Genomic DNA, 121,896 nt, shown 5'->3' with positions numbered 1-121,896 from the left:
CTTCGGTTTAGCCTGTGGTTTGACTACATGAATGACTTGGGGCACTAAAGCATTTGCACAGTGCTTCTAAAATGGATGTTCAAATCATTTAAGAGCAGCTTACATGGCTGTCACATTACTGTTAAGACTATGGCCTAATAATTTTATTAATTCAGATCTCTGCTGTGAACTATCCATCTTTGTGATACAGTCTTTCTACTCATATTTATGCACAAACCATAGTATAAATGTGTTTCCAATGTTGTGAGAGATCTTGCATTTTTTAAAAGGTAGAAGCCCCTTTGAAACCCATAGGAAACCACAAATTTCCTTACTTTGCTTTGCCATCATATACCTTGGTGCGAATGAGAATATTGTATGTGCACATTTTAATGTTCATGTAAGGTGGCATAGATCAAAGACTTGAGAATTGCTTCTAGAGTCTTATGGATACAATTACCAGAAAGGCACCTTTGCACATGTCAAACTTCTAATACTGCATAAAAATGAGCACCATGCTGGTTTGAAAAAGATTCAGCCTCCACAGAGGACTTAGCTATGAAAGCTAGGAACTGAAAGAGTATTTTTGATTGCAATAAGAAAATATTTCCTTTCTTACCTTCAGTTATCAAGAGATGCATTCACTGAAACAATCTGCATTGGAGATGGAAAGAGATTGCAGTCCAGTGGATCCCAAAATAGTGGGAGAAAGAACACCTCTGGGAGAAAGGGGGCCATATTGCTCAGTGCTTCAAGAAGGTGAACACTAAGTTAAAGGATTTGGTCGTACTGGGCAAACAACAACACTTTATAGCATGGCATGAGAAACAGCGCAGCATTGAGGCACTGGAACACACACAAAGTTTGCTGATTTGCTAACTGATTTTGAAATTTTTGACCTAAATACTTATGTTCATTATGCATACTTAAACTACAGCAATCTCCCTTTGTAATCTTGCCCCTTCTACAGAAAACAATCTTGGAAGTTATTTACTTTTTCTTTTTAGCTGTTTGCCATGATTTCACTTGAAAGCAAGGTTAGCATTTGTAGCTTGCTCCTGCGAGTGAGCAGCTGCAGGATGATTGTTCCCAGGCTCCTGCTGAGGGCAGCACACAGACCTGGCTGCCAAGTCTTTGAAAAGGCACCTTGAATTCAGGAATGGGTGCTAACTCATGTACTGTAGGAACTGTTTTCTTGGGTCTTTTTTTCCTTCTGTTGCAGTGAAAAATTTTATTTACAATGACTTAAAATTTTTTCCTTAGGATCCCTGCCAGAAGAGTACGGGAAGCCACTGCATGATGATCAAACCTTGAATCTGTTGTCACCTCCAGTGGATCTGCCCCCCAGGGAGACCTGTGCAGGGGACGACACTGAGGAGAGCAGCGAACAGGCCAGCTCCAACAGCCAAGTAACACCAGCTCTTGTAGCAGTGTGTGGGGTGTTTTGTTTTGGGTTTTTCTTTTTTTCTGGCTTTTAGTCCCTACGTCAAACTCGTCACCTGTGCAGTGCTTCTTGAATAAGCAGGATGCTCTGTTCTGTCCCCAGTGGAGCAAAGTCAGCCGGCACTACGGAGGCTCCAGCACCTTCTGCCATTTCAGCTTGGCCATGATGGAACAGTGCCTCAGGGGAGAAGAGCTGCGAGCTCGACACCAGGCTGCCCTCCTCACGCTCCGCAAAAAAAGCTCTCCGGGAGAAAGCCAGGGCCGAGCTGGCCTGGCTGGGCCACCAGAGACGGTGAGGAGAGACGTTGCAGGCCTGCCCTGACAGGGACAGGTCCCTCTGCAGAAGGTGGAGGTGCAGCTGCCTGCTTAGTCAGGACACTTTTTTTCTTCCTTTCAAGGGGAAAAGAGTTTATATAAAATCCTTCTGCTTTACCTGCACTTTTCCTGTAAGAGGAGGGGAGTCTGCACAGTTTCATTCTCTCCAGAGCACAGTTGAGCATCCTTGAGGTGTGGTGTGAGCCCCTGCTCAGCACTGGCTGGGCTAGGACACTTGGGGATGGTGAGAGGTGTCCCTCAGCGCTGGCTGGGCTGGGACACCACGAGGTACAGTTTGAGCCCCCCCCAGTGCATGGTGTCCCTCACCACTCAGTGCTGTGCACAGAGTGCTAAGGGAAGTCTGGCTGCCTCAGGAGATGTCTGAGCAATACAGCCCCAGGGTGGTGAGATGTCCTCCAAGTCCAGCAAAACTTCCTGCAGGGAGCCTTCCATAGCTACTGCTGCACTTAGAGCTGCTTGGAGAGGGGCTTTGCTCCTATCCCTGGCATTGTTTTCTGAAGAGCATTAAATTCATGGCATGTAATTGTCTGATTGTGATCCCCATCCTTCTCTGGTCTCCAGCTGCCTGGAAAAACGGCAAGATAGTAAGGGAGCCTCTGCCGTGGCCACAAAGCAGGACAAAATCCTAACTGAGCTGAAACAGGAGCAGGTAATACTGCAGCAAGAGGAGCTGGATTTCATCTTATCAACAGTGGGAGAATGCAACGTGGGGAGGTGCCTGGAGCTGTCGGAGCAAGTGGGGTTTGTTTTTCAAAAAGTCAGTGGTGTCATTTCACATGCATTACTCTGCTTTGCTTCCTATATTCGGTAAGGTGGGGTTTTTGTGCCAAAGTCAGCAGTCTGTAAATCTTAGAGAAAAGAAAACACCTTTTTCTTTTTTTTTTTTTTCCCCTGCTACTCCACTGTTATTGTGGATTTTTCTATTTGTGCCATAATAAACAGGTCATATAATGTAGGTTTCCACTGATTTATGCAAATTTATGCTTCTGATGTTGAAATATATTAAATTAATCTGACAGCTAATTTTATAGTCTCAGTTCTCCCACTACTGAGAGGAATGCTGGGCTCATAATTACACTTGGTAGTCAGAAAATTTGTCCTACTCTGATGTAGTACAAGCCTTTCCTTTACTTCAAGGAATTACTATGCAGAGTGCAAACCACAAGCAACCTGTAGTTTTGTATGACCTGAAAATAATTAATTTCCAAAGGTCTCACCTCTCATACACGGCATCACTCAGGCAATGAAATATCCCCTTACCTGCCATTAGTTTTTACAGGTAACCCCCAGTCAGCATTAGTGAAAAATAAAACTGCAAAAAAAAAATCACAAAAAAGGAATAAAACCTGCATATTGAATTTTCAGGGTATTTTGTGAGTAGTATTGCCTTATGTTAAGAAATACTATACATATCTTTAAGTAGGTCTCTTTTCTCTGTTATCTTAGTTCTCTTGCACTCCTTTCTTTTTCTGCTTTGTGTAGGCAGAAATCCAGCACCTGCAAAACATCTACAGGGCAGCCCATCAAGAAAGAAAGCTTTTATTAAAGCAGCAAAGAGAAATCTTAATGATGCGGCATTCAACGGCACAACTCCAGGAAAAGCTGCATAATTTGGCTAAGAAGCAAGAGGTTATTAAGCCACATTCGCTAGATGTCTTGGTTGGTTTTTTGAGCAGATAGTAGCTGAAGTCAGAGCTGACACTGCAGCTAAGGACCCCAGGTGAAACCTTATGTATTACCTTTTCCTTTTAGCTTACAAGGAGCCCAGCAACTGAAGAAGCAATAAAGCTGAAGACCGTGAAATTTATTTCCAGCCCAAAGTTATACTCCTCTTCAGCAGAGTCCACAGCCAACCTAGAATGGCCTGATCTGTCAGGGAGTAAAGAGGCTTGTGTCCAGCTAGAGAATAAACGAAGCAAGAAACATGAGGGGTAAGTAAAACCCTTTCCACAGTGATAGCTGAAGATAAGAGCCAATCCAGTAGATAAAATGGAAGCAGTTATGTCCTAGATAATTGTGTGAGCTTTAAATGCTGCCAAGAGGGAGTTTTATAATGACAAGTTTTGAAAACTTCTGCATTCAAGCAGTTGATGCATCAAGGTCACTGCTTATCATTTTGACCATTTTGCTTCATTGTTTGCCTCCTCCATGTGTCCAAAATGGTAAGCTGCTCAGGACAGGGACCAGCTTATTGCAAGGTATGTAAACGGCATCAAGTAAATGAAGGTGTCTGGACCTGTAGCTGGAGATCCTTTCCATACCACTTATTAAATTATTCAGGTAGAATACAATCATCACTTCAATACAGCAATAAGAAACAGTGTATTTATTTCAGATTTTTCCATTCTTTAAAAAGTACCCTCCTGTGCAGGGGGAAAAATGTTTTTAGTGAAGTCTTGAATGTTAGGAGACAGTTGTTTGAGTCAGTATACTGATTGTACTGTTTTTCAGGGACACTACTGATAAATAAAAATACTCCTGGTGGTAGCCAGGGAGTTACATTGTGATCTTAGTACTTCTGTGTCACAAATATTAACTCCTTCAGTACGGCAAGCTTTAATCTGAGCATTAATCCTAAAATTTAGAGTTTTCTGTATATGTATATATCTGTGTCTATATATATAGTACATATATATATGTACTACATGTATATATAGTACATATAGTACTGTTATTTGGATTTATTATTAGAAGTTGGACAAGTTGGTTTCATGCTGGGAAAAAAGCCATGTTTGGCTGCCATCACAAAGTTATTGCACACGGAAGGGGTGCACTGCATAATAAACTATTTATTCCACCTTTTGCACACAGGATTAACATTTGTTCCCCAGGCAGTTGTGCTTTCATTAGAATGGTTCCATGCTCTTGCATTCAGTGTCACAGTCCTCTGTGCTTTAAGAAAGCCAGTCCTTGAATGCTTTACGTATCAATTTAAAACTCTGCATTTTTTGTACAAGCAGATAAACATATTTCACTATGATCATCTGCACTGTAAAATACTAAGTAGTATTACCTAAGTCTGTGGGACTGGGGCCTGTCACTGCAATGTTAGGAACAAATGTAGCTTTGACATCGGGCCTAAGCAAGTTAATTTACATAGCATTAATAACCAGGGGTTTTTTTTAATGATGCCACACAACTGCTAATGATAGTTCACATTTTCATGGTGGCTTTTAACTACAAATTCAAACCACTTTGCAACTATATATTAATTAGATTTCAAAATACCCATACAGAATGAGTAGAAAATTATTGATTTAATTGGTGAAATTCACTCCTTTGTCATCCTCTGGCTTTAAGCCTATGTATCACTTAACCCCTCAGAGCAGGTTTGTGTTTCACTTAGGATTTAACCACAGAAGACTTGTACTATGGGCTTAATTTTATGCTTAAACTGAAGCATCAAAGGCATCAGGTAAAATGCCCACGGGTGGAGGTAATTCAGGAGTTGGGTCAGACTGTTGTGAGAAAGCACCAGCCTCCTGTTCCCCAGGTGCTGTATCCCCAGCATCCCCGTTTGCTTCCCACTGAGCTCAAGGCACTGAGCAGTGCAGATGAGGACCCAGCAGTAACTACACTGCTCAGAACACTAGCCTTCCAAAGTAGGCTCAGATGAACAAAAACCTAGTTTGCTTCAGGAAAAAAAAAGGCAGTTAAAGACAAATATATATCTATATGAATTAAAAAAAACCACAACACCCTTTCATTCAGTGTTACCCAGACCTTTAGCAGACTGGTGAGTCAGGTTTGTGCATTTTACTTAAGTCCCCGTGGGGAAAGGCTTTCAAATAAATCCCTGCATGAAACTGATCTATAATTCATGGTGTTATTGATTACAAGTCACAGAAATCTTTAAAAGGTTTCTTGGCTGTGCTTTCACTTATTACTGACAAGCCTGCTCATAGGAGAACAGTGAATATTAGCATCAGTCTAGAGCAGACAGTCTGGTGGAACTCACAGTGCACCCAAACTCTGGCTGCTAGGTGATTGTCTATAGATCTCTTTCCTAGGTAAGAGTGCTGAGTGGTAATTATGCTATCTATCCACCAGTGCAGGTATGTTCACATTTTATACTGATCAGGAAGACAGTTAATAAGCAGGACTGTATGGAGATGGAAAGGGTTGGGAAATAATTTTAAAAATGAAAGCAAACTGAAATAATAAATGACCAAAAGCTGCTGGCTTGGGGCTTTGTTAATGGACGTTAAATACTAGAAACAAGGAATAGAGAAACTTCTATTTCTTGTGTTATAAGTGGATGTTATATTAACTTCTATTATAAATGGACAAGCTTTTAAATAAGAATTGGGAATCAGGATAGTTATTTTGAAATCCTTAAACATTAGTGATGTTTAATATATATAGGCCTGCTTTCTTCACATTAAAAAAAATAATAGGGATTTAGGTCCTAGACACTGTCATATTGTTAATTTTATTCTATTCAAGAACATATTTAAATTTTAAAATTGTTATTGTAATAAAAAAATAAATTAAAAAAACCCAACAAAACAAAACCAAAAAATCCACATGCAGAACATTTTTTTTCTGGACAGAGTAACTTCCTCAGCTGGGCATTCTAGAACTTGTACCACTAATGGAAAAAGCAATGAATTGTGCTGCCTTGTGCTTTTGCAGTAAAGAGACTGTTTAGAAAGTTCAAAGTCACCATCACAATCAGTATCTGATGTCCCAAATGCTCATAAAGTTGTGATGCAATACTTAAAGTGGAAAATGTAGCGAGATCTGTTGGAATGTGATACAGTATCATTGACTGGAAATGGAGGAGGCATACAGGTTCAGAGTTTGACCCTGGTTTTGTCTTTCTGCGGCTGATGATTTCTTCAGTCTCCTCCTGTTCTTGTCTATGAAGATTAGAAACCTGACTATATAAAATTTTGTATAAAGTGAGAGTGAGGGTAATGGAGAAATATATGCACCATTCAGAGTGTTTCTGGCTTTACTGATTTGCTGGTTTAAAAACATATGGGCATGTGAGCACTCTACAGGTACTATCAAGCATGACCAGAAGCATTTAATTCATACCTATATTGACTTCATATAGATTTGTCATGATTAACTCGGAAACACAAAAACCCTCCCAACCATTAATTCCATGTCTAACTGTTTACAGCTTTTCTACTGAGAACAAGAAAACACTGCTACTATACCAGAAATGGGCAGAGGAGTCCCCAGGTTTGGAGCAGTCCCTTGGTGTGCAAGGTCCCAGTGCATCTGAAATGGTGGCCAAGAAAGTGTGTGGTGCTACTAGTCAAGCCACAGGCTCAGTCTTTATGATTAAAGATTGCAAAAACACAGGTACCCAATAAAGAAGACTTCTGTAGCAAACCATGTTTGACCACTTACTCAAAGTGAATGACTTAGGTCAAAAGTTGAAGTCTTATCTGTTCTTTGGGCAGTTTCAAATGATCTTTCAGAAGAGAACCATTGAGCTAATTAGCCCATGAGAGAGAGCTTGTGATGTTGATCTGTTCATTGGTTACCTCCAGCATGGGGTTTGGTTCTGTTCAGGATTAGCAAGAAGAAGGTGTAACAAAGGTGTAAGTTGTTTTGTTGAGGTAGCAGCTATGCATAGAGGAAGAAAGAGACAGAATCTAGAAATTTCTGGAAGTGGGCTTTACAATTGCTGCCGTGTCACTGAATGATTCCTAAGGTAGATTGGGTAGATAAGATCATTGGTCATTTCAGCTTCTGTTGGTGTGACAAGGAATATGTAGGGCAAAACTATGTTACTCAACTATAAATATCTTTAAATAAGCCTTTTTTGACTGAGCTAAAGAAAAAGCTGTAATCAAGTGATTATCATTAAAAAAAAATGCAGCACTGGAAACATTGTAACTTAGTGTTTTACCTTTCAGAGCTCAATGCTCAGGATCATGTTTTATTACCGCTGGAACATGCAAATTCAGCTAGAATGGATGAACCTATATCCACACCTGTTACAAAAGAAAGCAAGAAGCATGTGTTTCTGGTAAGGATCACCTCTGGAATTCCATTTCTGCCTAAAGAAATGGTGCCCCAGGTTATATTTGCTTTAAGTTAGGACCATCACAAGACTTACTTGGCAGTTTTGAACATCAAGTAAAAGTCAGCCTTGTGTTCATTATTTACACTTCAGCTAAAGGCTGAATTTTGACACAGGCTGGTTTACCACGATTTTCTTTCCCTTCCATTTTCTCTGTTAACTGGTGACAATGTGTTTAAGCCATCTCCCGTGGATAAGTGCTGTGCTGCTCACGGAGAAACTAAACCTGTCCCTGGAGCAGTAAACTATTATTTGCCCATAGCAGCTGCAGAGACTTGTCCCCTTCCTATTTCCTACATCAGTGACACAGCCACAACATCAGTATATCGGCACAGGAGTCCACATGAGTTTGTATATCTTAGTTTGAACATGTAGATTTAATCTCTGATCTCTTAACTATTCTTTCTGTCAGCAAAGTCCTCTTCCCTGAAGACATGAACCTTGTCTCTTAAATATTTACATTCTAGGAATCTGTGCTGGAGGAAAAGGCACTTATTTCAAACTCAAAGATAGATCCTAAAGACAATGAAGATATTAATCCCTGTGACAGCAAGTTCACAGTGAAAGGCTTGGGGATGCTTTCTGCTTTGTGTAACTTATGCCTGGTTCAGGCAGAAAATACTCTTCAAGGAACTGGTAAATCATATTTAATGCTATTATGTCCAATCTGTTTCAACCACTTCAATCAAACTTCAATCCAGACAGAAAGAGAGACAATCTTCCTATTTATTACCTAAGTGTCTTGCTCACTATACCAAATATATAAATCACTGCTAGGCAAGATGGTGAAGATGTCTCAAAGGTTTATTATGAGATATGATTATACTGCTTCCTCAAAACAAAATCATAACTTATTCTGATTGTGTCATTAACAATTTACTCTCTTTTGAGGCATTTTTTCAGTAATTTAAGGGTGTTCTTTTTAACAGAACATAGATCAGTTGAAGATAGACTTCGACAGGACATGCTGGAGTTATTTTTGTTTCCAGGTTTTATCCTCAGTTCATATTTCTTGCTCTCAGCAGGACATGTAAAAAATAAAATTGACTGTTTATATATGAGCCAGTTATATCATTTGCATAGTTCCGGGTATGCATAATCTCTGTATTATAAAAATTTACATATTGTAGCAATATTTTGTATTTGTGTTATTTTTCTAATGAACTGTCTTTCTGCATTTGCTCCTAGATACCATGTGAGGGAGACTATAGATCTGAGTAATTAAGACTCAAAAACAGTGGTCTTGGTCACAGAAGTTTGGCACAGGCTGCACCTTGACTGGTTTCTCAAGCCTAGCTTTGAGCAGATGGATGTCAAATTGTCTGAAATAAATCCTGTCCCTTAAGAAAAAAGAAAAATTTACATGAAATTCAGTGGACCACAATTTCACCATTAGTGTTTTGACTTCATTTTTATATTTGGCAAGGAGTCTTGTGCCGTTTCATAACCTAGAGTGTCAGTGCGTAGCCACTGCCATAAACGCTAGCAGCAAGACTTAGATCCTTGTAGTCATGGCTACTTTGTGTGACTGAGATAAAATTGCCTCCTGATCTGAATAATTTGTGTATTTCAGGTGATGCTATATCATCCTTAGAAGATCTAGACAAAGAATCTCTGATAGTGGAGAAAGTACACAAGGAGCAGAGAAGTAATAAAACTCTAAGAGAAGAGCAGGATCCCTGCAGTCCATTGCAGGCATGTGGCAAGCTTATAATTCATCTTAACTGGGTTTTTCTCACACAAGTTTTCAACAGAAGAAATCCTCAGTATTGACTGTCACGAAGATACTGTGTTTGGAACTCAGCTTGCAGGCCGAGAAGCTGATGTATTGAGGCTTTGTTGTACCATGTTAAAATACTGCCCTTAAGTCTGAGGGAAGTCCAGTAGCAATTCACTGGTCTTCTTCAGGTTTCCTATCTATTCAGTGATTCTTGTTCACACTCTGCAGGCTGGGAAAAGGAAGGAGGATCTTTCTTCCGATTATGAAAATAAGGAAAGAAGATCAACGCTGGTTTCAAATGAAGCTACATTAGTGAAAAACCAGTTAAGAAAAAGGTCATCAGAAGAAGAGAGGTATTGTATCTGCCAAAGCTGAAATCTTCGATCTTACTTTCCAATGCTTACATGTCAAACTTGCCTTACTTGTTTTATGCCCATGGTTGTGGTCCTCTTGTGGAAAGAGAAGGCAGACCTGAGTGATATTAGCCTAGGATTTTTTTTCCTCTTGTATACCTTAAAAAAAACCCAAACCACCACTGAAGAACAAAAAAACTACCCCCAAACGCCACCCCTCCAAAAACTCCTTTTATAAAAGTTTGACATAATACTTGTCACATTCATCAAACATTGTCTGCCAAGTTTTCTTAAAAGTGATCTAATTCTTTGCAGTTCAGTTGAAGGGGTGCCAAAATCAGGAGGGAGGTAAATTGTCTTCAGAAGGCCTTGGGCTAGACAGAAAGCATCTGAAATAACAATTAAAACAGTTTGCATTATGCTGTCTGTAGGTAGCTAATATACCCAAATAAATCTAATGTTCTACTCGATGTTATTGAATGACAATGCACACCATACAGTTCATAATTTCAGTTTAATCCAACTATACTGTTGTATTTTCAGATTTAGCACAGACTCCGACAGAAAACTGGAAATCACACATGTAGATGAAAAAGCAGCTTCTGAAATCCCTTTGTTAGAAGGTAAGAAACACCTTTTCCCAATAGGGTTTCTGTAGTTATTTAACGTACAGTCTGAGTAACACTTCTTAGTGGAGTTTGTCCATTGAGGATAATAACCTACTACTTGTACCAGGTAGCAAAGCTACATATTGGGCCAAAATAATAGGGATCTTAAAGAAAATCTTGCATTCAAACTCTTCTGATCAGCTACATTGGACACTATTGTATTGGCTTCTTTGCTACGTTACTGAGTTCCTCATCTTTATTTGCTAAGTCTAGTATTTTTATTAAAAATAGCCCCAATCTTGGCTGTATATTTAATGCTACTGTCTTCTGAATGCAATTTACAGCTGAAGATTACTGGATTTGAATCCTGTTACCTGTCAGCAACCTCTTCTATAAAATAATATTTTCTGAAATGCTGATTATTTTTTTTTTTAATTTCTTTTAAACGTTCCAGTTAAAGAAGTGGAAGTGCCTGTCCCTTACGAGATCCATCAGATGGATGGTAGTCAGTGTTTGAAGCATTTAGACCATGTCTCTCATGAAGCTTCTGATGAAGAACTAAATTTAAAAGCATTTTCTGAAGGATTAGCTTCCACTGAATCATCATCCAAGTCAAACTACTTCTCTCTGAGACCTGAAAGTGCCAAGTCAGACTCTTCACTCCACGAATTTCAGAAAGTGTCTGCAGTTTGGATTGACATCTCAGAAAGCTCCATTTCAGACTCTGAATTAGAGCTGGAAAATGGAAAGGACACAGATGTCTGTATCCCAGAAGAGTTTGTCTATGACAATGGTGATGTGTTTCCTAATGTTTCAAAAGAGATGCTAATAGCAATAAGTAATGGAAAGGAAACATTACCTAGTGATAAACATGATGAAGTGCCTGAAGATAACAGCACTGAGACTTCATCACAAACCCAGAAATACTCTGAAGATATTTCAGGTCATGGCTGCACTGATAATTTGCTTTCTTTCATTCCATCAGGCAAAGCCAATGACTCCAAAACAAACTCAGCAGATTCCTCCCGATCTGATAATGCTGCTGAGGGAATGGACCAACCACATCTGGATGCCTCAGAAAACTACGGTAGAAACAAAACTTGTTTTCAGGAGATCACAGAACAGGGTAAAGATGCAGTTGCCAGCTCTTCATGCAGGGATGGCATTTACCCACCTAAGTTCTATGAACAGCAGAAACAGAGTTCTACAACTAGTAGTGTGAAAAAGGATGGTGGAACCAACAGTTTATTTGTGGATCAAAATAGAGACCTAACGGGGTTTCTGCTGACAGGTTCTTCAAAACACCTAGATTTAGTTACTGACCAACTTAGGAACGCTGTCTTTTTTTCACCTGACAAAGATATTGCAAATAACAAATTAATGGCACATCTATCTTCAAGAAACTTGTCAGTTTCAGGAGGTGAAAATAATCATGCACAGCCTTTGAGCAAGAGACTTGCATCCAGCAAACTCAATAAGATTATATCTCTGCCCATGTCCATGCCAGGAATTTCTCAGGAAGTCCATACAGAAAACAACTCATTTGAGTCTTTGCAAAGGGTGGCCACAGGAAATCAGAAGAACTCAACAAATGAAACACAAGCTATAAAGGAAGCAAGGAGGGGACTGTTTTCTTCTGTCCCCTCAAAAAAGCAATTGTTTCAAGCCGAGAGCTGCTCTTCCAAAGGTGAAGATGATACAACTTTTATTAGTGATGAGTGTCTCCCTCCAGCTGATGAGGATACCTTGTCAGAAATACTGTCTCCTGTTGATGAAGTATTGTCCTATGGAAGTGCTGACTTGCCATCCTCTAATAAAAAGGATTTGTCACTTCCAAGTGAAGATCTTCCTCCTCCCCCTTTAGGTGCAGATGCAATGAAAAATGATGATCCTAGCTTCAGTGTGGATGATTTCCCATCTCCACCAGAACAAATGACAGTCTCAGAGACTAGACAGTGTATGGATGAAGATATATCACTGAAAATGGATGTGTTACCCCCATTACCTGATAACATCGTGCCTGAAGAATTTCCTCTGTTCAATCAAGAGACAACTGATGCTTTTTCAACTCAGGATGGTAGCCTCTCAGAACAATCTTTAGCTAAAGCTATTTACAGTGCAAATAAGGGCTTATTAGAATACCAACATGGAGACCATGAGACATCTTTGCAACATTTGGAATTTCTGCCTGTGTCAAACACTGTTTCTTCTGGTCAGGATGGTAAAAGTCCTGACTTCATGATGAAACAATGCAAAACATACTTAACACCGCCCAAAGCTGAGGAGGACAGCGATGACCCATTACTATCATTTGAAATTGGGGACAGAGTCTTAGTAAAGCAGACCCAACCTGGAACTCTAATGTTCAAAGGACGGACTTATTTTGATAGTGGCCATTGGGCTGGTGTTGCACTTGACAAAGCTGAAGGTGATAATGCTGGAACTTACAAAGGAGTGAAGTATTTTGAGTGTGCTCAGGACTGTGGTATCTTTGTCAGACCTGACGAGATTTCACACCTCTTGAGGGCTAATGAAAATGGTTCCAGTTACACTGGGGATGAAGACTCTGACTCCTTCTGTGATGATGAATCCTTCAAAGGAGACTGCAAATATTCTGAAGATGATAAGCAGAGAACAGGATTTACAGAGGAGAAAGCAGAGGAATCAAAAAGTGCAGGAGGATCACAAGTGAAAGAAAACCAGTGTAGGTTACACATTGCCTTGCTGTCTGGAAAAGGGCAAAATTTTCCACATTCTGACCAGTGCAAGTGTGATGAATTTCTCTGTCAAAATAACTTGACGTGCTTGGGACCAGATAAAGAAAAATCAGAACTGACACAAATAAAACAAAGGGTTCTTGCAGATGTGCTTCCAATGAAAAGCAGGACCAGTAATGCAGAAGAGGTAAACACAAGCAAAAATATTTGTTGCTTGGTAGAGGATCAGAAAAGAAATAAACTTGCTGATGATATTGCAGGTGAACTCAGTAAAAAACTTCTGTTTGATGCTTTAATTGCCTTTTCTGAAACAGCTCATCACAAATATAAAAGTGCCTTTGAAAACTGCCCGACGAATTATGGCAAAGGCCTAAAACAAGACAACAATCAGAAACTGTTTCTCCTCAAAGAAAATCCAGTTGCTACTTTATCTGAACAATCAGCAAAGGTTTCTGAGGTTTTACTGTGTGATTTTGATATGCTTAGTGCTCATGGTTGTCACACAGTAGCGGAAAGAATTGTAACTAAATTTATAGATGATGCAGTTAAAGAATATAAGAAAATTAAAAGAAAACACGGATCAAAAGCAGACAAGATGTTTCATTTATCTTCAGAGACATCTCCATCCACTTTGCCAGTAAGTACAGTGAGAAAGTTTTTGTTTAAAGTGTTGGACCTAAAACTGGATCTACATAGGCAAGCATTTATGTTGCCCAGTCTTTCATCATGCTTTCATTATCCATAAAAATTGCATCATTCCAACATTTGGAACCAGATTGCTCACTTAATCTGACCATTTCCTTATTTAAGGAATTATCCTGCAGCCAGTGGATAGATAGCGTGTGTATGGAGGACAAGGATAAGATGAGCATGAGGATAGTGGCTATAGCTAGTCGAAACAAAGCAAATGGAGCTCTTTTGTTGGAATTTGTCTGTTAGTCAAAACTGATAACTCTGCACAAACTTTAATGTTTATTAATTTCAGAGCAAGCCTAGATACCTCTCAGCTCATCTGCCTCACTCCTTTGCAGCTTCTGGCTCTGAGACCTTCAGCTTTCTAATTCTGTATTAGCTCCACAGCAGCTTCTAGCAAAGTCAAGAGTCAGAGCTGCCAGGCTCTTACTTTTTTTTCAGCCCCCTGGCAGACTAAAACGCCAAATGAAGTGGAAGCTTTTGATGCCTGCTGCTTCCAATCCCACAGTGTTTAATTTTTACTTCTTAAATAGTCCATCAGGAAGTACTACCAGATAAGTTTGTTTGTTTGTTTGTTTTAAAAAAAATTTTGCTTTGAGGTGGTGGGGAGAGTAGTCCCGATTTAGAACAAAAATCTTTCAAAGTGTCAAAAATTTTCATAGAACTCCAGATTTGGATTTCTTTCTAATTCTGAAACCTGCCAAATACAGTTAAAATGGGTATTTATTTTTTTTTTATGACTCATCAGTAAGCATTTCCTTGAGTCCATGAGTAAGAAGCTGGTTTTAAGCGTAACCTTAATCAGTTGCTAATCTTCTCGATACCTCTAAAAATTGTGGGGAAATATGGAATATGTCACCTGGATTTTCTTTTTCTCTCTGCTGAAGTTCCTTATAAAAATCCTCGATGCTGGTGTTTTTGGAAGCTCTGAAGATTTTGATCAGCCTAATTCTGACCAACACATGCTGGTGAGACAAACACAAAAGCAATACTTGTACAAATTAGATCAGTGGCACTCAGCTCCTTGGAAGAAAACTGTGGAAGCTCCTCTTGTGATACCACATTACAGTTCATACGTTAAGAAATTGTCTGCATATGCTATTGAAGAATTATGGACCCCAGAAAACATATATTCAAATTTCAGGAGAATCAGTGTGCCAAAGTATTTTGAATGTAACGATCTCCCAGGAAATGATTTGGAAACGGAAAGCAAGAGGATGTATAATCAGGTATTTTTAAAGCACTAACTGTTATTAAACTTTTCTAGTGTTCTGTAGGCTGACTCATATTAGCTAGTACTTAATATTATTCTAGCTGCTAACACTAAACATAGCTAAAGGAACACTGAAAGAGGTATTACAGAATACTGCTTCTGGTAATCTACTGCAAAATAACTCTGCTAGAATAGATGTCCTTGCTGTGATACAAGCCTTTTGCTAGAGCTCTTCAATCATGAGATCCTGAACACCTAGCCTAGTGACTGGTTTGAGCCCGTTCAGAAAAAACCAAGCTCCCTGCAAAGCTGCAGACTAAAGAGTCCAAGTCTCCTGCCTTGGATGTCCTGCTGAGTTTGGACAGATCATCATGTTCCTCAGCATCCTAAAACTACTGAGTTTTGTGGACCTCTGTCTGCCTGAGGAGATTAAAGGGTCCCCTCAGGGCCTCTTGTATAAGCCATCCATACTTAGTGAATGTTCACACATTACTGCCCAGTTATCTTCTGTTGTACCAGGTTTACATGCTCTTCAGACAACGGTCATCATGACATCAGCTGTAGGACCACCAGCAATGCAGATGACGTTAGGAAATTTTGCACTGAGATGCAAATCTGTGCTGTCACTAGCCTAACATTCTTCAGAAGTGCTGAGCAAACTTACGGAAGGGCATCAGTGAGAGATTCACTTGGTTGAATTAACAGTATGTTGATCCTGTGTTTTTGTTGTTACAGGTTATATTTGATTTGACCCATGAGTTGCTATGTGCAAAATATCAAGTGACTGCAAATGCAAATACATACCCATGGATGAAAGACAATTTGGGATCTCACTGTTCCAGGCATCTTTGCAGAAGAACAGATGTCAACGATGTCAAGGTATGTTCTGTGAATGTAAAGTGTACAATAACAAGAGTTAGTGAAGAGAGCAGATATTGCAATGGCAAAAAGACAAAACCATGAAATTTGGGAGAGTTATGGCAGTGTAACTGAGGTTATTAGAGAAGAGAACAGCATTGCTCTGAAATGCTTGAATAAATACAGACTGAGCTGATTAGTCTAAATATTCCCAGTGGATGGAGTTCTGTGGAGGAATGGGAATTGGGCTTTAAAATCTCCCTGGTGATGACTATCTTGGGCATAATCTCTGAAGTAATCTTATGTTTAAAATGTGTTGGTTGGCCAGTATTGATCAGCTACTTCTAGATCAGTTCCCTGAACTTTGGGACGTTTCTAGATTTAGAGCTGGACCTTCACACTGGTACCTGTTACTCATCTGCAAACTTCACAGTGACAGAATTACTATAAGAAGAATTCTTTTCAGCTTTTTTTATTTTGTAGACATTTGTTCAGGGTGAAATTATTAACATAATGAACCTGGAAAAGAATGACTTAAAAATGAAAAGAAAATTCCTTAATATGACCAAGTACAGAAACTGTAAGAGAGACAGAGTGGACCTTATTCTGGTAAGCAGACTTCCAAATGGAGATTTGTTTACTTTCTCTAGGTCTAAACTAGAAATTCTCATGCTTTTGTGAGAATCGTGTTTACTTAAAATAACTTCAGAACTTCAAGCTATTGCCTGCCTTTTCAGTACATTTGCAATAATAATCCAGCATTTTGAGTTCTTATGAGTGGTTTAAATTAAATAAATGAACAATGCATATATAAAGTTGTTGGATAAGGTACAGTGTCTTGGTACCTTTCAGAATGGATCATGCTCTTACTCTCAAAGTAAACATTCATATTCATGTTATATTTTAGATTCAGGAGCTCCGCAAAGAAGAATCTCAGTGGACTTACTATGATGATGATGAATTAACTGTGAAGATGAGAATGACTGAAGAAATATTTGATAGCTTGATTCTTGATACAATCAGAGTTCTTAATGAGATTTACCTGAGAAAAGCCTGTCATTAGAAGTCTTCCCTAAAAGGCCCTAATGGAGGAATTTTAGTCTCTGATATTTTAATTTTTTTTAGGCAAGAAAGGCATGATTTGAGAATTTTAATTCAGATGTTGTACCAAATACCAGTGTGGCCTTGGCCTAATTTGCCTGTTCATGTTTACAAAGAAGAGATGCAAGCAGAGATTAGGCAGACAGAAAAATATTACACAAAATATTATCCTTGTGTTTTGTGCTTTGGGAATTCTCATTGAGATCAGTGGTCATCTTAGATAAGTGCCACACAGTATCTGAAGGCTGGAAATTTTATTCTTGTCTGGTTGGGATTTTTTGTCAAGATAGCATTTTATTTGCTTATGGATTTTAAGAGCACAACGTGTTTTCAAATTGTATAGAAGTCTCTATAAACAGGGTTCAAATCCAATTTATGTGTAAATTATCTTACTCTTTGTTATCATGTTCAGGTGGTGAATGATGATAGGTAAGTGTATAATCTTTTGCAAATAATGTTCAGAAAATTGTAGGTGACTGTCTTAAGAACATAAATGTGCAGATAGAATTAAATCTCCTAATAACTGAATTGCTGCAGACCTCTGTAGTCTGAATAAACTCTTCTAACTGCAACAAGTATAAAACTGCTCCTGATGGGTACAGCAGAGTTAAAGGTGACTGTGCACCGTATTTTTCATACACTGCAGAACTGCTTATAAGTAGCCAGAGTTGGCTTCAGAGATGTGGCACATGGAATGGTCTTGCCCTGGCAGGATCTAGAGCCAGACGTTCAGTTTTGAGGTCTACAACTTTATGTAAATGAGACAAATACCAATGTAATGCACTTTAAATGGGATACTTTTCTATCAGTAACTCAAATTTCTGAAAATGAAGTATGTGCATGTGATTAGGTTATTTATCATGCAATTCACATGAGCCCTTTGAATTCTTACAACATCTAAATACAGGGTGCTGAGGAGGATGTACTTTGTCCTCTGTTTTGCTAGTTAATAATCCTATTCTTTTGTATTGCCAAAATTGGAAAGGTCAAGATTTTAATAAAACCAAAAAAAAAAGCATTCCCTCATCATTGTAATTGTTCACTATGTATGTTGCTGTGGTCCCACCTATTTTGCATTGAGAACACCAATACTAAATTTTTGTTACTTTTTTAAAAAAATAAATACTGTGCAAATATTTCTTACAGTGAATTTTTGAAAAATTGAATATAAGTAGATCTGATTTATTCATTAATTCAGGGTGTCTTTCAAACAAAATTAAAAGCAGGACAATTAAACATAAGCTATATATAAACTTCCATTTAAAATCACAATATTTACAGTTAGTTTTAGTGGGGAAAATAGAAATACATTTTCTCTTTCTATTTTAAAATACTGATGGCTTAACTGTTTTCATATTGAATTGTTTGCTTTCTGAATAAACAAAATAAAGCCTATCTCATTTTTATGTATTTTTACTGAAAACATTTAGAATTGCAGATTAAATTGTATACACTGCTATTCTCATTCGTTAACGGGAGTAGTTTTGTTGTTTTGCAGACAGCTCCTGGGGCCGTTAAAAAGCCCTCTCCTGCTAGTTGCCATATGAACAGAAATAAAAAGGCAGCTTCTGCCCCAAGCGCATTAACTGTTGATCTTATCCAATAAACTATTTTCATGTCCCTAGTGGTACATTTTCTTAAGTCCTCTGACTTTTATCCTCATTGATTAATTAATCCAGATAAGTTATTTGTTCTAAGATTAATGTTTTCTTGTTGTCAGTTTATAGCAGAATTTAACTCTATTTTTTTTTCTCCTGGACTTATGGACAAATTGTTGGATACAATGACAAATCTATATATTGAAGCACTACAGTTTTTCAGTTTGTCACTATGGTTTTGCAGCAGCAGCAGGATCCTTGTTGTGTTTGGAATGAAAGCTATTTAAAATATCACTTATATATGTGAATAGTTGAAGGACTCATTTTATTTCAGACTGGTGCCTTATGTTATGCTATATGTTACACTTGAGGAAGATAACCATTATATTTGCAATTAGGTTTGTGAGTGAAGCCTGAACCTTTGCAAGATGCTATATAGAGAAGGACACAGCTATAAAGTAACTACTGCTGATGAGAATAAAAAAGTGTATACACAGAACATGTCAGACATATTTAATATCACCCACCATTCTGTGTTCAAAACCTTAGATTCTGGCATTCAGATATATTGACCTGTTCAGTCAGTGGCAAGACTTCAATATCAAGATTACTCTCCTTCAAGGTCTAATATTTTGCTTGCCTTGGTTTTGATCAATAATAACCTCCTGGGTCAATAAATCTTGATACTAGCCTCAAGAGGAGTCATTATCTTTCATAGAAAATGATTATTTCTCAGTTAAACCCTACATTTAATTTTCCTGTAATCCATCTCTTTCATCTTCATACATTTAACAATTCTTCTGAATAAAATGCACCCTAAAGTATCTTTGGCACTGCAGATTTTCAAAATCCTAATTAGCAGCTTCCACAAGATTTTTCAATCTTTGAAGCAGCTGGACTCCACTATTGTAACCATCTCATTTTGTGGCTTACAGTACCCAGGAAAAACAGAGACGGAAAACTCCTCAGCTGGGACATGATGCAAGCAAGCATGTAACTTAGAGCTGTGGATATGGATGCAAAAGATACGTGACTGAACCACTCCAGATGCTAATAGTTGAGAAAAAAGAAAGGATCAGGAAAAGGCAAAGGTGGCAGAATCTGTTACTCAGTTCTCAGAGCAGAAGATTTTTACTGTCTATAAGATTACCACCTTTGTACTGTCTGTGGATTACTGGCCAGAAACAATGATAACTAGATTCTAACCTCTGAATTCACACTGGTGGGCCTCGAGTAAGAATCTGGACCCATTTGTTTCCTACTTGTTCTTGAAGGATTAAAGGAAGTGTTTGTGAGTAACAGAATTATCTTTTCAGGGAGCACAGTCTGTCATTATCTGAGCTCTGAAGTTGCCCTCTAGGGATATGTTCTCTGTTAATTTTCTGCCTCTGTTAATGTAATGAAAATTCTTTGTATTTACAAAGAAAAGGAGACTTTCATACTGTGGCTATAGCTATAAAAGATGCTAAAATCCATGACTAGTGCACAACCAACCTGAATTTACTACAAGGGCAGGGTTTCTAACATCCTCTTTATTGCTCACAGCATCCTACGTGCAGTCTTTTATTGCACCTCCAGTTTTGAGGAGAAATGGCTCTTTCCCGTGGAGTGACGTGCTTTGGGATGGCTGTGCTGTTCTAATCTCTTCCCAGTGAGAAGCTTCATGACGTTGACATTTCGGTTTCTATAATAGACTGCACCATGAAACTGTCCACCAAGCCATCTCCGTTGTTTCAACCTTTTTTCCTCAGATCCCCCGAGGGAAACGCGGCTCTAAATGCTGTGGCGAGGGGGTTATTCGGTGTGTCCCTGTCACCGGGTTTGGCAACACACTTGGGCACCAAGAAGGAGCAAGGGATTCTTCCCGGGCGAGGCCGTGGCACCGGGTCAGCGGTTTAATTTTATCCAACCCAATTTGCTGGCTTTATCCAACCTAAACGATTCCATGACCGCGCGCCGCTGCGGGGCGGCTGCCGACAGGCGCGTCCCCCCCCCCGAGGGATGGCCGCGCCGGCCTCCGTGCCCGCTGCGGCCCTGGGGGTACCGGGCGGCACCGCCCCGCTCTCTTCGGACACGGACCCCCGCTCGCCTCAGCGGGAAGCGGGCCCGGGCCTGCGGCCCCTTCAGGCCGCCGAGCGGGGACGGCTCAGCGCGGCGGCCGCCCGGGCACTAGGCCGCGTCGCCAGGGCCGACGCGTTGCTATGGCGCGGCCCGCCCCGCCCCTCGCCGCGCGCCGCTGGCGTCCCAACATGGCGGCGGCGGGCGGCAGCGGGCGGCTGGCGCTGCTGGCCCTGCTGCTGGCGGCGGCGGCGGCGGCGCGGCTCTACCGGGCGGGGGAGGACCCGCTGACCGTGCTGGCGGCCGGCTCGGTGCGGCAGGCGCTGCTCAACTCCTCGGCCGCCTGGGTGGTGCAGTTCTACAGCTCGTCCTGCGGCCACTGCATCGCCTTCGCCCCCACCTGGCGGGCCCTGGCGGGGGACGTCAAAGGTGAGGCGCCGCCGCCGCCCCCCCCGCGGCGGGCTCAGGCCGGTCCCTGGTCCCCGGGGAGCGCTCACCGCCGCCGCCCGGCTCTCCACAGCAGCCCTCCGGCGTGGGGCCGGGCTGCCGCGGGCCTGGCCCGCCGCCCTCCGCCCCCGCGGCCTCCCCTGGTCCACCGGGCCGCGGCCGTCGGGCTCCGCGTCAGTGCCGGAACCGGAGCCTCGTCGTGCCTCGGCACACGTGCTTGGTCACCCGCGGGGCGCTCGGCAGCATCAGAACCCCGGCACCCGTGGGTGGAGGTGGCGGCAGGGCCTCGGCTGGCCCCGGCGCCCATGGGTGGCACTGGGGCCTTGGCTGGCCCCGGCGCCCATGGGTGGCACTGGGGCCTTGGCTGGCCCCGGCGCCCATGGGTGGCACTGGGGCCTCGGCTGGCCCCGGCGCCCATGGGTGATGGTGGGGCCTCGGCTGGCCCCGGTGCCCGTGGGCGGTGATGGTGGGGCCTCGGCTGGCCCCGGTGCCTGTGGGCGGTGGTGGCGGGGCCTCGGCTCGCCCCGGCGCCCGTGGGTGGCACTGGGGCCTCGGCTCGCCCCGGCGCCTGTGGGTGGCACTGGGGCCTCGGCTCGCCCCGGCGCCCGTGGGTGACGGCGGGCCCTTGGCTCGCCCTGGCACCCATGAGCACCGTGGTACTGTGCCACTTGTGGCCATGCTGTGCCTGGGCTGCAGTGGATGAGCATCATCCCTCTTCTCACTTCTCTGGTGCCAGTGTGGCCCACAGGGCGCCACGAAGCGTGGGTGATAGTAGCCGGTCCCCAAATTAAAGGTTTCATAGGAATGCAGGGATAAACCATCACTGCCTCGCACGTGCAGCGATCCAGCTGCGGGTTTACGCACGGGAGTCTCTGCAGCGGGAGTGGATGTGCTGAGAGAGGTATGTTTAGACTAAACTCTTTGAGGTGAGATCTTTATCTCCAGAATGTTTTGTAAAGAAACTAGCCTGTTCTAGAAGCTAAATGAAAAATAAATATTGCAGTACTGGAGAGGCCGGTGCATGTTTTTGATTTATATCTTGCAAATTCAGTGTAGTGTGAATGGACTAGAAGAGCAAAAAGGATCACCAGGAGAGAATACAAAAATCAAGTGAAGTGAGAGTCAGATTTTCAGGTTTATCAAATAGTGACAAAAAGAAATGATGACCTCCGCTGTTTATGCTGAGGGAGACCTGCCTTGCTGTGACAGCCTGCACCGTTTTCTTCGCGGGTGCTGAAGTGTTTTACTCTTGTTTGTAGATCTAAGGTAAGGAAGTAAACAGGCCCCGCGGGTGTCAGGCAAATTCAATACCTGTGGTGGGGAGAAGAGCTGAGGTCAAATTTGTAGGAAATGTTTTGCTTAATATAGTGGTGTAAAAGCTTTTAAACTACTCTAAATTTAGCATTTCACCCAAGAGACATTTCTAGGATGGAGACAGCAGTTCTAATACATTCACATGGTTTCAGTTTGAGAGGGAGTGAGGAGCTCTGGCTTTTCTCTGGCAGCCTTTTATGTGAAAAGTATTAATAACAAGAAATGCAGGTGCAGCATTAGGTGTACGTGGGTTTAGATAAACGGAAATGGAGACCTACCCAAAAATAGGTCCCGATGAACTTGTCACACGCTGAGGGTTGCTGACTGACGAGCAGAAACTCAGAACTGAGAAACACAGAGCAGTAATGGTTTCAGAGCATTTCAAAGGCCTCTTACTTGCATCGGGTTTTTTGTTTATAAAAGCAGTAGCTTTTTTCTGTTTTCTTTGCGTAACATTTTCACCTTCTGATTTGATTTGCTTGTGGCCAAAGTAGTATTAGATTTTCTTCTTTCTTGAAGAAAAGTAAGAAACAAGTAGGTGTTTGAACACTGCAGTGAAGATCATGAAGAGTCTGAACTGTCTAGAGCTTTTGTCAAAATAAGACAGGGACATGTTTATATATAACTACAGCAGCGTGATACCTTTGTAGGCAGTATTTTTTTGTAACTTGTAATGACTTCTTCAAATATGTATTTTCTTTCTCATCTGCAGTCATGGTAACTGCAAATGATGTTACGCACTTGTATTACTATAATTAGCTAAAGGCTTATTCTTTAATCCATTGAGTCTTTATGAAGACTTTCCTTTAAAAAGTGGATTTTTATGTTTGTGAACATTGGCACTACCAGCAAATGCAATTGGCTTCTGGTGTTATTTGTCAGCAAAATGTTTTTATTTAAAAGTTGGAATTAATGGATTTTAGTAGGAGACTGAGAACAGTCACACTTTTTGTTGGTAGCTTCATCCAAAAAAAAACCCACCCCTAAACTGTTTGAACCACTTAAGCTGTCTCAGCATTTATTTTCCAAAAACATGTATTCATCTACTGGGATATTACAGCTGTCTTTGAGGATGCAGATTCATCTACATTGGAGGGCTCCTAGATCACTGTGTTGTATTTGCTAATTTGATACGTAGTCCAGTTAAATCAGTACAACTACTTTGTCCATGAAAGGTCTGTTCTAATATACTTAATTTTTATTTCATTTTTCATTTGTTAAATCTTGGCAATATTGTCATTGCAAACTTCATAGCAGAACATAATCCTCCTGAAAAATAGGAGTGGTGCTTGCTTTTGTGTAATGTATGTTTTGAGTTTGGTACTCTCTCTTCTTTCAGAACAGGCTTTAAGCTTGGAGTCATTGCTGCTGCATTCCTAATCACACATTTAGTCTTATTACAGTGGTGTCCAGAGTGGCCATTATAGTTAATTATACTTTTTCTGTCTTAAAAGATGATTGAATCTATCCACCTAAGTGCCTGTAGGTGTGCATTATGTGTAGTAATTTTCTGTGTGGAAGTAACAAACCCTTGGAAATCCCATATACAACAAATGCTGAATTATATGCAGAAGCAATCCGCTCCTCTGGATGTTCCAAATCTAGCAGTAATGATTTCCTTCTAGACATTGTTCTTTCTTTGGTGGGGAACTGCAGAAACCTTGTCATTATTCAGGAAGCAGCGTGTAACTCAAGTAATGCACAGGGAGAGGTTCCTTGTATGCATCTCTCATCTCCCCGACTGAAACTTCATAATGGGAAATAACACATGGCATTGCATCTACCTGCTAGAGGGAATACACGAGGTTTATCAAAGAAAGTATCTTCCTTGTAATACGCTGTGACTGCTATGTCGGTATTCTTTAGCATTTCCTAAGTGGGAGGTTTGACCAACCTGCTGGATTTCCAGTTTGTCGGATACATTCATGTCACTCATTGGAACTTGTTTAACATAAACAGGAAATAGTGTTGGTTAATACGGTATTACTCATCTACCCCTTTCGAATAGTTTGTGAGTTAGTATTTAAAAAATACTAATGCTCATTTAAAATTCATCAGCATTTAAAAAACAATCCAGGCTACAGTGCCACTGTAAACTTACGCATTCTAGGCTGTGTGCTCCGGCAACTTTCACATCCTTTAGAAAGGAAAAACTCCTTTTTAAGCAGAAGCAAATGCTAAGCAGCACACATCCCAGCTGGTGCTCTTTAACCCAAGTATTTAGCTAGAGATGGGTTTGCATTGTTGTGAGTAGGCTATTTGCATTAGGTTCATAGTGCTTCTATTCATTGTATGGAGGAGGATCAAGACAGGTGGAAAAAAAGAGGAGGAGTGGTGAAAGTTGAATGAGATAGATACCCAGAAGCCAAACTTTTTTTTTTTTTCTATTTTGCATTTTATTTGATGAAATAGACTGTTGTATCTTTTGTGCTCCTGTGAATACGTGCCCATCTGCTCTAGCATGCTTGTAGTTACTCCTGGTGCCTGTTCAGCTGTTGGCATGTTCAGTGCAACTGAAATTCTCCATGAGCGCCCCATCCTCCTCCAAAGACAAATAAAGGTCAAGCTAAATTTCAAAAACAGCTAGGCATGCAACTGTCAATCAGATCTTGAACTTGATGAAGCTTTCATGCTCTTTGCTATAAAAGCAAGTTTAATTTTAGTGCTTTTCACATTTTATTGATACTTGGGAATTGTGGTATACCTTCAAATTCTGCCCACAGCTGTTTTGATTTAGCTTAGCTTTAAAAAGTAACTGTCTAAGGAGTCTTTTGGAGCGGTTCTTCCTTAAAGTGATTGCTGCAGTGGAGCATGGCTCAAAAAGATAAGTTCCTAGCAAAATGAGAAGGAAAAAGCTATAAATGAGGTGAAACCTTTTATTGAAGTTATATAAGCATATTTATAGAAATACTTGAACTCTTGTGGTTATTGCTATGAAACATTTATAAAGGAAACTTACAGTGATGTTCAAACCCAACTATTTAGCACTCTGGTTAAAACTCAGATATTTTTTTAAAGTATATCTAATGTATTCCTGAACAGTACTAAAAGATAAAGACAGCTTTCAGTAGACAATATGTTAGTCTTGGGTTATGTGCAATTCTGGAGACCTCTGAGAAAATTATAAGTTCAGTAAATAGTGAGTCCTTGTTAGAACAGCTATAATACGAGATGATGCATCAAATTTATGGGTTTGTAATTGACAACCATGTGGATGAGTAACTGTTAGATTAATTTTATTCAGTTATATATATTCTGCATGCTTTATTTTATGAGCTTAGCTAATGGGAAAAGCTAGGGAATACAGTCCGGTAAGTTGTAAGCGTTGGGTTGGCTCCTCTTTCATCTTCCTGGAGTCAATAAAACGTCTTCGGCTCTGGAACTGCTACATGGTATGTTGTGTTGCTTCTTATTTAGGTATATTGAAAAGACTGATGCAGCTAAAGAAAACAGGGAGGTTTTAGTTATTTTAAAAATCAGGAGACTGTATTACACTTGAGGGTAGAAATGAATAGCAAATGAGGATCGACTGAGGTCTTGATTTTTATGCCATTGGAATCTAACGGAGTTCAGCTGTTGATTTCCATGGGAAGCAGGGTAATCCATCAGCTGGGATCCACAATCTGCTGAAAATTGAAAGATATCTTTGTTTTCAGACTGGGAATCTGCAATTAGAGTTGGTGTGCTGGATTGTGGGGAAGAGGAGAACTATGAGACGTGCAAAGAATATGGTATTCACTATTACCCAACTTTTAGGGTAAGTGGCATATTATATTGCCTTAGGTAAATGATGCATGCTTTATAGTAATTAAAGCTGTAAGTAAGATGCTTGCACCGTGTTACATGTGACTAGCTGTTCTTTAGCTGGACTTCTACTTGGCTTTTGCTGAGAAAACTGCAGACTTGATAAAAGATTAATTTGAGTTCTTGATGAATGCAGTAGCTGATGCAGTTATTTATAGCAGTAATTTAGTCCTCAGTTCTGAATCTGAAAAAATTCTTATTGAAAGAAGATACCATTCTAGAAAGTACTATGTTGTTACATTTATGTAACACCTAGTTTTAATATATTCATTAGATAATAACAATTTGTAGAAATGTTTTTCAAATTCAGGTGTTCATGATCATTAGTTGGTCTGTGGAAGTAAAGGTAATGCACTGAAATTGTGTCATGAAATCAGTTGATTTCATGACCAATTAAAAATATACCTTTGATTGACTCCACTATTTTTCTAATTAATGTCGTACTTTGTTTAAACTGGCTTTTAAAAAAGGGATCTTGTGTTTGTTGAAAGTATCTATCATTGTTCATTTTCAGGTCTTAAGTGCAATTTTTAACTTCTCTGTCTTTGTCAATCTGTATAATCACATTATTAGCCATAATATGAGCTGAATGTGATGGGTGGAGAGGATTGAGGAAACTTTTCACTGTAGAATTTTTGATGTTCTACCCTGATAGAAAGAACAGGGGTTTTTTATATCTCTAAAGTTTTGGGTGTAAATTGGAGTGCACTGTCGACATTGAATCTTTATTTTATTGTTTATAGCAGAAGACAGTCAAGCTCCATAATATATCCTGTTTAACCACTGGAGGGAGTTAAGAAAATGTGAATAGCGTTCTAAGTATAATCGCAGTCAGTAGTACTGGTTTGATAATCAGGTAATTTGTGTTTGGGTTAATGTTTGCAGTGGTGGATCGATATACAGTATTGAATTATGCATTATGGTACTTTTCCTCTAAAAGTTGGCTTTATTGTATATATATATATATGAAGAGTTTTGAGTGGTACATGTGAGCTACCATCATGTAGTTGAGAAGCAGGTGTTTGGAACTCATAGGCTAAGAGAGAGACCTGTCTTCTGAACAGGTAGATAAAAATGTTTTGTAATTAGAAATTGAAAGCCATTTTTGTTCCTAAACTGAGCTTTTGTCTGATACAGTGAGTTATTTTCAAAGCAATAATACTTTTTTTTTTTTCTCCCACATAGTACTTCAAAGCATTTACAAAGCAGTTTACTACTGGAGAAAATTACAAAGGTAAGAATATCCTACTGTAAGAAATCCTCAAAGCAGTTATTCTATCAGCCAGGAATGTGTCACACAATAAGCACAATCCCTTTGCTTGTCAATTAGTTTAGACAGCTAGAGAGGAGATGGACACTAAATGGCTCTTTAAGATATGGTATTACAAGTACTGTATGAAAATGCAATGTCAGGCAGAATTGTAGACAGGCAAAACATTTGTTCAAGAACTTAGGACTTACATTCCTCATCTTTTTGAAATGTAGTTCTTAACTTTCACAAATGGCTAGATAATTTTTTTTAAATTGCCTTTTTCTACCACACATCTCATCAGCGTGAGATCCAATTTGCTCAATCCTGACTCTGGTGCTTTTTGATCTGTCAGCCACTTTCCAGGCATCCTGAATCTCACTGGGAGAACCCCTATTCAGATGCTGACTAACTGAAAACAGGCTTATCCTGTGTGTCTGACAGGATCACAGCTTGAGGTGGTTTGTCTGGGGACAAAAGTAATGTTGTCTTTTTCAATGGATTAACATTTAAAAGGCCAGAGGTCAGAAGAGAGACCACCTGCACCATTAACCCTTAATGTAGAAGTAGACTGCAGTTGTACCTGCTACTTTTTGGCACGTGAGAGTTGCTGCTTTTTAATTTACTTCTTTTAAAGTAAATAAAATATTCCCACACTTCATTTATTTCCTCATATTGTTAACTTGGTTTTGTAACCTCAGCTGGCAAGTTTGGTAATAATGGTACACCTCTGCAGTTTTTAATGTATGATTAATATCTTTATTGCAAAAAAGCTACTGAAATTGCCCACACCAACTACTGTGAAAGTGAGCACATATCTCTAATGAAGCATTTTTTGAAGGGAAAATCAGCAAGGCAGGCAGATGGTTAGATTTGGAAAAGTCTTGAGGTTTTATTAATTTTGGGGTGGACTGACAGCTTTTACATATGATCTCATCTCCATGTTAAAATGAAATTCTACTACTAAATCTTTAGTCCCTGCTCTTCAGCCAAGTAGTAGCCTGGTTTTTACATCCAAACTTAAAACAAAAACCTGACACAGAAAAGCATGACAGTGTATGAAAACCTGTACGTGAGGCATTTTTTTCCCAGTTTTCTGAAGTGTTCTAATTTTTTGTAACCTGTACTCAGCAGGAGCAGATCGAGAGCTGCAAACAGTTCGTCAGATGATGATTGACTTCTTACAGAACCATTCCCAAGAGTTGAGACCGCCTGCTTGCCCACCATTGGATCCAGTTTCGTATGTTCCTTGTTTAAAATACAGCTGCTCTATGCTTATTATGTTAAATAAAATGTAGAAGGTCCTATTAAAGACAAAGTAAGCATTTTTTCTTACCAGTTTGCTATGAGATTGTAAAAGGAAATTCCATCGATAACAGTGGGTGTCTTGCATTCTACCGATGCTAAATAGCTTTTCTTTTCTTAAAAGGTCCAGTGATATTACTTCTCTTTTTGACAAGAACAGCCATCATTATACTGCCATTGTGTTTGAAAGTAATAACTCTTACGTTGGACGAGAGGTAATGTATGACCTATGAATGAATGTTATTGTAACAGAGCTAAATTTTGTTACTTAGCCAAACAACAAATTTTCTGATTATAGGACTGAATTAAGGGGTCGTAAAGAGCAGGTCGTGCATATTTGAGATATCACAAAGTCAAGAGATTATACAAGGCTGTTGTATGTAGACACACAGAGCAACTTGCTTACAAATGAATGTGATGTCATGTTATCTTTTTCCATTCACATTTTAATAGAAGATTAATTCATCAATTTCATTGTTGCCACAATTCTTTTTTCTCTCAAGATTTGGAAGATTACAACAAAAAATGCTGTCAGATTATGTTAATGTTTTGTTACTGCTAGAGAACAGTTCATAACATTCATTTTTCTGGGCAGCTTTTGTGATTTCAACTGTTTATAATAATTACATGCTCTGGTTCTCTTTCTTCACATATAGGTTTTAGGAAATCACATTCTAAACTAAGGTGATAGCATAACTTTACTTTGATAGCTCTGAGGCACTGAGGAAGTGGAAGTCTTTGGTTTTTTGCTTCCCCCACCCCCCCAATAAAATATTTGATTTGGCATCATTTCACCACCTAATGAGCCTGCTGTTAGCTTAGACAACTGTTACTTTTCTCTTCCTGCCAAGATCTAGGATAAGTAAAGAAAATAAATTGCATAATTATCTAGGCATAATCTGTGTAGAAACATCCAATGTCTGTGAAATGTTTCTAATTAGATTTGATGCTGAGATGGCCCAGTTGCATAAGTGGAGGTGAGTGTGCTGCCAAAAGTGAGAATCACTTTGAGAAGCAGGCTGCTTCCAAACATTTGTTTTCTGGAAGCTGCTGTGTCGATACAAGTGGGCATTACTGAAGAGAAGAAATGTGGTGATTATAAAGTTCCTCAGCTTTTTATCACACTTGCTTTAATTTTATTCCCTGCTGTTTTAGGGAAAGACCGAGTGTCATCTGATTAACAGAAAGTGGAGTCTGCTTTCCGAAAAAATAATATTTAGTGAAATAGAAAATAACATTGTTTTCAAGTTTACAGTATAAGACAATATGGACAAAGCTAATGGAAGTTACAAGGGCTGAAGAAAGGAAGGCCATGAGTTTATCACTAATGAAAGGAAGATTGTCTTAACTTACAAGTTTGAAAGTGAGGGAAAACGCAGCAAAGATAATATTCACCTGAAAGGGAAAGGTATAGTGGAAACTGAAAACTAACAGCAGGAAAAAGATAGAGAAGAGGCAGGGAGGGGTAAAAGAATGAGAAGTAGAAATGTAGGAAGAGGTGGAAGCATGGAAGGCTTTGTAGGTAAGAATAAAACATTTGAAATGGTAGTGTAAGAGCATAGGCTAATGGAAGGATGTGAGGACTGTGGCTGTTAGAGTGGCAAAAGAGGATGCCTTTAACAGTGGGATCTTGAATGATTTAAGAAGGGAAGAAAGGAGTGTTTAAGCTTTTTTTTTTTTTTTTAAAGGGCAAATTTTCATTATTTTTATCTGAGTCATCATATTTTTAGGTGCAGCTTTGGCTGTAGCTGGCAAAGAACTTTGGTAGTTGAGTCCTGGCAGATCTTTGAGATGTCCTGATATTAGCACTCTTCTGCCTCCTCCACCCTTTGCTGAATGTTACACTTTGCAAAGAAATCAGTGCCCGCTCTTAGCCGCTCTAGTGCGAAAGCCTAGCATCGTGTTTAAACAGCTGATGAAGATTGGTTTGAGCTCAGATGCTGGACTGTGAACTGAAACTCTTGAGATATAGGCACCTATGCTTATATGGAGTATCTGCTCCAGGGTTGGTAAACAAAAACAGCTGAACAGACAGCTGGGTGCTGTGACACCGCAGACTACACAGCTTGATTTGGCAGGGCTTGCCAGGCAAAACCTTAGCTCCTGTGGAGCCCTTAATTGTTTTCTAAGTCATTGACATCTAGGACTTCGACATCAGAATACCATAAAGTGGTGGGACCAATGTTTCTTCACTACCTGAAAATTTGCCTTTGGACTCTTAGATATATAACATGAAGCATAAACCGGTTGGTGCCTGTGGAATATCCTCTGGGCTATTTTGAGCTTTATGAGGACATTTTATCATTCATTCTCATGTTTTCTTCAGATGTTAGACTTCAAAAGGCAAAGATTCAGATAGACCAAGGGAAAAATGGAAGATAGGAGTAATAATTTCCAGGGAAGAATAAATCATCTTTAACTGAAATTGTTAGTGTCCACAGAATACTCATAGATGTACTTCCTTGGTGAACAGCTTAATGATACCCTTAAAGGATGATGCACCTCACCTATTTATGTGTCTTGTCCTACAGGATTGGATATTCCTCGAACAATGCATAATTCATGTCATCTTTTCATTACCCAGGTTATCTTAGACTTGATCCAGTACGAAAACATCATTGTAAAGAGAGCATTGAATTTTGATAAGCCCTTTCTTGAGAAACTTGGTATTAGCTCAGTCCCTTCATGCTATCTGATGCATCCAAATGGGTCCCATGGATTAATTAACATGTAAGTAGTTATGTGTCTGAGGAAAAAGAGGAGGTTCACTTAAGCTATAAAAACAGTTTCCATAGCTTCCTTTCATACAAAGCAATTTACTCTGTCACCTTCTTTTACATATAGATAATGATATGGCATGTAATCAATACATTGTACTGGCTGAAGTTGTGCATTACCTGTATTAATAATGAGGCCTAATACTGCTTTTGCTTACAACTGTTCCCTGTTTATGGCTTTAACCTATTACTGTGATACTTCTGAAAGGAAAACACTTTAGAAGTGGAAAAAAAATTAAGGAAGCATCAAAGTTCTTAAAAACCCCTTGCTTCTAAGTTAAAATTCTTGTTCCATGTGAACATTGCCTGTGTAAGGCAAACTGAGATTTTTGATGAACGTGTTATGTTCTTATTTTGAATGGAATTTTAAGCCACTAATCCAAATGATTGTTATTACTATTCCTAAACTGAACATTATGTCATTTCCCTTTGTATCAAAACATAACATGCTTCACTAGAACTATAAAACATAAACCAAAGTGAATATCTTATTTTACAAATATACTAATTTACTTTGGTTATTCACTTAATCTGAGATTAAAAGTAATCTTTACTTTGTCCATTTATATGCAGTTTGAAGCCTCTACGGTCTTTCTTTTCCTCGTATTTAAAGTCACTGCCAGGTGTAAGAAAAAAACTTCTTCTGCCGCTTCAGCTACCCGCTCAAGAAAACAAAGAGGAGAGTACAGAAGTCAAGGTGTGGAAAGAGTTCGATAAGTGAGTGATAACCTTGATTTTCAGATCAATTCTTGGTTGTTAAAATTTGCTTGCAGTTTTTTCTTGCCGCATGGGAAGCTGTGCTGTCATTTATTACCAAATTCTAGTGCAGTTCAAAATTTTACTTCGTTCCATCCCAGATGATGCACCTTGAGTTGAATTAGGCTGATCACTACTGAATCTGCATTCTTCCGCTGAGTAAAATTTAAGGCGTTTGTGCTTAATACTGGAGAAATTATGGCATCAAAGTTGAGAGCAAAGCTTTCAGCTGTTGCTTCAACTTCATCCATTTTTCGGTATAGTCAAGTAACACCTGTAAATTAGTTCAGTTCCAGCATCAAGATTACAACTTCTTTACAACTGTGAGCTGTGTTTCAGACAATTCAGAGGTGAAATTATCAAGGGCTGCCAGTATTTTGTTTTTAACAGCAACCGTCAGCACTGCTATGGAAGGAATGTTTTTCTCCAAAAGTACTGTTAAATATGCAATTGAATTAAAAATACCAAGGACTTATTACCCATTACCTGAAGTATCTAGATCACCAATTTGAATTGTTGGAAAACTTCAGCAAGTAATCACTGTCCCTGAAAAAATAAATGGTAAAATAACAAGCTCTAACACTTACGTAGAAAATGAGAATTCCCTGTATGTGTAATACTGAAGCAGCGCCCACTAAAAAGTGCTTGTCAAATGCAAGTATAATAGAAAATACTAAAGTCACTGTAAAAGATGTTTATCATACCAAATCCAGTAAGGTTTATCTTCACCCTCTTTCCCTCTTTGTCTGTTTGAGAAAAGGATGCAAAGGCTTTGCAGAGAGCTAATCCCTCAGCATCTTTAGATGGAAAAGATGCAGGACTGAGTGCTTTCATTTTGTGCTTATTTGCCTTTCATAGACACTATTAGTGTCATCTTCTTTCAATTACTATTATAAAATACTTTATATGAAACATTCTGTTACCAAAACAACTTTAGTTAAATTGAGCTGCTTTCCAGCAAGACAAAATCTTGTTGATATGAATCTCCAGTCCAAGTATCTTCCAAATAGGATCCTTTGGGAGAACCTCATGCATTCATATGGATGTCTCTTTATTTAAGAAACTTGAAGCAGAATTTTGCTGGTTTTTAGAATTTAAGTGAGTACATTAATAATTAAGGAGATAAAATTCAGAATAAGTCTGCAGTTTGAGTTAAGAATATAGATTATTCTGTACTTTAATACGTTATTTCCTGCATGTTATTTAGGAGATGGGGGCAGCCAGTTTCTTGAATGATTTTTTTAAATTATTTTTGGAAATAATAGTGTTGCTGAAGTCTTAGGGGAAGTGTTAACTCTACTATGTGAACTTCTGTTTGTTCAGTTACATTGCTGTGTCATACTGTCTGAAGTCTGTACTCTAAAAGCATTGAAAGTAGAGTGATTTACTCGATGCATTTGTACTTGTGTTTTGTTGTTGTAAAGGTGTTCAGTGGTGAGGAGGAATTCTTAAAATCATTTGTTTTACATGTTTTACTTGTACCTGTCGTAAGGTACCTAATTCTGTTTTAAGAGCTGGTGTGATTAAAATTGACTGCTAAACTTGTACGCAAAGAACCTACAGTAAAACTGCTGCATTCGGGATGCCTATTAGCACGCCTAATTCAATCACAGATATTGAATGTCTGAGTAGAGGTTGGTTTTTATGATTTCTAGATACAGTTCTTTCCAACATGGACATTTTTCAGTCTTGCTTGCACTCCTGCTCTGTGTATAATGTGCTGTTGTTCAAGAAAAGTCTCCCTTTTTTCATAGCATGTAATTTTTCTGTTTGTGGTCAGTCCTGAGGAGAAGCTATAATTTCTTTACACTGGCTATTTCCTTGCTGACAATGTCAGGGCTATAATTTCGTTACAAGGTAAAGCTGGCTGGCAAGAAAAAAGTTTAGTCAAATATAAAAAAATCCTGTGTGTGTGGTTATGCTTCATTTGTCTAAACTCTGAACAAAATGACACAAAATTACTCTTTTAAAAGAGTATGGTGAAACTCATTAGACTTGACATTCACCATAGTGAGCACCTGAAGTAACTGCTGTGTCTTCCCATACTGGTGTAGGATATACTGCAATCATTGTAGAGTGGCAAATGTTGAGGTTTTAATGACACCTACTATATATCAATTTTACCTTTATGACTGGTGAGAAAATGAGCGAAAGAAACCTGCCACTTGATAACATTATATATGTGTGTTTCAGATCTAAGCTGTACATGGCTGACCTTGAATCGGGATTGCATTACCTGCTCAGGGTAGAGCTTGCTATGCACAAGACACTTGAGGGAGCTGAGCTAAAGACCTTCAAGGATTTTGTTACTGTCTCTGCCAAGGTATACACTTCTAGTCTTTGATTATTTGTAAGAATAAAGTGGTTCTAACATAAAATTTATTATGTGACATAAGTCTCTCAAAATGTCTTTCACAATGTTTAAATATATGCTTCCTCACTAGCTTAAAAAATAGTTTTGTGGGTTTCTTTAAATGTTACTTTTGAGTTATTTATCCCATTCTGACATACCTGTAGGGCTGAGATGCATTTTAATTTAATCTTAGAGGGCTCGAAATTAAATAAAGCTTAAGTAGTCTGCAGCATATTGAACAAACCCTGTAAATATAGTCCATTTATCAGATTTTCAGGGTAAGTAGCTATTGTAACTGAGTGGGATTAAAAAACCCTTTGTTTTTCATTCTTGACTTTCGAATTTTGTTAATGCATACTTGATAAATGGTGTTCTATTTAGAGATATTTGTAACTTCTGTCTAAACTTTGAATATAATTGAGGTATTGAGTTTAACTGAGTATTTCAAAATAATTGAGGTAATGAATATAATTGAGTATTTAAAAAATAAAGATGTTTACACATTACATTTGAGTGAAAGGACAATATATGTAATATAATGTGATTTGACTTGAACAAATTGGAATAATATAACTTTGTCAACCTACTGAAATGACCAATGTCTGTTTATATTTACTTACTGAGCAGCTAACACATTGTTTTATTTTAAAGAAAGTGAATCAATAGCTATTTAAGGGAATAATAAGGCCTATATGAACATTTCCAGATATCTGGGTTTATCTGAAAATCAGACAGACAGTTTCTTGCCCCCGCCACAGCCATCAGAGGCCAGAAATCTCTAGCTGGCCTCATTTCTTTAAGAAAGTGTAGTGGTAATCTTTCCATCATATTATCCCTAAAACATCCTCTGTTCTTGCTGATGGCTCGTGGCCAGCTGATGTCATTTGCTTCCCTGGCTATTAGTGCATAAATGGAGAATGCTCTCTTTTAGTTGCACGCTCATCTCCAGACTGCCATTACCCAAGTGGGGACTGCTGTCCATTTTCTTGTCACGTAACACTTTCCTCATAGTTCTCATTCATGATTCTCAGCTGTTTCTGTTAGGAAACTTTTTATACTACCCTCCTGTTTAACAGCATTTGTAGTGATGATAAATCCAAAGTCACAGAGGTCTCTGGTTCCCTGCTTGGCAAATTTTCCTTGTTGTAGAATTAGTTTAAAAAAACCTAAAAATCAAAAACTGGCGATCAATACAGAAGTCCATTGTTTTTTGAATCCTCAATGAGACCAATGCCCACCTGAGATACTGTGCAACTGTGGCCTTTTAGATAGTAATGTGTGATATTCTGGGGGTCCTAGAGCAGTAAATGTAATTATAGTATGCAGTCAGTAGTTCAGAGGAGTGCTGGTTTTTTGCAGACTATTTAAGAGTTGTCTTCGAATTCAAACAATGCCCAGGGCCCCTGGCGTTAGCTGCTGTACAATTAGCAAAAGGCGGTTCCTACCTGTTACATTTGCATGGTATCAATTAAGCAGTCTAGAGTTAGAGATACTATCAATAGTTGGACAAAGGCTGCAGAATGACTAGCATATGTATAGCATGTTATGTCATAAATTGCTTTATGTATTTAATGTAACAGATACAGGGACTTTATTTCCCCATCTGTTGAAATGCTGCTCCCTCTGGAAGAGTACTTAGAGGATGGTATGCATACTCTACTTAATTCTACAGTAATTAGAACCATCATTAAAGCAAAATACTACATCTACTTAAGGAAGTCACTATTTCCAAATCACTTTGGAAATCACTATTACACATATGAAAAGGAAAATGCTCTTCTAGATGACCAACTTCTAGATTTACAGAAATCTGAACAAAAGTTTTATAAGAACTAATTTTTGTGATCAGTCTTTGTGATCAGTCTTTGAAGAGTGAGAATGATTTCAGCCTTAAGTCTTATGCTTCATTCTGAACAGAATTACCTTAATGTGAAATTCTGTGTAATCTGTCAAAAGTTCTTCTGTAGCATTTCTGCCTCCTATTGAGTAGCTTCATTTTACTGGTTAACATTTTGTGTGTGCAATTTATTAAATTTTGTAGCAAAAGTTAGTGTGAGCTGGCTTTTTATTGAAAGCAGAACAAGTAATTACTTTGCTCATAATAAAAGAATCTGAAGAAAAGACAGGAAAAGCACATCTAGATAAAAAATAAGTGTCTTGCTGATGATGAGACCTGTGCTTTAAAATATGGGTATTTTTTCTACTTTCCCATTTTGTGGTTTTTTCCTCCCCTCAGCTTTTTCCTGGACGTCAGCCTGTGGTAAAGTTGTTAGAGACCTTGCAAGAGTGGCTGGTGAGCCTTCCATTAGACAAAATCCCTTATGATGCTATCCTAGATCTGGTCAACAACAAAATGCGGGTAAGCTGTTACTAGTTCCCAGCATAAAATACAGCATTAGTAAAGGATAAGATTCTATATAAATCTAAGACATCACTTACTGATGGTCCCTCCAGTCATAATGGAGTTATAAGAAGGTTAAAATGAAAATAAAGTGAAATCATTACCAGAAGAAAAATCCACATGAAGGAATTGAGGGAATTGAAATAACAATCCTGTTTCAGTTTTATAATGAGCAAGCAATTGCAAACATACACGTGTTCCCTAACATCAGCTTCAAACTATGCAAGATTCCCAGCAGATATTTTTGAGTTGATGTGCCTGCTGTCAGCAGGATTCTTTTGAAGGTCAGAGTTGAAGTGATGGGAAATCTACTCACTGAAATGGGCGTTATTCCTGAAGAGTTTCCCCAAATACTCTTCAATTTCCTGGCATAGTAAAGGAATCCCATCTCACTTTGGTGATGCGAAGCGCCATGATAGGACCACCTGTGTACAGAAGTTAGTATGGATCCTTCTTCCCATGAAATGGGATTGCTATCTGAGAAGTGGAAACCTCCTGTGTGTTTTAGGAAGCAGAGAGAGAAGTCTCAGAAATGAAAATCTTGCACTGGATTTTAAATACAATGAACAAGTAGTGGCCTTGGTTTAAGAAGAAATAATAATGAATTCTACATCTTAGCCTGTTAAGACTTTGCTGCTGTAAGTCATGTAAATCTTGCTGAGTAATATGGAATTTTTAATGTGCCCAGGGAAACTGTAGCTCTGTCAGAGTTTACGGTAGTATTTGTGTGTGTGTGTGTGTTGTGTACATACTGTGCTTAAAAAAACCTGTACAAGTTAAGCTACTTAATGTATTCTGTCAGGCTAATGAGACGTGTGATGTGCATTTTAGTAGGTTTGACATCAGTTGTACGTTGTATATCATGTGATGTGTTTGCAAGAGGGATGAGTTTTACAATGGTGCATCAGAGTATCTCAGAGTTAAGGATTGTTGTAAGTTTAATGAATTCATTAGCAACAAGTGCCTCTATAGAGTAAGTGACTCTATAGAATCATTTGCTATAGCCTTGGTTCTTCTCAGTTTCAAGGTAGGATCAACTGTGACTGCTGATATGTTCAGTAGTGCATTTAGGTCCCAAACCTGCATATATCTTAACTATTTTTACTTTTTTTTTTCCCCAGATTTCTGGGATATTCCTCACTAAGAAAGTTCAGTGGGTCGGATGTCAGGGTACAAGACCAGAGCTGAGAGGTTATACCTGTTCCCTTTGGAAGCTGTTTCATACCCTAACTGTTCAAGCTGCACTGCAACCAAAAGCTTTGATAAATACAGGTAAGCAGCAAAGTGAGGCACTTGACGGACGAGGCAAATACTTGCAGCAGTTCTGCTGTGCCATAGGAAAATGGCAAAAAGATGAGAGCAGGGTTTTTGTGTGTGTGTGTGTGTGTAAATATTTCAACGAATAAATTGGTGGATAGTGGCTTTCGAGGCTCAGCTTTCAGGCTAGTGCCAGCAGGGGTCAGAGCATAGCTGTACTGCAGCCGCAAGGCTTTCAAAGCAAGCTGTCCATTTGTCCTTGTTCAGAAATGTGGTAAATAAAGTATGTAGCCCTAAAGACGTGTGCAGTAAAGCAGAAAAAGGAGAGAGTTTCAAACAAAGAAATTCTGAACTGCGTGAAAAGGGATGAAGGTAATTCGGATTACCTGAGGTTGCACTGCTAATTTAATTTGAGAAGAATGAGGTTTACCCATACAGTTTACTGGCTATAAAAGATGTGCAACCATTAGCCAATCCTCCTGTAACGTTATTTCTTAAATGCTATGACTTAAATGTTATGACTGTTTGGGGTGTTTTTTTCAGCCGAATGTAACTAGTGTTCATTAATCTCTGCAGTGATATACTACTTGGCAAGCACTCTGTAAAATTGCTTATTTTTTGACTTGCAGCATTTTGTGAAGCAGAGTGTTAATATTCTGGTGATGGTTCCTATTTAAGGAACGTGCTGGATATATAATCTATTTTCCTTGCACAATGGAAATAGAATTACTGATGCTAAAATACTGGCCTTTGTATGGGTTTATTCTTGCCCGGACAGTGCTTTGTTTGGTTATAGTTCTATTTCATTTTCATTTAAAGCCTTTTTAATGTCTTTTCCAAGGAATATAAGAATTCCAGATGGACTGTTACTAGATGATAAAACTCAGAAATTTGCATTTCGACAGTTGCTGAGTATATAAAAAATTAATTTATTATTTCAAATTATGGATACATATATTTGTTCAGCATTACTTGCAATCACAGCAAAAATCTCTCAGTTCTCTAATATTGAATCTCCTGCAGAACAGGGATTTTTTTGGATGGCTAATAATCCTCTTGATTTTTGTTTCTCTCTTTTTTTGAGTCTTGTTTTGTTTGTTACTCATGGGACAGTAGGTTGAATCCCTTTCATTTAGTACTGTTCTCTGCCTGGTGAATTTGAGGGGGTTTTGCACTGAATGATGTCTTAGCTGTTCACCAGGATCATGCATAAGTTAAATTTGCCCTTTTGTCCCAGTTGCCAAAAGTGTACTAATTAAATGTAAAAATGTTCTTAATGTTTAACTCTACAGAATTACATCTTAAATTGTTCCCATGTTTCAAGCATGAGGTCTAGTCAGTCTGAAGTTAAAAATACATTGTAAAACCTGAAAACTCTTTGGCACACTTAACCATCGATTTAAATCGGGACAGATATGTGATGATCACTTCTTATGGCGAAAGAATTGGGTCAGTCTGAGACCGTCGGATTATGTCTTGGGAGGTTTTCCTCTCCTTATTGCTTGTTTAAATCCCATCTACTAAAAAGCATGATGTACTCCCTAATCCTTCCCACCACAGGTAGGGTTTTATGGTTCTTGTCCACTTTAAAGATTAGGGTTACCCTGAATTGCAGTAGTTTGGGAGGAAAGAGAAAAGGGGGATTACACGATGATACATGGCAGATGTTAATAGAAGATTCATCTCTGAGCTGATAAAAGAAAAACAAAATGAGCCATTTTGCAATTGTTTTCTTTTTAAAGCAGCTGTATTTTTCTTGATAGTTTCCTTTGCTGGCGGAGTCTGGCAGCCAGCGTGAACTTGCTATAGCTTTCTTGATACAGTGGTTTTATTGGTTTCTATTTGACACATTTTAATGTTGAATGGTGTAATTTGAACCTGCAGTGGGATCAGCATGAGGGAATCCAAAGGAACTCTGAACAGAACTGCTCACATCCAAGGATATATAAAATCATTGGAGAAATCTAGTCCCGAGCATGCTTAATTATATGAAATGTGGTTTTAGGTAATAGGATCTATTGGCATGAATAAGACAGGCTTGTGGATTTGCTGAATTTGAAAGACCTCCCCAGAAAATGAATTTTCAAGAGTGTAACCTTACACAGGAGAAGAGATACAATTAAATTTGTGTATGAATCTCTCATGCTCTCTTCAGAGGTTATTTGCTAGTAGTTACTTCTGTTGTGTATGTTGTTTGGGTTTTTTCTAAATATGTATTTTAGTATATGTGGTAAAACTGTTTTGCCCGAATTCATTTCAACTTTCCAAAATTATTTTTCAGCCTTTCTTTTAATACTGTAATTTAATCTGCTTTAATCTCATATCTTTCATTTATACATGCCTATTCAATCACAGATATTGAATGTCTGGCTAGAGATTGATTGCTTTTTATAATTTCTTTTTGGCTTTAAAGGCTTCTTTTTTGCTGCCATATTTAAGAATATCATGTTGTTTAAATTAAAGGTGTTTATGACAGTCTTCATGCATTTCTTGTATACATGACTTAGAAGTACCGTGATGGTTTTGAATAGGTTTTGTTGAGGATTTTTTTCCCCAAAAAACAATGCATATATAGAGGGCGTATGTGCTACCAAAGAGTTTGTTACTACTAGAACAGGACAGCGAGCAAAGTACTGTAACCCTTTACCACAGAACCTACAAAACCTGCATCGTAAATAACTCGTGGTAGAGGTGTTCAGCTGCAGGAGTCAGTAATTTAATCAATCTGCATCATAAAATGTGTGTTGTTTGACAAGCGCGTGTTTGTGGTGACGTATAGTACATTTGTAAATACGTTTTGGCATAATTTACTAGGTCAATTAAGCATGAATCAGAAGACCTGTGAGACGGAGATGAAATGATTTGATTTCAACACATTATATCAGGTTTTCAAGCCACTTGCAGATGTAGGGACTACCTGCAGTCACAGTAAAGGCCCAGGACAGAGTTCTCAGTCCATGAAGACCTTAACTTACTTCTGAATAAAATTACTCTTTTGCATTATCTTTAGTATAAAAGTGTGAATGTTAGAGACAGAATAATGTGTTTGTGTTTATTTTAGGAGGAATTCCTGAGTTTCTCCTCAAAGTTCAAATATTGCTAAGTAGCTATTATGTGTTTGCATTCAGTGCCTGCCAAAAAAGCCATAGAACTAAAAACTGTAATGAGATTCTGGTAGTCTGTAATACCTCAGAGTTATGGAGTGACAAACAGGTATCACAGGCACCTTGTGAAATACTTATCAGGGGCATTTTGACTCTGGGTTTTTCAGTAGTGAGTTCACTCTAACTTTAGTGCCTGTGGATAAACGGTGAATGCATAACAGAAATACTCATTTAGTTATTGGGCAAGATGTAGGAGTTGTTCTACTTCCAGAAGAACTGTATGAAGTATAGACAGTGTAGTCTTGGCATGTTTTAACAATTTCAAAATGTTCTCTTGATAATGGGCTTTTGGAAAAAGAAAATAATAATCAATGTCTGATTTTCATTTAGCTAAGTTTGTTCCCCCCTCAGATTGTAAGATATTCTTTGAAAGGAGAAATTTTACTGTAAGGAACACTTGACCTTTAACTCTTTATCTTAACATGTTGTTCAGGGTAACTTTGAACCCAGTTGTATAGGCTGGATGTGTTGGTATGTATCGGTATAAATAGCTACTTCGCATTTTTAATAACCCTGTTGCTCACCTAGCATTTTTTGAGCTTCATTGCGTTTGAAATCATTCCCCTGTAGGTGTGCCTGATATCCCAGACAACCTTTCAAAAGGCTATGTTTTGAAACGTACTGTTGGATATCACTTTAAACTCTACATTATTTATTGACAAGTAATTTGGTTTCTAAATGTCTCACCTCAACTACTTCGTGACAATATTATATATGTATTTTGTTGGGGAGGGGTATTTCTTCTAAGAACTGTGTGAAGTTTTTAATCCCTCTCTTTGTGGCTTACTGAGATCTAGGTTCTGTATGATGTATGGCACATGTGCTATGGATATCTTTGAATTAGAAAAGTGGCTACTTTCTTATCTCTAAGGTGGAGGTGTAAATTTGCGTGGAACCAGAAGGTACCACCATTTCCTTTTTCCTGCAGTTCACTTTTACATGTGTTAAAGTGTATGTTGAAGCTGTTTGTCTAGATGGTGCTAAATGCATCTACCTTCTGTCTTCCTAGGTCTTGAAGACAGTCCCCAAACAGTACTTCAGATCATGCGAAGATACATTCAGCACTTTTTTGGGTGCAGGGCTTGTGCTCAGCATTTTGAAGAAATGGCTAAAGAGTCCATGGATTCCATTAAAACCTTGGACGAGGCTGTTCTCTGGCTCTGGGAGAAACACAACGTAGTCAACAACAGGCTCGCAGGTATGGAAGCCCATGCTTGGGAAAACCCACCAAAGGTAGCTGTGTCTGAAAAACAAGGCTACAGCGTTTTATACAGCGTGGTTTATAATTAAACAGGGAGATGCAAACAAGGCTCCGTAATACGAATTTAGAACAACCGTCTAAAGCAACTGTTGTTCCTGCTTTTGACATTTTTTTGATGAAATACTGACTTCAAAAGGCTGACTCCGTATTTACATCAGCGTACAAGAAAAGATACTACTTGTGTATAGAGCAAAATCTGGAGCATCCCAATCAGCTATAACTAAAGACTATCATGTTAACTTTGAGTGAGAAACACACGCTTGCGATATAACTGCGTTACTAAAGGATAGTGTCTTTTAGGATATATAACGAAAAAACTTGTTCATTCTCAAAGATACTGTTTCTTCTGAGATTTCCCCTGTTTCTTGATGGGAGTGTCTTTCTGCTGTACAAATCAAAGCCTTTTCAAAAACGAGCAATAAAGTTCAGCTACTTATCAGTGGATAAAAATACTTAAACATCTTTCTGTAGCAGTTTAAATAGATGTGAAATCCTGTCTTCATTTTGTTCTGGAGCTATGCTGTATAGAAAATAATGATAATTGAACCAGAGATTTTCTCAGGATAAAAGAGCGTAAACTATTAGCAGATCAGCAGCTGTATAAAATAAAATTACTGAATGAAGAAAATCTGTTCCCCTGCTAGATTGCTATGTTTTCAGTTAGACTAAAAGTACCGTTAGAATACTGGTTGTTTTTAATCCGTTCTGTTATGGGGATATCAAGTAACTAAAGCACTAAAGAAAATTGGTTTCTCTTTGCACTAAATCCCTGTCTGCTGTTATGGATCTGTGTAATGTAACATTAGTTACAATTTAAATATGCTATATTGTGTTTATATTATTGTTATGCTGAATTCCCAAATTTTATGAAGTATTAAATACTGTTGTGAGTATAAACAGTTTTTCCCTTTTCTCCAAGCAGAAAAATAGTAAATTCTGAGATATTTAATAAAAACATCCCCTAATGGTTGTTACTATTGCCAGGTTGAACACAGGAAAAGGTAGTCCTGTTGACTCGAACTTGCTAAGTAGTGGAGCAATATACTTATTTAGAACATTAAGTTATTGGAAAACTCACATGGATATTGATTTAGATGATGCAACAGCCAGCTAAAATACCCTTTTAGTAAGAAGTATAAACGTACTGGAATAAATAATAATGTTAAATTATGCTTTTTAAGTTTGCTAAAATTTCTCTTTGGGACAGTGATAGATTTTAAACCTTAAAAGCTGCATCTGTGTTTCTGGTAATATATATAGCTTTCAGTGAGAAATGATCTTTGACTGGTCAATGAAAACACCTTGGCACAGCCTTCAAGTGTGGGTCACGAGATTGTTCTATATGGTTCTGCCCTATTTAATTCTTTCCTGTTGCTGTAGAATGTACAGAATTTATAGCGTTCTCTTTGGCAGGAAAGCATGAAGTACAGTAAGCTTTCTGTCTGTAATCTTACCATAAGATGTTTTGTTTCTGCTTTCTCTACTGAAACAAATTGATTACTGAGTATTTAAGATATCTGAAATGCAAATTGCTCTCTTACTTCTGAATATCAAGGAGACAAATATTTTCAAGGATCCTTTGCATCCCTAAACATGATTTTGCTCAAAATCATGGGGGAGTTTTCTGCCTTTAAAAAGGATAATAAAAAATAATAAAATAAAAATCTATTTCTGAAATACTTTAAGCATTAGTGTACTAATAAAAATCAGCTAAATAAACTAGTTGTTTTTTTTTTTTTTACCAGGTAGAGATTTTTGTTGTAAAAATAATCTTCGTCCACATTTTAAAATGTTGGGGTTTAGAGCAAAGTGCAACAGTAGCTGTAGCATTCGGCTCTTTGCCATCAAGACAGAAAGGTGGCCAGAGCTATGGGCAGCTGAAATGTTAAAATTGGATCTAGTTGAAGACAACATTATATATATATATATATATATATATATATATATATATATATATATAAAATGCTAACAAGCAAGCTGAAAAATAAATCTTAAATACGGTAATGGTTTTAAAGTACTGAAAATAGTTTTCTATAGTAATAGTGCAAGCTGTGAAAAAGCAAGCTTAGAATAGAATGGTTCATAATACAGAAACACTAAAAAAATCTGCAACTCTTCGGCCTTGAAGCTTCTTGCTGCAAACCAGGCTTCAGGATTAAAAGAGTACTGAGTGCAAAAGAGCAGTTTGTTTTGAACCATAATTCAAATTAACCCCTGAAAGGCCCAGATGGTGAGGTTTTCGTGCCTTCTAAAACCATAGCAATTGCAGTATCTTGTATTAGAATTCGAACACTACAGCTTTTACTGAGAGAAAAGGAAAATAATTACGATTTAGCATGTGTGTTTTGGAAGAGGAAGTGATACTTTGGAACGTAATTGATGCATCCATAAGGAAATTTAAGAGTTTCCAAATTTGTTCATGATTGTCTTCAGTTTAATAAAAACATTATTGCGTTGTGGGCTTTTTTTGCCAGTCTCACTATTTGTAAGTGGAAAGTACTCTCTGTGGTTTCCAGTGAAGTGTCTGATGGTTCAGCTTTCCTAGTTCATTCACTTCTGATATTTTTATTTTTTTCTCCTCCCAATTAGGTGATTTGACTGAAGATCCAAAATTTCCCAAAGTTCAGTGGCCAACTCCAGATATTTGTCCTGCATGTCATGAAGAAATTAAAGGATTACACAGCTGGAATGAAGCCCAAGTTTTACAGTTCATGAAGTATCACTATAAAAGTGAAAATATTCTGTATAAATACACTGAAAGCCAGACTGACTCCAGTGAAACTGAACAGGGAGATACAAGAGACGTGAAAGACAAAAGCCTGCTGAAGAAACCGAGTGGAAACAGAGAGAATAAGGTCCAGGATAAAGAAAACATACTAGATTCAGAATCTAAGGTGTTAAATAAGCTAATAGCAAATCACGGACCTGTCAAAGATAGCGGCAAAGGTGCAGGTGGATCAGCTAACATTAAAGAGGCGAAGCAAGCTGTGTCTTTCTTGGGGATTGGATTTTCAAACATAGACATGAGTCTGTGTGTCATCCTGTATGTAGCATCATCTTTATTTTTAATGATAATGTACTTTTTCTTCCGAATGAGATCTAAACGGTGGAAAGTGAAGTATTACCGTCCATCTGTATAGAAGTTTAAATTGGAAACAAAGTTTTCATTGTACATGGCTGTTCAGTACCAGATACAGCTTTAATATTTATGATCAGGGATTTTATATACAGTATTCCTTGTTTCAAAACCCAAGTAATTTCACAAGTGTTCTAGCTTAATGTATGGAGCTCACTGTAAGTACCCTAATCTTTAACTGAGGCACACAGTGCTATCATAAAATGTCCACTGAAGGAAGCATTGCATTTTTCAGTTAAGATTTTTCCGTGACTTACCACCTACATCCTTTACTCATTTTCAGAGTAAACATTGCATTATGCAATCAACTGTGCCTGCTTTAGAAGGAAATTGGATATTGTTTTGTGTACTTCCAGTCAGGGTCTTGGGTTTTATTTTAATTTATCTGGAGCTGATTTTACCTGCCAGAGTACTGAACGGTTATGCTGTTACCTTGGCTGCTTCATTTGGGGAAGCAAGAATTCTGATATTTTTTTCAGGAAACAAGAGTTCTATTCTGATTAAATCAATTCTAAACCTATGTGACTTTCTGAAACGTTATTTACACTGCATATTTGAAGTAGAAAGCACTACATGTTCAAGTAAGTCTTGCATTCCATTGTGTGTTCCAGCCTAGGATGTGTATGTCTCTCTTAGGACGATAGTTTTGGGGCAGTTTGTATCTCAACAAGCAGCCTGATTCTGATTGCTAACACTGTTGTCTAACTAATGGAGTTTAGACGTAAGCAAGGGCTTGGACCTGGTGCTTTACTTGCTCCTGTATTGGATGTGTTAATGGAGTGTTAGATAACTCGCCTTACGCATTTGTGACCCAGAAAAGTAGCTGAGTAATTAATTGTGTTATCCAGGTGGAAGTCAATTCTGGTGAACTCTAGTAAAGCAAAACAGTGCTTTTAGTGGACAGTGAGATGTGCAGCAGCATGCCAGACACATTTACAGATCTGGAAAATACTAAGTTTCTTACGATGTTGGATAACTCCATTACAATATATCTTCTTGTAAGGTGGGCTAAACACTTCACTTGGTATTTCCAGTTCTGAGCTCACCTGGAGTATCCCGTGCTAGCTGTAAGGTTGTCTGTACGGTACTCGGGAGAAGAGCCCATTTCTCTTGCCCTTCTGCTGGAGTGCTCCTCTGTTTGGGTCAGGAAGGGTTTAAGTAACGCTTGAGTCAGAGCGCCGCTCCATTCTGGGACGCGGCAGCAGTTAGTTGCCTTCACAGGGCTGGCTGGGGTCCTGGCTGGCAGCAACTGGAAGAAACCACGAAGAGTTATAAAATTACCGTTCAGAGTAGGAGTTCCTTTGTGATCCTAGCTGTGGGGGATAACTCACGTCCTGGATAGTGAAGTTTATAATCCTATCCAATGTAATTGAGCATGTTCTAGTTATCCATTACCTAATCTTTAGTTAATCCTAATAGGTTTTGGCCTCAATGTTTTCTTGTGGCAGTGAGTTCTACAGATTACTTATGTTATATAAAAAGGCTTTTCCTTTCAATTCTACATTTGCAACTTTTAATTTAATTGAGCGTTTGCTAGCTCTTCTATTACATGAGAAGGAATAAATAGTCCCTGGCCAATTCATTGTATTTGTACTGTTAGTGTGCCCTGCTCTTATTTCCATGATAAACCCTAGCATAACAAGTTTAAAGCCTAGCAACAAGAGTGGTCTAAAAGCACAAAAACTCAAGAGGGATATTTTTTCATAATAAAGTTTTGTTTGTTCACAAAACTGAGTGTTTCTGACATGAGTTTCTTCCGCTTCCAATTGGAATAACAAAATCGAGCTCCAAAGATTTGTTGTCCCTCATTCCTTATTTTATCAAAATAACATACATGTAAAATAGCCTTCTGCGGTTATTGTAAACATGTGTCAGAGGGGAAAAAAAAAATAAATCTCCATTCACATGATACTGTTAGTCTGATGTACATGAAGAGGTGCATTATCTGGGGTTTTCTTGAGCCGCCTTCGCTGTTTATTGTGTGCAGCCGATGGCGCTTGCTTGAGAAACTTGACTCCGCGCTCTCTCCGTGAAGCTGGAGCTCCGAGAGCTGCTGGGAGCACCTGCGGACAGCTGCTCCTGCCTGTGGTCTGACACAAAAATGTCTGCCTTTAATTTTGGTATGAAGTCGGTGGCATTAAGTCAGTCCGTGCTTTGTAAGGACCCTCACTGTTCAAGAGTTCTGGCACAAGGAGCGATCATGGGGCTGTTTTCTTTAGAAGAGTCCCTATAATTATTTTTGTAGCACCTGGGCATGAATATTAAAACAACTTGTAAACAACTAGAAAGGTAGTGAACTCGTGGTGGAAGGTGGCCCGGGCTGGCTCATCAGTGCCACTTGCTTTGTGTTAGAATCCAGTGAGAGGTCCCAGAAGGAGGCTTGTTCAGAGGAAAGCCCAGAGTTCCCACATTTAGTTTTAGAAATCAGGCAACTTTTAAGTGACTAGTCTGGGGAGATGTTGATGTCAGCCAACAAGCAAGGACATCGAATGCAGAAAACCCCAACAAACACTGAAAACCCAAACCCACAGCATAGCAAATACTGGATCTGGAAGATTTGGCCAGTTTCTGTGGGACTTGAGTTTCCCGCTGTCAGTATTGTTGCACAATTTCAAGCTGGTTGTTGCTTCTGCAGTTTACCATGTTTATAGACCCGAGTTTGTTAGCTTTGATTTGTTCTGAAGGCTTTGAAGGTTTGTAGTGATAATTTTGCCATTAGAACACCAGCAAATGTGGGTTTGGATTGAAGGTTTGGCTTGGTTTGCTACACATTGTTAACTTTCATGTTGCTGTGACCCTCCTGGAAACACGATAAAACAAACGGATACTCAAACTTCGAGTGTTTTTTCTTAGGAGTGTAAAAGTGTGAAATAAGGATGTGGATTATCCATGTTGGTGCTCTTAATTCTGTTGCCAGTTAACTGGCCAAGTCTCTCACTCTAATGACGGTAGTGACCTCATCTGGAAAAGTTTTGTTGACTTTGAATTTGGTTCTGTAAATCTTGGTTTACTTGTTCTTATTTTCTATCTTTATGATGACAAATTATATCCTTTTACGTACTCTGACCGTAAAGATACTTCATGTCTGCTGGGGAATGTGTGATGCTGCTTTGCTGTGGTGTGTTATTGGTTGGGTGAGTTACAAGAAAGTGTTTCCTTTTTCAAAATTGCCTCAAACCACCATCTCCTCAGTCCTGGAGGTTTTATTTGTGCTGTGTTGTACCACAGAAGCTTCTGCGATTCCACTGTCATTTGTGGCTTGTACCGTATTGGTGGCAGTTGTTTCCGAGAAGGATTTTTTTGCCCTTTGTAATTCATGGAGCCTTCTTTGCTCCTCGGATATTTTTAAAGGGGAATTATTAAACCTTCACAGAAAATAAAAGGAGTGCTGTGGAATATGCCAGCAGAGAAAGAAAAGCTGCAAGTGCTAAAGAAACCTAATGAAGTTCTTCCTGAGAACTCTTCCATTTTTAGCTATTTCGGCTCAGAACTGCACGGGAACTACCATCTTAAGAGAAGGTCCAAGGTGTATTGTGTAGGTCTGTGCATTGCATATGAGGTGTTGAAAATTGTGAATATACCATTTCAGTAATTTAAATGTTTTATTTATTTTAATTCAATAACTTGACATTTTCAAGTTTGTTTTGCTTTGTTTTGTTTAGTTTTGGGGTTTTTTTTACTCAGTCTGGTACCTCTCTAGGAAGGAAAAGTGAGTGTTTTGTACTAAATTGTAAACTAATGTGCTTGTTTAAAATAAATCGCAAACATTTGGGCAAAGTGGTGTGTATTGGCTTTTTACCTGTATTTTCAAGTTACTTTTAGGTAAAAACTGTATCGCAAGGATAGCTTGTATACACATCCATTTCAAACCGTATCAGTCATTTTATGTGGGTACTTAATTCTGAAACGTACCAGGTAAACTTTGCTCCATTTCTTTCACTGTTATCCCATAACTTCATAAAATGTTGGTGAGTGTTTGGAGGAGTGATGGGAAAATGGGTGATTTCTGAGCCTTCCCCTTGAACTTGAACATCTCTTCTGTGGCCAGGCTGGTGCCAGCTCCACTGAATGCTCCTGAATCCTTCCGCTGTCACCCGCAGTGCCACTGAGGTGGTGGGATGGGTGACTTGTTAAAAATACCCTCCCTGCAGAAGTACTCCAAGATCTCTTTAGAAACCTGCAGGATTTCTAAACCTGTAGATACGGTTCTTTGAAGTTGGGCGCTGCAGCTCGCTTCTCCAGGGAAATGTGCGTTTCCCAGCTGCCCTGCGATCTTGCCTGGAAAACGGTGATGTTCCTGAGGGAACGTGAAGAATGGGCTCCTCGCCTGAAATGTCTCAAGCTGGAATGTGACATGGTCCCTGCTGGGGCAGGGGTAGGCGTGCCCTGACCATCCCACCCAAACCTGATCCATCTGCTGCCTCCTTTTATAGAGGTGCTCCAGGTCCTGGGAACTCGCTGCAGGGTCTGATGCTCCGCTGTCGCGGCGGTGGGGACAAGGGCTGTCATAGCAAACCTGGCGCAGGTTCCTCGGAAGGAGGGATGGTGCAGCCCCTGGGTCTGTCTGCAGAACTGACAGAAGGGAAAGGGGAGAGGAGTGTGTTTAAGTTCAGACTTCTCGGGGGCTGCTAAGCAATCTTCTGAACCAGGGAAGAGAGACAAAAAAAGTAACAAAGATACGTTTTGGTTGGTTTGGTGGTGTTTTTTTTTAATGGTGGCAGAAGCAGTGAGTAAGCCTGCGGGCAGGGCCTGATGCCTGCCACAACCCGAGCAGGAGGGCACCCGAAGGGGCTTTTGTGGAAACCTGCTGCGATGGTGCCGGTGTGTGACCCTGGGGCTGAAAACACAAGGCTGCACAGGGCTGGCAGGTGCCATTGGTGGCCCTGAGCGGGTCCCCGCTGCCCCGCGTCCTGCGGAGCCGCAGCCCTGGCAGGACAGGCACCAGCACACACACACACGCTTTCTTAAACTGCTTCCTTAGAGGATCAGACTAAAAATCCACTTATAAAACTGAGCTTAAAAGAGACTCTGTGGGTCATCACCTGCTCCCCCCAGAAGCTGTTCATGGCCCTGGGGAGGGTGGAGGTGCCCCAGCACAGCCGGTGCTGGCGGTACCCAGCAGGACTCGCCGTGGTACCCGGTGTTACTGGGGCACGGTACCAGTCACGCCGTGCCAGCACTCTGCCCGTACCCAGCTGTGCTCCAGCCTGACATTTCGAGGTACTTTATTTGGGGACCCCAGATCCTGCTCCCCATGATGTCTCCCTGTGTTATTTTCCAACCGTAGGGGTCTGAGCTGGCCCCCAGGCTGGGACCTGTCCCTGGCCAGGTGAACCATCAGAGGGGACAGTCCTGACCCAGCCACTGGCCCCCGCAGGACCCGGGGGAGGTGAGCAGGCAGGAGCACAGCCTGGCACCCAGGGGTGCTCAGTAGTGGTGCTGGGCCAGTGCAGGTGGCATGAAATTGGGGCCCTCGGGAGCTCAGTGCTGGGCTCCCCAACTGCCCCCACGGGCGGGCGAAAGTCCCTGTGCTGCCGCCCGGCAGGAGCATATGTGTGTTTGGAGGCTCCCGCCCCTAAGCTGCTTTTATTAATTTGTAATCCCCTGCGAGCAGGAGGTAAAGGGATTCGGGGGATTAACGGGCTCACAGTAACAACCACAATTATCAGCTCCGGCTGCCTGGGGCAAGCGGTGTGCACACGCACGGGACTTCCACCCCGGTGCACACACACACACAAGCGCACGGAAATGTGCCCACACGTCCCTGCACACACAAACACGCAAGCACCCATGGAACAGAGCGCAAGCTCACAGGCACAGACATAGGCACACACACTTGCGGGTGCACACACACACAAACCTGCACACCCACATGGGCACACTGGCTGGCACACACACCCCTTGCACGCACAAATGAACACACAGACTGCGTATGAATAAGTGCACGGCCCTGCGTATGCATGTCCCTGCACCCCTATACGCACATATGTGCTTCTGCAATCACCCACATGCACCTGTAAATACACACATGAACACACGCATGAACATGCAAATAGACACATGCACACCCACATGCACCTGCAAATACACACATGCACACCTGTATGCACCCGCATGTGCATGTAAAAACACACATGCAACCCCCATCCCATGTCCGCCCCATCCTCAATTAGTGCAATTAACCTCTGCCAGCCGCAGGGCACTGATTGCCATGGGTCAGACACGAGTCCTCACCAGTTACCTCTCCGCTCTCATTAACTAATTACTGGAAGGGAAGCGGCCCCCCCCCACCCCGCTCCCCGCGGCCGCCGTCGACGGAGACCCGCGCCGCGGGGGCAAACGAAATCCGGGAGCGGGGGCGGGCGGGGGGCGGCCGGGCCCGGGAGGAGGCTCCCACCGACGGCGGCTCCCCTGACTCCCACCGTGCCGCCGCTCGGGGCGTTGCGGGGGCCCCGGGGCCGCTTTACACGCGAGGGCGGCGGCTGCAGCCTGAGCCCAGGCGTGGGGCGCGGCGGCCCTGGCCACGCGTGGGCCGTGGGGGACGACGCTCCCCCCCGCCGCTTTCGCGATGCTGAAGGGCCCCGCGGTGAAGCGCGGCCCAGCTGCGGCCCGGCCCGACGGCACGGTGCCGCCCCCGGCCCGCCCCCCCGCGCCGGCCCCGCTCCGCCCCGGGAGGCGGCCGCCCCCGCGCCGCTCCCTGCGCTCCCCTCCGCGCCGCTCCGCCACTCCTCCGCAGCCACCCGCGCACCTCGGACGGCGCCCGGCGCGCCCGCGGGGGCCGCGATGCTGCTGGAGCGGGTCCGCGCCGGCTCGGAGAAGGCAGCGGAGCTCTGCCCCTTCCCGCGGAGCCCAGGTGAGGGGCGTGGGTGCGCGGAAACCTCCGCGTCCCCCCGCGGAGGCGCCAGTGGCGGCTCTGGGAGCCCCGGCGGGAGCCTCAGCCTGTGCCCGTTCCGCGCTCCCCGGGACGCCGTCGGGGCCGCGGTCGGGGCGGGCTGCAGGGGAGCGCGGGCAGCACGACGGCACCGGGGGGTCCGTCCCGGTCCGTCCCGCCCGCCCCGCGCTGTTCCCTGCCTTGTCCCCGCATCACAGCCTGCCCCGCCGGCCCAGCGCCTGCTACGGGCGCCCCTTCGGGGCCCATCGGGTCTAGACTGGGGCTCCCCGCCTGCTTCCGGAGGAAAGGCGGCGGCTGCCCTGGGCTCGCCCCGCTGCCCGGCCCCGGCGGCGGCTTTGCCCGGCGCTGCGGAGCGGCGGCTCCTGCCCCGGGGTCCCGCCGCTCCCAGCGCAACGAGGGCAGGGACGGAACGGGGAATTTCTGCCCGCCGGTTCCCCCCCGACGGCGGGCACACCCTGCGCCACCCCGCCCCGCTCCGCCCCGGCTTTTTCTCCGCTTTGGAAAAACTCCCGTTAATTCCTCTCTTAAACGCGTTCGGTTTTTTTCCTTCCCGTTTAACGAACGGAGGCAGCACTGCCGGGACGAGGAGAACCGGCCCGCGCTGCCCTGGCGTGTCCGGAGCTCCGGGGCTCTCCCCGGGGCTGGCAGAGCCGGGGCCGGGGCAGGGGGCCGGATCCGGTGCGGGGCCGTCCCGGTTCTCGTCAGCATCGACCGCGACCGACGGCGGCTTAAAAACAAAACAACGAGGAGCCGGGGCAGGCGCCTCGCCGGGGCGCGGGGGCCGAGGGGACACTGGGACCGGGACCGACTCCGCGGGTCGGGCAGCCCGGCAGCCCCCCCGCGCCGTCGGGCTGGTGTCCCCGGGCTTAGCGCCCGGTTTGTCTCTCCGGGCTCTCCGCGGTGCGGGCATCGCAGCCGCGGTAGCTGCGCGTTTGACCGGGCAGTCGGGAGATGCTCTGCGGGGGGAAGAGGCGACACCGCCGAAAGCGACCCCCCGGTACGGGAGCGGCGCGACAACGCCGTTTTCCCGCAGGACGCGACGCTCCTTCACGGCCCCGCGGTCCCCGGCCGGGCTCCGTCGGGGCCCGCGGAGGCAGCGGGAAAGGAGCAGCGGGGCTCACCGGGGCAGGGGGGCGGCAGGACCAGGCCCGGCGGGGGTGTTCGTACCGGCGAGGGGTCGAGCCGCGCGGTGCTTTCCCCGGGCCGGGGGCAAATCCCGGGGTCTGCGACTCGCAACGAGCTCGGGGCAGCGGCCGGCGCTGCCCCCCCGCCACCCCCGGCTGAACCCCCCGCCCGCCGCCGGGCCCGTCGAGGGGCGGCCCCCGCCCGGGTTTCGTTTCCGGGCGCCCCGGAGCCGGCGCCCTCCCGCCGTGGCCGGCCGGGGTGGGTGGGGGGCTGTGCCGCCGGCCCCGGGGGGGGTTGTTAAATACAGCGCGCGGCGATGCCCTGCCCGGCGCTTCAGAGCGCACCGGCGGGGCGGGGCGGGTGCTAAAAATAACCCGCTTCAGCCAGCGACATCCCCGGCGCCGCGGGGGTGGCAGCGGCCGGGGGTCAGCTGCCGCCGTGATTTGGGGGGGCCGGGGAGGGGATCGCAGCAGTTCCGCACCCCCGGCCCGGCCCCGGCAGCGACGGGGCGGGGGGCGGTGGCCCCGCGGAAGATGCGCCAGTGCCTGCGGCCCGCCTGAGGGAGCGGCGCTGCCGCGGCCCGCGGAGCCGCCATGCAGCGTAAGAGCCGCGGGCCGTGCTGTGTCGGGCCGTGCCGTGCCGTGCCCTGTCCTTTCCGGGCAGCCCGGGGCCTGGGCCGCTGCCTTTAGCGGTGCCGTTATTTGGGTTATTTGTTTGGACGCGATGAATTGTTGAGAGGACGATTAATACGTATAACGATATCATCTCCATCTCTACCCCTACGCACGGCTATGCATCTCTATATATCTTTCTATAGTTATCTTTACATATAGATATCCTTATGTCTTCATCTATCTATATCTATACAGCCCTGTCTGTAGATGTCTCTTCTGTATGCATCCCGATGTATCTATATTTATGTACCTCTATATCTACGTTTTTACCTGCCTGTCAATAGCTATACCTATATGCCGATTTCTCTATATTTATGTCTATATATCTGTACATTTCGTTTTCTATCTACTGTATCTGTTTATTTTTATATTTCTATTTCTCTGTATCTGTGTCCTTGTATCATCTCTTTCTGTTTCATTTCTGTGGATATCTGCAGGGCGATGGGACAAGCCTACTGCGCTTTTATTTTCAGTGCAATTCTCGTAATTTTTGGTAGCCTCTTTCCTCACCCCGCCCGGGCTACCCCGCCGTTATTTGCAGGTGAATTTTGAAAGAGTAGGAAAAGGAAAAAGAGCCTGGAATAATTGCATTGCAACTTTGCCGGCGGCTCGGCCCGGGGGTTAATTCTGTTCCCATCCCTTCCCTGCCTGTTTTCCCCGCTGCTCCCGGGCGCTTCCCCCGGTGTGCGGCCCGGGGGTTCGCTGCTCTCTGCGGCGCGGGGAGAGGCTCCCCCGGCGCCGCGCCAACGAATTTGAACGAATACTCATTTTTTCGGGCCGTTCCCCGGGCCACCCTCGGATCGGCCGTCGGGCGGCAGCAAACCCCGGGGGCGGAGGGCCGGGCCGGTCTCGGGAGGCGGTGGGGCCGTCGGGGCGGTGGCTGACGGGGGCTGCCTCCCCGCAGAGATCCCGCTGTGCGCCGGCTGCAACCAGCACATCGTGGACAGGTTCATCCTCAAGGTCCTGGACCGGCACTGGCACAGCAAGTGCCTGAAATGCTCCGACTGCCAGACGCAGCTGGCCGAGAAGTGCTTCAGCCGCGGGGACGGCGTGTACTGCAAGGAGGACTTCTTCAAGTGCGTGGGGCCGGGCCGGGGGCGGCCGGGGAGAAGCCGGGGGGTGCCGGGGCGGGTGGGTGTCAGGGGCACGCGTGGGGTTCAGCACCGCGGGCAGCGGCGGCCGGGCTCAGCACCGCGGGCCGGGTTCAGCACCGCGGACAGCGGCGGGCCGGGTTCAGCACCGCGGGCCGGGTTCAGCACCGCGGACAGCGGCAGGCCGGGTTCAGCACCGCGGGCCGGGTTCAGCACCGCGGACAGCGACGGGCCGGGCCGGCAGCCCACCCTGCCGCGCTCAGCGGCCGCCGCTTGTCCCCCCCCCCCCCCCCCCCGCTCAGGCGCTTCGGGACGAAGTGTGCCGCCTGCCAGCAGGGCATCCCCCCGACCCAGGTGGTGCGCCGGGCCCAGGACTTCGTTTACCACCTGCACTGCTTCGCCTGCATCGTCTGCAAACGGCAGCTGGCCACCGGCGACGAGTTCTACCTCATGGAGGACAGCAGGCTGGTCTGCAAGGCAGACTACGAGACGGCCAAGCAGAGAGGTACCCCTTGCGCCTTCCCTCGCATCCCCTGAGGGCAGGAGGGATGCGGCCTGGGGCTCTCCTGCCCTCCGGGACACGCTCATGGGCCGGGCGGAAGGGGGGCCGGAAGTATCTGCCGTCGGCGGGTGTCTGGAGGGGGGACGAGGGTCCCATGTCCCTGGGGCCGCTCCGCGGTAACTTCACCTTTAACTCCCACCGTGTCGGCAGAGGCTGAGTCCACGGCCAAGAGACCGCGCACCACCATCACGGCCAAGCAGCTGGAGACCCTCAAAAACGCTTATAACAACTCGCCCAAACCGGCGCGGCACGTCCGGGAACAGCTTTCATCGGAGACGGGGCTGGACATGCGGGTGGTGCAGGTGAGACGGGGCGGCCCTCGCCCCCCACCGGCTCTGCGGGGGCTGCGGGGCGGGGGGCGGCGGGCAGGGAGCCGACCCCGCGGAGAGAGAGCTCCCCGGCCTGCCCTGCTTGCAGGTCTGGTTCCAGAACCGCAGGGCCAAGGAGAAAAGGCTGAAGAAGGACGCGGGGAGGCAGCGGTGGGGTCAGTACTTCAGGAACATGAAGCGATCCCGGGGGACCTCCAAGTCCGACAAAGACAGCATCCAGGAGGAGGGGCCCGACAGCGATGCCGAGGTCTCCTTCACAGGTCGGTCCCCGGCGCCCCGGTGCCAGACAGGGCTTTGCCGAGCGCGGTCCGTGCCCCCCGGCCGAGCTGCGGTCCGTGCCGTGGCTGCTTTCACACACACCCCGGGCCACGTTAATAATTTTCAGCCGTAACGGAATGAGTGACAACAAGTGTCCGGGGCGGGAGAAGCGCGGAGCCCCGGGATTTACCGCGGGGTAAACCCTGGCAGGGCTGCGGGGGCAGCCGGGGCTGAGGAAATTCTGCTTTTCCCCCGGGGGGGCCTGTGCCAGGTCCGGAAAGGTGCGGGGAGAGCAGGGAGAGCTCCCCGGGCAGGCGCGGCGGGTGTTAGAGCCGCTGCTCATACACAGCCTTGTCCAGGGGCTCTTGGAAATAAGAAAATCAGAGAATCCACAATCACTGAACGTTTCTGTGGGGAAAAGTATAACATTTTTTTTTTTTCCATCCTATTTAGGGGTGATTTTATTTGCATAGTTACTAGTTAAGACGCCCCGGTTCTGTGGGAGCTGTTACTTCCCCACCGTGCTGTGAGAGGGAGATTGCTGCGTGGTGGGAGGTTTCTGAACCCGAGGGTCTCATTTTTGGAGCAGAGATTTTTGTTGCCTAACCCAGGGAGACACCTCCACTAGCTCTTATCCTGCACTCTCCAGCCCCACGGCAGCCGCTGCAGAGGCAGAATACGGCCCTGTGCCCGGGGGGGGGGGGGGGGGGGGGGGGCGGAGGTCAGTGCCTGCAGCGCTGCTCGGGGGCACATTCTGCACGGCCCCGAACTGCCCCAGGGCTAAGGGGGCTGGTCTGTGCTAGTGCGGAGCCCAAATGTGCGTGCCCATGTGTGTGTGCATGTATCGGTTTTAAGAATACAGGAGAAAAGCTGAAATGCAAAACTCCGTGTACATATTTAGACAGACACAGGTCTATAAATGCACGTATGTTTATACACACACTCAGCTTTGCGTCTTAGCTTCTCTCCCGTGTTCCTAAAAACTATTTGATTTTCAAGTCTGTTTATACACACTGTGCATCAGCATCATTAAATATGAATATACTATAAATAATAACTAAAAAATGTTGAACAATTATTGATAGCTTGATGCCACAAACAGGTTTGTATCCTAGGCAACAGAGCAGCTCTCACTGTCCACAGAGCCCCTAACGAATGCAAACAATTTTTGCTCGTAGCTTGAAAAATATTGCTCATTTTTCAGAAGTGTTTTAAAGTCACACAAATACATTTCATTAGCCTGCTCCTGAGCAGACAAATACTGCTGAGATTTAATATATTTTTTTCTGAGCGATGGAGAGTTTTTCTTGCTTCAGTGAGTGTTTAGGTGGCTCCTAAAAATGATATAAAAATTCAGGATAAACCTCAAAGCCAAACAGAAATGAAGAATAAAAGGTAAAAAGACATTGAACTTACATTCCCCTGTAAAGGATTATTTTTGAATCCCAGTCTTATATTTTAATATGTAATTTTCATGCACATTTTTAAAATCCAAAATGTATTAGATGTTTGTACTCAGAAAAAATAATAATCCCGTGGCCTTCTATGAAGAGCCGTCAACAAGGATGGGAGTAATAAGGAATTACAAGTGGCCAGTGTGTGGCTGCTCAGCTCCCATCCATCTAATCTATTTATACCTAGAGCCTGCAGGCATTCCCATGCAACCGCTGCCAGCCGTGACCATTGCCCTCCCAGTAAAACCAGTCCATTTCCCTTTCAGATGAGCCCTCTATGTCTGAAATGAGCCATTCCAATGGGATTTACAGCAATCTCAATGAAGCGTCCCCTGCTCTGGGGAGACAGCCTGGGACCAACGGGAGCTTTGCTCTGGATCACAGTGGCATCCCAGCTCAGGACCAGTACCACGACCTGCGATCCAACAGCCCCTATGGGATACCCCAGTCACCAGCTTCCTTGCAAGCACTGCCAGGCCACCAGCCTTTAATCTCCAGCTTGGTTTACCCAGACAACGGCTTGGGCATCATGGGACAAAGCGGACAAGGTGTGCCCCAGTCCATGAGGGTCCTGGCTGGGAACGGACCCAGCTCCGACCTCTCCACCGGCAGCAGCGGGGGATACCCGGATTTCCCTGCCAGCCCAGCCTCTTGGCTGGATGAAGTCGACCACGCTCAGTTTTGATACAGGTTCCATCACCACGCAGTGGGAAGGGAAAGGACTCGGTGCTGTTAAACGTCTACTCTTGGGAATGAAGGATGGACAGACTGGGACAGCTGAGTGGGGCAGGAAAGCGTGACGACACGGAGAGAGTGGGCATGCTTTCCAAGGTTGACTGAGGACGGTGGGCAAAGGCAGTCGCACCACAGTGATTAGTATACGGAGCATCTAAACGAAACTGATTATTGTGTCTTTACTAAACACCAAGACTTGTGCTTTACAGATTTGATATAAGGTATTTTGCTTTCTGTTGTCAGTACATTCTTCAAAGCAAGGACTTGCTTCATCACCCATCCACACTGAAACCTTTTTAAGAGAAAATAAAGTCCTCATCCACGGTAAAAGGTGTGACAATGTCTATATTTCTATAGGAGAAATGTTAATAGTGAATCACTTCAGAAATCCATGGTAGAAAATTTCTCTGTTCTTCCAGCATATTTTTTAAAAAGCGCACAGATGTGGTATGTTTTTGTTTTATTTTGAATTTACATTAACTTTTCTAAAATGAAATGGTCTTTAATATGCCAATCATTTATCAACAACACTTTTCCTTTGTAAAATGAAAATCATACTTTAAATCTGCTTCTCATCTTTTTAATTTGTAGATTGCTAGTTTTATTCTTCCATATAAGCATTAAACCGTGAATAGATGTATTTATTACCAAATAACTACACATTTATCACAAGGTCAAGAGGTGATTTTTCTTGACCTAGGAAGACTAGCAGCTCTGGGTTGTGAATCTTATGCTTTTCTTTCAAATTCCTTTGCAAATATTTTACTGCAAAGTGTCTCAGAAATCACCCTGATGTCTTGTTGCCAAATCCCTTCCTGGGGCGTCTCTCAGCAGAGGGTTTCGGCTGGTTTAGTTTGAGCCATTCTCCAGGCACTGCTGGGAGCGTGTCAGAGCGAGCACACGCTTTCCTGGTGACACTTCTCTGTTCCAGGCATTTGTGTATTTCCACAGATATAGTGCGAGCTGATTGTGAGGAAAGGCAAGACAATATGTATATTGTTCTCTGTAAAAATTATTGAATTTACTGTAGATTATGTGAATGTCCAGTGTCTTTTATTTATATTCTCGCTTTCTCTCTGATGATCAAATACTTCAAGATTACAAATAAATTTGTCAGCTAAACTTTACATAGTCTTTTGCTAAATTCACATCAAAAGCATCCATGTAGGTAAATACAATACCTGAGACTTGGGAAAAGCCCTCAAAACTCAACACTGTGATTCAACACTTGTCCCTTTCAGTGGAGGAGCAATCCCACCGATGTAAAGATGCTTTGATAAGAAAACCTGACAGTTTTGGAGGCTCGCAATCCTTGAGAGAGCCAAACAGTGTTGCTCTACGCATGCACACACTTTGATCACAGTCAGGTTATTTTTGATGGGTCATGGTTATTTTTCAGCGTTCATCACGAAGCAGATGAACAGCAGCAAGCAGGAATCTGTGCTGATAAAGCAACAGAAAATAAAGTCTGATACTGTCTGTCTGTGAACAGAAAGTTGTGCACGTGAAACACTAGAAGTCAGATATTGGACCATTTCAAAGAGAAATCAGAAAGAAACGAAAAAAACCTCCTAAGGAATTAAGATTGGCTGAACATATGCATTCTGTGTGTGTGCACACACGAGAAGTGCACGCACATGTGTATCTTCATATACAAATGTCTGTGGTCACGCTCCTGAGAGCAGGGTGAGGCACTTTGCTGAAGTCTCTGGTATAAGAATCGGGTGGGAGACGCTTTTTAAAGCACATGGGCTTCCAGATTCTTACTCCCCTGGGAGGTTGGGGAATATTTGTACCAGGGTCTTCCACACGTCAAGCATCTTTGAGAGCGTGTGGATTTGAGAGCAGCAGCACCCTTTGGCAGGGAGGCAGCGTGGCGGGTGGGGGTGCAGCTGGCTCTGTGCCCAGTGCCATGGGTGATGCGGTGGCACACACCAGCCCACGCTTCGCAGGGGACCCCAGGGGAAGAGCTGTGGTGTCCCCGGGAGCTGCCAGGGCCCCGGCATGGCGCCTTGCCTGGGGGACTCACCAGATGTCAGGCGGCGACACCGGGGAAGTCCAGGCTTTTATTTCTTACCTCTTCTAAAGGACACCTCGCCACTGCTGGAACCGGGGCCACTGCTGGAGCCGGGGGCTGTGCTGTTGTCTCTGGTCCCTTGAAATAACCACCCTGGTTGTTGTGCAGCTGGGGGGGATGTCTGCTTGCCATGACATGTGGCTGTCGCTTGCTGCCTCCTGGGCCTTTGCTCAACGAGGGTTGGATACCAACGTCTCCAGAAGTGAGGAGGTATTGACAATATTTGCAAGAAGATTTAAATTTGCAAAACGTTCATTAACCATCAGTGCTGTGCAAGCACCTGGACAGCTTTGCCCCCTCCTGTTACACATGCATTACACCCTGCGAGAGGGGACATGCCCAGCTCCTGCCCTTGGTGAGCTGGCAGAAGCCTGCCCAGAGCAAAATGGGTGCATGCACACTGCCTCAGTGCTGCAACATCCACTCACCAGTGAAACTCACTCTTTTTTTTCTTTTTTTCTTTTTTTTTCTTTTTTTTTTTCCTAGAAGATCCAGTCCAAGAGCTACAGCAGGGAAGGGAGAAACCCCACTGTGTGACACCATGGGGCTTTTGGTGTAAAACCACACACCAGCTCGGACCTGGGGGTGATGCTTGCACATTTGCTGGTGTGTCTGCTCCTAGGGGGGATTGTTCAGGCAGGTGAAGGCAGCCAAGGCAGAAATTTGCCTCATTCACATCCAAGCTCCTGAGTAAGCCCAGAGCTGGGCTTGGCAGCAAGAGTCTGGAGCTGCTTTTTCTTCCTTCTGCAGAACTGAATAATAAAGGGACAACTGTTGCTGCTAGCCCATAGGTACAGTGCAGGGACAGTCCTTTTTGAAATTTATGGAGTAATTAGAAAATTATGGGATATTTAAAAAGCAGATTATGGAACTTCACCCAAAGAGAAAACAAGAGTTTGTGTTCTCAGAAATTCTATGTTTTCTAATCTCTTGCTTATATTCTAGAAAAAACTCACCAAACCGGGGTGTATTGCATCAAAACATTTTGGCAGTTAATGTATAGATAATATTTTCCGATAAAAGACTAAAAAAAGACTCTAAAAGACTAGTATTTCCTAAAAAAGAAAGAAAGAACAACAGAAAGACAGAAATGTAGTTGATTTTAGGATAATGCTGCTGTTATAAAACCGGTGTCTAGAAACTGTAGTAATTGAACACATATTTTATAGATCTTGTTTTCATCGTTTCCCTCCCAACAAATAACCAGCACTGTTGTTCCTCTCACCCTGGGAATTCCCAGCGGATGGCTGAATTTAAGAAAGGACGAAATGGAAATTTCCCCCTCCGCCTTTGTGCTTTGCTCTGAAAGGCAGAACGGGCTGAAAGTTGCCGGCACTTGTGCTCGTCTGAACGTGGAGAAGAGCTCCGTGAACGTCCTGATATAAAATTCAGAGATTACATTTCAGCCTCTCCTTTCAGGGCTGAAGCTCAGGGATTCCATTAATATAAATGCTTTCTTCCCGTTAAAAAGAAAACCAATTTGGAAGAAGCAAATAAAACTAACACGATCCAACTGACTGACAGCTTGTAAAACCCAAACAGAATTAGGAAGAGGGGTTTTGCATGGCTCAATTTGCAGGTGAGCTTTACAGCCTCTGCTGATTTGCGTGAGTGCATGACATGGGAGGCAGGAAATTTTTTGTGTTCTCAGTGAGGGAAATCAAATGGAGGAATCTTTTTTTCCAAATAGCATATTCATTCTTTTGAAAACAGTTGTGCCGAAACTTGCATTCTCTACAGACACGGGAAATGATTAGATTTTGTGTCAAACAGTAGAAGTAACTTATTTTTTTCTTATTCTGTTTTCCTCTATCAGGCCAACGAAATGGAAGCCCTCATGCTAGGAGGGACAGACACCACCTTGCTGCTAAATATTTTTTGTGGCTTCTGTGGGGGTGTCAAGCTCTGTGACGGAACCTGTTTCTTGCAGCGGCCGAGGCAGTAACCCACCGCCTGTGGACCCGACTGGGAGCAGTGAGGCCAGCGGGAGCCATGTGCCGGGAGGGCAGCTAATCCACCTGGCTCCACTCGTACTGCTTCTACCAGAGCTACAACTGGAGCTGGTGTGAACGGAGCCAAACAGGGCCAGGACATGAGGATTTTATCCAGCCTGATCCAGGGGAATGAGGTGGTGAAAGGGGGTGGTCACTGGCTGGGGCGCTACCGCTGGACTGGGGGCAGCCTGCTTCCCTGGGGCAAGGGGCTTGGGGACCTTAGTGCTGCTTTGGGGACACTACTGCCCCTTTGGGGACGTGGGCCAGGTGAAACTGCTCGCCCATGGGGAGCAGGGAAGGTGGCTGGGGCCGGGTCATCCTCAGGCTCCTCTCTGGTGGCTTTTCCCAGGTGTGTCAGAGCATCTGAGCCAAGGTGCCCTCACCGCCCCGTATATCCCACCATGCCTCTCCCTGCCTGCATCAAGGTCCATGGGAACAAGGCAGGAAAGCAGAGACCTGCACAATTTATACACTGAGATAACATTTAAAGGCAGCAAATGACTTTGTTAAAACCTGACAAGAAAACCAAGCTAGCAAAGATATGTTGGGGGAAAAGCAAAGGTGTTTAAATTAGGGTTTTTTTTACTTCTTTCTGACATCTTTATTGTGTGTCTAGGTGTGAGTGCATTTTGCACTAAACCACACCTGCAGGTGTGTTTGTTGGCATACAGGTGTGGTGGATAAGGAACAGAGCCCGGGGAAAACGTTGATTTAGAATGCAAAAGCACTGTTTTTGTGCTTAGCATTTTGCAATCTGGGGATGAAAAATAATTTAATAGCCAAATATCCACAGCTTCTGGGTTTAAACAACCTGTCCCTGTCAGAATGCAGTCAGTTTTTGCACGTTATTTCTCTTGCAGAATAAACACATGCATATATATATATGTGTGTGTGTGTGTGTGTGAGGACTGTCAGGGATGTACTGCCTGTAGAAACCACAGACCGTGATCCCCTGATGGACAATGCTATCAAAATGGTGTTTTCTGGTTTATAAGCAATAAAACTGCATTTTTGCTATCAGGATATTTTGTATTCTTTACAGGTAATTTCTAAAAAATGAATAAAGGAGACCTGGTGTAGCTCTGGGGGCTCTGGGGCCAGGCGGTGATGCTGCTGGGACCAGCACTGGCCAACACCCCCTCACTGCTGTTTTGGGGCTCTGGTAACGGCGATGTTCCCAAGGGACGAGTATCCAAACGGAGGGGACCTGGGTCCCTTCCCCTTCTTCTGACCGATTTGCTGTGTGTGAAGCACTGAGGTCCTTGCTCTGAACCCAGGGAAAACAGAGGAAAGCCAACAACTGACTCAGTCCTGACTCACCAGAGATGTTTTTTGACACTTATATATATGACCCAGAGCCTCCTCCGGCAGCACAGACAGAACTGCCTGGTAGGATGGAGAGATCCCAGAGATTTGGACTCAGTAAATATTCCAGCAAAGATGCTGCATTTCAACGGGCAACTTTGGTGACCAGCAGCCCACAGTTCAGACAAAACCAAGCTCCGCACCTTTTTTTTTAGCTCCCCGGTTATTTTTCCACTGCGGTCTGAAGAGCGTCTCTGTCTCTCTGGGGAGGGCAGAGCCACTTGCTGCCAGTATCTGGCTGCACACACGTCCTGCGTCCCACTCCCACCCGGGCACTGGCCTCTTCCAGCTCCTATGCAGGAGCCTGTAAAAAGTCTCCGAGTCAGCTGGAGGCGAGTAAATCATTCCTGACAGCTACATCTCTACAGGGCAGTTAGAATTAATGTAACAATTTGGCGTTTAATGAAGCAACAACATGCTGGGCTGCGGAGAATAGCTGGGACCTGCTGCAGTCATATTATAATCCCTGAGGGACTCAAACGGCAGAGACTTCATCAGATGCTGACTTGTTAGGCTGAGCAAACTGCCATGTGGGAGGAAAGCGGAGCGCCTGGGAGCTGCAGCCCCCTCCAGCTGGGAGGCAGCCAGCGTCGGCCAGCTGAGCGCAGCTTGCAGGGACCAACCTGCGGCTCTGAACCCACAACCATGTGGCCTGATGCTCCGGGGATGGGCATTGGTCTAAACAGAAGGAGCAGCCCAGGGGATGCGAGGGCACGTTGGTCCCGTGCTGCCTGTGCTGCTCTGCTGGGAGTTGCATGTTGAGGGAGTGCTGAGGCAGGTCAGAGAGATGCTGGATCAATGTTGTTTGTGTAAAAAAAAAATAATAAAATCTTCTGAAGCTTGTTGGAAGGGTAGAGAAAATAAAAGCTTGTTGGAAGAGTAGAGAAAATAAACCAGCGCTGGAGGTGCTGGGGGGGACGGGGACCGGCAGAACAATATGTTTTGTAAATGAAAACCAGCTTGATCAGGTGCTCTGCACCCAAAAGTCTCTGATTTCCGCAGAAGTTGCAGGTATTCCAGTTGTCTCCAGGATAAGGCCTTTTAAAAACACTCTCTGCATGAAGGAGGGAGGGAGGGGAACGAATGCAAATGACTTTGGAGACAATCTCCTGTTTCCCATGTATATACATATGCTCTCAAAGCATTGCAGCTTGCAGCAGCTTGGATGCTTTAAAATAAATCATGCAGTACATGGTTTTTTTTCTCTCCTTGTTTTTAAATGAAACCGTAGCACAAAACAACATCCCCTTGCTTCCAAAACCATCCGTGCTGGTTCTCCTCTCCGGGGCTGGCTGGTGTGTGTGTGGCCATAAACCTCAACACGTTTTGTTGTGAAGCCTCACGGTCACTGGCTTTAAGGGCTTGACAGGTTTATAAAGTGCTGAGTGTCCCAGAGGGACGGCGGCACTGTTTGCAGAGAAGATGAAGCGTGCCATATCCAGCTGGTCTAACAAGGCAGCGGGAAATCTAAATTAATTCAGGAATCACTTCTGTTTTTCCAATGGAGGATGTTGTTCTCCATCTATGGAAATTGCACATCAGAATGCTTATTAACGGTGGGCACAGGGGGTACAAGGCCAGGCTCCCCTCTCTTATCATGGTGTAAATCAGGGGGCATTCAAACCCCCAGGGGTGTGAGGCAGCAGAGCAAAACAGGGGCCCTTGGGGCTGTGTCCCCCGCTGGTGGGGGCTCCCTCCCACACAGACACCCCACGCAGGGCTGGGCAGGGTTTGGGGTGGAAGGTTTATTTCCACTTCAAACAGCTGATTTACTCAAACCTGCCTGTAAAGGGGGATCAGCCTCAATGAGTCCCACCTGGGCTCTGCAGGGGAGGCCCCAGGGGAATTATTTAATGACTCCTGGCTGCTCCTTTCTTAGGGCTGTGTCTTTGCTGATCTCTGGCTACCCTCAAACATCATGGGGTTGCTCTGTATTGACCACTTGGGACCTGGGATTGAGCTTTTCCTCTGTGCTGAAGGTCAGTTGCGTGGGCTGGGTTTGGGAGAGGTTGTTGTGAATTCATGGGATGCAGGGTTGATCTTGTCTCCAGACTGTGATGCTTGGTGTTTCCTCAGGATCTGTCCTGGCATTTGTGGGGGTCACAGACTAAGCAGTATGTGTTTCTTTATATCCATAGGGAGGTTGGTTCCTAAGATGTGATTCTCTTCTCAACTGAAAAAAACCCAAAACAAGCCTCAGATGATATCATCCTGATGTACAAGCCTTTACTTAACCCAGCCTGGGTTTGAGGGGTTGGAGTTATCTGCTGGTTCCTTTTTGTGAGGCCACATGATGCTGAGCTGTGGCTGTTTTTCCTTCTGTGTGCCCCAAGTTGGACTAGGGTTTTTTTGGATTGGGTTTGTTTTCTCAAATACGAATTCTGATTTGAAAGGTGGAACAAATGGATGCTGAAGTTCCCATTTGCCTGCTCCTGGAGGCAGTTCTGCCCTGGGTCTGCTGCAGCCTTGTCTCTGAGGGGGTCTCTGTGTGCTGGGGATGGGAGGCTCCTGACAAATAAGAGGGACCAAACAAACTGTGTCTGTGTGTGTGGAAGAGGAGGGATGGTGGTTACCTTCTGGCTAAGGAAGGCCTCAACACTGGGAATCACGCCGCAACCCTTGCTTTCTTGGGTACGGTGGGATGGTGCCTGCTGGGCTCATCTCTGAACAGTGGAGCAAAGCAAGGTGGTGTGTGCTGGGCAGCCCCAGGCTGGCAGGAGGTGGCAGGGGTGTGGTGGTAGCAGTGTTAAAAAGGTATTTATTGTAACTATGCTTTTTGGAAAGTTAAGGGAAATATCCAGTGCAGTCCTCTGTACTCTGCTCGTGCTGGTCAGCCTGCAGCCCCTCGGGCGCACCTCCAGCAGCAACTGCTCTGATGGCTCCGACCAGCCTTAATTGAGAGCCGTGGGGAGCCTTTAGCTAAATGAGGGAGGATTTGGACAGCAGACCCCCATGTTTGGGAACTGGGCTCCAGTTGTTGAGTTTATCACGTTGAATTGGCTTCATATTAAATGGGGTTTTTATGTGAGCGATTGAGAAGGAGCAGAGCCAGGTCCTGCTTCTGTTCCTTGCCACCAGCAGCGCTTAACACAGCCTTTTCATTTTCATTTTCTGAACATACCCTCCTCACTGTGGCCTGTTTCTGACAGGAGGCTGCCATGAACTTCAAAATTAATTTTCCTGGACTATCCTAATCATTCTTGTTGAAACAACCCCTTGTTATGCCTTCATTGGGACTTGGCTCTGGGGGATAAGGGTGTTTTGATGAACCTGCCTGATGTGGCAAAATTAAAACTTATTCTGGTTTTAATTTGTACTAATCATACACTTGGAAATACAGAATTGGTCCCCTAAGTGTTTTTCTGGACTAGAGGAGCAGGCCTGCTTATTTTAATATGCTGCATGTTAATTGTGGGATGCTGATATTAGCTGTGCTGCAGCAACAAGGGCAGTGTAACCACACGAGTCAGTCTGGAGACAGAGTTGTAGCCCAGATTCACTGCTATACAGACTTGTGCAGTTTTTTATCACAAGACTTGCCAACAGGAAAATCATCATTTTCAGAAATTAATTCCCTTGTGTTAGTTGAAGCATCTCATTAACGTAGAAGAATACTAATTGGACATGCTTTGATCAGGTGGCATATATCATTCCTACTTCAATATAAAGGACAGTGGGTTATGTTCAATGTGCAAGTTTAACTGTTCAGACCAAGCGCAGCGTGATGCAGTGGGCTCCTGAGCAACCCCACAATAAGCAGCGTTTGCAGGAGCTGTCACTGAAATAACAAAGTGCTCAGCTCTGACTTTTTTGCTTGGCTGCGGGGTGCAGTTTTAAGACATGTCCTCGTGCCCTACTGTCTTTCCTGGGGGCAGGAAGCCTCTCCATGCCTGGTGGACAGATGCAGAGCTGGGTGAGGTCCCCCTGCTCCACCTGAGCTGTCTGCTCCTTTCCTCACAGCACCAGCACTCCTGGTGCTGTGGAGAGCCAGGGGCAGGGCTGCGGGTGCAAGGAGCTTCTGCACTCCTGTGTGTTCGCAGGGGTTTTGGGCCCTTGGCATGGCCCTGGAGTTAAGGTGAGTCTGTGTTTGTCCTTCAGGCGTAGCCCAGCTGGAATATGATCGCTTTTATGGCTCTGTGGCTTGACACATTACTTGTCATTAATATTATATAGCCAAGCAGAGATCAGGTTGCGGTGCATGGAGCCTTGATACAGTTGTGCTTTCCCTGCTGTGCTCAATGGGACACCCGGGGTGAGCCTGGCTGCAGGGATGTCATGGAAGTCTGTTGAAGGTTCATGAGGCAGGACTGTGCCTGGCCCCCTCACCCCTGGTTTCCTGTGTCTGTGGGAACAGGAGTCACTCGGGAGTCTCCTCCTGCTTCCAGCAAGGCAGATGCTTTACTCTCTGCTAGTCTTGGCCGAAAGACCCAAATCCTCAGCAGAGGCTGGAGGAAGGGAAAACCAGAGTTGTCTTTATTTAAGGCCATCCTTGCTCCTGCTGTGAGTGAGTGCAGGGAAGGTGTCGAACTCCAGCCTGCCCCAGGGAATGGCTTCGCAAAGCTCTCCTCTTGCACCAGTGCTTCCTAGGGCAGAGCCACAGTTACCATGTGCTGCTTCAGACCCTGTGAATGTGTTGGGTGTTACGTGTGTCCCATCACACTTGTGTGCAAGTGTCTTTGAAAGATTTTTCTTCCTTGAGCTCTATCAGCTGTATACCTAGAGCTCCATACGTGCTTACAAGTGCATCATATATAACACATACACTGTGTATGCTCGGTACCATGGGTTGTGTGTGTGCTACAAAGCTGCCTCTCACCAGTGAGCTGGCAGCAGGTGGATGCTTTGCTTTGGCTGGAAAAGTAAAGCCAGGACTTACCTTGGATGTTTTTCAGCTGTCACAGACCAGCCTGCAGCTTGATGGCAATTACAAGCCTGCAGGAGAAATTCCTCTTTGAGCAGCGGGGTTGAAGGTGCACGTGCTCAAGGCAGAAGGGTGCCGGTGGTTAAAAACCACCGCAGGCTGCATTAGCTGTGTTTTGGGGAGCCCTGTCACTTCCCACAGATCAGCCAGTCGTGCTAATGAGAAGGTTCACTCTGAAGTCACCTCTCCTCCATTAATTAAAGCTGCTTGGTGTGAAGCAGTGAAGAGGAATTGAGGAAGGGCTCTTGATGCAGTTACACTTTCCATAGATGTTGCTGAGTAGCCATTATGGCCTGTGAAAGCCTTGTCAACATTTTTCCAAGGAAGAATGAAAATGTAAATAACTTTAAAATGATTCAATGTCACTGTGGTATGGAAAAAGGTCATGCTGCTAAAGACCATTTATCTTTTTGCCGATTTAAAAAGCTTTTTTCCTATTACATTTTTTGAAATTAATGTTTTTAAACATTACCCAAAGTAATGTTAACAATCATGGGGTTTATGGGATTGATCGTTATGCAGGCTGGGCCTTAAATTGAAAAAGATTTGTTTTAGGTAGTTGTTGCTGGGAGGGTTTAACAGATGTTTTGATTTATTGCTTATACAAATGTTTGTATGATTTAATGAAAAGACAAAACCACATCCTGAATTCCTACACAAATACGAGGGTAGAATATTCTTTGAGGAGTGAGTTTGAGATTATGGAAGCAGAGCTTGTATGTGCGTGTAAATTGTTAAAGTATATAAACCAGAGGTGAGCCTGAAGGGACAGGGTCCTTATTTTGTAGATCAGGGCTTGGAGGCAAGATAGATTGTAGACTTGGTTTCCCCTTAGCCACCTCTAGCGCTGCTCCTCGCTGCTGTGAGGGCATCTGGATCTCTGTGCTTTGCGAACCTGGCAGTGTGGCAGAAAGTCTGTACCTGCTAATGCTCTCTGCAAAGACCCAGGCCAAAGGAGCCATGCAAAGCTGCGGTTCAGATGTCTGTCTGGTGTCCTGGTTGACTAGGATGCGAATGGTCTGCTGCGGGGTTTTGGCACCTATTACCTGCCAGATGTGAATACAAGTACAAAATGCTGCATGGACACAGAAGATGAAGTCCCTTGATCTGAGGAGCGTGGGCCAGCAGGGGCCTTGGAAATAAGGGCTGGATGTTAAAAATTAAGGTTCAGGCTTGTCAGTGTGGCTTAAGAAAAATGCTTGGAAAGAAGGGTGTAAAAATGCTCTTTGCACCTGATGAGGGAAAGCCCCACGTCTGTTCCACGAAGGGCAATAGTGCCAGCGGTGACAGGCTGTCAGGGAAGATGGGACGTGGTTACCTGCCTCCTCCAGTGCTGGAGCACAGCCCCTGTGACGAGGTGGGCCAAGACCTTCTTGTTAGCTTGTCTGCTCCAGCTGTCCTGCAGCAAGGCTGAATTGAAGCTAATTGCCCCTGGAGTCATTTCTGACTGAAAACAGGTGACCGTTGTGAAAGGCTTTCTGCTCTTCCACGTAAGAAGAATTTCAACAGTACTGAACCCTGCTTTGGGGAAGGGGGTGAAAATAGCTGTGCTCTTAATAGAAATGCTTGGCCTGCTGAGATGTACTTGCATTTTTCACCTCTGTTGCCCCTGCTACATCAAGTGTGAGGGAGCAGGGGATGCCACAGCTGGTGCTTTGCATGTAATTTTCACCCTCTTGTTAATGACCTTGCAGGGATTAGCATGGCCTTCTCCATATGCCAGTAGATTATGTCTGTTGGCAGCTGCTACTACTGGAGCAAAATGGGATAGTTTTCATTAGGAGTGCTTGACACTAGGTTGCCCTGGGTGTCGTCAATCCTAAACTGTCAGTGCCTTTGAATAAAGCAGTGTACAGATGTGATTTATTAGATGTGCTGCTGCTTTGCGGAAAATGTGGCATTTTCAAGTCAGCGAGGTCTTGCAGAAGTGTGAAAGGACCTTCTTGCTCTCCCTGACTCACTTACCCTTCCACCCCGCAGGCTCTGGGGGGCTGTCCAGCAGTGTTGGATGGAAAATCTGCCCCAAAATGACTGAGTGGCATTGGGGACTTGGATGAAATAACCCCCCTATGCTGTTCAATGTAGCTACTCACTAGTAAATACATGTGTGCTTGTGTTTACTGTGGGGAAACTGTATTTTTCAACAGCTTTAACTTGCAAGTATGTTCTGAATGAGCATTTCTAGCAAACTTGAACGGTGGGTAGGAGGAGCAAAGACTCTATTCCTCAGTGTAGAAACATGGCTTGACCTTGAAATTATTTTTATTTCCATTAAGAAAAAATTCTGATTTACTACACAGACCTCTCCCTGCCTCATTCAAGCAGTGCAGAGGAAAGTCAAGCTTCAGTCTTGCCTTATTCCTATAACTGAATCAGGAGCTTACCCTGAGCCTGCAGAATGGTTTTTCAGGCTGAGGGGGACACATCTTGCTTCTGGGAACACGATTTCTAGGGTGCAGGGCAGGGGCAGGAGGTGGATGAGGTCTTTACCCAGCTGCCAGGGAGGGATGCTGCAGAGGATTCCATGTTCCCTTTGCCCTGGGAGGAACCAGACTCTGTGTTCTGCAAGGTTATTAATCCTCTGTTTATCCTGTTTTAAAATAAGCAGTTTAAAGGCGGCTGTCAAAGATGATAGGCCACAAATCCATGTCATTCTTTTGATTTGCAACAGCAAAGCTAAACCCTCATGTGTCCCTCCCTCATTAAGAGAATGAGGGCTTGTGCTCCCCAGGATGCTGCAGCAATAACCCAACACACCCCAGCAGGAGGAGACCTGTTCCTTGGTCAGGACGGCTCATTTGAAAAGACTGGAGACTATCCTGATGACACGGGGAGTATCCGGACAGCTAGTCTACAGAATTCAGTGGTGTTATTTAGGGTTTGTGTCCACCTGACAGACCCATCCATCATGGATGTGATGCGGCTTTATTGAACGGTGGACTTGGGTAAGGCACCAGCTGCTGTGGGAGAGTGCTGGAGCTCTTTGCTCTGCTGACTTTGGGTCTGCTCCCAAGAAAGGGCCCACTGGTCCTTCAAAGCGATGCTGAGCAGAACAGCTTCACTGCAGTCTAACTACTTAATGACTCTTTTTGCAAGTTCAGTAAGCACCAATTAACTATTTAAGGCATGCCAGGGGAGGATTAACAGCTGTGTAATATACTGGGTATGATTCATCTTCAATAAATGTCTCTTATAATCAATGGGTAATTATTTCATCAGCTGGGCACCGGGGCAGCTGTTTCATGCCCAGGTTCCCCAGGGACAGCTGGGGTGGGGGGCTGCAGGTGCCTGGGGAGCAACTTGCTCTGAGCCCCTGAGCAATTTCCTAGTCAGGAGAAGACACTGAGGAGTGGTGAAAGGGTGTGGGCAGGGGATGATAAATGAGGGAGGAGGAAAAAAAGAAGCAAGAATGGAGAATGTGAAAAGAAGTGCTTGAACTCTGACTGCAGTAGCATTATACCGCAGATGGGTTTGACTTCTGTATTCAGCAGTAGGAATAAAACATCGCCCGTGACAATTAAGAGGCAGGATCAGCACAGCTAGTTCTCGGGGGAGAAAAAGAAAACATGTTAACAGTGATAGTTCTAAAAACCCCACAAAGTAATTAGAACAGTCTTTCTCGTGTAAAAACAACTCCAATGCCAAATAAACACAGAATAAAAAGTAATAATCACAGCTATTTTCTTGTCTCATATTAGAGCACCAAGTACATGAATCCTATCAGCATGTGACTACCCAGTAATGATGCTGAGGATTACATGAATGAGACTGCAGCTGGGATACTCGCTGGCTCTGGAGTTTCTCAGATTTGTGGCTTTTGCTGTTTTATGTCTCTGTGCCCAGGCCAGGGAGAGCTCCAATCTGGTGTGGGGTGACAGACCCACCCCCCATCACCACCAGCTGGTGTCTGCCAGCTGGGCCATGCCCAGGGTGTGATCCCCAAATTAAAAATCTGCTCCTTTTCCCTGGCTTTCCCCTTGCTGGAAGTCCCACAGAGGTGTTAAGGTCCAAGTAAAACCACCTGCTGTTCTCATGCCTGGAAATTTCCTTTTGCAAGCCATGTTCAAGTGCTGTGGAAATAGCCTGGAAGAGGAGTGTTTTACTGTCCATGCTCATGGTTGCAGGGGCTTCTTCCTCACCAGGCGTCTGCCTGACATCTCAGCTGCACACAAAGCTCCCCCTGAACGGTGTTGCAGATGTTTTACCCCAATTCCAAATTCCCTGAGAGAAGGTCATTTCATGTGTAGAGCTGAGGACCCTGATTGCTATGCTGCCCCATGTTCCCACGAGCATCTTGGCAACACAGAGAGAATGACAAATTTTTACCTGCCTTGTGGTCCTGCAGGCTGTGGCTCAGATACGTGTCTGCTTTTGCACCAAGTAGATTGGAGTCTGAAGAAAATGTGGGAATAAAACTGTAACGCTGCTCTTTGGCAGCTGGGTACCTCTGCACCCTTCAGGCAGGTAAAGGTTTCTGCTTTCTCCTCCAAAGAGCGAGGAGATGAAAACTGCTGTAGGAATGTGAGGAGTGGCAAGCTTGCTTTCTTAGAAACGTGGATGTAAAATTCTTGTTTAATTTTTACAATAGGATTTTGGGGATTTCCAGCAAAAGGTGACACATACTGACAGCATCTGGGGGTTTAGAATTTAATGAGGTATCTTTCATTATTCAAATTCCTTTTTTCATTGAACTAAGTAGTCTATTAGTTAAAATAAGGAGATATTTGAATATACTGGTATTTGCAATAGGAAAATTAATAGTCACGGTGGGAAAAAGCAATAAGACTTTCCTCACTTTGATTCTGTTCTCATTAGAGGAAAAGCTTGTTCCAAAGTTTAGTTAATTATTTAGACTACGATGTAAACCTTGCTGAAAACATTCTCTTGACATCGTAAGTCTAAATTAGAAAGAGAATTGACATGAAAACAGCTTTAACACATTGGTTGTCAACAGCTATTAAATATATGATATGATTTTGGCATAGTTGATGTTCTTGATACTGAGATTGCAATCTCATGCAATATGACATCAGCCCAGAAAAAGATGTTAGTGATGGGAGTCCTTGTAGCCTGGAAATCCCACTTTAAAACTCTAAAGTGCAACTGGTTTCCACAGCCTGGCTCAGAAGCTGGCAGGCCTCCCCCGGTGTCAGACCAAGGCATGGAGGAGAGCAGCAGGGATTGAACAAGGCAGGATGACTTCTCCTGCTGCAGCCACCCTCTGTGCTCCCCTGGCACCAGCTTCCTGCACCTGCCCTTCCCAACCCCATCCTGGCAGCTCAGCACCATGGTGGACTCAGGCTGATAGGGGTTTACTTTGTGGTGCTCACTTTAGCTGTTGGGTTTTGGGGTTTGTTTGGTTTGTGTTTGGTTTTTGGTTTTTTTCCCAGGTGAGGGCATCTGGCACTCTATTCTCTGTCCTTTGCAAAACCCATGGCTGAGTTGCAGTATGTCAGGAGAGTGACTGGCTTCTCCCTCTGCATCCCAGAGAGTGAGTTTTGTGTTGATGTGGAAGCAGCCTCCTTGCTACTGTGTTCAGGGATGATGCTTCATTTTCTTTCCCAGAATTGAGCACATGACATTCACGCATTATAATTTCAAAGACACGCAGTTTCTGCAGCTAGGTTTATCAGGAATGAAAACTGTTTGGTAGAATATGAGGGTGGGGAGAAATCACAGCTCCCAAATACCGGAGATACTCCCTGGGGCACTGCCAGGTTAAAGCCTACCCCCAGGTCTCCTGACAGTGTGAAGGTCTGGCCTGCATGGGCCTGTTCCAAGGTCCCGCAGGGAGTGATACCTTGTTTAGTATGTGCAGAGGTCCAAGTTTCAGGGACTAATTAACTGGAATGTCTGGATTAAGATCAGTTACAAACGTGCTGAAGAGTTGATATCTCTGGATAGGAGCAGAACCAGAGGGTTGGAAAAGCTACTTTCAAAAACACCCAGGGACCATGAAGTTAGTCAGGATGCTCTTGATTCTTGACTAGACTTTTTAATGAGGTGCAAGTCTGTAACCAGAAGACACTAAAAAGCAATTGCATTAAATCAAGAACTACACTTGACTTTATGGATTGTTTATGGGATCTTTCTTTTATTAATTCTTTATCCTTTAATATTATAAAGGATTTGTGTCTACAATAAATAATGTAAAGTTACATTACATCCTCTTTGGCTTAAAATTTTAATATTCCTATTGCCCATGTCCATAAAGAAATTGTATTTGAGGTCATTGCATATGTACAGCTGCAGTCATAACCCTAATGGAATTACTATTCAAGCACAGGCAAGATTAGTATGAATGCCAAGAAACTACCCGTCTGTCAGGGGAAAAGGTAAAAGTTCAGAGTTCAGCTTGCATCCAAATTATTTATCTCCCTAATAACTTAATAGATTGGATATATTACTTGTCAGTGACCTTGATGTACAACAATAAAGACCCCTTGGTTGTGTCAGAAAATATATGAGACTATAATAAGTAGTACTTATGTAGTGGAATAAAAACATATTCTTTATGATAATGAAGTCTCTTCCTACAAGGACACCACAAGGACATGAAGCCATGTAAACATAAACACCAGCTTGCATTTGACTGTAGCTAGACAGTGGCTTCTCTCCTAAAGTCAGTTGAGGAGGTGCTGGTGTAGGAGGCTGCACCCTCTGCATGCCCCAGAGGTGCGGTGGGTCCCTCCTGACACGTGGCGAGGCACGGCTTGTGCCCTTTGCTTGTCCAGGCACCTTTACACCCTACTTCAACACCTCTTACAACCACTTTATGCAGAGAGTTAGTCCGTCGCTTTTTCAAAGACTCATGTTGACTTCATGTCACTTCTAATTATTTCCACTCTGGATCTCCCAAGCATTTAAAAGAATCATTTAAACTAGAGTTTAGGATCAAAGGTAATGCTGCAAATAGGCATGTTGTAAACATGCCTAAAAATAGGAAGGTAATTTCCCCGAGTGCCATGGTCTCTGTAGCAATGCAACACAATGTCTCTATTTCTTTCTGTTTCTATGTCTATTTTTCAAAGCTTCACACTATCTAAAGGGGAAAACAAAAAGCCCTCGAAGGATATTGTTCTTTAATAAGGCTTATGATTATGGACTTTTTTCCTTCCTCAGCCAGCACGGAATCACTATTAATATACTCAAATGGAATGAGTCTCTCCTCTTTAATAGGTCATTTTAATAAATGTACTTAAAGTTTTACTTGGAGATGGAGGAGGAGGATGAGAGGGAAGACAGAAAAAGAGGAACTTATTTTTATCAGTTTCATGTTTTCAAGTTAATCCTCATGGTGTGCCTAAGCCAAGCGGAGTGCAGTGGTGGCTGTGCAGCTGGCCCTGATCCACGCCAGGAGGATGGCATTCCTCCTCACCTCCTGGGATACCCTGGATGCAGGCTGTGTGGGAACTTGAAGGATTCCCAAGCTGAAGCATGAACAACAGTCTTGGAAAACAGTGTGGCATCCTGCCTCTGAGGTCCCTGAGGTTACAAAACCCCCTTTCCTCCTCCTCCATCGGTGGTGCTGTGTGCTGAGCTGAGCCTCCAGCCCCCTCCCCAGAAGTGCAGAACCTAGTGCTGTACTGAGGAAACACTCGCAGGCTTGTCCCTGCTCCCGGAAAGCCCACTGGAGCTGGCACGTGTGCGGTTGTGCTCTCATTCCCCAGCCACTTATCCCAGCAGCCTCACATTTTTGATTGTATTTATGGCCACTTAATCTGTGCTAGCAGCCAGGATCAAATATATCTCCAAGTATTGATCAGCTTTAGGCTGATAGAAGTTCAAGCTCATGAGGTCTCGGTCTTTGACCCTCAAATAGGATATGAATCTCAATCCAATAGACTGATATTCACATGCAGTTGCTGCCCAGGGTTGCAGACTGCAAGGGAAAAATCAATGAAGAGTGCTAATGATTCACAATTTATAGAGCAGCTGCCATTTTAATATTAGAATAAATGTTATATTGCAAAGGGATGGGAACATAGGTGGTGGCATGGAAAATATTTCTTTGGAGCCTTTTCTGCGAGAAAATGATGTGCACAGGATTTTATGAAGCATAATTTATTGGCCTCATTTAGACTTATAATTTAAAACTCCTTATGAAAAAGGTATTTAACTAGAGTGGATTGGGTAAGGAAACAGCAAGGGCAAAGCAGGCTGTCTTAGAATGCTTCACACACATGCTGGTGGGGAAAAGGAAGCAATATCCTAATACATGAGATTGGATGTAAGAACTCCACTTCTGCTTAAATGTCTCTGCAGCATCTGGCAACAAAGAGGCTCCATTCTCTGCCCTGGCTCTTCTGAGCACATGTGTAAATGAAAAAAAAAAAACGAAAAAATATTGAATATGCTGATGACTTACATGGAGCATATTAAGAATAAATAACAGATCATGTCAGAGTGGAGTGGTAGGGCAGAAAACTCTGCTGAACTGGTGTGTGAGGGTTAGAGAGAATTACTAAAGCCAAAGAGAAGGGGCAGGCTGGAGGACAGATTTCAAACCATGGGCACATAAGAGCTCTCTGTCTGGATTACACAGGTTTTATTGTATTCTCAAATAACTCATGTCTATTTGCAATGAATTACAGTTTCCTTTGCTGAGGTTTCTTTACAATAGCTCATGGGGACAGGTAATCTCCGGACTATGGCAGAGAGGCAGGGATGACGGGGGAGCTTGTCAGGAAAAAATGGAAGGTAAACTCTGCCCTTTTGCCTTTTCCTTGGCTGTGGTACACTGGGGACAGGAGCTGTGAGTCTTTCTGGAGAGAGCAAGGGGGAGGGAGTGAAAGGTTTCCAGCTGCTGCAGTTCCCTGGATGACCCAGCAGCTTGGGCTGGGCTGGCACTGGTGGTCTGGAGCCCTTCCCTGGGCTACACATCAGGGGCCAGAAGTGTCCTGGGAAGTAGTATTGTTCCTGATTTTCTGTTGCAATGTCCTGGGGGATGGCTGCCAGAGTTCTTTGGTAGAAGACAGTGCTTTTTACTTCGCTGTAGAGAGCAGCACACCCATGTTGGGTCGCAAGCCACCCTTCCTGAACAAGAGAGGGCTTCAACCTGGGAAGACTCCAGATTCCAGCCAGAACTGCAACTTTTTGCTTCTCAGTTTTTAAGCGTAGTAAGTCTTCACCTCTAAGTCTGGTTCATGGGGCACTATTTCAGTGTATAATAATGTCTTTCCCTGCATGGATGCAAACGGTAGGAGGATTTTCAGTACAAAGACCCCAGGCTTTTTAGAACAGGCAAGAAAATGGAAATCCTACATCAAAACCACGATTTATGGCATCTGTTTTGGCCATCTCTCTATTTATTTTGTATAGAAGTGAAAAGAACTTAAATAATTCATCTGCCTGAGAGCTCATAACTCTCTGGTCTGTGTAGAATATCTTTCATATATCTCATAACCCAGAGCCTATTGACAAATTGTATGAAAAATAACAACCCTTTCACTTGCAAAAGCAAAATCCAATTTATTGATTGTGATAGTGTAAATAATGACATTTCTATTGACCAAAAGGTATTGCCCAAACAGGTTAGAGTTTACTTAACTCAGGGTGTGAAATGTCCCATGCATACCATCATAAACCCAAAATTTACCTGATGCTTTTCCTTCCTTGGTTACACTGCCACTGTGACCAAACTGTTTTACAAAAACACTTGTGACAGGTGCTTAATGAAATTAAACACAAAATCTTTGGCAGGAGGTGGGGGAGTGGGGAACAGACTTATAGGGCATGAATACATTTATTTGCAAGAACATGTTTGGGTTTTTTTTTTTTAATCTGACAAGAAACAGCAAAAGCTTATCCATAGTATATGCATACAGCTGCTGTAGTAACCATGTGGTGTTCTGAATTCACAGGGGTCTGCCTGTGACTACTGGGTGCCACCACTGGTCTCAGGGGATCCCATAGACAGGGTGAAGGTTGAGTGGAGATAGCTGGGTGTGCCTGATGGTGTCCTTAAGCTTCCTCTGGAAAGGGCCGTGGAAAAGCTCACATGCTGACTTTCCACAATGATGAATTTGTACCATCTGCTCATCTGTGGATCCGGGGAGAGGGATCAGAGGGAGAGCAAAGGCTGGGGAGGTTTGCAGCCACAGTTTAGTATTTGCTCTGTGTTCTACAGTATTTGCGCTGTGTTCACTGCTGCATGGTGTCTGAGCTCACCCAGTCTCTGCGCTTCATCAGTGGACTTTTCCTTGGTTTTCAGCTCTGTGGTGCTGCCTCATTTATTAGTGGTTGACCAGGGCTCTACTGCCTGCCCTGAGCCTTTGGTGCCATGCTAATATCTGAGTTCCGTGAAAGCAAGAACCTGCTCTCCTGTTGCCACTGGGGTGGGGTGGCAGATGCAAGTCTTGAAGTCTGCACCCAGATCTGACCCTAGAACTATCCAAAGTTGGGGGGTGGGGGGTTGTTCCAGGGCCCTGAATTTGCATGAAGTTTTGCTTTCTCCACATCTTGACAGATTTCTGCTTTCCTTTGTTTTTTAACACATTCTGTGTCAGATTTGTCTCCTAATTGGGCAGCAAAGAGATTATTACAGCCTCATAAAATACTGAAAACCCTTCCCCATCAATTCTGCCTGTTGGAGAATGTTGTTCTCCAATCCCAGTCTTGCATACATTCTATTATTTAATTCATAAATGTTTAAATAGGGGCCTAAGAGATCCCAACTGTGTCTTTTTACATAATGAAATTACAAGGAGTCATATGTTACTACCATCCATAAACTTATTGTGCACTTTACATAAAATTCAGATCAGGTGGCTCTGCATGCATGCATATTTTAAATTTTCAACTTTATTAAAGAAATGAATAGAGTGCTGGAAATGCTGCTTTGCTGTGTGGTCAATTCAGATCCTGGGGGCCATAAATCTGAAAGCCTATGATTTGTTGTTCTTTGCCCACAATAAATTAAGCCTTTCTTGATGGAAAGGTTGGCTACATTTGTTGCAGTTTAGGTCACACTATCTGGACAAAGATTCTGCCTGTGCTGGGAAGGGACTTTGTGCTGGGTCTGATGAGGCAGGGAGAATATCTTAATTTTTATCAAGTGGCTGGAGCCCCCAGCTGATTCTGTGGCACGGGGGTTTGAATCGGGATAACAGTGAGGTGATTTTCAGCTGAGGGCTGTTTGCATTTTAAAGGCTTTTGATGTATGATGTATTCTTTGGATTTGGTTGTTTGAGGGTTTTCCCCACCCTCCCCACCCCCCGGATGAAGTGGTGGCTTAATCACGAGGGAGGAAGCCAGGGCTGGATGCTGGTGTGACTGGGGTGGGACAGCCAGCAGCTTTGCCCCATTGCCTGACCAGAAAGATGCCACCAGCACGGTTCTCAGGAACAAGAAAAAGGAAGGGCAGCGCTGTCTCTGGGGTAAAGCCAGTCCTGCGTAGTACACATGACCTGGCATGGCAGAGGCACGTGGGCATTACACAAATAAAATCTTGTAACTTTATCACCATCGCTAGTAATAAGTGTCCCTAATTGCTACTTAATGTTGTCTCTGCTGGGTAAGGAATAGGTTGATACACAGGGTCTGGTGAAGCAAAAAGTATTATCGTTTCAACCATGAAATCATAATATCATTTAAAAACAAATCATTTCCAAGTGCTTAAGTCTGTCATGTCTAGCATGAAGGATGATTTAGTTGATAGTTGCTTATACTTTTCCATTAAGAAAAAATAATCACTGTTCCTAGCTTTTTTCATCCTCATCTAGATTTAAACCTTCTTTTAGCCAGAAAGGAAAAATATTCTTGCCATTGAACAAGACAAAGGGCTGTTCCATTGAAATAGTAGCCAATTTAGAAATAATCTCAAAGCAGTGCTGAAATAACCAGCTGTTCTGCAAAGACTAACCCCAGAATAACTAGCCTCCCCTGCCACAGACATGGGTTAGCTCACTGGAGTATGCTCCTTTCCAAGCACCACATTTTTGAATCAAAGTGAGATGAGCTGCAAAAATGCAAAGGAAATGGTACAATTACCAAAGTGGCAAGTTTTGTGTTTAAAGGGGGGGGGGGGGAGGGGAATAATCATCTGAGTGACTTTTTTTTCTCAGCTGGGAGATGATCAACATTGGAAAAGGTAACACTGATAAATACAACATTCCCAGTTTATTGGTCTCAAAACCAACCAAACACAAGAAAATCAGATATAACTGCTGATAAATTGGTGTTTACCTTTTTTCCTGGAGATGTGTTTGTTGGAAACAGAATTATGCCAGTATCTGCATACTAGATGAGGATACATGTATGAGAACTTAGAGCTGTTTAAGAATTCACTAAACAGTTCAGGGATATTTGCATTAATTTTACCACACTAAAACATAAAAGAGTTTAATCTTTTCTGTCATGTTACTGTAACAAAAGATTGGTAGGTGCAGGTGGTGTGTTCCAAATCTGCTCTGAATAAATACTGGGTGAAGAAGATAATTTTGTTCAAGTAACGAACATATTTCAAGTTTACTGTTAAAGTGGCCAGGTTATGAGTATTCTCCAGCCTGGAATTCACCCTCCCAGAAAGGCAGTACTGTCAGTTGGATGTTAATCTATTAGATCTCATATCTGCTCCTTATCAGCATGTATAATTCTCCTGAATTAAAGTTTAGCCTTGACCCATTGAAGCAGTGCTCATGCTGAAGAGGTTTGGCCATCCTGTGTCTGCTTAGTGCGTTCAGTGCGGGTGAGTGATCCCTGCAAAGGCTTGCAGGGCTCTCCTGCTGTCTTCTCCAGGTCATGCTTCACACCACTGCTCTAATTCTGGTGCTTTAGCTGAATGCTGCCCAACGGTGGCTGAGACACTAGCTGGCAAACCTGCTCTGCACTTCGGTTCTGGCCAAAGACTTTACCCATTAATTGTCTGGCAGGTGCTGGTTAAGGGAGCTGGTGTTACTGTTAAAGCCACGGAAAGAATGGTTGGATTAACAAAAAAAAAAAAAGAAACAAAAACAAAACAAACAAAAAAAAACAGAAGGGGGAAAAATGGGAAACTTGAGCTGGTACTGATGAAATGCTTGTGAACTTAGTGTGTCCCTAGTGCCAAGGGAAAGCTGCTCTGACCTCTCCAAGCTGCATACCTCCAGTGCTAGCACAAAGCACCTGACAAACTCTTCCAAACACCAGCCTCAACTTGAGGGGAATTGCTTTTGCTGAACAGTGATTATAATTCCTGCTGTATATCCAGATTTTGACAAGTAAATCTCATATTTTAAACACAGGATTAAAAAATTTTATTACTACAGTGCAGATTAAGTAGTAAAGCCTCAGAATGTAAGTCTACAAAGTAGGAAACACAGGAAAATAAAGTGAAATCTATTGTTCAAAATAACTCGGGCTTAACTCTTTGTCACCTGGTGCAGACCCAGATTGCAATCAGTACAGCCCTGTAATAATTATCCTTGGGTCTCTTGTAACATTTCACAGGACAGGGAGGGGATATGGAATTTCTTCCTGTTGTTTTTCAAATCCCTCCATTTCCAGACTTGGCTGCACCATCACGCTCAGAAATAACAGTGGCATTGAATAGCATCCGAATGAGAAATTCAAGCCAGCCGGTCTCATTTGCTGCACCGACTTGTCTGCTTACAGAGTGGTTCATTTCCGTTCCTTCCTCTTTGTTTTTAGAGGAAAGGCTCTTCATAAAGAGCTCCATTGTAAAAGTGCAGTAAATATAATAACAGCTGACAAGTTTTTCAAGCCTTTGGGTGAAACCCTCACCCCACAGGAGCCAGCAGATGTTCTGAGCCTTGTTTTCAGTGAGCCTGGGATTTTACCCAAAATGTCTAATTCTGAACCTGCTCCCCAGAAGGGGGATCTTGGGATGAATCAGAGGACAGGGAGCTGGAAAGTGTGGGTTCTGTTTCCTAGCTGTGCACTGCCTCAAAACCTCCCTTTTCTAAAATGATGGATAATAATATTTCTGTACCTGCCAGGTGGAAGTTAAATTTGTCTGTGGCTAGTAGGTGATTTGAAATCCTTGGCTGGAAGCTGCTATGGAAATGGAAATAATAATTCTTCCAGGATGATCTGAATGCACAAATTTAGAGGCTGCCACTTTGCACCTGCAACTTCAGAAACTGAACTCGCAAAAAGCACTGTTGTTGCTCTGCACAAATTTACCCCCAAATACTCCCATCCAGAACAATGAAATGCTCTCTACAAACAGTGAACTTTACTGCAGGGAAAACTGTAGCTGGAATAGGTAGCAGCAGTAACCCCCTAATGGGAAAAAAAACCACCACAACATTCCATTTTTGGATGAATAAAGATACTGCTTGATGTTTACTATGTCTTGTCTTTTCTCCCTGAGCTCACACATACTTGCTAAGTTGCATTTTCCACAGAAATGCTGGATATCAGCAGCTGCTGGGCTCAGGACCGCTGTAGAATTTGGAACTTGATGTTGTGGTATATTATGCAAAACTCTATCAAACCCACAGCTCCTGCTGTTCCTAGCATTCAGCTATTTTCTACCAATATTGTCTTTCGGAACTGCTAATGAACACCTAATATCCAATTAGCTGTCTGTTTCCTCAGATACAGTTTAGGAATCTGATACAACCACAGGCACAATCCTAAATCTTATGAATCTGAAATCCTTACTCTTGGTTCTTCTGGACAGTAAGAATTCTGACAATTTTTTTAAAATTACTTTCCAAATGAACATTTCTGTGTCTCCAGCAAGGCCATATTAGCTTTTGACTTGTTTTTAGGATTAGCAGTGAGACTGTTGATAAATGTAAGCCTTCAGAGATTCCCCTGCTTTGCTAAGGGAGGTAAATCTATCTAATCATAGGTTAATTACCAGCTATTTTCACACTACCTAAACATACTTAAAAAACAAATCAATGTCTAATAAATGATTTGTGTGTGTCCAATAATTAAAACCCTAATGCTCAGCACTTTCCAACTTTTACCATGCTGAAACGGTCAAAAGATGCTATTTTATTCTAGTGATACCAGCAGCACTATCCGTTTACATAACCCACTGATTCTTGCATAAGGAAATAAAATTGTCGTACATATGATTATTTAAACCCTCTCCATTCTAAGGAGCTATAACAGTTGCTGGCATAATAAATGAATACGGAGTTACTTTGCTTACTGGCACTATCGGCTACATTCCTATTTCTCCAGGCAAGGAACACAAAGAGATTTGGCTGTACTGAATACAAAAGTGAGCTGCAGACAGGAGTAGGGGTCATTCTGGGGCCAGAGAAATGTTAAGGTTTGTTTTTTTTTTTTTCCTTTCTATGTAATTTTAGCCTTCTTTTGATATGGTTCTTAATTAACTAGTAAACTTGTCTTTTCATTTCCAATTAAATGTATTGATGGTGCATTCTGACTTGGCTTGTAATCTGCTGTTTTCCCTTTGATGTAATCAATACAGAGTTGCCACAAAACTACAGGTGACATTAAAAAGAACTTTTCTTTATCCCACATAATTAATTGCGCCTCTCTCTCCATTCAATTATATAACCAGTGTAATAAAGTAGCTTAGAAGGCTGCTTTGTAGGGAAGGTGGGCCTAATTTTTTCAGTAGTAGTGGGTATCCTTGGTTGAAGCAGAGCTTGAAGACAAGTCCTGCAGTTTGGAAAACCAGAGCTTATTGTTTTGTATTTGAGATGGGCTTTTAGGAGAAACACACAAGAATCTGGGAAGCCTTCATCTCTCCTTACCCTACAATTTTTGTGCTAGCAAAATGTCCCTTCAGTGCTTCAAAATAAATGCAAAGCATGTGGCCGGTGGCTAGTACCCTGGCTGGTTTCAAAGCCAAGATGCGCAGTAAAGGAGAAAGCGGGAGGGAAAGCAGTAACAACAGTGCTGTCCCAAAGAACGAACCTGAAGTTGGCGAGCAGCCCAGGTTTGCAAGTTAGGCATGAGGCAGGTAGATCTAAATTAAACTCACTGCCCTCAATCAGAGCCTTACCGCTGCCTCATTTCTGTGTGCTCCGCAAAGTCCAATTGCCCTGGAGGAAGGACAATTCCAGTGTCGGAGCCCATTGCCAGGGGGATGCATGCTGCAGTCTGTGTAACTGGTTTCAGAGCTTCCATTACCCAGAGGAGCACTGTGGCTGCAGGGAGAGGGGCTCCGTGCATGCACGCGTGGTTATGGGAATGCAGCATCCACCCGGCTCTATCAGGTTTTTGGCTCATCAGGTCCTACGTTTGTTTCAGAAGCTTAAACTCACTGCAGAGTTTATGCCAGCTTCTGCAGGGATGAGATGAGGCTGGGGTAAGCAGGAAGAGAAGGTGTGAAGCCCAAAGTAAGTCTTCAAGGTGAATGATTTAGCTTAGTTTGCAACTGATTTTGCCAGACTTGGCAGCTGTGGTTGTAACCTAGAGACTGAAATCCAGAGGTGGTTCTGGGTGCTGGTGCTGGAGCTGAAGCCCAGGTTAGTTGGGATTGAAAAGCTATTGGAAAAAAATCAAATTCAGACCTCTTTTATGTTTAAGAGGTGGCTGGGTCATGCTCACTGTAGGGGTACAGCTGCAGGGTTACACAGCCCTTCAGAAAACTCATACGCACAAGATGGGGCTGAATCAAGTTGTTCAACAGGTTGACTTCACGCTGCTTCTCTTGTCAACTCTAAAAGTACTTGGTGATAAATAATAGATAAGTACTGGAGGATAATGTTGCTTTGCTGTCGTGAATTGCACGGTGCTTTTATTGTCTCCTGACACAGACTGTGGTGGGACTATTGTGCCAAATCCCAGAGCTTTTACCTGACAGAAGGAAAGCACAAAAGATGACGGAAAAGGCAAACGGAGGTTATAGTTTTTGTTAATTAACTTCCTTCTTGGCCTTTACTTTCACTACCACCAGCAATCCAATTCCCTGCTTTGTCTGTAAAACCCTCCAGCCACAGGTGACTGATCCTGGGGGGAGTTTATGTTACATTTCAGATAAACATAAGGCTGCAGGTAAGCCATAGGTAATGAGTTTGGAAGCACTCCCTGGAGCAGCTGGGCAAGGGGAGCTCCACCAGCCAGCCTGGCAGGGCAGGATCACCCAGCAAGGCAGGCAGCACGCAAAATGGGGCTGGCTGAAGAGTTGGGGCATGGAGAGCAGAGGGGACAGGCAGCGCAGGAGGAAGATGGAGGCCAGGAGAGCTCGGGGACCCGGTGGAGCAGATGAACGCAGTGTGGAAATGGAGGGTTCAGGCCTGGGGGCTTTCTCTCCCTCTGGTACAAGTGTGGCACGATCCCGGCAGGAATCACTGTGCTGAAGGCCTGTCCCTCGTGGCTGCAGAGGTGACGGTGGCTGGCAGGGTGTGACAACAGGGAGCAGGCAGGCTGCCTGCTGCTCTGCCCCCGCAATTCCCTCAAAAATCCCTCAGGAAGCACCCGGGCAGCCACCCCGCCATTCCTCCTGAGGGCCAGCGCCGTGCCCTGAGGGTGGAATAAAATGGAGCCCGAACATTGTGTGGCGGGGATCTCGCCGCCCGCCTGAGGGGGGAATAAAACGGTGAGAGAACAACGCGTGGCGGGGGTCTCGCCGCCCGCCTGAGGGGCTGCCAGCCCAGCGCCTCAGGGACGCGCGTTACCGGCTTTCCCGGCGCCGCGGGCGCGGTGGCGCAGGCTCTGCTGCCCCCTGTCGGCCCGGCCCCGCCGTGCGCCCAGCCCGGGCCAGGCCCCATCGATCCGCCCGTATATTACCCCGGCGCGCTGGCTGGCGGGGCCAAACCGCGGGGTTTTAGAACAGGTTCACCAAATTGTCAATTAAGTGCAAATCAATCCTGAGCCATTTATCACTGTGTTAATCCGTCCACGCAGGCCGAGGCGAAAAAATCGATCGGTTCCTGTCACCGGGGACCAATCGAGGAGAGCTGGAAGACCAACATCTGCTGTATCAGGGCAACAGCTGAAATTTGTAATCTCGGAGAAAAATTGCCGCTTGCCAAGAGGCCCATTAGGAAGTTGGGGAAGTTGAGCGTGCACGGGGGGAAGGGGCCGTGGCAGAAGGCCTGTGTGGGGAGCCGTGGCGCCAGAGGGTCTTGGCAGGCCCACCAGGAGCCTGCAGCCTGAGGAGCCACTGATTTATCCAAGAGAGATAAATAAAGATTATTGTTAACTCAAGATCAATGAGTTAATACGTGTGGCTTGGAGGCTTCCAGGGCATAGCGCGGCTCAGTGAAGGGCTCTGCAGGACTCCCCGCTGGGGAAGGGGGCAACAGACCTCTGGCCCACAGCTGCACACCAGCGGGCGTTTGCCTCCCCGGAATAAATCCCTTTCAATCATATTTTCTATTCTCAAACATATTTGTAATGACTGAGGTGGCCTTGACATGAAGCATGTAAGTAACGTCTATCACACCGGAGTAATCATGGTCATTAATGCAGCAACATGCGTTCTATGGGCTGTGCTCAAATGGACACGATGGGGTGAATGCTCCTCCAGCACGGCTTTGGCCACCGTCATTCCCACTGTGGAGCTGCAGCCTGCAGGGGAGCTCTCCGGCTTCCTTGGGACCACCACACATGGCAGGGGGATGCCCAGGGATGGGTTGGGGCAGGTGGGTCACTGCAGTGCTGGGTGCGTGCTGAGCAGCGTCACTTGGGTCAGGGCCAGGGTCTGGGCTGCTTCTGGTGGACAAGGGAACTTCTGGGCTCTTTTCATCGTAGAATGATTGAATGATTTCTGTGCAGTTAGACCAGCTCCCAAGTTTTGCCTGAAAAATCTGTGCCGTCACTTTCCACTGGTGACATGGCCAGGGAGACCTGGCCGTGCCTGCGCAGCCAGCATGCCTCTCCCGTGCCACCTCGCTGCACTGCACAAACCACTGCATTTAACACAAACATCTCAAGGGCTCTCCAGAGCCAGCTGCTTTTAACACAGAGTGGTGTTAGGAGCATCATCATGGTTACTTTTTAAAACGCCCACAAAACAAACAGGGTATTTTTTATTCATATTTTTTTTGTGAGGGGAAATAAAACATCTCCATTGTTCTTACCTGGAGCTACCAGGATTGCTAGAGAGGGTGTCAAAATGCCTTCCCTGGAGGCTTGCCAAAGGTTAACGTGGGCAGAGCCTCTTCTGGAAGGGTTCACCAAGAGAAGTGACTGTATTGGGGAGCTCATTTCTTGAGCTTCCTTTAGGGTCTTACTGAATGCAAAGCTTGAAATCATAAGCACAAGCCAAGAGCTGGGGAATTAAAATGGGGAAGTGATTATTAGCTTAAAGAAGTGAACACACAATTATTTCCCCCGAAAAGGATGACTGCGGGCTGTGACTCTAGAGATGCGGGGCCCTGGGCTGGCTGTCACAGGACTTGGGGGCTGCGATTTCTCATTTCTCAGCGGAGGCTGAAACAGCTTCTCTGGCTGCTTTGGGGAGCTGGCATTGCTTCTCACAAGGAGCACAGAGCAGCAGCGTAACTGTGCTCTCATGTCAGCTGGGCTTCCCTTGGTGCAATGCCGAGAATAAGAGAGAGAAACTCCGCTCGTAAAGAAAAATTGAACCAGACAAGAAAAAGTGTAGTCAAAACCCTTGTGGTTTTTATTCCTTTAGTCCGAGTGAAAAATATTCTCTTTTTTTTTTTTTTTGGTCTATAGCTGCATGAAGGTCAAGAAGTTTGATTCGAGACCCAGATAAACAATTACAAAACCAAATTTTGTTCTAAAATTTTATATCGGCAATTTTCACAGCTGTAATCACACTGCGTTTCAATATGAACCTAATTGAAAACTGCCGTTATGTTTCTTAGTTTGTTCCTTGCCAGAATCATAATTGGTTAGGTACAGTTTTCTTGCAGAAAGGAAATCTATGTTCAATCAGGATTTGTATTTTTTGGCGATCATTATAACATTATAACATATATATATAACATATAACATTATAACAATCTGGTTATAGATTAAAAAACCAGCTGCTGAATATATTATTGAACTGTTTAGAAACTGCTGTATTTCAACTAAAGAAAAAAGGTACTTGCTAGCTTCTCCTGCCATTCTCATGCTCTTTATCCATAATACTGTTTAGTTATTGGACTTAATGGGAGGAATGGAGAGTTATGTGTGGATCTGCTTACATCCAGCAACTTTCACTGGAATGAAAAAAAAATACTGAAAAGAAATCAAGCCCTGTTAGGTGTGTGTGTACGTTACATTTTTCTTGTAAAATCTGGTAAAATATCACTCAGAATCAGGTTGGTTGGTCTTGGTTCCCAGATTAAGGAATTAAAGATCGACTAAACTCTTCTCAAGTATTTAAGAAATGAACCATCTGTATAAGAATCTAGGACAGATTACACTTAACCTTATTCTGAAGCAAGAGATTAAGATGAGAACAGCTACTGTAATTAAGATTCTGCAGATGCTGTTCACTAAATATTTAGCAAAGGAGATTCTAGACCCTTGTACTGCAAGAGAGTGAAAAATAACACAGCATCTTTTCTAAAAGAGCCTTGATATTTTGTGAAAACAGTCTCACTCCAATAATTCTTGACTGAACCTGTTACATTTTCTCATGCAGTGCTGTGCTAGTGATTCAGCACAGGGCTCACATCCCGTGGATGTTTGCCACTGAAGTCTCAGAAACAAGGGCAGGTGCCTGTCAGAAGGTTGTTCTCTTGCCCAATTTCTGCAAACGCTTCTGGAAAAGGGCTTTAGTCCCTTTGTGGGAAGTCAAAGGAAAAGGGTAGGCTGTGCCAGCCCACCTGTACAGCTTATTTTGGGATTCCTAGCTACAACAGATCCTTCTCTTACCTTTTTCTAGGCAAAATTTGCAATTTATAATAAGGGATATTACTCAGGAGCAAGGAACTCTTGACATTAAGATAGGAAGAGGGTTGGTTCTTTGTTTTTTTTTAGTTTTCAGTTTGTAAAGGTTAATGCAATACAAGAGTTGTCATGAAACCTTTTTTGAAAGTCAAGTAAATAAGTGACAGTATGAAATTCTGTATGTCGTGTGTAGAATCTGTCTATCTTGTATTTTGCTGGACAAAAGGACTCCTTGCCAATGTCTGCAAGAAGTCCAGGCTCCTCCTAACTGCAGTGAGCTACATGAAGCATGTCAGACCCCATGGGAGTACATGGGTATTGCTGATTTAGGGATTTTTCATGGCTGCACATGAAAGTCATTTTCTCTGTGACCTTTTCTGTCTGGTAGCTAAGGAAAGATTTTTTGGCTACTATGACTCTTGGGCATAAGGTGAAATACCAGAGCATCAGTCTAACCGGCCTTGAGAAAACCACAAGCAGTAATCTGCTTCGCATTGGGAAGCCCAGTCCTGGAAGTGAGCAGAGTATTTCCCAGCGCTCGTCTGTAAATCGTCTCATAATGCATCAGTTTAATGGTTAATGAAGTGGTTATTATACAGCAATTTTCCAAGTTGTACTAGTAAGAGAGAACTAAATCCTTAGAAGTCTTCCAGCACCTTGGGCTCCTAAATAAGGCAGAAAGTAGAAATAAAACCAGGAGTGTTTTTTTTAAACTTGTTTACCAGCTTTGGTACAGAGATCTAACTATAAGCAGCAAGAATTTTCTTTCACTTCCCAAGTGGGAGGTTTTCATTAAAAAAAGAGAAAAGACACTGAAGTGTTCCCTGAAGGAACTAAAGTTATTTATCATCATCTGAGTGGAATTCAGAGGCATTCATTGTGCACTAGTGAAATCAACCTGGGAGAATGACCACGGGCTCACGCTCAGGTGAAATTGTCTGGGATGCTCACATTTATCAAGTGAAGTTATCTAGTTAAGCATCACTTTTCCTGCTAGCAGGAGAGCCTTTCCTCATTAATAGACTTGGTCTACATGAATATTGTCAGGGAGCAAATATTTTCCTAATCCTTTCCCAGTTCAACAGCAACCATTGCCCTTCAGGTCAAACGGGCTTCATGGAAGAGACGGTGCATTCCCTCAGCTGCTTTTAGAAGGGTCTGCTGTGACATGCTGTGTTTGTGCTGAGCTTTTCATGCATTGCTGGTTCCAGAAATGCTAGTCACTGGCAAAAACACAGTGCCTTCTTGACTGGGGTGGGGTAGCTGCTATACCAGCACCAGGAAATAATTCTCCCTGTTGCTTTATGCCAAACACGGAGCTTGTGCAGTCCTGCCTGTGCTTCGTGGACATTGCCCAGCCAGGCCACCATACGAGGCAGACCCGTGTTCTTATGCTTTGTTATTTCAAAAGCCTCACCTGGAAGGAGGGGGGAACATCTTCAGAATATTATCTGTGCTTAATAGAAAGCAACACATTTGAAACTGCTCCAGAAATGAGTTGTGCATTATTTAAAAAGGGAAGAGTATTACTACCTTCCTTGGATCTCACTCTTCTTGCCTATCAGATTATTTTATTTTTTTTCCCTGGGATGGCAGGGAGTTGCTTAAAATGAAAAATTGATCACAGTGAACAGCTGAAAACTGGTTTGCATAAGTCACAGTTATTATTCAGATATTACAATGCAAGGCAGTGAGACCCATGAATACTTGCATGGAAGCATTTAAATGTAAAAGCTTAGTACTTCCAACCCCAAACAATCCCTGCAGCCTGCCAACAAACGAGAATCTTACTGGAATACACATAAATCATCTTGTTTCTGACAAATCCTGAAGAAGCAGGGGGAGGGGAAACAGAATCCCTTGCTAATTCCCCCAAGCTGCTGTTTATTGAAATTAGGCAGCAAGGATAAACTATAGCTGGATCAATAATTATCTGTCTAATATAATCAAGTGCCTCCTATGAGAGTCTGCCGTTAAGCACAACTTCCTGCCAAACCCTTGGACAATGTTTCATGCCATGAACTATCAGGTGATTCAAATGACGGGAATGCAAACTAGGACGTGTCCTGCTGGGTCACTGCATTTCTGGAGAGAGGAGCTCCCTTACGCCGTGGACCTCTTGCTTTGTGCTGCTGCTCCTGCAGCTATTACTTACTGCTTGCTTGGTGACAACATGGTGCTAGGTACCATACAAACGTATGGGAAGAGATAGGCAAAGTCTGATGAACTCACAGGCTACGAATTACCTTGGTCCTGCAACAGGCTTGCAGCTGAAGCCAGGCAGGAGTGGACAATCCCTTCACGTAACACACAAAAGGCTCATTTTTTAGCATGTTTTTCATGTTCCAAGCCTTTCGTTCAGTCTGTTCCTGCTCAAATTCTGTGATTCTCCTGCCACCAACTTGCAGGCTTGCTCAGAGGGGTAGATTTGAGGGCCTGCATCTGTACCCGTGAATGACGGGGTGCTCTGACGGAGCGCAAATCTTCTGTAGAGATAAGGATAGAAACAGAGAGCGCGGCTGTGAATCCCAAAGTGCGCTTAACCAGCACTCCTATTGAAGCAAATGAACTGTGGAATAGAAAGAAGCAAGAAACATTTCCTTGAGTGACAAAATGAGGGGCAGAATCCATTTTGCCATATTCTGCCCACAAAGCCCTGTCGCTTGAAGCCACTATATTTGCTATTCAGATAATGGAGTTGCTAAGGCTGCAGAAAAGCCTGTGATTAGATAGCTGTACAGACAGCACTAATTGAAACTCTCTGTGATGAGGATGAAAGCGGAAAGGTATTTTGCTGTTTTTCTCCTTCTCTAAAATGCTTTTAACATTCATCAAGAAGTTCCTTGCATTTTTCTGATTTTTAGGCTTCCTACTTGAAGTTTCACATCTGAGAGTTATTTTGACAGACAACCCTGTTAAACTGTGAATTAGGCATTTACAAGCAACTTTCTTCTGTTTCCACAGTTCAGCTGCAGAATATTAAAGGCTTGTAGGTGTTACTGATAGTCGTATATTGCAGCAATAATGTGTCCTACTGCTATGAACGTCACTGCAGAATTCATCAATTCCATGAAAAATAGTTCCACGTGCACGAGTGTGTAAGTTCACTGCAGCGCTTGTGCCTGGACTGAGCCGACGCTGCTGACGGCAATAGACATAGATCACTTCGTGACACTGCTGACTGCTTCCCCACATACATATGAAAATGTCTCTCTGAAATGGAATTCACAATTTTGGACCCTCCCCAACACCCCCACAGGTACATATGTTCTTGGAGCAAGGTAATGTACGTTCTTCTAATAGGCACAGCCTTATCTTTAATATCTTTGTTTAAGATAATCCTGCCTGCTTGCTTGTTCTCAGCTTGGATCAGTGTGGTGCAGGGATGGGTGTCAAATCTCCAGAAGTTCTGGGTTAATATAGAGATTCTTATTTCTTTTGGAAATTTGTGTTTCTTATAAATGAAAAATAATGAAGTAATGAACATGAAATCAAAATAAATACACCAGCAAGTATACACTTGCTCAGTACTCTGGTTGGTGTCATCTGCAGATGTAGCTGCTTGCTAGATCCAGTCAGAACAAAGACTATGTATTTTATAAATAATATCATAAACGACAAACAATCTCTCCTGTTGAAGAAGGCCACTTCTAATGCAGATGTCCTTTCTCTAGAGAGTTTGCATTAGGCATTTAGACTTTACTAAAAGCAATAAGCTAATATATCTCTATAACATGTCCTATTTGGTATTTGCTTTTCAGTTGGCCATACAAATCTGAGCAGACACAACAACATTCAGATGCAAAGTCATTTCCTAGCTAGCTAGCAGAAGTCCTAATTAATTCTGTACAAAGTGGTTTATGAGACCAGCTTACTAAACCTCTTCCTACCAAGCAGAACCATGCTGCCTGCTGGGCAGAGGAGCTCTCTTCACAGCCCGCAACTGTGCAAATGCCTCCAGGTGAATCCTATCCACCACCTCCCAGCCAGCCTTCTGCTGGAGCTGGGAAAAGCCTGTTGAGACCAGCAGGCAAAAGAAAGGGTAGCCTTTTCTTTCCTTTCTGAATAGATAATGAATAAACCAAATATTGTCTGTCTCAGTGGAGCTGCAAGGGCTGGTTCTGCTGGAAGGTACAATCTTAGAATGGTTTGGGTTGGAAGGGACCTTAAAGATCACCCAGTTCCACCTCCCTGCCACGGGCAGGGTCACCTGCCACTAGACCAGGTTGCTCCAAGCCCCCTCCAACCTGGCCTGAAACACTTCCAGGGATGGGGCATCCCCAGCTGCTCTGGGCAGCCTGTGCCAGTGTCTCACCACCCTCGCAGTGAAGAATTTCTTCCTTATATCTAATCTAGATCTACCTTCTTCAGCTTAAAGCCATTGCTCCTTGTCTATCACTACATGCCCTTGTAAAATGCCCCTCTCCAGCTTTCAGGTACTGGAAGGCTGCTCTAATGTCTCCCCCCAAGACTTTTCCAACTCTCTCAGCCTGTCTTCATAGGAGAATTTCAGATTTTCAGAAGGATTTCAGGAATGATATTTATTTTAAAGGAGCACAAATGGGTACCCTAGATATTGTTGGCAGGTATAAGTTATGTCAGTTTACAGAAATACCCTATAGAAGCCCTGACCTATGGGGATCTGAGTAGATTGAGCTCGTTTGCTCTAAAGGAAGAATTACTCCTAAATAAAACCTTGTCTTCAGAAAAAGGCTCCTTAAACTCTCTCAAGAATAGGAGACTAATACTGAGCAGATAAAATCAGCTACCAGCTTGTGAAATCTGGCCTCTCAGAAACTGCCTACCAAATGAGTGCGAGAAGCACTTTAAATTCTGATGCTCTGGGGCTACTTTCTGATCTAATTTTACACTTAGGTGAATAAGTTGAGCTGCTTTGAATTTAGCCAAGTGTAATTTAGATAATGAATTTTGCTCCCTCCCCTTCTGTAAAGGTGTTGGGCAAAATGTAAGACTGCTGCTGAGACACTAACCTGTGAGGGGCAGGACAGCTCCAGCTGTGGTCAGAATTAATTCATTTGGGGTGCGTGGATGCCACCTGTGCTTTTGCAAGCTTTTCTTTATCATTTAGCTTTAGCTAGTAGAAGCTCTAGCAATAAAGAGCTAATGAACTTTTGATAGGTATCTACAATTAAAAAGAAATGTAAATCCTTTTGATTCTAGAGGGAGAAAAAGAAATTGGGATCTCTCCGATGTAACAGCAGTTTGGCTGTATAGGTACATGGAAGGAGCCTCAAAACTGTTTGTAGTACTTAGACCTGGTGATTTCTGATTCTGCTGTTCTGAGAGCTCTTATGCTCAAAGGGTTTTACCTAGCCAGAGGTCAGTTCTGGCTGACTTCTGAGAATATAAGTCAGCAGTAGTAATATGTAAACTGAGAAATATTTGACCTCTGGACTGTATTTACTGATAGGCAGAGGGCATCTTTGGCTGTACCTCAAAGTAAGAACGTGCAAATAATAAGAGATGTTAAATTTAAGCCTGATAGTCTTTCACTACTGGACGTCTGTACTGGCTTATACTGAAAACCCTCTGCAAACAGAAGTCCCGTTAACAATGAAATAACTGAGCTCGGTAGGGACACGTGTAAAGTCAAACATGCAGATGTATACTTAGAGGGCTGAAGCCCTCCACAAACACCCCACTCAGTGAACGCAGTGCTTGAAGCCATGAATAAAAGATCTCCATTTGCCTCAGTGGTCTCTTCAGGCTAGGTTCATTTCTACTTATGGATTATTACTCACCAAATGTGTAGTCTATGGAAATCTAACTAATGTGTTGTTGTTTTCTGGTAGCTGCATTCTGCCAAGTTATGGATTGCCTGGACTCAAGGTATGCATGTTATTGTAATAGGCTCCTGAGCTGCTAGCACACCATTGATTCAGTGTTTCTCTGGAGCAAAAGCCTACTGCCAAGGAATTTCCAGGCACTAGGAGGCTGTAACTATTTCTCTATAAATTTTATTCTCAGCACTTTGAACTCAGAGAGAACTCTTCTAGTTGCTGCCAGAACATTTCTCATTATTAGCAGCAGGAGCAGGAAACTGATTAAAAAATGAGAGCAAGAGAAACTCCTCTTCTGAAGGGAAGCTTCTAAACGTGTTTTACTGACTGACCCTATGTTCTCTGCCTCACCCAGCCCCTATGCCAGGGAGGCAGGACACCTCCATGACTAGAGTCCAGAAGCAGTAAATAAAAGCCTCAGTTTTGACCCCAGCTCTAATTTCAGCTGCCTCTATGACCCCAGAGTCAGTCCCACTCAAGCTCTTGAGATCCGAGGTTACTCGTTATTCTTCCAAGCCTCAGTTTCCTGATTTTCTAACCAGAATCTTGATTCTGTGATTCCCTGTCCACAAATGACCGCGGTGCTGTAGCTCAGGAGCTCTGCACCATGACTGTTTCACAGTCGTTAAGCACGTTGAGTTGAAGTGGGCTAAAAAAAGGCAGTTTGCTCTGTGTTTTGCCCTATGCTTCTGTAATTGTGGAAAGGAGCCAGAGGTCTACAGTGGCACTGCTCAGCAGGTGCCCCCCAGCACCCCCCCGGCTGATGGGATTCTCTTCCTGCGTGGCTGTTGCTACCGGTGCTCCCCAAAAGTGTTACTCCCATTTCACAGGATAACATGCAGAGGTTTCCTCGCTGAGCAAGGACTGAGTAAAGAGACAGAACAATCCTTGTGCACTATCTTCATCGTTAGTGAAATACAGAGGTAATCAGGAAACATTTAGGAAATGACCATGTGCGTGTTACAATTGCAGGCATCGGTTGATCGCAAGGCTCTGCAGGGTCACAGCTGGAGATTCTCTAACTTCTCACATACACACTCATGTCCAACTGTGTGCTTGACTTTTCTTATTTCGGTTGGCAGAGTACTTCTTGCAGGAGATGTAACATCTCTCATGGAATAAGTGACAATGGGTGGGGTGAGGGCTTTATAGTCGTAAGTAAGGATCAGCTCGTATTTGCCGGCATGGTTAATCCCTCGCCTATTTCATCACTGATTCTCCCAGCTGAGCAACAAAGCCTGCAAGGAACCAACTTAAAAAAAAAAAAAAAGCAACCTGCATGAAACTAAAGGAAATCAAAAGCAAATTATTTTCCAGATTATAGCCCTCCAGAGCTGCTGAGATATTGCCCATTTTTCACAGCAGACAAAAACATTTTCCTGGGGATCAATTTAGCTTCCAGAAGTCGGCTCCTTTCAACCCATAATCCATCATATTTCCCCATTTGCAATCTCTCTGTGTCTGAGTGTTTTAAGTTTCCTATGAATTATTTTATAAAGAGTATAAAGAGGCCTTTTTTCCTGCTGAAATGAGGGAGTTGCCTTTCTGCCCTATCAGGTCAGATACCATTAGACTGTTGTACAAGGGGGCCCTGCCATCCATACCTCCATATTGGCAACTACCTTAGTAGGCTCATCTGTCAAAGAGATCTAGTAATCAATCACTGCAGTGATCAATATGCAGCTTATGCATTCATCATTCCTTTGAGGAGACTATTAGGATGAAGTTGTCAGTGGAACAGGAACAAAGGGAGAAATATACCGAGATGGCTGAGGGGTGTGAATGTGTGTTGGGGTAAGAAAGAGGAGCTTAAAAAGAGGAAATACAGCTCTACTGAATTAGGGAAAGAATTCTGCACCTTGAGGGAAGGAGAAGTGTGTGACAGATTTATCTGGATGCCCAGGAACATGGTGCAGAAGGTGACCCATCTTTCAAGAGGCAGAGTGGTGTAAAAATTTCCAGATCTCTTGATTGGTGTGTCACTATGATTTGTGGGCTGCTCTGCCAAGGTAAAATGGGTACCACGAGGAGCTGGGCACAAGCAAGCCAAGGAGGAAGATGCAGGAAAGCTTGCGAATGAATCCATGAGAAACACATTGAGGCAGGGAGAGGACTATTTATTTATTGCTCTGAACTTGTGCCTTTATTCCATTTAATCTGAGCCCAGGAATTATTGCAAACATTGATGATCACTTCTGCCTTGAAAAACACACCAGGGTCTCTCCAGGTCTCAGCACAGACACTTGGAGGCATTTCTGATGAGCCTAAGCTCCCTGCCTGGGGCACTCTGTCCACAGGCCCCCGAAAGCACGTATTAAATCTGCCTCTGAGACAGGACTACATTTCCATCTTTGCCTTGCCAGGTGATGCTCTGTACCTACCCTGAGCTCCATGTCCACAGTGGCAGGACATATTTGCACACTGGAGGGAGACAGGTGTGTGAATTGGTGGTGCCAGGGTCTGTACCTTCTGGCTGTGCTTCACTGGGAGGTGGGTGCCCAGCTCTGGCTGGTTCTGTGCCTTGGAGAGTGGGAAATACAGGACGTATCCCTGTGCTCCTGAGCATGGCCCCCTCAATCAGGTGAAATGCTGGCCTCTCTGGGCAGGTACCCCAGCACGAGCGTATTTGTCTTCTTCCACTGCTTCATCCACATCCTTCCCTGATGCAGTGAACATCCAGTCACTCTTCTGACCTTGCTATTGAGTTAAGCTGTAGCAGTTTGAGATGTTGCCTTCCTCTCCGTGTCTGCCATTGAGGCAGCGGGGCACCTCAAGAGGTGCAGGGAGAAAGGTGTTTCTTAACTGGTGCCTAGAAGGACAGGTGCTGTGTCTGTCAGCAGGCAGCTGCAGTTACTGTGACTGCTCTGGTGTTGCTCAGACCTTCGTGGATGGTGATAAGAGCATTGGATCAGGCAGACTCAGCTCCTGCAGTCAGAGGAGGAGGGCTGGCACCCAGCTCTCACCCCAGGTCCAGTGGTGTCAGGGGAAAGGGTTAATTCAGTTGGACCTTGCGAAGTTGCAGGCTCGCTTATGATTATTCCCTTATCTGATGGCAGAGACATTATTTAGTCACTGCAATAACTTACATTAATTGGATGTAATGCATAACAAATTTATGAGACTAGGGCTAGGCTCAGCTTTTGCACAAAACTCATCAATGTGATGTGCTGACCAAGCACAACAGGCTCAGATCTGCCAGTCAAAGGAGAAGTGCTGCTGGCCCACGTTGCCTGGGGACAGAAGGGAGACATGGTTGGCCTTGGGCCGGTGTGCAAACGTCTCTCCATAGCAAGGCCATGCAGATATGTAAGGCCATCCCAGGGAAAACACAGGCAAGGAAATCCAGCCTTTGCATACATTTGGATGTGGCTAAAAACCCTTCAGCTGAGGTTGCTGTGGGTCTCTGATCACCATTATCAGTTATGGGTATGTCTCTTCTGCAAGCAGGAGCAGTAGGTGAGAGCCCGTAATAAAACAAATGCAACAAATAAGTGAGAGTGTATTCCCACTGCCTGCCAGCCACCAGCCTAACGCCCATGGAAGGCCCTTGCTGGTCCCTGAGGCTCTGCTGTCCTGGGTAGGTGACCAGCATCTGCCCCATCAGACGGCAGAGTGGGGCAGAGTGGCCCATCTGGTGTCCTCACAAGGGAGTAAGCACAGCCAGAAAAAACACAAGGCGATGTGCTGTAACACCGATGTCCTAGTTTCTCGATCTCTAAACGTTCAACACAATCCTTTCGTGTCAACTCCATACAGGTCATTTTTGAATGCAAGTGTGTATCAGGACTGCCACGAGGAAACAGCATGCCACACTGAAACTGGTTTGAGGGGATCTGATTTCCTTCCTAGCTCTCCAGATCTCTTTCTCCTGCTTTTGTGCTGAGCTGCAGGCACAGCTCGCACCATTTGGAGAGAGGGATGCAGTTGTGTTTGCCATAGGCTGTCTCCTGGCTGGTGGCAAGTTCAACTGCAAGAGGAAGAAACCTGGAGGTTTGTTCAGCTGCATGTCTGAGCTAAGCCAGGGGTCTGTCAGCCAGCTAACTGCAGGCAAGTGGTGACTGGGAGGCTCTGATCGGGGGTCAGAGAGGACCTGGAAACAAAGAGGAAAGGGAAAAGCCGGTGATGTGATCCCTGGTGCTAATTAGTTTGACCCCAGTGATTGTGTCTTAAAGTAACACTGATGACCTCTGACCGCGAGGTTCTTCAACTGTGATCCAATAAAAGTTGCAGGAATGAATTTTGCTTTGCATGTGGCCCCAGGGTATTTGTCTCTTAACTAATTTGTAAGAAACCTGGGAAAACATAGAATCCTTCCATTAACCTTCATATCCTTACTTTACAAGACATAGTTTCCTTCTCAGACCTAATGACCATTCATAAAAACATCAGTCACCTCTAACCTCACAGCTCAGCAGCAAGACACGTGCACAGGCATGGGCTGCTCTGCTGTGTGAGGGCCACGTGGCTGTGACAGATGCTCCAGCATGCCCACCCAGATAAAAGCTCTGCAGTCGGTTCTCTCTGGAGGTTCTGTAGCTGTCAGCATCGCCGTACTTGCACACAGCGTTTACCTTCCTGTAGTTTTCCTCAGGCACCTTAAGGAGCCAAGTGATTATTTTGCATTAAACTTCATGCTTGACCCTCTCCGACCTTGGTGCGCTGATTTCACGGGCTTTTTCTGTACCTTGCATTGCTCCTCTGAAGCAGACCCTGAATTTAGCAGCAACAGTCCAGATCTTAAAAACTGGTGCAGACAAAACTCTCATGCGTGAAACAGATTAGGGTGCCAGCCAGAAAACAGCAAGCAAAACCTCCAGGTCAAGTGGTGCAGGTTATCCATCTTTTAGGGCCACTTTTGCACTGAGATAAAGAAATGTCATCCTGGCATTTCTCTAGGCAGGATCCCTGGAAAGCAACGGAGAAACTGTCTTGGCTTTCTCCGAAGTGTGGAGCAGAACTGCCGTTCACAAAGACAGTAACGGCCCCTGCAGAGGCACTGTCCTGAGTGCAAAGCACCACAGAGAACAAGGAAAGGATCTGGCATCTCTTCTGCCCTGTAATGGTCCAACCAGCGTCCAAGAGTCTGAAGTCTTTCTCTCTTGACAGTCTCTTCTAGGGTGCAATGTATCTTAGTCATTTGTACTAATAATTTATTACAGAATTAAGTGTATTGCATAGGAAGTATGCCAGTAATGCTTTGCCAGGATATGTACAACACTTTGTTAATTAAAAGTATTAGGCAATATAGACTCCATTGTTATGAGTTAATCAGTTTAATTATGAAGAGGATTAAGTATCAGAGTTAAAATAATAACTTCTGTCATACACCAAGGTGAATGCTTTGCATGTGATACATATTTTTTTCCTCTAAATAGTAAATCATTTCCCATGTTCATGTTTTCCTTTGCTGCTGCACTGTGGGGTCACCAAGCTGCTGCCAAGGTGGAGCACGGGGGGAGCAAAAGGGAACGTGCTCCTGTTTCCCCCTGTCTTTAGCCCACCCAAACCCTCCTTGGAGTTGCTTTTCAAAGGATGAGATCCACTCATCCTCTTTTCTTAGTGCAGGCTGAAAGCTCCAAGTTTTCTGGGTGTGTTGCCTGTTCCAGTGAGGTGGCTGTAAGTCTGGGCCCAGGGGGGAAGAGGGTCATGGACAAAACCCCTCACCTGCACCGTAGTGCTGCTCTTTCCCTGGCCCCTTCTCTTTTGTCCACCCTTCTCCTAACCCAGTAATCATGGCCATAGACCTTTTTTTCTATTTGGGATAGTGGGATCTTTTTCACTCTAAGAGGAAAAGATCAATTTGCTCTCTTCATTTAAAAAATGATTTATTCTCCTTTTATTTTCTTCTCATAAATCAACCCTGGCCCAGGCTCCAGGAGGACAGGCTCTAGAAAGAATAAAATGCTGAAGCTTGGGGTTGTAAATAAAAACTGAATCTCAAACAGATTCCAGGCATCCTCTGGAGCCAAAGATTCATCTCAAAGAAAAATAACAGGATGGCACGGGTGCAGGGCAGTGACAACCTCCCGAGCTGTGATGTCGCATCACTTGCACAAGCAGGCTGCAGCAGCTCTGCACTGATCCTGCTACCAGTCACTCTGGAGTGACCCCGCTGTCCCCAGCCAGCAGGTATGAGAGAGACAGAAAATGACTCTTGGTGTGAGAGAGCAGCACTGCGGATCCCACTGCACCCCAGACTGCAGCTGCTCTGCAGACACCGCTCTGCCGAGCCAGGGCAAGCCTGGCTTCACCTAGGGAGGTCCATTTGCTTGGGCAGCTCTGCATGCAGAATTCACAGGCACCAGCTGCGCAACAGAAGTCCCAGGACTTGCTGATTTGGTAAGAGCTGCATGTGCCTGAGATGCAGGGAAGTGTGGGAATGGGGAGCAATCCCTCGGCTGGTACGAAACCAGAGGCTGCCACAGCTGGGATGGACAAGTGCCACATGCGGTGCAGAGCTGTCACTCCTCCTGCTCTCTCTTCAGACCTGCTGGTATTCAGGCAGAGTGCCTGGAGCCCATGTGACAATCTCACAGGGCTGCTGGAGGTATTGAAATCTATTTTTCCTTATTTATTTGGGGGATTACTCTTTTCTCTCGGGTAGGAGTGGAGTGCAGGGGGGTTGGGGGAGGTTTAATCCCCGAGACAAGAGGAAACCTTCAAAAAGGTTAATTGCTGGGCTTTGCATTTTGTGTAGTGTGGCTGCTCACGTTACAGCAGCGATGCCATCTGCTGAGCATGGCCGGCTGCCCTGCATAATTCACCAGCTTCGCATGTCGTGTTCGGATGAGCGCTCGTGGGCTATTCATGAGGAAGTTACCTTTAGGCAGAGCTCAGGTAACCGGTTACCTGACACCCCAGACTGACTTCTGCTCTCTTGTCCTTTTGCCCTTATTGTTCCTGGCCCCAGGTTGTGGGAGTTAATAGCCAGGGAGGAGGCGGTGGAGAGGGGCTGGCTGGGTGGTCTGCCCCCAGCCGCCTCCTGCAAAGGCACAGGGCACTGTGGGGTCCCCAGCCGGTGCCGCTCCCCACCCCGCCTTCCTCCAGCATTGCAGGCTACAGCCCTTGAGTCCCTCGTTTGGACTGGAATAGCAGCTTTGATGCTATTCCCTATCCAACCCATCTCCTTGCCCTGTGTGTGTGAGCATGGACACGTGCCATGCAAGGACATTTCATTTTTCTTTCCCCGTTAAAAGCTCAGCCCATTTGGAAATTCCCTCTTGCTTCTTTAATGGCCACAAGCTCACGCAGGACTCCACCGGCTGCCAGAGGCGTGCTTTAGGGCTCCAGGCTGCCCAATACACCACTTTACTGATGACATTCAGGTAATAAATGTGCTTTGGCAGCACAATGTGATTGGGATTTTCTCCTCCCTCTCCATGCCCAGGCCTTACGTGGGGTAAGTCATTTCCACGAGGGTTTTTAACTTGATATTGAGTCAGTCTCCTCTCCCAGTGCACCCTTCTCATCTCTGCTGTGTAACCTGAGTTCTCGCCCCTAGTTTAATAGCTACCTCTCCATGAATATTTAACCAAGGATCTTAGCAGATGAGCTCCAGCTAACATGTGGCAAACAGATTTCCAGTACAATAGGGCCTACTAAAATGATGATGCATAAAAGAAACCCTGGAAGGAAAGGGAAGGTTCACGTTCTGGAAAGGGAAACACAGTTTGTCCACAGCGAGCTCCAACTGGCTGCTCCAATTAGCTGAGCAAGAGAGAAGGCAGCACTGGGGGCTCTGGCGGAGCGTGCAAGGAGTGCAGCGGTGAGAGACAGAGAAACAGCTCCAGCAAATAAACTGGGGATCTTTTGGCTGGCCTAAAGCCTTATCTACATGAGCTCGGAGTGGTTTAACTGATACCCCTGTAATATGGCCCTGAGGTCCCCCAGGTGCAGGAGCCATTCAAACGAGGCAGCAGCAAATGCGTTGGGGAAGAGTTTGGAAGAAGGGCCATCCTTCTGCAGTTTGTTGCTGCCCCTTCAGCAACCCACTTCTAGAGACCTCCTGGGTTGAAAGCAGTAGATGGACATATAAAGCACAAATTCAGTCTTCTTCTAGCTCCTTCATAGTGACAACTGACACAACATCCTCCAGCAGCGAGTTCCACAGTTCATTAATGCTCTAGGGGAAAAAAAAATCAGCCTACTGTCTGATAAATTTACTGTGTGCCACTTAATTCTTCTACAGAGAGAAACCCAGAATAATTATTTTTTACTCCTTTTCTTGGATAGTCTTGATTACAGACATCTACTGTATACAGTTTCTCAATACACTCTACCCAGGTAGGTCTGAGGTTCTGAGGTTCATTAATCATGAAATTAAGGATTAATTTCAGATCTAATGACAGATTAATTTGGCAATTTCCCTTCACCAATGAGGTGAAAACCAGCAGTGCTGTCAATAGCAAAAGGTCTTTCTGCTGTATTGAACAGCCTGAATATTAACAATAATCTCTGCTGCTCTCTTCAGCCAAAAAAGAGATGCTCTGACCCCCACTCCCCAAGGACTCATTAATGATAAAGGACCCAGATTACCAAATGAAATGGAATTACTTTGACCCAAGTAAGGGCAACAGGTTAATTTTTGCATAAACCATGGCCATGCTTGTGCCTGAATTGCTCTCCAGTCCCATGCCCGGGTGTGGGGCTCAGAGGACACTGAGAGGTGAAGGTCTCCAGAAGTCTGTGTGCTGCTGAAATATTGGTTATTTCACTAGGTTTCCCTCGTGAGAAGGATGAGCAAGATTTACAAGGCAGGGCTGATCTGAACTCAGCCATTTGCACAGAATAATTTCCTTTTCAAGCCCTAAATTCAGACTTTATGGCTTCCCCTGCTCCTTTTGGTCTGCCGGGTGTTCTCCCTCTGTTCCCACTTGCCATTCACATAGCTCGAAGCTGGAGGCTGGCCTGCCAGGACCATGGAGAGGTGGGAGTAGCCTGCACTCACAGCCTGGCAAATGTCAATTGGGACACTCGTTCCAGTTTGTAATCCCTGTATGTCATTGTATTTCAAGAGAAAATACACCATGAAGGGCAGGCAGTGAGAGCAGGGCTGTGCTGGATCCATCTGCAGGGCTTGAAGCTTTTAACAGAGATGGACTTTGGGTCTGAGAATCAAGACACGGCTTCTTGGGAGAGGAATCCAACCACTGATGAGATGAAGGCTTGGCCACCTCTCTGCAGGTCCAGACAGGAAATCTGGCATAAAGCCTGTGTGAACTTCCACACTTCTGGGACCAACAAGACTCTCCCTCCTAATACACACTTAGGATTTAAAACAAATCTGTTATGAAATGGAGTCAAGAAATCCCTCAGGAAAACACATGAGGCTTTGATAAAGGAGCCTCAGCAGTTAGGGCTCTCGCTTCAAAATAAGAAGCAGGGTCTGCCCAGCCCAGCCTGCTCCTACCCACCTCCTCTCCCAGGTCCTCCTTGCTCCTTCCCAGCTGCTTGGATTCCCCAGGGCGAGGGGTCCTCCAGGGCAAACCAGGGTCCTCTGCGCTGCAGAGCCTGGGGTGCTGCTGGAGGTGGCCCCAAGGCAAGCGGGGTGCAGGCTGCTCCATGAGCAGCTTCTCCCTTTGTGCTAAGCTCCGCAATTTATTGGTGTTAGTCAGGTTAATGTACTATTACTTTGCATATTAATAATATCTTATTACATTTGTTCTTAAGAGTGGTATCATGTTGAGGCAATGAGGATTAATGGCACCTCGGTAATATTTACATATTTACATTATTAAAAAGCAATATATCTTTTAGACAGCCCTGTGCATGGTCTAGAATTGCAGATGCTCTTCCTAAGCCCACCGCAGCCTTCATCCCATGAGACCTGTCCAGCTCACAGCCATCCACCCCGGGTGTTCAGCAGGTTTAGCCAGAGATGGGCACCTGCTGGGAGAGCCTGTGGCTCCCGACACCCACCTCCTGCTAAGCCCACTCATCTGCTTGGCCATGCCCCTCGTGTCTCCCTCCTGCTCCATCGTCCCAGGGAAGACCTCAGCTCTCCCAAATGTCTGAGCAAAGGGTGCCCAAACCACCCATACCCTCAGCAGTGGGGAGAGGGTTGGGGGACACAGCAGGATGGTGGTTCCCTCCCTGGCATAGCTAAGGACGATGGACAAGGGGGCAAAGGTTTCTCCCTCACCAGCAGCCCACGTTGCTCCCCCAGGGAAAGGCTCTGCAACTCAGCTAGAGGCTCCCAGTCACCTCTACAGTCCTAAACTTAATTAAAGCTGCCAGCTTCTAATTAAACCACTTAATTAAGTGCCACATTGTCAGTAGGTAAAGATGGAATAGACTTAATTATTTAACACAATGACATAGAAGAAAAAACCCACTTTAAAAGCGTGACACCGCCTAGGTGGGCAGAAGCCCACATAGCCTTGCCGTGTGCCACCCCACAGTGCCAGCAGCCCAGCCAGCGTGCCCAGCTGCAGCCTGGTGTGAGCAAAGCCTTTTGGAGTTATTTTGAGTTTCTCCAGTAAAGGAGACATCTAAAATTTTCAACAACTGCACCATACCAGTCCTGCCTGGGACACTCCGAGCGGGGTCAGCATCCATCTTCTCACCAGCTCTCTGCTCTCCCAAGTTGCTCCCAGATGTGGATCATAAACCCCGGGATGTGGGGGTGGCACCCTGACCCACTGAATGGATGAGCAGAACCCAGGGGCCTCCCCAAGGCCAGGTCTTTGCCTTCACAAACTTACAGAGGCTGCTCGGTGGACACTCTCCCTGACCCAGGGCCTCCCAGAGCAGCACTCTGCTTCACCCACCAGCTACTTTGTCTTATTTCAATCTTCCTTTTAAAACTTCTCTGGCTAAATGCTCCTGTCTGAAGGGGTGATGTAACCTAAGTAACTCCCAGGCTGGCATTCTGCGGGTAAGATTAATGGCAATGTCCTGTCAATAAATCCATGAAGACCCCAGACCGGGTGATGAACGTGCAGAAGGTAAAGGCAATGGTTAATATCTTCAAAATAGGCCCCAGAGCCTTTGAGTGCAGGGAAAGAGGAAAGCACCAGTGACCCTTGTTAATCTTTTTATTGGCTCCAGCATCTATTGGCACCTTTCGTTGGCCAGAAATTTGCAAGTCTTTGGGGAGCAATGATTTCACAGTCGGGGTCTCTTTGAGAGAGAAAAAAAATTCCCTTTGCTCCTAAAATGGGACCATTCTTCCAAATGAAAATTGACATTTTGGTTTGAACTTTGTGACCTCCAGTAATCACACTAATGGTCTTAGCTGGCTGGCTGGGATGGAGCTGGCTGTGGCCAGGACTGATGGGACCTGTATGGATCGCTGGAAATGGGCTGGGAGATGAGGACGGGAGAGGCTGCTAACAGTGGGCTCTAACTAGCCGAGGCACTGCAGGTTATTTCTGAGCTGCTCTAGAGACTTTCAGCTGCATCAGGTTTGACCATGGGTATTGGCAAAGACATTGGGAAGGCAGTGACTGAGTGCTCTCAGCCAGCCATCCACGCACCCATGCGTCCATCCATCCATGCTGAGCTGTTCCAGCTAACGAGCACCCATAGAGCTGTCTGATTAGCCACAACGGTGTCAGGAGCAGGGCTAGCTGGGGGCAGCTCCTGATCCGCACTCACTGGAGAGCAGACCATGGCTCCCAGCCTTTCGTGGCTGCTGCTGGTGCTCCTCAAAGACCAGCAACCCTGGGTGAGGCTGGAGAGGGGCTCCCTGCCAGCCCCCTCAGTGCCAGGGTCCCAGCCCGGCTGTGCATGGTGGTGGCTGGGAGCAGTATGAGGATGCCGGTTCCCACTGCCATGGTATTACAGGGGCAGCCTCTGCCAGGGTGAAGCTGGAGGCAGGTTCCCCTTCCACCCTTCTACAGACACACGGTGAGCAAAGGTACCCCCTTCTCCTCCTCGCTGACTTCTTTAAGCAAATGCACTTTTCATGAACTCTTAACGGAAGGACAAATTGTTTAGTCAAAAGAGTTGCTCCCTGCAGTAATCTGTAAAAATGAAGGGGGAAGAAACACAATACACCAGAGTCAAGACCATAAACCTGACTGACCAAGCCCTGAGCAGCCCCAGCCGGGTCACGTTAACTTCCAGGCTGAACAAGTTGAATTTATATCTTTCAGCACTTAGCAATTCCCTCCCTGCAAGGGCCTGCAGGCATTTTTTCTAGGTTATTTTCAGACTTCCAGTGTATTTTCACTGGGAACATGGGAGGGTTTTGTCTTCTCCCTGCTATGTTTTTCTTTCATTGCTGATTTTAGAAAACTCGTGTAAACATCTCTCTCATACACACACAGAGAAAACTCCAGTGCAAGCCTCAGCAGCGGGCATCAAGGTCCTGCCCACCGAGCCTGCCAGCCTTTCCACCGCTTGGCCCCGAATCAAAAGACTTCAGGGCGAGGAGGGGGCACAGGGGCTGAGACAATTCCATAGGAAAAGCCTCATCCCTCTGAAGCTGCTCCATTTTATAGCTTGTCCTTGGGTTTTAAAATTAGAAAACTTTAAAATGTATTACGCATCAGTTGTGATCCATCATGGGCTGCACCGGGAGTTGGTCACCCTCCAGGGCCAGGCAGCGAGGTGAGCAGAACCGCTCTCACCTCTTCCGAATGCCGCTGCCATCACGGGAAATCCCGGCAGGTGCTGGTGTTTATTGGTGCCTCTGCAGCAGCACTGCTGTGTTTGGAGGAGGTGATGGGAGAGGTGATACAGAACAGCCATTTCACCCAGCTAAAGGGGTTTTACACAGGCTGTCCTCCCGTGTGTGGGGGAGCGTGTTGGCTGGGCACAAGCAGATCTGGAGGTGGCGAAGGCAGCATCGGGTAAACTCCGCCACATGCCTTATTTTCATGGGTGCCAATTGAGGACCTGTGAGACCTCCCTGAGTGAGGTGTCGCAGGTCTGGGCAGGAAAAGTGATGCTGTTACTACTATAAAGAGGGGAAATGGTTTGGGAGTCAGACAGGAGGGAAGCTCTCACCAGCCACCCAGTACCAGCAAAGGTGACCTGGGGGCTGGAGCACTGTGCCTTGGAGCGGCCAAGGGAAGAGTCTCTCCTTCCTCCTGTTCACACAAAACTCCCCTCCATCTGAAGTGTCTGCCCATCAATCTGCTTAATACAAAGGACCGATTTTTAAGTAGTATTGAATAAATTTAAATGAAGTTGCCGCCGTCTGGAGGCGTTATGCAGTCAGTGTGCCTTGAGCTGGCTGCTCCCACTCTCCTGATGGATGGATTCAGCCCTGCGGCAGGCAGCTCGGGAGGACCTGACACACACCGCCAGGGCAGCTCTGCTCCTCCAGCACAGCCCAGACTCCTGACAAAGTTGAGTTCTGGCATCAGATAAAAATTCTTGGACCATTCAGATGGAAATCCCTGCGGATGGCACACTGTTGTTATCCACCTACATCATGGTAGCCAGGTCAGCAATTGGCTGTAGCTAAGAATGCAAGAGGGTCCTTTTATTTTATTTTTGTAATTCCTCATTTAGTAGGTTAATATTCCATGTTATTTTAGGCTGCTTTCTCCATGCATCTGCCATCCAAGCCCGTACAGATGTTTTAGGATTCTTTAATCCTGACAAAGGACTTAGCGTTAAGGAAAAATGGGTTACATAAAGATCCTTATCTCCTTAAGAAATAAAGCATGTTTTGGGCATATTGTGTACGAAACAAGACTAAAATAGAGGCAGAACATTCTGGGGCCACTTACCAGATGTCCAGGTTGGAGGATGGGGGTCTGGTCTGCCTGCAGTTTTCCTGCCTGTCTCTTGGATCAGCACTGCCGGGATGCCCCGTGGCAGAGCAGCAGCCTGGGGCACGCACTGCTGGGGGGAAGAGTGGGGCAGGGTTTTGTAGGAGGCAAAAGTACCAGCTCTGACATGGCACAGGGGAACTATTGAGCTCTTAGAACTTCTCACTAACAGCATCCTCCTGGATTAGACGGCAAGAGTTTTGCTTGGGAGAGGACTTTTCCCAGGACAGTAACAGCTCAGGCTGATGCTCATTCCTCTATGCCGAGGGCAGGAAAGATCACCCCAAGCTATGCTCCCCTCCCAGCCCTGAGCTGCCGGAGCTTCCAGGTTGACATACAGTATTTCATCCTGTAAAATTGACAAAGTTCTCACATTTTCATGACTCCAGTGATTGATCCAACCCATGTAAATTACAAAAAGGAGTTGCAATCCTCTGGGGTCTGAGGCAGAATATCAAAAGAGCATGGGCTTGTGCTGCTTTAATTAAAACTTAGTTTAATTAAAAACCTTGAGAGCTTTATTAGACTCAGTAATTGATTTAATTTTCTTGTGGAATTCTATTACAAAACACTTCCAGCACGCTGGCTTTGGGATCCTGGCTCCAGGATCGTACTCCTTCACGAACAGCATCTTTGCCCTCTCCAAGGGGCAAAACACAAGCTCCTTCTGGGCCAGCCAGATGTCCAACCCTCACAGGGCATTCCCACTCAGCACGGGTCTGACGCCTGTTCCTGGCTGAAACAGGCAGCAGCCTCAAAGCTCTCATCCTTGTAAAATTAAGTTGCTCCCTGCCTCTCAGCTAACAGGGCAGCCAAACTGATCTCCTCCTTCAAAAAGGAGTAGGGGTAATAGCTGCTTGCAAGACTCATGCAATCAAACATGCTCTGATCTCTCTGAGGTGACCCAAGAAACCCTCTGGATTCTCTCTAGGGCTTTGCATACTTTGGCACTCTTGGATAACCATGTTTTTCGCAAACAGCCTATTTGCAGGGTGAAGGTAGGAAGACCTAATCCGCATCACAGAAGATTTTGTAGCAATTCCCAAAGGCAAAGGGTACCTGATGCCTCATTGTGCTGCCGAGCTGGGCTGGCACACGAACTCTTGGCCTTGCTAAATTCCCTTTTCACTCCCAGCTCTGCTCTCCACTTACTGCCTTAAACTAAGGTGGGTGGCTCAGTGCTGGGAATCAGCTGCCACATTTTGCCCAGCCCAAGCTGTATTTCTGTGGCAGAAAAGACTGGGCAGGGGAAAGAGCTCAGTGAATTGCCCCAACACCACCTCCCCATCCATCTGGCGGTGGGTGCTCCCCAGAGAGGTGCCTGGTGTTAAAGTCTTTCTGGCCAGGACACAGGGAATCAAACTGTAAAATAAGAATAATAATAAAAAAAACCCCTACCACACAATGATTGTCTGATCTATATTTATTTCATAACATCCAGAATTAATAGGATACAGGAGTTAAAGCAACCATGGCAACTGAATGCAGAAAGGGCTGTCCTTGTAAATAAATGAATTCATAAATAACTCACAAGTGCTGATATAAAAAGTCATGGGAATCTAATGCAATGCTAATGCAATTCAAGCCTTCCCTTTTTTACATGCAGTATTATAATATTAGGTGCGCCTTGCTTTGCTCTGTGCTACAAGTGTCATTCTTAAGATAATAGAACTTGCTAATTGTACGAGGAGCCAGGCTGTGATTGATGAGGGCTTTGGGTTTTTGTCTCCTCCGTGTTCTTGCTAGCAAAATGTTGCACCATTAAGTTACAGGCTGATCTGCTGGCAACAAATTCAGGAAAGTTAGGGAGAAAGGAGCATGATTCACCCTGCTGCGCTGCCCGAGCAGGGTGCTGCAGGGACACCCACCAGCAAAATGTGTCCATTCAGTGGATTTTAGGGCTGTATTTTTGGAAGCAATGTTCTCAGCTCTTATTCCTGTGCTCCCTGTAGTGATAAAATTATATTCCTTACTGATGGAGATGCAATTTTGTCATGGACATCCACATTTCCCCAGTTCCCAGTAATTATAAGGAGAGGGGCAGTGCTCTGATCTACAGCAAAATCAGCGTTATCCCATTGCAGTAGTTTTCCTCCAGTTAGAAAAGACATGCTATTAAATATTGATGTATTTGAAGATAGTTTTGTCTTATCAATCCTTTGTTCATTCTTTCGTGATCATTTTTATTGATATGGATATTGCTGCTGTTATGATGCTGAAAAGTAATTTTCTGCTTTGGGCTGCGCATAAGCAGAAGTGTAAGCATTAGAAATGTCCAAGGGACTCCTGAAATCTATTAAGCATCAGAAGTTTCTCTCAAACTGCCAGCAAAGCGTTTTTCTAAACTGAGGCCAAACTCTTCCTCAGACACCTTGGGCAGCCAGTTCCGATTCCCCTGTGAACATGGGGGCACAATTCAGTTCAGCAAAAAGGGGCAAGGGGTGCAAAAGGGACAAGTTTGCCCCACACAAATGCCAGTTTGGTTTATCCCCCAGGAACCAGAGGCAGAGATGGCTCAGGGGCCTGCAGGGCCACAGACGATGCAGGGGGGTCCCACAGTGGGTTCTTCCTGCACGCACCCTGTTCCCATCTCACATCTTCTTCCCATCTCACATCTTCGGTACAGCAGGAGGGACGGGACAGCCATCACCCGGGGGCTGAGGAGCGGGGGAGCCTGGTTAACCCCTCTTCTCTGCAGAGAGGCTTTGCAAAGCCTTGGAGAAGAGGCTTCGCGCTGCGTAACGCGCTAAATTCAAAGCTCGGAATTTTTTGGAGTTGTTTTTTCCCCTGCTCCCTGCTTCTCCCTTTCTGCTGCTGGCGCTGCGGGGCCGCAGCAGCATCCCCGGGGCAGGAGCACCGCCATGTGGGATGCGGCCGCAGGCACAGCCCTGCTCAGCCCCGCCACGGGGACCCCACGGGGGACACGTTGTGGGGACCCCTCCGGGCCTTCCCGTGCCCGGGGGGAGACGTCGCAGGGACTCGGGTCTGATCCTTGCAATGTGCTTCCGAAATGGGAGGTGGTGCACCCCAGGTTTCGGTGTGAGACTTACTCACCTGCTCTCCCCAGGTGGTTTAAAAAAAAAAACAACGAACTCTTAATTTCTCTTAAAACATTACGGATATATTTTGTGCACCCTAGTGAGAAGCGCTGGAGTATTTCTGGCCCAGTGAACCCTCTAGTGCTGAAAATGATGCCATCACAGCTAATCCTGGCAAGTGGCGGGCTTGGGCACTGACTGATGCTCTATAATGATGCTTAAGAAATATAGGCAAACCCTGCTTTCCATTGATCTCAGAAAAATGAATGCTGTCTCTAAGTTTGACATTTAGCCAATGCCCAGAGTAGACGGCTTCATTGATTCACACCGGAGAGATGGGGGCGGCAGGCAGGGGGAGCTCAGGGAAATACACCTTTGCCGGGAGAAAGGTTTGTCTCCACTCTCTCCTGTCACTCTCCATCTTCCCCAAGCGCCAGCCCTTTCCGTGCATGCAGGTGTTGAATAACTGAGGCTTAAGCATCAGAAAACGGATAGAAGGAGACCTGTCTGGGGTAAAAGTTCAAGTCTGCCTGAGTATCTTGGTGGTGTTTGTATTTTTTCCTCATTGTCTTTTTTTCTCCAGGAAATTGTTGAGGAACGATGGAATGAGATCAGGTTTGTTTCCTCACTGAGGAGCTTGGTCTCAGTCCCCACATTTTGCCCGGTGCAGGGCTCCCTGGGTGGGTATCAGCCTTTAGCTGCTGGTGCTGCTGCTATTTGTCTGCAGAGCTGTACAAACCCCCTGCCCCAAAGCCTTTCTGCTCTAAGTGCCGGCGTGGTGCTGAGCACCCTCCCGGGGTGTTAAAGTACCTCTGAAAATAGAGACAGGGCACTGGAAATGATAGAGACAAGACATGCCCCAGCTCTGCTGCTGACCTGGGGCAGGCTGCTGTTGCTAAAATCACCCTAGAGCAGATCGATCTCCTCTGCACAGACCCGACGGACCTATGCAATGAGTTTAAGAGGACCCGTCTGCTACTACCACGATACAATTTGAGATACATTCAGTATTAATGAATGGAAAAACAGGGAACCCAGATTCCCAGAGAAAAGGTGTTACTTTGCCCTGAAACATCACCCTCTGAGAGGTACTTGGCAGAGTCAGAGGAGTTGGGAGGCTTCCCGAGCCTCCCCGCCAAACCTCAGCCTCACAAGGCAGATATGGATTAGGCCTGTTTTAACGCCTCGTGCTTACATTAGACCTAGCCTACAAATTAACAGAAGGCAATAATGACACTTCTCCATGAGAGTTTTCTGCATAACAGGCAGTTTCTAACATCAGCCAGATCAGGACTAGCCAACATGATGCAGCAACAAGCTTTGGCAGGAGTCCTGTCCCTGGCAAAGCATCCGATTCTATTTTCATTTGTTTTAGAGACAGTTTCTCCACTCACCATATGTGTGCAGCTGGCTCCTGCTCCAGCCCCTGGAGGTCAGCAGGAATCTTTCCATGACTCCAGCATCTCTAAAATAACTACCTGCCTGTTCCTCCGGCGGTGGAGGAATAGTAGGGATAGTAAAGCTCTGCCTTTCACCATGTTATCGGGGCAGTTAAGTGTCCCCACTATAGGATGACACACATTTTTTATCTATATCAACCTTTCGCGCCTTCACTGGGATCCCACTCATGCTGATGCTGGTCTTCGTCTTTCTGTCTGGTTTCGTGCAGTGGGGTGGGTGCAGTCTGCAGGGGCAGAGGGGAGGCAGGCTGCCCCCAGCCCCACCGAACATCCCCTGGCTTGCCAGCTTTTTAGTCTGGCAAGGGCTGGCGGCACCACTGGGCAGATTATTATGCCAGAAAGCATGCTGATGTGTCACGTATATTGAATACATCAAACATTACTGTCTCACCATGCCTCACACGAATCATTTATTTCTTTAGAAACTGCAGACGGGTCTAGTTTTATATTTCGCAAGTCACCTGTAAAATATATATCTATAAAAGCGTGACAGGAGCTAGGATTCCTGCAGGAACATGGCAGCCTGCCCTCCTTGTGCTCTGCAACCTCACCATCTGTGCTGGGGTTTGCATTTGTACCTGGCTCTGCTGCTTTCCAGCTTTGCAGTGTGTATTTTAGTTGGGGGTGGGGGGGTGGGGGGGTGATGATGCATTGTACATCACTCACTCCCTTGGTTCCCAATGCTACCAAAACCCCAAATAACACCACAAGCCCAGGCCACCGCCTTGCAGCCCTGCCAACTTCCCAGGGAGGTGGGAGAGCCGGCGAGCCGGGGGCTCTGTGGGCTGCTCGGGGGCTACACGCAAGTATTGCAGTGCTGCAGAAGTGGGAATTAGTTCCACTTTCTGCTACACATATATTTATTTGATTAGTCTAATATACTGCATTATTATTTACCACATGCAAATCTCTTCAAACTGATTAAAGCTGACATTTCAGCTAAGAGATGAGATCTGGAAAGAAGTAATAAGGAAAAATTATTTCACAAGCTTTTGCACTTTAGATTTGCAGGGAGGATCGATTACATTTAAAATTTAAGGCCCAGATCTGGTCCTAAATCTCCTTTAAGGAAAAGGAAAGAATTAATTCCCTAATTTGTTATATTTCAGCTTTACAGGCTGGCTCAGCAAAACCCAAGGGAGTTTGCACAAGATGCCGTTGGTTTTGAATGGTGGTTTTGGATATGACTGGAAGGCAGCAGTGAATGCTAGTTTGAAAAATACCATGTTAACACATTTATTATCTTTAGGACCTTGAGAATTATGGCTATCTATATGGCTATAGAATTACTGTGGAACTAGTTGTTTCTGGGTCACCAAAGGAAACTTGTTAGCTATCTATCTGGATATACTTTTCATCACACAGGTTTTTATTTACTGCTTTCTTCTGGTGACCAAATAGTGCTCGGTGCTATACATTTATAAAGCACAATCCCCATTTCAAATAAAAGGTGACAAAAATGGTCAGTTAGACTGTGGAAAGTATATTTTGCAGAGAGAAAAAGAGAGGGAGAGTTTTGCGGTGATGAGTTCATTCCCACAGCAGCTATATGGCCATTGTGATTTTTCGTAAAACAGGCGTTGAAAGGTTAAAGACCAAATAAAGGTCTAGTTTTCAGAGGTCCAGGTATTTTATAGGGTTGAATACCCTACAGCCTCCTTCGCATGAACCTGTAAATGAGAACCTCCCCATAAAACCTTGCTTACGCTTGCAAAAATGAGATGTTTAGCTCTCCACAAGTAATAGTATTGAAAGCTTTTTCCAGACAGGGGTCAGACCCATTTTATTGTAAGTGCGCATCTATTCAAAGTGCAAAAGGACTGAGCTAAAGGACATCTCAATATTACAGGGTTGTTACTGCAGCTCCAGACTAAACAACTTGACCGAGGCTAAAGTATGAATTGGTGCCAGAAAGCAGGGCTGGAAGTCACAGTGCCTAGCCTGGCCTTCAGAGCAAAAGATGACATTCACAAAATGAGTAAAAAATGTGGTGGGCAAGTCTACGTAGGTTTGACATCTTCATTCGTCTCAGATTGAATTGAGATTGACTCCGTGGGCTAACATTGAAGTCATTCATCCAGACAAGGTCTATCCATGACAGGCATTTAAAGCCTTTACTGGAAAAAATTCCTCCCCAAAATGGGAATAAGAAGAAGTTTCCATTATAAAATGATTGTGACAACTCAGCTGTTACTTTTTTGCCCTCAGCCTAGAAAGCATTTCTTGCATTCTTGTCTCAGCACACTACCTTAGCAGCCCTTCATGTGCAGCACCATAGTAATTTATCATTACCCAGTCTCCAAATTATTCTAGTGTTGATTAAATTAGTAAATGCAATCACAATCTGATGCAAGTTAATTGAGAGAATTTATTTGGCCCTGACAGTTTTATGCATGTTTGATTAAGTATTATAAGGTTTGTTTTTGATTTTGCATAATTTAACTTTAAATCCTGCACTGGGGGGGGCCATCAACTATTAATGACCAAAATAAACTCTTTTAAGATGCATATATTTATGATTTATTTCTAAACGCAATATCTTCCAGATTTTTTTGTTCTGTTGCCAAAGTGACAAATATGTTTAAAGTAATATTTTGAGCCATTCGGTTCACGCTATAAATCTTGTGAAATATATACAATTCATTAAAAGTTCTGAAAGAAGTACAAGTTAGCATTTATATTGCAACAAGTGACATATAAATGTGTATGTTTGTCTTCGAAGCGTGCCATAAAATATATCAGCACTAGCTGGCCGCTGTGACTAGTACTAATGGCCCGCTCTCTGGGCTGATGATAAGTTTCATCACAAATCTTCAACGCTGTCAACACAAAACTGTTCAATCAACAGGAATATGAGTTGTGTCTTTAGTAAAATTAGCACAGGAAAGAAATACAACCCAGAGCGCTGCTGGAGTGTTGTGGGCGGGTTCCCTCCAGGCTGAACTACAAGCCCTGCTTCAGGATCTTACCTCTTTGAATGTCAAAGCTTCAATTCACGCCTGACCTGAAAACAGTTTATTTTTTTATGAAGATACACATGCATTGAAGCAGCAAAGGGGTCAAAGCATTTCAGGCAGAAAACTGAATAGGGCCATCTTGCTCTTTTGTCATACTGACCCAAGAAATTAAAAGGGTCAGTTTTGGCACAGATGCTGCTGCGCCGCCCCCTTGCACACAGGCATTTAGGTTGTGGGGTTGCTCAGTGGAGCTGCCTGGTTTTTTTATTCTGGAGGATAGGAAAGACCTTTCCCACTCTGAGGGGTTCCTTCAGGATGCCAGGAGCGCCCCTTTGCAGCACTTGCATTCAGCAGCATCCCTGTAATTCTCCAAGGGGAAGCTGCAAAGCCAAAGCACCTTTTATAATTTTGTTGCTTGGGCTGGAAATCCCACCTCTGGGCTGTGGCACCAGTCCCAGGCAATGGCGGAGGGAAATAAGTGGAACACGGCTCTCCTGTTATCTTAGTCACCAAACAGATGTTCCCAGTTTCATGCTATTGGGAAAATGCATCGGCTTTGCACCTCCCTTTCTCCCTCCCACCCAAAGCTGTGTGGGAGACACAAGAAATGGCAATTTGCTAGGAGTACACCGCCGCTTATTACCTTGCCTATAATTTCCCCATGATGTACATCCTGCACCTCAGGCCCTTCACTGTATTTGCAGAATAAAACTGCTCCGTGGGGCATGTGGATGGGGCGGAACTGGAACCGAGCGTGAGCAGCAGCGAGGCAGTTGGGACGCTGGGAGGTATTTGGCTTGGTGCCTCAGCTGCCTGTGCAATGCAGCAGGTCTTAGCGTTGGCAGATGGCTTGAGTTATTGCTATTTAATGTTTTTCCACTGTGGTAGTGCCTAGACGGCAAGTGGGGCAGGGAGCCAGTGAAAAAGTTCTGTATTCTTTCCATTATGGAAAGTAATTTGTGATTAATTCTAAGGGAAAAACAGCAGGGAGGAAGTTTTATGTTCCTTCTCTATATATCGCTTTTGAATTTTCCTCCACCTGTTTGTTTTTTAAGAACTTTGTGGATCTTTTTGACCTCCACAGACATCTGGGGGTCCTCCGTTTGCAATTTTAGCACCTTGCTTTTCTAAAAGTGCTTGAGTGCCTTCAGTGGGGCAAGGCCCTGAGTGAAGCATGGCCCCTCCGGGAGCACAGGCAGGATGGGCTCTCCTGGGACACGGACCCCTACTACGTAACTGCCAGCGCTGCCCCAGCCATCCTGGCTCAAGGGTTCTGGCGGCATCCACCTCGCCACGAAACCACACTCGGGCAGAAAAGGCCTGAGCGGTGAGCGACTTGGAGAAATCTTTGCCATGCTGTTGTTTCAAGCAACGGTGTACGTGCTGCAGGGGATCCTGCTGCAAGGGATCCTGCTGCAGGGGATCCTGCTGCAGGGGGTGCTCCAGCACCCTCAGGACAGGGCCCTGCCCTAGGCCACGGGCAGCTGAAACCCCGCCATGTGATGCCGGGCTGAGTCGGGCCCTCGATCCCCTCAGCGGTCGGGTTAACGTTCGAAACGACCCTCCCAGGCCTGGGCTGCCTCGGCCCGGCGGTGTGCCACCCCTGCCCGCCCCACAGCCGGCGGCGCCCCCCCCGGCACGGCCGCGGGCGCAGGCCGCTCCCCTCGCCCCCACCGCCTCCCCGTTGCCCGGGCAACGCCGCTGCCTCCCGCTTCCGGCCGGCGGGGGCGGCGCGGCGCGATGACGCCATCGCCGCGCGCCTCCCCGCCCGCTCCCCGCCCGCTGCCGCCGTCGCCGCCACCGGCCGGAACCGGAGCGCCGCTGCCCCCCGCACATGCGCATTGCGGCGCTCGTCCGTAGGCCCGGGCCTTCCATCAGCCCGGGCCCGGGGCGCCTGGCCTCGGTGGCCGCCGCCCGACACGGGGCCATGGGCAGGACGGTGAGTGCGGGGCGACGCCCCGGGGCTGAGGCCGGGGGGAGGCGGCGGCGGCGGTTGCCCGGGCCTCGCTCTCCTGCGGCGGCCGCCTCCGCGATGGGTCCCGCGGCGAGGGGCGGCGCGGGCGCCGGGCCTGGTGGGTGCGGCAGCGCTCGGTCACCGGCCGCGGGGGGCCGTGGGCCGCGGGGTCTCCGGGCCTGGCCTGTCGGCGCGGCCTGCGGGTGCGGGCCGGCCCCGGGGCCCCCGCGCCCCCCGCCCTGGCCACGCCGGCGGAGCTCTGCCCCCCTGAGGTGCGTGGCAGCCGTGGCCCGGTGGCCGTGCCCGCCTGTCACGGCCGCCCGGCTGGCAGGGCTCCACGTTGGCTGGGCTGGGACCTCGCAGGCCGTGGGGAAGGCCTGGCGGAGCTCCCTGCCCTCAGGTCCCTTCCCAAGTGGATTCGGTTTAATTGAGGGTCTGGTAGGATGTAGGAGGAGTTCGAATTTCCCCTCCTTCCGCTACTCCCGCTTTGATTTATCAGCGTTAACCTTTATTTGTCATTGTCCCTAACCTTCTTTGGCTCCTTCTGGAACACTTTGGGCTCACTGGTCCTGACTGATGGTGCTGTCATCTGCAAACGTTGGGGTCTTTCTGTCATCTTTTCTCCTCCAAGAATTATGAGCACCCTGAGCACCAGCAGACCTTGCCTGCAGTGTGTGAGATGAAGAGAAGTAGCACTCCATTTTGGTAGCTTTCTCATCATACGCTCTAATTTTAAAGGAGAGGGAGTGAAAACTCATCTAAGTGAATAGTTACTCAGAGTTTTAACTTCTTGCTGAGGCCACCGTTAATGTGATGCATGGGGTAAACGGCAGCGTGGCTGACATCAAGTTGCCAGGGCCTTAGAGCTGAAATCCTTTGAGCTGTAGGATGATACCCAGAAGAGACCAACTCGGCTTTCCAGCCTCACAGCAATGTTCTTTAAAATAGAAAGGCCCGAAAAAATGGTCTTGAGGAATGGGTGTCCAAATCTGTTTCTAGGCATTGTGTGCCAACACACAGGCTGGGGGCCTGCCCTTCTGTATTCTGTTTGGAAAACGCTGGCTGTGTGTGCTCTCTGCATTGTGTTTCACGTGCCCTGGATGAACGGTGATGGCCGTGATGATTCTGTGATTTTTCTCTGTTTCCTGTCTTTGTGTATAGCATTGTGAATACAAGCTAGCTGATTGTTTCCAGCATGTATCAGTGAGCTGTAATATGTGTATTCAGGAGTGCATGATTCTTGTCAGAGTCTTTGTGGGATTAAAAATTCATGCTTGGGGAGGTGGGGCTTGGAGTTCTCAACTTTTTAACACACAAGACGAGCAAATTGAAACTTACTCTCTCATTTTATCTTTTAGATCAACTCACATGTAGAGTGTTGTGAGTCTATGAAGCACCTTAGCAGTTTCTTTCACTCTTCCTAGAAGGCCAGGTATCACAGAAAAACTTCACTTTTTTGTTACAAGAATTAAGTGGCATCCAGAAACGGCAGCGGATTACCGACCTTCTGCTGAGTGGATGGCAGCACCATTAAAAATGTAATATTTCAGGAAGTTTTTTATTCTCACAATGTTCCTCCGCTCTCATGGCTGTTTCAGTGTTGATATTTGAGTTTATCTCTACCAAAGGTTATTTGTTTATGTGGTGGGCACAGTAAATGGGAACAAGCTGCTGCTGCTCATGAAGAGTAACTCTCTGCAGCTGAGCCGCTGGAGTGGTTCTCTTGGATTTATCTGTAGAAGGTTTTGTCAAAATGAAAACCCCTGTTCTAAAACAGGGCTCAGGTATGAAGCTGGTGTGTTGTTTGCCACGCAAACTGCAGCTCGTGGAAGCGGAGTTTGTGCTCTGTCACTCAGGCATGGTCTTGCTGAGCACTCTAATAATTGCCCACTGATTTCCTCTGGCTGCTGAGGGACTCAGATTAAGTAGCTACGTAAGAGTTTGCTGGAAAATGATGAGCTGTCTTTTGTGTCCTGGTGAAAGTGGTTGTAAGGAGAGGCTGCATCATCAGAAATTGAATGCTCTGAATCCAGAGTATGTGGGTTTAAACCTGTCTTGTGAATTTAGTTCTCAGAAAGTATCTCTGGAAACACTTAGCAGTATACATGCAGCATGTGGGAAGCATGTTTGGTTGCATGCTCCAGACACAAAACTATGTTGTTTTTCAGAAGGGTTGGTTTGGTATTTGACCAATTTGTGTGTCTTGCAAAATACATTCTTGTAACACACTTCTGAGCTGCTTAGTATTTCCTTACAGACAGGAAATTATGGCAAAGAGGCACCTAAAATTATGAGGGTGTCTTTGGTAATCGAGAACAGACTTCAATTTCCAAAATTCCTTAATCATAAGTCAACCTGTTCTCCTTTTTATTAGTCCCTGGTTCATGTAGAGCCAGCAGGTTGCCTGTAAATTTCTGTAATGGCAAAAAGGAATTAGAACCTGGGGCCAAGCAGAAGAGATCAGAACTGCAATTTCCATTTACATGTAATCTGAGGCAGGAAGCAGTGAACAGACTTACCCAGTGATGCACATTATATCAGAGGGGTTTGATATCAAAGCACAATTTCCTGCAGCCTTATAATTTGTGATTAGTTTTGTTAGTAACAAATTAAAAAAATCCTGAAGTAACTTTTAAATTACTTTAGTTTTTATTTTAAGAGTAATAGGATTTCTGGTTCAACAGAGGAAAGATCTGGCCAGATCAGACCCAGGCATTCAGAGCGCCTGGGTGTGTGAGGAGGCTGGGGAAGTCCCTGTTGTTTTCTAGCATTATCTGATGAATGTATTGTCATTTCATAATTCCCGGAATT

The 121,896-nt window shown here is 44.6% G+C and overlaps 3 protein-coding genes across 6 annotated transcripts in view; all 3 read left to right on the top strand.

The window, feature by feature from the left end:
• The first annotated feature begins 20,902 nt into the window (after positions 1-20,902).
• Positions 20,903-47,674, top strand: QSOX2 (quiescin sulfhydryl oxidase 2). 2 transcript variants are annotated; one of them, XM_037400345.1, is made up of 12 exons: positions 20,903-21,149; positions 26,138-26,238; positions 27,471-27,519; positions 28,669-28,774; positions 28,964-29,054; positions 31,424-31,569; positions 32,190-32,333; positions 34,566-34,695; positions 36,962-37,084; positions 38,248-38,398; positions 42,557-42,745; positions 45,398-47,674. In XM_037400345.1, exons 1-12 carry the CDS (start codon positions 20,912-20,914, stop codon positions 45,946-45,948), a joined length of 2,019 nt encoding a protein of 672 aa, XP_037256242.1. In that variant the 5' UTR covers positions 20,903-20,911; the 3' UTR covers positions 45,949-47,674. The 2 variants fall into 2 exon arrangements, with proteins under 2 accessions (XP_037256242.1, XP_037256241.1); XM_037400344.1 differs by having other exon boundaries at positions 28,666-28,774.
• A 4,979-nt stretch (positions 47,675-52,653) lies between these two features.
• On the top strand, positions 52,654-60,185 carry LHX3 (LIM homeobox 3). Of its 2 annotated transcripts, none has more exons than XM_037401383.1 (6): positions 52,654-52,797; positions 55,540-55,711; positions 56,029-56,231; positions 56,439-56,590; positions 56,706-56,877; positions 58,596-60,185. In XM_037401383.1, the coding sequence occupies exons 1-6, from the start codon at positions 52,728-52,730 to the stop codon at positions 59,012-59,014; spliced, it is 1,188 nt and encodes a 395-aa protein (XP_037257280.1). In that variant the 5' UTR covers positions 52,654-52,727; the 3' UTR covers positions 59,015-60,185. The 2 variants fall into 2 exon arrangements, with proteins under 2 accessions (XP_037257280.1, XP_037257281.1); XM_037401384.1 differs by lacking the exon at positions 52,654-52,797 and adding an exon at positions 54,264-54,561.
• A 58,708-nt stretch (positions 60,186-118,893) lies between these two features.
• Positions 118,894-121,896, top strand: part of TMEM250 (transmembrane protein 250) — a 4,526-nt gene continuing 1,523 nt past the window's right edge. Inside the window, exons 1-2 of one of the 2 annotated variants that reach the window (XM_037399401.1) lie at positions 118,894-119,070; positions 120,444-120,623. The gene's annotated coding sequence lies outside the window, so the exon portion shown is untranslated. The remainder of the gene's footprint in view (positions 119,071-120,443; positions 120,624-121,896) is intronic. The other variant, XM_037399402.1, reaches the window with a different exon arrangement.

The sequence above is a fragment of the Falco rusticolus genome, chromosome 9 (genome assembly GCF_015220075.1).
Source record: "Falco rusticolus isolate bFalRus1 chromosome 9, bFalRus1.pri, whole genome shotgun sequence".
NCBI classification, from domain to species: Eukaryota; Metazoa; Chordata; class Aves; order Falconiformes; family Falconidae; genus Falco; species Falco rusticolus.
The sequence above is the reverse complement of the archived record's forward strand: the minus strand, read 5'-3'. Positions and strand labels throughout refer to the sequence as shown.

Coding starts and splice junctions, on each gene's coding strand:
- QSOX2 (XM_037400344.1), top strand. CDS start 20,912: ATGGCGGCGGCGGGCGGCAGCGGGCGGCTGGCGCTGCTGGCCCTGCTG. Junction 26,239..27,470: donor ACTATTACCCAACTTTTAGG/GTAAGTGGCATA, acceptor TCTCCCACATAG/TACTTCAAAGCATTTACAAA. Junction 34,696..36,961: donor TTGTTACTGTCTCTGCCAAG/GTATACACTTCT, acceptor TCCTCCCCTCAG/CTTTTTCCTGGACGTCAGCC.
- LHX3 (XM_037401383.1), top strand. CDS start 52,728: ATGCTGCTGGAGCGGGTCCGCGCCGGCTCGGAGAAGGCAGCGGAGCTC. Junction 56,232..56,438: donor CGAGACGGCCAAGCAGAGAG/GTACCCCTTGCG, acceptor CCGTGTCGGCAG/AGGCTGAGTCCACGGCCAAG. Junction 56,591..56,705: donor TGGACATGCGGGTGGTGCAG/GTGAGACGGGGC, acceptor CCCTGCTTGCAG/GTCTGGTTCCAGAACCGCAG.